Source organism: Homo sapiens, chromosome 1 (genome assembly GCF_000001405.40).
Source record: "Homo sapiens chromosome 1, GRCh38.p14 Primary Assembly".
Taxonomy (NCBI): domain Eukaryota; kingdom Metazoa; phylum Chordata; class Mammalia; order Primates; family Hominidae; genus Homo; species Homo sapiens.
Window position 1 is genome coordinate 39,985,188 of NC_000001.11, and position 121,896 is coordinate 40,107,083.

General features: G+C 43.3%; 2 protein-coding genes and 1 long non-coding RNA gene across 31 annotated transcripts, besides 16 other annotated features; 1 reads left to right on the forward strand and 2 right to left on the reverse strand.

Annotated features, from left to right (window-relative positions):
• Positions 20,449-20,508: a silencer, noted in NCBI's record as "silent region_718". NCBI's record gives its function as "represses an Ori minimal core promoter by ATAC-STARR-seq in GM12878 lymphoblastoid cells {active_cell/tissue: GM12878}" and the evidence as "EXISTENCE:reporter gene assay evidence [ECO:0000049][PMID:35858748]".
• LOC105378669 (uncharacterized) lies at positions 28,718-55,259 on the reverse strand. Of its 3 annotated transcripts, none has more exons than XR_001738013.3 (3): positions 53,704-55,259; positions 52,910-52,964; positions 28,718-29,882 (listed from the first exon to the last, which is right to left on the reverse strand). It is a non-coding gene; the product is annotated as an uncharacterized LOC105378669 (long non-coding RNA). The 3 variants fall into 3 exon arrangements; XR_001738015.3 differs by having other exon boundaries at positions 29,633-29,870; XR_001738016.3 differs by lacking the exon at positions 28,718-29,882 and adding an exon at positions 51,037-51,650.
• Positions 30,238-30,287: a silencer, noted in NCBI's record as "silent region_719". NCBI's record gives its function as "represses an Ori minimal core promoter by ATAC-STARR-seq in GM12878 lymphoblastoid cells {active_cell/tissue: GM12878}" and the evidence as "EXISTENCE:reporter gene assay evidence [ECO:0000049][PMID:35858748]".
• Positions 35,459-35,688: an enhancer, noted in NCBI's record as "active region_824". NCBI's record gives its function as "activates an Ori minimal core promoter by ATAC-STARR-seq in GM12878 lymphoblastoid cells {active_cell/tissue: GM12878}" and the evidence as "EXISTENCE:reporter gene assay evidence [ECO:0000049][PMID:35858748]".
• Positions 54,560-55,193: an enhancer, noted in NCBI's record as "NANOG-H3K27ac-H3K4me1 hESC enhancer chr1:40505419-40506052 (GRCh37/hg19 assembly coordinates)". NCBI's record gives its function as "activates a minimal SCP1, AML or CMV promoter by ChIP-STARR-seq in naive H9 embryonic stem cells {active_cell/tissue: H9 hESC(naive)}" and the evidence as "EXISTENCE:reporter gene assay evidence [ECO:0000049][PMID:30033119]".
• Positions 55,053-87,461, forward strand: CAP1 (cyclase associated actin cytoskeleton regulatory protein 1). 25 transcript variants are annotated; one of them, NM_001350478.2, is made up of 14 exons: positions 55,542-55,614; positions 56,242-56,306; positions 74,147-74,271; positions 74,880-74,983; positions 76,548-76,625; positions 79,040-79,183; positions 79,287-79,372; positions 81,028-81,133; positions 82,353-82,530; positions 84,503-84,687; positions 84,972-85,095; positions 85,243-85,325; positions 85,649-85,792; positions 86,263-87,461. In NM_001350478.2, exons 3-14 carry the CDS (start codon positions 74,160-74,162, stop codon positions 86,344-86,346), a joined length of 1,428 nt encoding a protein of 475 aa, NP_001337407.2. In that variant the 5' UTR covers positions 55,542-55,614; positions 56,242-56,306; positions 74,147-74,159; the 3' UTR covers positions 86,347-87,461. The 25 variants fall into 25 exon arrangements, with proteins under 25 accessions (NP_001337408.2, XP_047287584.1, NP_001337409.2 ...); XM_047431520.1 differs by having other exon boundaries at positions 74,883-74,983; XM_047431420.1 differs by having other exon boundaries at positions 74,150-74,271.
• Positions 55,162-55,231: an enhancer, noted in NCBI's record as "active region_825". NCBI's record gives its function as "activates an Ori minimal core promoter by ATAC-STARR-seq in GM12878 lymphoblastoid cells {active_cell/tissue: GM12878}" and the evidence as "EXISTENCE:reporter gene assay evidence [ECO:0000049][PMID:35858748]".
• Positions 55,162-55,841: a biological region, named in NCBI's record as "NANOG-H3K27ac-H3K4me1 hESC enhancer GRCh37_chr1:40506053-40506687".
• Positions 55,194-55,828: an enhancer, noted in NCBI's record as "NANOG-H3K27ac-H3K4me1 hESC enhancer chr1:40506053-40506687 (GRCh37/hg19 assembly coordinates)". NCBI's record gives its function as "activates a minimal SCP1, AML or CMV promoter by ChIP-STARR-seq in naive H9 embryonic stem cells {active_cell/tissue: H9 hESC(naive)}" and the evidence as "EXISTENCE:reporter gene assay evidence [ECO:0000049][PMID:30033119]".
• Positions 55,482-55,681: an enhancer, noted in NCBI's record as "active region_826". NCBI's record gives its function as "activates an Ori minimal core promoter by ATAC-STARR-seq in GM12878 lymphoblastoid cells {active_cell/tissue: GM12878}" and the evidence as "EXISTENCE:reporter gene assay evidence [ECO:0000049][PMID:35858748]".
• Positions 55,752-55,841: an enhancer, noted in NCBI's record as "active region_827". NCBI's record gives its function as "activates an Ori minimal core promoter by ATAC-STARR-seq in GM12878 lymphoblastoid cells {active_cell/tissue: GM12878}" and the evidence as "EXISTENCE:reporter gene assay evidence [ECO:0000049][PMID:35858748]".
• Positions 67,864-68,363: an enhancer, noted in NCBI's record as "H3K4me1 hESC enhancer chr1:40518723-40519222 (GRCh37/hg19 assembly coordinates)". NCBI's record gives its function as "activates a minimal SCP1, AML or CMV promoter by ChIP-STARR-seq in naive H9 embryonic stem cells {active_cell/tissue: H9 hESC(naive)}" and the evidence as "EXISTENCE:reporter gene assay evidence [ECO:0000049][PMID:30033119]".
• Positions 73,721-74,482: an enhancer, noted in NCBI's record as "OCT4-NANOG-H3K27ac hESC enhancer chr1:40524580-40525341 (GRCh37/hg19 assembly coordinates)". NCBI's record gives its function as "activates a minimal SCP1, AML or CMV promoter by ChIP-STARR-seq in naive H9 embryonic stem cells {active_cell/tissue: H9 hESC(naive)}" and the evidence as "EXISTENCE:reporter gene assay evidence [ECO:0000049][PMID:30033119]".
• Positions 74,088-74,137: an enhancer, noted in NCBI's record as "active region_828". NCBI's record gives its function as "activates an Ori minimal core promoter by ATAC-STARR-seq in GM12878 lymphoblastoid cells {active_cell/tissue: GM12878}" and the evidence as "EXISTENCE:reporter gene assay evidence [ECO:0000049][PMID:35858748]".
• Positions 84,652-85,851: an enhancer, noted in NCBI's record as "BRD4-independent group 4 enhancer chr1:40535511-40536710 (GRCh37/hg19 assembly coordinates)". NCBI's record gives its function as "activates an origin of replication core promoter dependent on BRD2, P300/CBP, MED14 and CDK7 cofactors, and independent of BRD4, by STARR-seq in HCT116 cells {active_cell/tissue: HCT116}" and the evidence as "EXISTENCE:reporter gene assay evidence [ECO:0000049][PMID:35650434]".
• PPT1 (palmitoyl-protein thioesterase 1) lies at positions 86,274-112,065 on the reverse strand. Of its 3 annotated transcripts, NM_000310.4 has the most exons (9): positions 111,928-112,065; positions 107,211-107,320; positions 106,858-106,985; positions 106,142-106,212; positions 104,223-104,325; positions 95,210-95,300; positions 93,373-93,471; positions 91,655-91,726; positions 87,525-88,996 (listed from the first exon to the last, which is right to left on the reverse strand). In NM_000310.4, exons 1-9 carry the CDS (start codon positions 112,049-112,051, stop codon positions 88,874-88,876), a joined length of 921 nt encoding a protein of 306 aa, NP_000301.1. In that variant the 5' UTR covers positions 112,052-112,065; the 3' UTR covers positions 87,525-88,873. The 3 variants fall into 3 exon arrangements, with proteins under 3 accessions (NP_001350624.1, NP_001136076.1, NP_000301.1); NM_001363695.2 differs by lacking the exon at positions 91,655-91,726 and having other exon boundaries at positions 86,274-88,996; NM_001142604.2 differs by lacking the exons at positions 106,142-106,212; positions 106,858-106,985; positions 107,211-107,320 and having other exon boundaries at positions 86,274-88,996.
• Positions 93,567-93,616: a silencer, noted in NCBI's record as "silent region_720". NCBI's record gives its function as "represses an Ori minimal core promoter by ATAC-STARR-seq in GM12878 lymphoblastoid cells {active_cell/tissue: GM12878}" and the evidence as "EXISTENCE:reporter gene assay evidence [ECO:0000049][PMID:35858748]".
• Positions 99,510-99,804: an enhancer, noted in NCBI's record as "tiled region #13734; HepG2 Activating non-DNase unmatched - State 12:CtcfO". NCBI's record gives its function as "activates a minimal TATA promoter and a strong SV40 promoter by Sharpr-MPRA in HepG2 cells {active_cell/tissue: HepG2}" and the evidence as "EXISTENCE:reporter gene assay evidence [ECO:0000049][PMID:27701403]".
• Positions 111,800-111,929: an enhancer, noted in NCBI's record as "active region_829". NCBI's record gives its function as "activates an Ori minimal core promoter by ATAC-STARR-seq in GM12878 lymphoblastoid cells {active_cell/tissue: GM12878}" and the evidence as "EXISTENCE:reporter gene assay evidence [ECO:0000049][PMID:35858748]".

Sequence of the window (121,896 nt, forward strand, 5' to 3'; positions counted from 1 at the left end):
GGCTGATGCGGGAGGATTGCTTGAGCTCATGATTGCACCACTGCACTCCCGCCTGGGTGACAGAGAAAGACCCTGTTTCAGAAAAACAAAAACATCCTATTCTTTGACCGTCACCTTTTATCTTTCTGGCTCACTCTCTCTAATACTCTGAATCCAATAATTTGTCAACGTCTTCATGACATCCAACCCATTGACCCTATCACCTTTTCATTGCCCTTTAACTTATCATCTTACACATCTTAGATTCCACAGTCTCATTAGTATTATTTTCTCGTTCCCTTTCCCCGCCACAGATCTTGCCTGGATTTACTCGTGTTTAAATCCAAAGCTCAGGCTCAATCTGATTGCTTCAGTCTATTCAGGCTGCTATAACAAAATGCCAAAGACCAGGTGGCTTAAACGACAAGTATTTACTTTTCATAGTCCTGGAGGCTGGGAAGTCCAGGATCAAATGCTGGCAGATTTTGTTCCCAGTGAGGACCCTCTGCCTTGCATGCAGATGGCCACCTTCTCTCTGTGTCCACACATGCTAGAGAGAGAGCATGCTCTGGGCTGTCTTACTCTTCTTATAAGGACACTAATACCATCATAGGGAAGCTACCCTCATAATTTCATCTAAACCTAACTACCTCCAAAAAGCCCTGCCTCTAAATACCATTATAATGATGATTAGGGCTTCAACATATGAATTTGGGGGGTTCTCAACCCAGTCCATACCAATGGTTGAGAAAAATACATGATATTCACTAGTTTCACTCTAAATGGGCCAGTAATGCTGCTCATTTCCCTAATCGTTTGTTCTCCCACTCTCTTAACCAACTATTTCACTCTTACTTCCTCAAGCCCCCAAAGTCTCCTCCCTATTCTCACTCTCAACTGATGATTTTGCTTCTTATTTCATTAGAAAAGCAATCAGAAAAGAACCTCTACCACTCTCCCACCACATCTACCTACCCCTAGCATCTGTGCCCACATGTTCTGTTTTCCTGCTTTTAATAATGAGAGAACTGCCCTGTTTTCATCTAAGGCCAAACCTTCCACCGGTGCACCAGATCCCATTTCCTCTCCCCTATCCAAGCACTTTCCTTCCACAATTATTTATTTATTTATTTATTTATTTATTTATTTATTTATTTATTTTTTCGAGACAGAGTCTTGCTTTGTGGCCCAGGCTGGAGTGCAGTGGTGCAATCTCAGCTCACTGCAAACTCCGCCTTCTGGGTTCAAGCGATTCTCCTGCCTCAGCCTCCCAAGTAGCTAAGATTACAGGCGTGCACCACCACGCCTGGCTAATTTTTGTATTTTTAGTAGATACAGGGTTTCACCATGTTGGCCAGGCTGGTCTTGAACTCCTGACTTCGTGATCCACCTGCCTCGGCCTCCCAAAGTGCTGAGATTACAGGTGTGAGCCATCGTGCCAGGCCAATTATTTTATCTCTCTCAAATCTTCCATCTTTCCCTCTCTACTGATGCACTCTTGGGAACATATATGCTATGATATTTCCTGTCTTAAAAACCAAACCAATCTACACCCTTCCCTTGACAGCACACTCTTTTCCAGATACCACCCCATTTCTATAATCCACTTTAAGAGCAAAATATCCCAAAAGGTTGACTCTATCCTGTCCCCATTTCTTTCTTTCTTTCCTTCTTTCTCTCTCTCTCTTTCTCTTTCTTTCTTGACAGGGTTTGGCTCTGTCACCCAGGCTGGAGTGCAATTGCATGATGTGGGCTTACTGCAACCTCTGCCTCCCAGTCTCAAGTGATCCTCCTGCCTCAGCCTCCCAAGTACCTGGGACTACAGGCGTGCGCCACCATGCCTGGCTAATTTTTGTATTTCTGGTAGAGACAGGGTTTTGCCATATTGCCCAGGCTGGTCTCAAACTCCTGGACTCAAGAAATCCTCCCACCTTGGCCTCCCAAAGTTCTGGGATTACAGGCATGAGCCACTGTGCCCGGCCCTGTCTCCACTTTTTCTACTCCATTCTCCCTTCAGCCCATTCCAATCCACTTACCCTAACCACACGGAGTGCTGTAAAAGGGAGCAGAGAAATGGGGCAGTATCCATAGAGGTTGTATCTGAGAGATTGAACTCAAACACAATGAGGTTTGGCCCCCACCATTACATTAAAACTGCTCTGTCGGCTGGGTGTGGTGGCTCACACCTGTAATCCCAGCAATTTGGGAGGCCAAGGCGGGTGGATTGCTTGAGGTCAGGAGTTCCAGACAAGCCTGGCCAACATGGCGAAACCCCATCTCTACTAAAAATACAAAAAATTAGCTGGGTGTGGTGGCACGTGCCTGTAATCCCAGTTACTCAGGAGGCTGAGGCAGGAAAATCGTTTGAACCTGGGAGGCAGAGGTTGCAGTGAGCCGAGATTGCATCACTGCACTTCAGCCTGGGTGACAGAGTGTGATTCTGTCTCAAAGAAAAAAGACATGGACCGTTTTCTTGCATATCCACAAGGCCATGATTATACCTAATAGAATGTGAAATTGTTTTTTGGTGTTATTTAATACACAGTCTATAGTTATACTTTCCCTAATTCTCAGGTATGTCTTATTACAGTGGGTTTATTCAAATTTGGATCCAAAAAAGGTCTACATATCGCATTTTGTTGTGCCCTTAAAATCTTTTTAATCGCCAGCAGTTCTCCTCCCCACCCTTTGTTTTTTATGCCATTGACTTATTGCAGAGACCAGCTCAATTGTCCTGTAGAATGTTCCACATTCTGGACTTACTCTCTTTTTATAACGAAGCTTTTGTAACTTGGCCCTTTCCTGTCCTGAAATGAAATTCAGAGATAATGTAACTACTGTGTTTGTTAGAGCCTGGCAGGAAACAGATGGAATACTTAAGCCAAGTCCAATTGAGGCCAGTTTAATGAAGGGATTATTGCCAAAGATGTGGGCAAAGTAAAGAGAACCAACAAGGAACTGTGGAGCACTGGAGAGAGTATCTGCCACCCTTAGGCCTGAGGGGCCAACATGAGGGAATGGTATCTCGCCTTGGCTGAACCCAGCGGGAAGCCACTGGGCAAGAAAGCTGGCTGATGCCATCTGTAACAGTCAGTCTTCTGGGGCAGGAAGCAAGGTATGGAAGAGCAGAGTGGATCTGGAGGGGCAAATGGAGAATACCCCCTCACAATTATCTGCATACATAATTTCCTTTTTTTTTTTTTTTGGAACAGAGTTTTGCTCTGTTGCCCAGGCTGGAGTGCAATGGTGCGATCTTGGCTCATTTCAACCTCTGCCTCCAGGGTTCAAGTGATTCTCCTGCCTCAGCCTCCCGAGTAGCTGGGATTACAGACACACGCCATGATGCCTGGCTAATTTTTGTATTTTTAGTAGAGAAGAGGTTTCACCATGTTGGCCTAGCTGGTCTTGAACTCCAGACCTCAGGTGATCCACCTGCCTCAGCCTCCCAAAGTGCTAGGATTACAGACATGAGCCACCACACCCGGTCTACATACATAATTTCAAACAAATGAATTTAATTTCCTAAACGTAATACAAAGAAAAATAAGAGGAAATGAATGCATACAAATATTATATGCTTGAACATGTAAAAATTACACACAACTTTATCAGAAGCCCAGTGTAAACATCAGATGCTTGTGGTCATTCCTAGAATCAGTGGGCCTGTCAAAGTTGCTACCGGCAGACCAATCCGGGAGAACTGGACTGGCAGCTCCAGCAAGCAGTGTGTTGTTGATTTTCTGAACAAAACAAAGCACACTCTTTCATCAATTACATGGAAGTGGTGTTCCTGGGAAACCCAGTGTATATGAAAACCATACAGAAAATACTTTGGTTCATGTGGAAAACAGAGTTAGATTCTAGGATGAGATAAATAATAAACATCTTTTTCACCAAATGAATGTCTGACAGGACAATTGAGAGTCTTATGGGATGTGAGTCAACTTCTGTAGTGCAGGGTTGTTCTGTGTATTGCAGGATGTTTAGCAGCCCTGGCCCCACCCACTGAACCCCCCTGTAGAGCTCCTTACCCTAATCATCATGACATCCTCCCCCATCAATGTTGTGCCACGTTTCCAGAATTTTCTCTAATGAGTAGGTCATACCAGTGGAGAATCATTGGTCTAGGTGATCTCCTCTGGTCCTGCGGATTTATTAATACATTCACTGTCTTCAAAACTATTTATTCAGGCTTATCCTCTCTGCTGAATATGCACATTTATACGTGATGTTTCGATTTACACCATTAACTGGCATCTCAATATTTATTTATTTATTTTTATTTTGTGTATTTATTTATGTTTTGAGATGGAGTCTTGCTCTGTCGCCCAGGCTGGAGTACAGTGGTGTGATCTCGGCTCACTGCAACCTCTGCCTCCCAGGTTCAATCAAGTGACTCTCCTGCCTCAGCCTCCCGAGTAGCTGGGATTACAGGCATGCGCCATCACGCCTGGCTAATTTTTGTATTTTTAGTAGAGACAGGATTTCACCATGTTGGTCAGGCTGGTCTCGAACTCCTGACCTCATGATCCGCCCGCCTTGGCCTCCCAAAGTGCTGGGATTACAGACGTGAGCCACCGCACCCAGCCTCAAAATTTACATGTCAAAACCAAAACCTTGAATCTATTCCCCAACAGATACACCCCCATCCTTCTCTTCTCCCAGATTTATTTTAGCTTAGTATGTGGCAATTTAATTCTTCTACTTTGTTCAGGCCAACAATATTAGACTAATTCCTGAGACCTCTCTTTTTCTCATGCCCCATATCTGATCTATCAGTCAATTTAGTTGGCTCTACTTTCAAAATGCGTTCCAATTTGACCACTTTTTATAATCACTGCCATCATTATCACTACCACCCTGGTCCCAGCTATTGTCATCTCTCCCCAAATGGTTACAACAGCCTCCAAAATGGTCTCTATGCTTCGACTCTGGTCTCTACTTTCTATTTGCAACATGCCAGCCAGTGTGACTTTTTTTTTTTTTTTAAAAAGACTGGATCTCGGCCAGGCAGGGTGGCTCACGCCTGTAATCCCAGCACTTTGGGAGGCTGAGCAGGGGTGGATCACGTGAGGTAAGGAGTTCGAGAACAGCCTGGCCAACATGGTGAAACCCCATCTCTACTAAAAATACAAAAAATTAGTCAGGTGTGGTGGCAAGCGCCTGTAATCTCAGCTACTTGAGGGGCTGAGGCAAGGAGAATTGCTTGAACCTGGGAGGCAGAGGTTGCAGTGAGCCCAAGATCACGCCACTGCACTCCAGCCTGGGTGACAGAGCGAGACTCTGTCTCAAAAACAAACAAAAATACCACAGACTGGGTGGTTTAAACAACAGAAATTTATTTCCTCACAGTTCTGGAAACTGGAGGTCTAGGATCCAGGTGTCAGCAGGTTTGGTTTGCTCCCGAGGCCTCTCCTCTTGGTCTCAACTTCCTCACCTCAAGTGATCCGCCCTCTTTGGCCTCCCAAAGTGCTGTGACTACAGGTGTGAGTCACTGCACCAAGCCCAAATTTCCTCTCATAAGGACACCAGTTAGATTGGGTTAGGGCCCATCATAATGGGCTCATTTTAACGTAATTACCTCTTTAAACATCCTGTCTCCAAATATAGTCTTAATCTGAGGAACTGGGGAACTGGGGGTTAGGATTTCAACATAGAAATTTTGAGGGAATGCAGTTCAGCCATAACCACCTTTATTTATATAAGGAATAGGTGTTCACGGGTCAAACCAAGGGAAGGGCTGCTTATTCTCACGGCCCAATAACGAGATGCAGATGAATTGGGAAAGGAGGGAGTTTATTTCTGTAACTGGGTACAGGGAGAAGGCCTGGAAAATATCAACAGACGAACTCAAAATTACAGAGTTTCCAGAGCTTATGCACCTTCTAAGCTATATGTCTACGTGTAAGTGTGCATTCATCTAAAGACGTGAGTGATTAACTTCTCCTGTAACTGAGATCTGAGTCCTGAAGACCTTCCTCTGGAGCCTCAGTAAATTTATTTAATCTAAATGGCTCCCGGTGCTGGGGTGATTACCCTTATCTTGTCTCCTGCTAAATCATGGAGGTTTGGGGAGTTCCTTCAGACTCTCAGTAAACTTATTCGTGGAGGTCTGGGGAGTTTCTTCAGACCCCTAATGAAACTTATTTAATCCTAAATAAGTCCTGTTAAGAATTGCTTCATTGGCCGGGTGGTGGCTCACACCTGTAATCCCAGCACTTTGGGAGGCTGAGATGGGCAGATCACGAGGTCAGGAGATCGAGACCATCCTGGCTAACACGGTGAAACCCCGTCTCTACTAAAAATACAAAAAATTAGCCAGGCATGGTGGCGGGCGCCTGTAGTCCCAGCTACTCGGGAGGCTGAGGCAGGAGAATGGCATGAACCCGGGAGGCAGAGCATGCAGTGAGCTGAGATCATGCCACTGCACTCCAGCCTGGGAGACAGAGCGAGAGTCCGTCTCAGAAAAAAAAAAAAGAATTGCTTAATTATCTTGTCATGCTTCAAGGCTCAGGAAAGTCCTGGGCAAAACTCTTGGTGAGCTTTTGTTACATTCCAGCCTTTGTATAAGGACACTGCCTCTATCAGCTTTTAATATGTAACTCAACCCCTCAGTCAGTGCTGAAACATTTGTTATGGAGGCCTGGGTTAGTGAGACCTGGTCTGCCATGTAGGTGCCTCGTATTAACTAGAGTCGTTAATATTGTTGTTTGAAAGTTAAACATAGATAAAAGAGTGTATATGAATTTCACCGACTAGCCAAAGGTATAGACCAGGGATGTCCTATCTTTTGCCTTCCCTGGGCCATACTGGCAGAAGAAGAATTATCTTGGACCACATGTAAAATATACTAACACTAATGATAGCTGATGAGCTAAAAAAAAACAAACTCATAATGTTTTAAGAAAGTTTACAAATTTGTGTTGGGGCACATTCAAAGCCATCCTGGGCTGCATGTGGCCCGTGGGCCACGGGATGGACAAGCTTGGTGTATACCATACCAGATTGTTGGCATCTCTGCCTCATTCTCACTTCCTCCTGTGCTTTCTCCTATGTTTTGGGAGCTAGAAGCCTCGGAACTATATTTCTTAGCCTCCCTAGACAGGATTCTAGCCTGTATGCTGCAAATGAGAGGTGCTTATGTGAAATTTGGATGGCAGAAGGACAGGAGAGGCCATTATAATTCTATTGGTGGTGAGTAGGCCTAGGGCTTCAGCAGATAGAGGATGAGAGATTGGGGTGCAGCTTCCAGACATCCTCCTGTGAATCACCCACTTTGATGCCTTTGGCAGATGAGATCACTTTGTGGTGGTTTCTTGTGATTTCTGTATTTCCTCATTTCCTAAATATTAGCAGATATATATTTTTTTGCTACAGGATTCTTTGCAAAATACTTCTCAAAATCGAATATTATCACTACTAAGCCTTCTTCCTCTTCATCAATTACATAGGTGTGGAAGCCCCACTGGACAGGCCAAGTTGGAATAGCCTGGTTCCCCAACCAGAAGTAGAGGCATGGAGCAGTTTTCTTTTCTTTCTTTTCTTTTTTTTTTTTTTTTAGACAGAGTATTTGCTCATATTGCCCAGGCTGGAGTGCAATGGCGCGATCTTGGCTCACCACAACCTCTGCCTCCCGGGTTCAAGCGATTCTCCTTCCTCAGCCTCCTGAGTAGCTGGGATTACAGGCATGTGACACCACGCCCAGCTAATTTTGTATTTTTAGTAGAGACAGGGTTTCTCCATGTTGGTCAGGCTGGTCTTGAACTCCCGACCTCAGGTGATCTGCCCGCCTTGGCCTCCCAAAGTGCTGGTATTATAGGTGTGAGCCACCGCACCTGGCCCGGAGCAGTTTTCATAACACCCTCTGGGCTTAGGTTTTCACACTCTTCCCAAGGAAACTGCAACAGGTGGTTGGTTGCAGGACATACAGGGTGACGGAACAAGCATTGAACTTAGGATCAGGAGACCTTAGTTCCAGGACCTACTATGTAATTGCTACATCAAGAGCAACACCTTTGACTTGTTGGGTCTTGGCCATGTGACCTGATACAGAAATACAGACTTTTACAACTATGTATATTTTCCTCTTTTCTTTTCTTTCTTTCTTTTTTTTTTTTTTTCCGAGATGGAGTTTTGCTTTTGTTGCCCAGGCTGGAGTGCCGTGGCACAATCTCGGCTCTCTGCAACCTCCGCCTCCCGGGTTCAAGTGATTCTCCTGCCTCAGCCTCCCAAGTAGCTGGGATTACAGGCATGCACCACAACACCCAGCTAATTTTTTATTTTTAGTAGAGATAGGGTTTCTCTCCATGTTGGCCAGGCTGGTCTTGAACTCCTGACCTCAGGTGATCTGCCTGCCTTGGCCTCCTAAAGTGTTGGGATTACAGGTGTGAGCCACTGTGCCCGGCCTATTTTCCTCTTTTCTTTGTTATGTATATGTTTGCATATATTAACCAAAATTTTGCCTCTCCTTTTCTTCACTACCTTATACAGGAATTATTGGTAGTGGTTAACTTTGTGACATATGAAATAGCAAGGAGGAGAAAACAAATGTGGATAATAGATAACATTTACATACTGCCTTCTATGTTTGAGTCATTATTCTGAGACAGATCCACTCATTTAACCATCATAAAAACTGTATGAGAAAGCTACTATTCAGTATTATATTCCTGTCTTTTTTTTTTTTTTCTGAGATGGAGTCTTGCTCTGTCACCCAGGCTCGAGTGCAATGGTGCGATCTTGGCTCACTGCAACCTCCGCCTCTCAGTTCAAGCAATTCTCCTGTCTCAGCCTCCTGAGTAGCTGGGATTACAGGCACGCGCCACCACACCTGGCTAATTTTTGTATTTTTAGTAGAGACGGGGTTTCACCATGTTAGTCAGGCTGGTCTCGAACTCCTGACCTCATGATCCGCCTGCCTCAGCCCCCTCCAAAGTGCTGGGATTACAGGCATGAGCCACTGCATCCGGCCTATATTCCTGTTTTATAGTTGGGGAAACAGATACTGATAAACTTACCCTGCTCACCCAAGCAGTCTATGTCCTCATTGGGGCTTTTAATTGTTAATCTAGCCAGGCATGGTGGCTCACGCCTGTAATCTCAGCACTTTGGGAGGCCAAGGCAGGTGGGTCATTTGAGGTCAGGAGTTCGAGACTAGCCTAGCCAACATGGTGAAACCCCATCTCTACTAAAAATACAAAAACTTAGCTGGGCGTGGTGGCACGCACCTGTAATCCCAGCTACTCGGAGGCTGAGATAGGAGAATAGCTTGAACCCGTGGGAAGGAGGTTTCAGTGAACCGAGATCATGGCACTGCACTCCAGCCTGGGTGACAAAGTGAGACTCCGTCTCAAAAAAAAAAAATCATTAATCTATATGGCCTCTTGTTACATGAAAACATGTGATAAATTGGTATTGACTTATAGTTTGGAAATGACTGATTTGGGATGTATTGCTCTCTATTCCAAGTTCTGTGACTCCCCAAATGAAGTAGAAACCCAGTGGGACCGGGAACTAAAGATATCAGGAATCCCGTTGTATTTCCTCCTCTCATAAGTGGCTCTTCCTCTGTCTGCACACCACCGCTCAGCTGCTCGTTCCACATGGCAGGTAGAAGAGGCCAGCCCACAGCTCCCAAGTATGTATCTCCTCCGTTCAACCTTCCCAGATTGAATTGGATACTCCTGATTCTAATTACAGATTTGTGTGTGTGTGTGTGTGTGTGTGTGTGTGTGTGTGAGAGAGAGAGAGAGAGAGAGACATCACAAGAGTGAGAGTGATATTGCTGGTCCAATCCCTGTGGCAGAGTCATCAAACACACACTTGGTATGTAGGACTGCCCACCTGGGAGTGAAGCGGGCAGACACCTCAGGAGGTGGGTGTTTTGGGTATTTTAACTCTGTTTGATCGTAGAAGTATTTAGGTCCTATACCATTGTTTTCACCCGCTGAGGGACAGTAATATGTCTCTCCTGAAGGGAAAACATCTTTCTACTCCAGGCTCGGTGGCTAGCTCAGCTATAGCAGAAATGCTCTACCATACTAGCAGCCTGAAGTCCTGGGATTAACTTACAGTTCACAAGGTACCGGCTGTGTGACTTCAGGCAATTTATATAACCTCCCTGAGTCTCTGTGTACTGATTTCGGAAGAATCAGAAAATGCAAACAATTGCAACTAGAAAAAGAAAACCACACTCTTGGCTGGGCACAGTGGCTCATGACTGTAATCCCAGCACTTTGGGAGGCCGAGGTGGGTGGATCATGAGGTCAGGAGTTCGAGACCAGCCTGGCCAACATAGTGAAACCCCCGTCTCTACTAAAAATACAAAAATTAGCCGGGCATGGTGGTGTGAGCCTATATTCCCAGCTACTCAGGAGGCTGAGTCAGGAGAATCACTTGAACCCGGGAGGCAGAGGCTGTGGTGAGCCGAGATCGTGCCACTGCACCCCAGCCTGGGCAACAGAGTGAGACTCTGTCTCAAAAATTAAATAAATAAATAAATACAATAAAAAGAAAACCTCACTCTGTGTCCCCTTCTTTCTCCCTTTCTCTAGGCTCCTTTTTATGTAATACACACAAGCACAGACTGCAGGAGTCTAGGTTTAGTTTCAAAGCTTTGGCAGTGCCTTTATGTCTTTGTGTAGAAAAGGGAGAAGCCATTTAAGAGGTACCTGACTCTTCAATAGGCTTGCTTATTATCCCCAGCAGGCCTAAGGGAGCACAGTTTTGAAAAGCCAAGGATCAAAAAAAATAAATACAACTTGTTCTGTGTTGCAAAGAGAAGTCCTAACTCCATGGCGAGGGAGGCAGCTTTGCAAATTACAAGGGTAGAGGGAGTGAGGTCACTAGGGCAGGAACAATTTGTAAAACCCAAGTGTGGAGAACTGTGTAAACCTCCAGGGGAAGGTAGGTGAGGAGGTGTTATAAAGGACTGGTGTGGGAGGGGTAAGTTCCCCTTCCTGTTCTGACAGCTGGAGGCAGCAGGGCTACCTCTACCCCACAGGGCCCCTTGGTGCAAGTTATAAACAGGTGCCCCCTCTCTGAGTGGCGCAGCTCACAGTTTGATGAGAGGAGTGTTGGCCAGGCACCATGAGCACTGCATGACTCCCAAGGCTATGCTCCATGGCCTGAGTGGCAGGCCTCATTGCAAATCAGTGGGCTGCAGAGGAACATCTGCCAACAGGCATAGATCCAAAGGGAGATGGAACAAGGGCAATGCCCAGGACTCTCCCCATCTCCAGACATGCCTTGTAGAATGAGAAGAGGAGAGACCAAGCACACAGGTTTTATGTGTAGCCCAGCTCTCTACCCTCTGAGATTACTTAAAATTGCCTCTAACCTCCAATCCCAGACCCCATGAAGGAAACCCACAGACTCTTCAAGGATCCCATGAACTCCCATGGATTCCATTCTCACATGATCCCTCTTCTTTTGGGATTCCACACATATGATCTCATTGCTTTCTCCAAGTTGTACAAATACTACTCATACTAAGCATTCATATGGGTAGCATGTATTATGAAAGATTTGGAGGTGGAGTACAGGGAGATGATGAAGGAAGTGTTTAAATTGAAGTGATGTACACTTAAACTTTGCATAAGGATCAACTCCAATCTTAATTTTTTTTTCAGTTGTCCTACTATTCTAAGGGTTTCTCACTAACCTTTAACTCTGTATCTTTTAAAATGTTCCTGGCTTCATTCTCTCCCCTTCCCATTTCCTCTTTCCTCTAGAACTGCCCTCTGTACCCCAAAGTGGTTTTCCTCTATTATGCTGAGCAATTTTGCTCTCTCCAGTTCTGAACCTCCAACTTGAATATTTGAATCCATCATGTAGGGTCTTATATTTAATGGAATCCATCCTCTGTAATACATATGATACAGCTATAAAAACCTAAGGAAAAAAACGTTGGCTTTATTCAACCATGCAACTTGCCTGGGAACCTCCTCAGTTATGTGATTTTTTTTTTCTTTTTCTTTTGAGATGGAGTCTCGCTCTGTCACCCAGGCTGGAGTGCAGTGGTGCAATCTTGGCTCACTGCAGCCTCTGCCTCTTGGGTTCAAGAGATTCTCCTGCCTCAGCCTCCCAAGTAGCTGGGATTACAGGTGCACGCCACCACAGCCAGCTAATTTTTGTATTTTTACCAGAGACGGGGTTTCACCATGTTGGCTAGGCTGGTCTTGAACTCCTGACCTCTCAGGTGATCCGCTTGCCTCGGCCTCCCAAAGTGCTGGGATTACAGGTGTGAGCCATGGTGCCCAGCCAGTTATGTGATAATTAATAAGTAGGAGGGAAGCACAGAATATTAGGTAAAATTAGAAGCAGAGTGACTTTTAGCCAGACTGGAAACTTGAGTTATCACATGGACTTCCACACTGCTGGGAAATATATAATGTTCTGTGTACCTGTTTAATCATTAATATATTGATATTTTATTAACTTGATCTCTAAGTAGAAACTTTACAAGCTGGGCGCAATGGCTCACACCTGTAATCCCAGCACTTTGGGAGGCCAAGGTCGGTGGATCACGAGATCAGGAGTTCAAGACCGGCCTGGCCAAGATGGTGAAACCTTGTCTCTACTAAAAATACAAAAAAAAAAAAAAATTAGCCGGGCGTGGTGGCAGGCGCCTGTAATCCCGAGGCTGAGGCAGGAGAATCGCTTGAACTCAGAGGGCGGAGGTTGCAGTGAGCCGAGATTGCGCCACTGCACTCCAGCCTGGGCAACAGAGTGAGACTCTGTCTCAAAAAAAAAAAAAAAAAAAAAAGAAAGAAAGAAACTTTACAAAATCTTCAGTTTGCCAGTCCCTGAAGTATGGAGGAGATGAAGTTGAGTTTTGTGGATCTGAAGATTATATCGTTTTGGCAGGTGCTTTTTTATGGTTAGTCTTAAACATAAAAAAAATTACTGAAGGCATACTTCAGTAAATCTTTAAGGTCCTGCTTTAGAGATGATGAAGGGGAGGCTATTGTTAGCACCTGGGAGGTACTAATGCTGGTTAAGTCGCTTTGTACAATTTTGCCTAAGACTGGAACTACTTAAGTAACTACAAATCCTGGGATTACAGGCACGTGCCACCATACCTGGCTAATTTTTGTATTTTTAGTACAGACGGGGTTTCACCATGTTGGCCAGGATGGTCTTGAGCTTCTGACCTCAGGTGATATGTCTGCCTCGGCCTCCCAAATTGCTGGGATTACAGGCGTGAGCCACTGTACCTAGCCAGTTTTTTGTTTGTTTGTTTTGAGATGCAGTCTTGCTCTGTCGCCCAGGCTGGAGCGCAGTGGCACAATCTCAGCTCACTGCTGCAACCTCCACCTCCCGGGCTCAAGCGATTCTCCTTCCTGCCTCAGCCTCCCAAGTAGCTGGGATTACAGGTGCCTGCCACCATGCCTGGGTAATTTTTTGTATTTTTAGTAGAGATGGGGTTTTGTCATGTTGGCCAGTCTTGTCTCAAACTCCTGACCTCAAGTGATCTGCCCACCTTGGCCTCTCAAAGTGCTGGGATTATAGGCATGACACTGTGCCCAGCCACTTCTAGTTAAGTTCAATAAGCCAAGTTCAGTTTAATAAGCTGCGTTCCAAGAAGTTGAAATGCGTCATGCCCAGATTTCAGTGGTTCACAGCCCATATCTTCAGTGGCAGAGAGACAAGACCAAGTGGAACTATCTATTGCAAACTGGTGTCCGTGTTGTTCTGTGAAGAAGGGATGATCAAGTGAATATGCAGTTTCACCATCAAGATATTTAGGAACATCTTTCCCAATGGGGTTTCACTGATATCCATGCAGCCAGCAATCTGTCAGAATTCTTAGGAAGGACTCAGAGCAGTGTTTGCTGTGTTAAGAGTATGAATCCTCTCCCTCTCCCTCTCCCTCTCCCTCTCCCTCTCCCCCTCCCCCTCCCCCTCCCCTTTCCACGGTCTCCCTCTCATGCGGAGCCGAAGCTGGACTGTACTGCTGCCATCTCGGCTCACTGCAACCTCCCTGCCTGATTCTCCTGCCTCAGCCTGCCGAGTGCCTGCGATTGCAGGCACGCGCCGCCACGCCTGACTGGTCTTGGTGGAGACGGGGTTTCGCTGTGTTGGCCGGGCCGGTCTCCAGCCCCTAACCGAGAGTGATCCGCCAGCCTTGGCCTCCCGAGGTGCCGGGATTGCAGACGGAGTCTCGTTCACTCAGTGCTCAATGGTGCCCAGGCTGGAGTGCAGTGTTGTGATCTCCGCTCGCTACAACCTCCACCTCCCAGCCGCCTGCCTTGGCCTCCCAGGGTGCCGAGATTGCAGCCTCTGCCCGGCCGCCACCCCGTCTGGGAAGTGAGGAGTGTCTCTGCCTGGCCGCCCATCGTCTGGGATGTGAGGAGCCCCTCTGCCTGGCTGCCCAGTCTGGAAAGTGAGGAGCGTCTGCGCCCGGCCGCCATCCCATCTAGGAAGTGAGGAGCGCCTCTTCCCAGCCGCCATCACATCTAGGAAGTGAGGAGCGTCTCTGCCCGGCCGCCCATCGTCTGAGATGTGGGGAGCGCCTCTGCCCCGCCGCCCCATCTGGGATGTGAGGAGCGCCTCTGCCCGGCCGAGACCCCGTCTGGGAGGTGAGGAGCGTCTCTGCCCGGCCGCCCCGTCTGAGAAGTGAGGAGACCCTCTGCCTGGCAACCACCCCGTCTGAGAAGTGAGGAGCCCCTCCGCCCGGCAGCTGCCCCGTCTGAGAAGTGAGGAGCCTCTCCGCCCGGCAGCCACCCCATCTGGGAAGTGAGGAGCGTCTCCGCCCGGCAGCCGCCCCATCCGGGAGGGAGGTGGGGGGTCAGCCCCCCCACCCGGCCAGCCGTGCCGTCCGGGAGGGAGGTGGGGGGGTCAGCCCCCCGCCCGGCCAGCCGCCCCGTCCGGGAGGTGAGGGGCGCCTCTGCCCGGCCGCCCCTACTGGGAAGTGAGGAGCCCCTCAGCCCGGCCACCACCCCGTCTGGGAGGTGTGCCCAACAGCTCATTGAGAACGGGCCAGGATGACAATGGCGGCTTTGTGGAATAGAAAGGCGGGAAAGGTGGGGAAAAGATGGAGAAATCGGATGGTTGCCGTGTCTGTGTAGAAAGAAGTAGACATGGGAGACTTTTCATTTTGTTCTGCACTAAGAAAAATTCTTCTGCCTTGGGATCCTGTTGATCTGTGACCTTACCCCAACCCTGTGCTCTCTGAAACATGTGCTGTGTCCACTCAGGGTTAAATGGATTAAGGGCGGTGCAAGATGTGCTTTGTTAAACAGATGCTTGAAGGCAGCATGCTCGTTAAGAGTCATCACCAATCCCTAATCTCAAGTAATCAGGGACACAAACACTGCGGAAGGCCGCAGGGTCCTCTGCCTAGGAAAACAAAGGTTCACTTGTTTATCTGCTGACCTTCCCTCCACTATTGTCCCATGACCCTGCCAAATCCCCCTCTGTGAGAAACACCCAAGAATTATCAATAAAAAAATAAATTAAAAAAAAAAAAAAAAAAAGAGTATGAATGCTGAGGCCGGGTGCAGTGGCTCACGCTTGTAATCCCAGCACTTTGGGAGGCTGAGGTGGGCAGAACACCTGAGGTTGGGAGTTTGAGACCAGTCTGGCCAACATGGTGAAAACCCGTCTCTACTAAAAACACAAAAATTAGCCAGGTGTGGTGGTGCATGCCTGTAATCCCAGCTACTTGGGAGGCTGAGGCATGAGAATTGCTTGAACCTGGTAGGCAGAGGTTGCGGTGAGCTGAAATGGCGCCACCGCACTCCAGCCTGGGCAACAGAGTGAGACTCTGTCTCAAAAAAAAAAAAAGTATATGGATGCTGATGACATGAGATGGTTAGGACAGAAGATTTCTCATCCCGTAAGCAACCTGATAACCTCGTACCAGCCAAATGGAAGGCCACAGGAGCTTTGCATTTGCTGCTCCCTTCCCCTAGTTCTTCATGTCTCCTATTCCTGGTAATTGTCATAAAACCTAGGAAGAGGAACTGAAAGCTTGCTTTCAAACAGGTGGAGTCCTTTAAGAAAAAGAATACAACCGGGCACGGTGGCTCACGCCTGTAATCCCAGCACTTTGGGAGGCCGAGGCAGGTGGATCATCTGAGGTCAGGAGTTCGAGACCAGCCTGGCCAACATGGTGAAACCCCATCTCTACTAAAAAATACAAAAATTAGCCAGGCGTGTTGGCAGGCGCCTTAATCCCAGCTACTTGGGAGGCAGAGACAGGAGAATCATTTGAACTCGGGAGGCAGAGGTTGCAGTGAGCCAAGATAAAGCCATTGCACTCAAACCTGGGGGACAAGAGCAAGACTTCTCTCAAAAAAGAAGAGAAAAGAAAAAGAATACAAAAGTATGAATACAAAATTAGGTACAAGTTCTTGGAAAAGTGTTTTGCAAGTAAGGGTTCTTAAATTTTAAGCTTCCTTAGCTTCATGGTAAATATGCCTCTAAGCCTGCCTGAGATTTGGGAAACTTCTTTCTGCCTGCTTTATTTCTGGCCATCAGTCCTTCTGGAAGGCAATGTGGAAAAGGACCAAATTCCACCATATTAATTACTGCTGAATGGGTAGCATAACATCAGAGCAGGAAGCCTGGATCATCACAGAAACCAGCCTTTCACTAGCTCATTAAAGGTCAACTTTGAAATGAGAGAAACAAGTAGAAATAGCAAGAATCTATCCGGAAAACATCCGGGTTATTATGACTATTTTCTCAGCATTATGCTGATTGTTCAGAGGTTGTTTGTACTGTATTATGAAGTGTGGAAAAGAGCCAAGATGATTAGGCCAACCTCTGTTATTTATAAGTTCCCTTGGCAGTAAGATCTCCCTCCTTTTTTTAAAAAAAAAAATTAATTTGCTAGGGATGGAATATCACACCATTTTTAATGAGATGGCCCCTGGCTTGCTATAGTATAGCCAGGGATGACACAGAAGCTATGTTTTCCAGCTATCTTTTTTTTTTTTTGAGATGGAGTCTCGCTCTGTCACCCAGGCTAGATTGCAGTGGCTGATTTTGGCTCACTGCAACCTCGGCCTCCAGGGTTTAAGCAATTCTTCTGTCTCAGCCTCCTGAGTAGCTGGGATTACAGGCGCTGGCCATCACACCCAACTAAATTTCATATTTTTAGTAGAGACAAGGTTTTGCCATGTTGGCCAGGCTGGAAGCTGTCTTTTAAATTGACCTGTGACTATATATCTGATGTGATCTGATTTGTATTTTGAAAAGTTCCCCTAGCTGTTGTGTGGAGAGCTGATAGTGGGGACAAGAGTAAAAGCAGGCAAATGAGTTAAGGGGGTATTGCAGTGGTGTAGGCAGGAGATGATGTGGGTTTAGCGTTGGTAGGTGGGACTTCTGATAAGTGGTTGGATCCTGGATATCTTTTGAAGGGAGAGACAACAGGACTGCTAAAGAATTGAACGTGAGGTGGGTGGGGTGGGGGTTGAGAGATGGGAGGAAAAGAGGATTGAAGGTTGCTTCCTAGAGTTTGGCCTGACCTAGTAGATGAAATTACAGAAAAAAGGAAGATGGCTGGGCGCAGTGGCTCATGCCTGTGATCCCAGCCCTTTGGGAGGCCGAGACGGGAGGATCACTTGAGGTCAGGAGTTCGAGACCAGCCTGGCTAACATGGTAAAACCCCATCTCTACTAAAAATACAAAAAATTAGCTGAGTGTGGTGGCACACGGCTGTAATCCTAGCTACTCGGGAGGCTGAGGTAGGAGAATCGCTTGAACCCAGGAGGTGGAGGTTGCAGTGAGCCAAGATTGTGCCATTTCACTCTAGCCTGGGCGACAAGAGCAAAACTCCATCTCAAAAAAAAAAAAAAAAAAGAGAAAGAATAAAGAAAAATGGAAGATGAGGGTAAACACATGTTTGAAAAAGACAATTGAGAATTCTTTTTTTTTAAAGTGAAATAGTTTACTAAATTGATTGAGTCTAATTCAAGAATTCTTTTTTGATCATGAAATTGACCAGGTCTATGACTCCACAGTCTAAGGGATACCTATTCTAAACAATGTAAATTTTCAAGTCAATCACTAAAATAGTCATCAATTAAATACTAAGCTCTATAAATGCCAATGCAAATGATATATTCACAGAAATAAATTTTATTTCTATTACCCTGACATAGAGAAAGCCATGTCGAGTCAGTGTTATAACTAGGTCAGCATAACCAAATTCCACTTCCTCTGGAGACTTTCAAGGCTTAAAAATAACATATAAGAAGAAGTAAAACTCAAATAACCACTGTATTTGTGGGCCAAGCAATAATATGTAAAATGCAACTCTTGAGGTTTCATTATCAACAGTAGACAATTCTGAATGATAATCTTAAATGGGCAAGTCTGATATATCTTCATTAATCAATTAATTTCTTTATTTTTGTAACTATCTCATATGCAAGCAAAAAATGCACTCAACTCCTTCCAAAAGGAGACAATTCATGTCCGGTTATGGCATTCATCCCTTCCCTGGTTACATTCATTCATTCAACACACATGTAATGAATGCCTACTATGTACCAGCCACAGTGCTAGTTTATGGGAACACAATTATGAGCAAGACAATCTATGAAGCTCGTAGTCTAGTTGGAGAGACAGAAAAGTAAACACACAGAACATTCAATTCAACATCTGCTGACTATATAATCTGAAGATGTTCTTGTAATAAATATTTAGAAATGCTGGCCAGACTGGGCACAGTGGCTCACGTCTGTAATCCCAACACCTGGGGAGGCCAAGGCGGGTGGATCGCCTGAGGTCACGAGTTTGAGACCAGCCTGGCCAATATGGCGAAACCCCTTCTCTACTAAAAATACAAAAATTAGCCGGATGTGGTGGCAGGTGCCTGTAATCTCAGCTACTTGGGAGGCTGAGGCAGGAGAGTTGGTTGAACCTGGGAGGTGGAGGTTGTGGTGAGCTGAGATGGCGCCACTGCACTCCAGCCTGGGCTACAAGAGTGAGACTCCACCTCAAAAAAAAAAAAAAAAAAAAAAAAAAGAAAGAAAGAAAGAAAAAGAAATGCTGGCCAAAATTTAAAGAAATGTAGAATGAAGTTGGAAGAAAAAAAACATCTCCAGGGTCCAGAGTGAAGAAAGAGCTGAAACCAGACAGATAAATAGTTTACTAAAGTGATAGAAACTGATCAACTTAGAGCAGAAGATGTAGCTATGCTGGGGAAGGGCTATAATTCCAACAATCTAAAATATTCTAGGATATACCTAATATGGGAGGGGACTACACAAAGGCATGGATCAAGAGGTGAGAGTCATTTGGTGCTACCTTGAAGGCTGAGTTCCACAACCTACCTGGCAAAGCGCTAAACCAACTGATGTGCTGGCCAATCAATGGCAAGACAATGTGATTGGGTGGGGGATGAGAGAAGTCATAAGTACCATGATCAGTTCCATGAATGAGGACTGTAGCTTCTACCAGTATTCCTTCCTTGCTGTGTCATGGATATTTTTTCTCCTTTATTGAGGTATAACTTACTTATAGTAATATGCAGAAAGTCAGATATATTTTTAAAGTAATTTTCTTTCTCTTTTCTCTTAGAATCGTGTGGTATGGGTTGATGATGGTTAAATTTGTAATTTAGTACACAAATTGTAAACTATAGAGAGGGGTCATGATGGAACTAGGAAAGAAATAAATGAACATGGGTTGTCTCCTTTTAGAAGGAGTTGAGTGTATCTTTTGTTTGCATCTGAGATAATTATGTTAGGCAGAGGCATTTAAAAAATTGTATATGGCATTTTAAAAAGTGGGAAGACGTTGCTTGGCAACCCATGGTTGGAATGCAGAGGACATCTGTTGTTTTTCTCTATCAGCATTCTACCTCTTTCTCTGGAGAACACCCCCTCCCCCACTACACACTGGTTTGGTGGGGCTGTCAATCATTGTTCAATGCCCTTCCTTAGTCAGGGGATGATACTCAATCCCAGCTAGATCAACTGGAAGTGATTTCTCTGGAAGAAAATTTTAGTGGGAGACAGGAAGACAGAAAACTTGAAGCTGATTCATTTTCGGGCAGTATCCTGAAGGGATTTCCTATGAGTTTCTGTTACCTGCATGTCCAGAACTGCCTTGATTCCTGTATATCTTGATACTTGGCTGTTCGCACGGTTCTTTTTTTTTTTTCCAAATTGTCTTTTGACTCTGTGAATTTTCACATTTTCTTTCAATAAATTCCTTTATGTTCTTTTTTAAGTTAATCAGAGTTGGCTTCTGTTGCTTGTGGCCAAATAATTTTAATTAGTACTTAATCTCTTGGCATTAGCTCAATTAAGAGGGTCCCATTGCAAAGAGGACCCAAAAATGAGATAATATTTAGTGATTCAGTATTTTCAACAAATGCATATTGCAATTTTCTCCTCAGGCATAACTCCACAGTATCTGAATTGGAAAAGGTTTTAGAAAGGGTACCAGTAATTCCTGACACATTGTATTCAGGACCACTATCTGAGGTATGGCCTCACAGGTTTTGCACTACAAAAAACTCCTGGAAGTGAAACTTACACAGGTTATGGTGTGAATGGTGCTATTGGTACTGTGCAGTGAAGTGTCCTGTTACATTCAGTCCCTATTGCTGAATTTGGCTTTTTGTGCTAGCCTCATGCAGCTTCCTCCTCTTGAATTTTCTCTCAAACCCACAGTTGAGTTCCCTGCAATCAGTCAGGGCTGTACCAGCCCATCAGATCAATTTGTATGTGTCTGAATCAGATGGTGGACAGAGATCAAGACTTTGTTTCTCAAGAAGTTCCTAGAAAATCAGTGGATATACTGAATGTAGAAAATCAGTGGATACACTGAATGTTTGTGTACTTCCCAAATTCATATGTTGAAACGGTAACCCACAGTGGCGGTATATGGAGATGAGGCCTCTAAGGAAGTAACTAAGGTTAAATGAAGTCATAAGTATGGGGCCCTATCTGATAGGATTAGTGTCCTTATAAGAGACACTAGAGGACTACCTCCACCCCTATTCATTCATGCATCGAGGAATGGCCATGTAAGAACATAAAGGTGGTTGTCTGCAAGCCAGAAAATGAGCCCCTACCAGGAACAAAATTGGTTGGCACCTTGATCTCAGGGTTTCAAGCCTCTAGAACTATAGGACAATACCTTTCTGTTGTTTAAGCCGTTCATTCTGCATTATTTTCTTATGGCAGCTTAAGCAGGCTAGACAGATTTAAATAGATATGTAGAGGTGGAGAGAAGGGTATTATTGGATTCACTCATCAAAAGCACTGACTCTGAAGTTATGTTCAATCTAGCCATCTTGCTACATAAAGAAGTGGAAATTAATTGATTGGGCATTTGTCGAGGGAAGGATAGACAGATGAATAAAAGATATGGGACAGGAAAGAACTGAATTTTGCTGTATTTTATGTTTTCTTTAACATATAATCCATTAATATCTTGTTATTGAAGCAAGGTAATTATTACACCACCAGCACCACACACACATACATAAACACATGAGCGTTAAAGTCATTAGGAAAATGCAAATTAAAACCACAATGAAATGTCACCCCACACCCACTAGGATGGCTACAATTTAAAAAAAAAAAAACAGACAATAACAAGTGTTGGAGAGATTGTGGAGAAATTGAAACCCCCATACGTTGATGGTAGGGATGTAAAATGGTGCAGCCACTGTGGAAAATAGTTGGCACTTCCTCAAAATGTTAAACATAGAATTTCCATAAGGCCCATACGACCCAGTCATTCTTTATTATTATTTTATTATTCTTATTTTTTTGAGACAGAATTTCCCTCTGTCGCCCAGGCTGGAGCGCAGTGATGTGATCTCGGCTCACTGCAACCTCTGCCACCCAGAGGTTCAAGCAATTCTCATGCCTCAGCCCCCCATGTAGCCAGGATTTCAGGCAAGCACCACTATGCCCAGCTAATTTTAGTATTTTTAGTAGAGATGGGGTTTTGCATGTTGGCCAGGCTGGTCTTGAACGCTTGAGCTCAAGTGATCCGCCCACCTCGGCCCCCCAAAGGGTGGGATTACAGACATGAGCCACTGCCCCGGCCGTGACCCAGTCATTTTACTCCCAGGTGTATACTCAAGAAAATTGAAAACAAATGTTCATACAAAAGCTTATATACCATATTTGCAAACTATTCATCCAACAAGGGATTAATATCCAGAATATACGAGGAACTCAAACAACTCAACCATAAAAAATAAATAATCCCATTAAAAAGTGGGCTAAGGATATAAATAGATATTTCAAAAGAAGACATACAAATGACCAACAGGTATTTGAAATAAATGCTCAGCATCACTAAACATCAAGGAAATGCAAATCAAAACCACAATGAGATATCATTGTACCCAAAAAGGAACGATTGTCATCATGATTATGATTATTATTGTTATTCTAAGAGACAGGCTCTTGCTCCATTGCCCAGGCTAGAGTGCAATGGAATGACCATAGCTCACTGTAGCCTTTAACTCCTGAGTTCAAGCAATCCTCCCACCTCAGCCGCCCCAGTAGCTAGGACTACAGGCATGCACTACCACACCTGGCCAATATTTTAAAAATTTTTCTAGAGATGGGATCTTGCTATGTTGCCCAGCTGCTCTCCAACTTTTGGCCTCAAGTGATCCTCCTGCCTCAGCCTCCCAGAGCACTGGGATTACAGGCTTGAGCCACCTCACCCGGCTGAGACTCCATCTCTACAAAAACATTAAAAATTAGCCAGGTGTGCATATATACACCATGGAATACTATGCAGCCATAAAAAGGATGAGTTCATGTCCTTTGTAGGGATATGGATGAAGCTGGAAACCATCATTCTCAGCAAACTATCACAAGGACAAAAATCCAAACACCTCATGTTCTCACTCATAGGTGGGAATTGAACAATGAGAACACCTGGACACAGGAAGGGGAACATCACACACTGGGGCCTGTCGTGGGGTGGGGTGAGGGGGGAGGGATAGCATTAGGAGATATACCTAATGTAAATGACGAGTTAATGGGTGCAGCACACCAACATGGCACATGTATACATATGTAACAAACCTGCACATTGTGCACATGTACCCTAGAACTTAAAGTATAATAATAATAAAAAAAATTAGCCAGGTGTGGTGGCTCATGCCTGTAGTCCTAGCTACTTGGGAGGCTAAGGTGGGAGAATCACTTGAGCCAGGGAGGTCAAGGCTGCTGTGAGCTATGATTGTGCCACTGCACTTCAGCCTGGGTGACAGAGCGAGACCCTATCTCAAAAAATAAAATAAAATAAAAAGTAATAGCCATTCTCAGGCATGGTGGCTCACATCTGCAATCCCATGCTTTGAGCTATGATTGTGCCACTGCACTTCAGCCTGGGTGACAGAGCGAGACCCTATCTCAAAAAATAAAATAAAATAAAAAGTAATAGCCATTCTCAGGCATGGTGGCTCACATCTGCAATCCCATGCTTTGGGGGTCCGAAGCAGGAGGATTGCTTGAGGCCAAAAGTTGGAGAGCAGCTGGGCAACATAGCAAGATCCCATCTCTAGAAAAAAATTTTAAAATATTGGCCAGGTGTGGTGGTGCATGCCTGTAGTCCTAACTACTGCGGCGGCTGAGGTGGGAGGATTGCTTGAACTACAGTGAGCTATGGTCATGCCATTGTATTCTAGCCTGGGCAATGGAGCAAGAGCCTGTCTCTTAGAATAACAATAATAATCATAATCATGATGACAATCATTCCTTTTTGGATACAATGATATCTCATTGTGGTTTTGATTTGCATTTCCTTGATGTTTAGTGATGCTGAGCATTTATTTCATATACCTGTTGGTCATTTGTATGTCTTCTTTTGAAATAACTATTTATATCCTTAGCCCACTTTTTAATGGGATTATTTATTTTTTATGGTTGAGTTGTTTGAGTTCCTCGTATATTCTGGATATTAATCCCTTGTTGGATGAATAGTTTGCAAATATGGTATATAAGCTTTTGTATGAACATTTGTTTTCAATTTTCTTGAGTATACACCTGGGAGTAAAATGACTGGGTCACGGCCGGGGCAGTGGCTCATGTCTGTAATCCCACCCTTTGGGGGGCCGAGGTGGGCGGATCACTTGAGCTCAAGCATTCGAGACCAGCCTGGCCAACATGGCAAAACCCCATCTCTACTAAAAATACTAAAATTAGCTGGGCATGGTGGTGCTTGCCTGAAATCCTGGCTACGTGGGGGGCTGAGGCATGAAAATTGCTTGAACCTCTGGGTGGCAGAGGTTGCAGTGAGCCAAGACTGCACCACTGCACTCCAGCCTGGGTGACAGAGGGAAACTCTGTCTCAAAAAAATAAGAATAATAAAATAATAATAAAGAATGACTGGATCATATGGGCCTTATGGAAATTCTATGTTTAACTTTTTGAGGAAGTACCAAACTATTTTCCACAGTGGCTGCACCATTTTACATCCCTACCATCAACGTATGGGGGTTTCAATTTCTCCACAATCTCTCCAACACTTGTTATTGTCTGTTTTTTTTTTTTTAAATTGTAGCCATCCTAGTGGGTGTGGGGTGACATTTCATTGTGGTTTTAATTTGCATTTCCCTAATGACTTTAACGCTCGTGTGTTTATGTATGTGTGTGTGGTGCTGGTGGTGTAATAATTACCTTGCTTCAATAACAGGATATTAATGGATTATATGTTAAAGAAAACATAAAATACAGCAAAAGTCAGTTCTTTCCTGTCCCATATCTTTTATTCATCTGTCTATCCTTCCCTCAACAAATGCCCAATCAATTAATTTCCACTTCTTTATGTAACCAATATTTTTAAAATTTTTGTAGAGATGGGATCTTACTATGTTGCCCAGCTTCTCTTCAACTTTTGGCCTCAAGCGATCCTCCTGCCTCAACCTCCCAAAGCACTGGGATTACAGATGTGAGCCACCATGCCTGAGAATGGCTATTATTTTTTTTTTAATTACAAAAAAAAAGGTTTTTTTTGAAACAGAGTCTCCCTCTGTCTCCCAGGCTGGAGTGCAAAGGTGCAATCTCGGCTCACTGCAGTCTCCACCTCCTGGGCAATTGTCTTGCCTCAGCCTCCTGAGTAGCTGGGATTACAGGCGTGTGCCACCACACCTGGCTAATTTTTTGTATTTTTTAGTAGAGATGGGGTTTCACCATGTTGGTCATGCTGGTCTTGAACTCCTGACCTCATGATCCACCTGACCTCGTGATCCGCCTGCCTCGGCCTCCCAACATGCTGGGATTACAGGCGTGAGCCACCGTGCCCGGCTTTTTTATTTTATTTTATTTTTTGAGATAGGGTCTCGCTCTGTCACCCAGGCTGAAGTGCAGTGGCACAATCATGGCTCACAGCAGCCTTGACCTCCCTAGCTCAAGTGATTCTCCCACCTTAGCCTCCCAAATAGCTGAGACTACAGGTATGAGTCACCACACCTGGCTAATTTTTAATGTTTTTGTAGAGATGGAGTCTTGGCTGGGTGTGGTGGTTCACTCCTGTAATCCCAGCACTTTGGGAGGCCGAAGTGGGCAGATCACCTGAGGTCAGGTGTTCAAGACCAGCCTGGCCAACATGGTGAAACCCCATCTCTACTGAAAATACAAAAAATTAGCCGAGTGTTGTGGCACGTACCTGTAATCCCAGCTACTTGGGAGGCCAAGGCAGGAGAATTGCTTGAACCTGAGAGACGGAAGTTGCAGTAAATTGAGATCACACCATTGCACACCAGGCTGGATGACAGAGTGAGACTCTGTCTCAAAACAACAACAAGAAAAGAGATGGAGTGGCACTGTGTCACCCAGGCTGGTCTCAAAATCCTGGGCTCAGGTGATTCTCTCACCTCAGCCTCCAAATATGCTGGGATTATAGACATTATCCACCTCGTCTGACCCATAATGACTACTATAAAAAGATAAAAGCAACAGATGCTGGCCAAAATAAAGAGAAAAGGGATCTCTTATACACCGTTGGTGGGAATGTAAATTAGTACCACAGTTAATGAAAACAGTATGGAAATTTCTCAAAAAGCTAAAAATATAACTACCATATAATCCAGCAATCACACTACTGGGTATTTATCCAAAGGAAAAGAAATCAGTATATCAAAGGGATACCTGCACTTGCATACTTATTGCAGGACTACTCACAATAGCCAAGATACAGAATCAACCTAGGTGTCCATCAATGGACTAACGGATAAAAAAAATGGCATATATACAAAATGGAATACTATACGGCCATAAAAAAGAATAAAATTGTGTCATTTGCAGGAACATGGGTGGAACTGGAGGTTATTATGTTAAATGAAAGAGACCAGGCATGGAAAGATAGATGCCACATGCTCTCGCTCATATGTGGGAGCTAAAAAATTGGTCTCATAGAGATAGAGAATAGAATGATAGATACTAGAGGCTGGGAGGAGTATGTGGGTGGGAAGGGGGAATAAAGAGATATTGATTAGTGGGTACAAACACACAGTTAGATAGAACAAATAAGTCCCAATATTTAATAGCAGAGTAGGGTGACTGTAGTTAGCAACACTGTATAGTGTATCTCAAAGTAGTTAGAAGAGAGGACTTGAAATGTTATCAACACATAGAAATGATAAATGATAAAAGTCAAAGTGATACATGCCTCCAATACCTTGCCTTGATCATTACATGTTCTTTTTTTTTTTTTTTTTTTTTTTTTGAGATGGAGTCTTGCTCTGTCGCCCAGGCTGGAATGCAGTGTCACGATCTTGGTTCATTGCAACCTCCACCTCCCGGTTGCAAGCGATTCTCCTGCCTCAGCCTCCCCAGTAGCTGGGACTACAGGCGCGTGCCACCACGCCCGGCTAATCAAAACATGTTCTATTTATGTAACAAATACATGTACCCCATAAATACATAAAATATTTTGTATCAATAAAAAGCAAACGATCTTTTTTTTTTTAAATTTTATTTGAGATGGAGTCTGGCTCTGTCGCCCAGGCTGGAGTGCAGTGGCGAGATCTCGGCTCACTGCAAGCTCCGCCTCCCAAGTTCACGCCATTCTCCAGCCTCAGCCTCTCGAGTAGCTGGGACTACAGGCGCCCGCCACCACGCCCGACTCATTTTTTGCATTTTTAGTAGAGACGAGGTTTCACTGTGTTAGTCAGGATGGTCTCGATCTCCTGGCCTCGTCATCCACCCGCCTTGGCCTCCCAAAGTGCTGGGATTACAGGCCTGAGCCACCGCGCCTGGCCTACGATCATTTAAAAAAAAAAAAAAAAAGTCTTGTTAAGAATGTTCAGGTCCCGTGTAGTGGCTCACGCCTGTAATCCCAGCACTTTGACAGGCCGAGGAGGGCGGATCACCTGAGGTCAGGAGTTCAAGACAAGCCCGGCCAACATGGTGAAACCCCGTCTCTACTAAAAATTCAAAAATTAGCCAGGTATGGTGGTATGTGCCTGTAATCCCAGCTACTTGGGAGACTGAGGCAGGAGAATTGCTGGAACCTGGGAGAGGGAGGTTGCAGTGAGCCAAGATTGTGCCACTGCACTGCAGCCTGGGCAACAGCGAGATTCCATCTCAAAAAAAAAAAAAAAAAAAAAGAATGTTCATAGCAGGTTGGGTGCAGTGGCTCACCCCTGTAATTCTAGCACTTTAGGAGGCAGAGGTATGCAGATAACATAGGCCCAGGAGTTCAAACCAGCCTGGCCAACATGGCGAAACCCTGTCTCTACTAAAACTACAAAAATTAGCCAGGCGTGCTGGTGCAAGCCTTTAATCTCAGTTACTCAGGAGGCTGAGGCATGAGAATCACATGAGCCTGGGAGGTGGAGGTTACAGTGAGCCAAGATTGCACCACTGCACTCCAGCCTGGGCAGCAAAGCAAGACTCTGTCTCAAAGAAAATTAAAAATTACGTTAAAAAAAGTTCATAGCAGCATTATTCATAAAACAACCCAAATGTCTATCAACTGATAAATGGATAAACAAAATGTGGTATATTCACAAATAAAATATTATACAGCCAAAAAGAGAGTACTGATATATGCTGCACCATGGACGAACCTTGAAGACATTATGCTTAGTGAAAGAAGCCAAACATGAAAGGCCACCTTTTAATGATTCCACTTGTATGAAATGTACAGAGTAGGCTAACTCATAGAGACAGAAAGTAGATCAGTGCTTGTGGGGTGAGAGGAACAGGGAATGACTGCTAATGGGTATGGAGCTTCTTTTTGGGGTAATGAAAAATTTCTGGAATTTGATAGTGGTGATATTTGCACAACCTTGTAAATATACTAAAAACCACTGAATTGTACGCTGAAAAGGGTGAATTTTATAGTATGTGAGTTATATTTCAATTAAAAAACCCAGAAATGATAGCAAACTGATTTCTATATTTATAGACCTTGGGCAACAAGCGTTTTGGTAACACCACCCAGCTTTGCATTTTCCACCAAAATGTTAAGCAAAAGAATTACTCAGAGGACAAGGAGAAAAAGCTGGCTATAAATTTTGAAACATAATTTTTAAAAATCTATATTGCATACAATGCTGATTATAAATATGCAATGTAAAGCTCTGCAAAATGCAAACAGTATCTAAATGTAAAATGTAGAAAGTTGCAGTTTCCTATAACCCTATTGTAGGGATTAATGTAATGCTAGCAGTTTAACAGATCAATCCTAACATCTCAAATGCCTAATAAGATAAGATTTTATCTTTTACCAGTGAAATCTAAAACAGAATTTTGCCCCTATCAACATGAAAGAATCAAAAGGATCAGCACCCATTTTTAAAGAGTTTATTCAGGCTGGGCACAGTGGCTCACACCAGTAATTCCAGCACTTTGGCAGACCAAGAAGGAGAATTGCTTAAAGCCAGGAGTTCAAGACTAGACTGGGCATCAAAGTGAGACTCTGTTTCTATTAAAAAAATTTTTTTAAGGCGTTTATTCCGTGAAAATGGGGTCAGTGAAATGGGGTCCGTGCTCTGATGTCAAAAGTTAAGGTCTTGTTTATAAAGGAAGAAAACAAAGAAATTTAACAGGATTATTTCTTATACAAAGCTGGTTTATGAATTAAAACAATTCAATTAGTTAATTTGTTTTCTTTTCCTTGTGGCTTGGTTTCATTTATTTTCTAATTTAAAAGAGTATATAATGTAACAGTCATGAAGGCTTTGTGTGAGAGAGGTAGGAAGGAAGTTAATCTGCAATGAAGATCAGCAGTGAAGTGGGACTAAAGGGAAGTACCCTTTAGTCATTTACAACATTTTACAAAATTATGTAGATAAGGAAGGAGGCTAATCTATAATCAGAGAAAAAATGTTTACAGTTTCCTAGGTTACAGCTGCCTGTCACATGACTCAAGTCTCATAAACACATTTCTTTAAAGCTCAAAATAATTTAATGTTCCAACAGCTTAGATTTTTTTCTTTTTTTTTTTTTTTTTGAGGCAGAGTCTTGCTCTCTTGCCCAGGCTAGCATGCAGTGGTGCAGTCTTGGCTCACTGCAACTTCCGCCTCCTGGGCTTAAGTGTTTCTCGTGCCCTAGCCTCCCAAGTAGCTGGGGCCACAGGCGTATGCCACCATGCCCGGCTAATTTTTTGTATTTTTAGTAGCGACGGGGTTTCACCCTGTTGGCCAGGCTGGTCTCGAACTCCTGACCTCAAATGATCCACCTGCCTTGGTTTCCCAAAGTGCTGGGGTTACAGGCGTGAGCCACTGCACCTGGCCCAATAGCTTAGATTTTGAATTACTTATTTTCACACCACTGATCAGTAAATTGCTCTTCTCCAAGCAATGATTCAGAGACCCAAGGTCATTCTATCTTCTGTCTTCATCTTGAACACACGACATTCAGAGTTGCCACAGAAGGAGAAAGAGCATGGAGAACTGTCCACGATTCCATTGGCCAGATCTCAGGCACACGGCCATAGTTATCTGCAAGAGAGACTGAGAAATGTAAGCTGATGAGTGGCCAGGCGGAAGAGGAAACAGATTTGTTGAACTTTTGGCCAGTCTCTGCCACACATTTCTCACCAACAACTCTGTCAATAGTTTATAGCAAAGTCCTCCACCTTTTTTTGGTATGCATATACTAATATATAATAACATTTTTAGGGAATCATGCTATGTATATTGGATACTATGGACTGGGTAGGCTGATTCAGATATGACCTGCGCTTATTTAGTCATCATCCATATACATTCAGAATTTAGAGTATACTGATTCAAACCTTGGTAACCTCAAGCGGGCATTACACATTGTTATTCAGATGTTTCTCATACTGACTCAGATGCTACTCAGCACGCTCTTACATGTAAGCCTGTGGGGATGGCCAGTCCCAAGTCCGAAGAATTGAGGAGGGTTTCATAGCTCTGCTGAGGTTTATCTCCCTATGAAGTTGCTTTCTTTACTCCTTCAAAAAAAATTCGTATTATCTGGCTTTTTATATTATATGTTGTTTTAATTTTAACCTCAGATGTGGTTAATTGTTCTCTGCATTTCATGGCACATTACTGTCATTGGTCCATGCAATTCTTCTTCCACTTCTCCCCCTGTCTCATATATGTGTATATATGAGAATTGGGCTATGGAATGAAGGGAATATATATATATACACACACACACATGCACATACAGAAAATAACTGAAACCAAGCCATGAGGAAAAGAAAACAAATTAATTGTTTTAATTCACAAACCAGCTTTGTATGAAAAATAAACCTGTTAAATTTCTTATGTGTATGTGTGTATATATGTACACACACACACGCGTGCACACGTGCACGCACAAACACACACACATATTCCCTTTCATTCCATAGCCCACTTCCTTTCTCTCCCGATAGACAACCACTATAATGTGTTTAATATGTATCTTGGTATTTGTGTCTTGCAAAACATATTTTACGTGCAAATATTTTAAATTTAATATTTAATAAATATTTAAATTTAATAAATAAAGTGACTTGTGTTTATTATGTATTCTGTTATCACTTTTTAAAATCAGCACTGTTTTTAAGTTCAAGATCTATCCATGTTGTTAAGTGTACATCTAATTCATTGGTTCCAATTGCTGTATAGTACTTCATGGTGTACCTTCAACACATTTTATAGATTTATTCTCTAAGTGATGAAAATCCAAATTGTTTCCACAATTATTGCTCCTCCAAAACACAAATGATGCTTCAATGAAGATTCTAGTTCTTTTCTTTCTTTCTTTCTTTCTTTTTTTTTTAGATGGAATTTTGCTCTTTTCTGCCCAGGCTGGAGTGCAATGGCATGATCTTGGCTCACTGCAACCTCTGCCTCCTGGGTTCAAGTGATTCTCCTGTCTTAGCCTCCCGAATAGCTGGGATTACATGTGCATGCCACCAAGCCTGGCTAATTTTGTACTTTTAGTAGAGATGGGGTTTCACCATGTTGGCCAGGCTCGTCTCAAACTCCTGACCTCAGGTCATCCATCTGCCTCAGCCTCCCAAAGTGCTGGGATTACAGGATTCTAGTTCATGAACTTTTATGGACTTGGGTAGGAATTTCATTGAGATACTGACTCGGAAGCCGATTTGCTTGATCATTAAGTATACAGACACACTATTTGACTATGTACCACCATGCTGCCCTCTAAAGTGGTTGCACCAGTCTTCATGTCCACCATGGAGTTCCTCTTTCCCCAACAAATATCACTGTCATATCTCTAATTTTTGCTATCAGATTAGATTATTAATTTACATTTTTCTGATTGTAATTGCATTTAAGCATCTCATCACTTGCTTACTATCCTTCTGCATTTCCTCTCCTGTGTATTGCCTACTCATAAATCTTTCCATTTTTTTTCTTTTTTGTAATTGGGGTTGCTCTATTTTTCTGCTCTATTATTGGGGTTGATATGCAGGACTTCCTTTTCTTTCCTAGGTCAGGGACCAGGAAGCTATGGCCCCCTAGATCAAATCTGGCCTGCCTCCAGTTTCTATAAATCAAGTTGTATTACAGCACAATCACACCCAGCCGGGCTCAGTGGTTCATGCCTGTAATCCCAGCACTTTGGGAGGCTGAGGCAGGAGACTCACTTGAACCCAGGAGGTGGAGGTTGCAGTAAGCTGAGATCACACCACTGCACTCTAGCCTGGGTGACAGAGTGAGACTCTGTCTCAAAAAAAAAAAAACAAAAAGAAAACACAAAAATTAGCTGAGCATGGTGGTGTGCACCTGTAATCCCAGCTACTGGGGAGGCTGAGGCAAGAGAATCACTTGAACCTGGGATGAAGAGGTTGCAGTGAGCCGAGATCGCACCACTGCACTCCAGCCTGGGTGACGTGGCAAGGCTCTGTCTCAAAAAAAAAAAAAGAAATGAAAAAAAAGAACATATTCACACCCATTCACTTACTTATTGCCTATGGCTGCCTTCCTGCTACAACAGTAAAGTGGAGTAGCTGTGTCAGAGACTATCTGGACCACAAAGCCAGCCTGAAATATTTACTGGGTTTTTTTATTCTTTATTTTTCTATTTACTGTTTGTTTCTTTACAGAAAAAGTTTGCTAAATTCTGCTCTAGATAATAATCCTTTATTGATATTATAAATGGCAAGTATCTTTCGCCAGTTCATCATCTATCTTTTAACTTTGTTCACATAGTCCTTCAATGAACCAAAAATCTTAATTTCCTTTTTTTGATTTTCAGTTAACCAGCAGTTTTATCTTGATTTCTATATAATCAAATTCATTAATTTTTTACCTTGAGTTATACTTTTTTAAGTTTTAAAAAAGTTTATTCCCTGTCCCTAGGTTATAAAAATATCTTCCTACTTTTTTCTATTAAATTCATAATTTTACCTTTTATGTTTAGGTCTTTAAGCCATTTGGAGTTCACTTATATAGGTGGTGTTAGATAGGGATCTGGTATTATTTTTCTCCATATAGTGATCCTATTTATCAAACGCTTTCTTATTATACAATCCAATCAGCCTTTTTGCCAGTTTTCAATGTATTGCCTTACAGTTCCAAATCTACCCTTCATTGCCTGCTCAGCAAAAATCAAGATGGACCCTTTAAATATTTCTCCTTTGCCAGGGGCATGATACAAAGCTTTGTCAGTAAGACCGTGCTAAAGGGACACAGAGGAAAATGAGTTTCTCCTCTTCTATCTTTCCATCTCGTCAGGATTTTGCAGTATGTGGGATTGCAGGATTTTGCAGTTTCTGTGGCACTGAGCTAGTACCACATGGCTTCTCTAGACCTGCCTCCTACAGCACATAGCAGCCAGCATCGCTCAGTGTCCTCCAACTCCCCCTGGCTTCCTCTTGGGTAGATTTCTAGCAAATTTCACTGATATGACACCTTAGCAACTTCTCCACCATCCAGTGAAGAGGTACTCCCTCTGCAACACGTTTTGGAGCACAGCCCTGAGAGTGGGGGAGGGGGGACTCTTCTTTGGGCATTCTATTTTGTTATAGTTAATAGTCCTTTGTAGCCATGTGTGGTAGCTCACGCCTGTAATCCTAGCACTTTGGGAGGCCGAGGTGGGCAGATCACCTGAGGTCAGGAGTTTGAGACCAGCCTGGCCAACATGGTGAAATCTTGTCTCTACTAAAAATACTAAAATTAGCTGGGGGTGGTGGCGCATACCTGTAATCCCAACTATATGGGAGGCTGAGGCAGGAAAATCATTGGAGCCTGGGAGGTGGAGGCTGCAGTGAGCCAAAATCGCTCCACTACACTCCAGCCTGAGTGGCAGAGCAAGACTCCATCTCAAAAAAAAAAAAAAAAAAAAGTTCTTTGTATTAAACTTTCCTGTTCAAACTTTTTTTTTTTTTTGAGACGGAGTTTCACTCTTTTGTCCAGGCTGGAGTGCAGTGGCGTGATCTCAGCTCACTGCAACCTCTGCCTTTCAGTTTCAAGCAATTCTCCTGCCTTGGCCTCCTGAGTAGCTGGGATTACAGGCGCCTGCCACCATGCCCAGCTAATTTTTGTATTTTTAGTAAAGATGGGGTTTTACTCTGTTGGCCAGGCTGGTCTCAAACTCCTGAAATTGTGATCTGCCCACCTCAGCCTCCCAAAGTGCTGGGATTACAGGCGTGAGCCACCACGCCCGGCCCTTCCTGTTCAAATTACTGTATGGTTTCTGTCTCCTGGTTGCACCTTAACTGACATATTTTCCTGGTTGGACTCTGAGTCATATTCTCATTGATTTGTAGTATACTTTAACTGTATATTAAATTCCCATATTTCTACATGGGTCTATGTCTGAGATCTCTATTTTGTTCTATTGGCCTACTGGCCTAATTTAATCTTTAATGAGATAATAAGTGCAAAATATCTACCCATTACCTAGCACATAGTAGTTACTCATTGAATGGTAGTGATAATTAACATGATAGAGACTACTTATTTTTGCCCTCACAAAGTACCCATCTAGGACCAATAATCTGGCTTTTGTTTAATTTTGTGGGGTTGGAGAAGGGAGGCAGATTCAGTAGGGAGAGATGACGTTCTTGGTTCAATCAACTTATGAATGAATGAAAATCCAGAAATTGCTGGATTTTTCTGGCTTTAAGCCACTGCTTTAGCCATCACCCATAATTCACATTCATGTAGGCATTTACTTCTACAATGATTCTAATAGATCTATTCTATAATTTTTGAATTTTCTTGGGCATAATTAGAAATCATAAACCTATACAATGCAGTCTCATAGAGAAACTCTAGCAAATGCTCCAAGTGTACACAGTACTATTTTTTTTTTACATTTTTGTTCCAAAAGAGAAGTTTCTGTCATAGATTAACCATAAATTATAAAACAAAATCTAAACAAGTAGTAAAACATCTCCCATTATTTTATTTTATTTTATTTTATTTTATTTTATTTTATTTTTTGAGATGAAGTCTGGCTCTGTCGCCCAGGCTGGAGTGCAGTGGCACAATCTCAGCTCACTGCAACCTCCACCTCCCGGTTCAAGTGATTCTTCTGCCTCAGCCTCCTGAGTAGCTGGGATTACAGGCACCTGCCACCATTCCCAGCTAATTTTTTTGTAATTTTAGTAGAGATGGGGTTTCACCATGATGGCCAGGCTGGTCTTGAACTCCTGACCTCAAGTGATCCGCCTGCCTCAGCCTCCCAAAGTGCTGGGATTACAGGAATGAGCCATCACATCCAGCCTGTCTCCCATTCTTAGATGGGAAGATTTAATATGTCCAGTCTACTGAAATTAATACATTTAATACAATCCTAGTTATAAACGTGGTAACTTTTGTGAAGTGGATAAAATAATCTCTAAATTGATGATGTAGATTGTCACCAGCTATAAACATCACCAATTTCTCCCCTCTGATGTGGAGTTACCCTTCTTGCATACGGGCTGGACTTAGTGAATGCTAACTTGCTTAATCAATAGAATGCAGAGAGCCTATGCAACACAGTGAGACTCCAACTCTATAAAAAATGTTTGTTTTTTTTAATTAGCCACACATAGTAGTGCACCCCTGTAGTCCCAGCTGCTTGGGAGGCTGAGGTGGAAGACCACTTGAGCCCAGGAGGTGGAGGCTGCAGTGAGTCATGATCGTGCTACTGCATTTCAGCCTGGGCAGCAGAGAAAGACCCTGCTTCAAAAAAAAAAAAAATACAGAGGAAGAGTCATTCTGAAACGTCCAAGTTTAGATAACAAGAAACATTGTAACTTCCAGCTGGATCTCTTGAAATGTTTGCTCTTGAGACACTCCTCAGAAACCCACACACTAGAATGTGAGAATCCTAAGCCACATGGACAGGCTGCCTGTTGGCACTCTGATTGACAGTCCTAACTAAGCTCCCAGCAGAGAACCAGCATCAACTTCGAGTTATGTGAATGAGCCATTCTGGATATCCAGCCCAGTGAAGCTTTCAGATGGCTCCAGCCCCAGCCACCTTCAAATGCTAATCACATGAGACCCCAAGTGAGGACTGCTCAGCTGACTTCAGTCAACCCACTGAGCATGAGAGATAATAAATCATTGTTTTAAGTCACGAAGTTGGGTATAGATTGTTATTATAATAGTATTAGGTTGGTGCAAAAGTTATTGCGGGTTTTGCCGTTAAAAGTAATGACAAAAACCTGCCGATGCTGTGGCTCACACCTGTAATCCCAGCATTTTGGGAGGCCAAGACGGGTGGATCACCTGAGGTCAGGAGTTCAAGACCAGCCTGGCCAACATGGTGAAACCCTGTCTCTACTAAAAATATAAAAATTAGCTGGGCATGGTTGGGGGGCATGTGTAATTCCAGTTACTTGGGAGGCTGAGGCAGGAGAATTGCTTGAACCCTGGAGGTGGAGGTTGCAGTGGGCCGAGATTACACCACTGCACTCCAACCTGGGCCAAAGAACGAGACTCTGTCTCAAAAATAATAATAATAATAATAAACTAATGACAAAACCCACAATTACTTTTGCACCAAGGTAATAATAGGTAACTGGAATAGAAATTGATACAAGTAGTGTTATGCTGCTGTGACAAAAACCTAAAACATGGGACAGTGACCTAGGACCAGGTAGTTGTTGGAAGCTGAAGGGCCTTAGGAGACTGTTAGTGAAGATTTGAAGGAAACTGTTATTGGAGGAAATTGTTATTGGAGGCTGGAGAAAAAGCAACTATTTTTATGTAGTAGCAAAATGTTTTGAAGAATGTCACCTGTGGTAAAACATAAAATAGAAAGTATACTTAATGTACTGGTGAATTTGGCTAAGGAGATTTCTAGGTGGAATGTTCAAAGTGCCGACTGGTGTCTTTTAGCAGTCAATGGTAAGGTACAAGAAGAGAAAGATAATCTAACAAGGAAATGATTCTGCTTTCTAGAAGAATTTAGAGGGTATATAAAGTGCTCAGGACAATCTTTTTAGCCATCAAAAGTTTTTCAAAGGGGCAGGGCACGGTGGCTCTCGCCTGTAATCCCAGCACTTTGGGGGACTAAGGCGGGGGGATTCACGTGGTCAGAAGATGGAGACCATCCTGGCTAATACGGTGAAAACCCATCTCTACTAAAAATACAAAAATTAGCCAGGCATGGTGGTATGTGCCTGTAATCTCAGCTACTCAGGAGGCTGAGGCAGGAGAATCGCTTGAACCCGGGAGGCAGAGGTTGCAGTGAGCTGAGATCCTGCCACTGCACTCCAGCCTGGGTGACAGAGCGAGACTCCATCTAAAAAATAAATAAATAAAAATTTAAAATAAAATAGAAGTTTTTCAAAGGAAGAACAGTATTTTTTTTTTTTTTTTTTTTTTTTTTTTGAGACGGAGTCTCGCTCTGTCGCCCAGGCCGGACTGCGGACTGCAGTGGCGCAATCTCGGCTCACTGCAAGCTCTGCTTCCCGGGTTCACGCCATTCTCCTGCCTCAGCCTCCCGAGTAGCTGGGACTACAGGCGCCCGCCACCGCGCCCGGCTAATTTTTTTTTGTATTTTTAGTAGAGACGGGGTTTCACCTTGTTAGCCAGGATGGTCTCAATCTCCTGACCTCATGATCCACCCGCCTCGGCCTCCCAAAGTGCTGGGATTACAGGCGTGAGCCACCGCGCCCGGCCTGGAAGAACAGTATTAAGATGAAGTCAAGAGTGCAGCTGTAAGACTTTTTAAGACTTTAGAAAGTTTTAAGTTTTAAGCATCTGTTAGATGTTCTCAAGTAAATGAGGGGCTACTAAGAATGTTAGAATGCTTCATAGACTCTTTTTCTACTCTTTTAAGAATCTTGGTCAGGTGTGGTGGCTCACGCCTGTAATCCCAGCACTTTGAGAGGCCGAGACAGGCGGATCACCTGAGGTCAGGAGTTCAGGACCAGCCTGGCCAATATAATGAAACCCTATCTCTACTAAAAATACAAAAATTAGCTGGGCATGGTGGCAGGAGCTAACTACATGGGGGTGCCTGTGATCCCAGCTACTTGGGAGGCTGAGGCAGAAGAATCACTTGAACCCGGGAGGAAGAGGTTGCAGTGAGCTGAGGTCGCGCTATTGCACTCCAGCCTAGGAGACAAGAGTAAGACTCCATCTCAAAAAAAAAAAAAAAGAATATTAAGGATGTTTCCTATAGCACACTGAATCTCAGACTATGGCAGAGAAGGACCTATCTTGAAAACATTTGTGACTTTGGCTTTCAAGAACTCAAATAAGATTCATAGGAAACTCATAATAATTTAAGAGAATTGCATATGTAGAAGCACCATCAGCTTCAACTAAAAAGAATAGTTTAAAATGAAAAAAAACCCTTGGAACTCAGAACTTCCTATGGGCAAGAAGCAGGCTTCAAAAGCTACACAGCAGCAAATATAAGACTTTTTTTCTGGAAACGGAATGATGATTCAAAGTGAAGAGCCAAGAGTCCAGAAGGCAGAACTCAGAACCACAGAGAATCACTCCCAAGGAGCAGGATTGGGTCCCAGTTAAGGACATGGAAATGTGCATTCTGAAATCTGGGATTTCAGAATTACTATGGAACACTGACTGTTATGTGCCTCCTGTTCATCCCTTTTGAATGGGAGCATTTATTGCAGTTTTCCTATCCTCATATGACTATTGGATGTTGTGTTTGTGTTACAGATGACTTGACTGTATTTCACAGGTCTTCATATCAAGAGGAACCCACACTCAAGGAAGTACGCCTGAAGAGCTTCATCTGCAGCTAGACCTCATTTAGGTAATGAGACTGTGAACTTCAAGCTGATACCATGTGGGATGAGACTTTGGGGGTCCTGGGAGGAGAGTGAGTATATTTTGCACATGGAATGGACGTGAATGGTGTTGGCCAGAGGGCAGGCTGCGGTAGACAGTCTTTAAATATGTATATCATCAGTGTCTGCTGTACTTGTAGTATGTCCTCTTTTTTACTTCTTTTTTTTTTGTACTTTTCTTCATCATTTCACCAGCGGTTTGTCTATTTTATTACTTTTCTCAAAGAACCAACATTTGGTTATGTCAATCTCTTTTATCACATATATTTGTTTTCTGCTTAGTTTCTCCTGTTGTTTTTTCTCCTCTCATTTTTATTATCTCATTACTTCTACTTTCTTTCCTTTTTTTTTTTTTTTGTTTTATTTATTTATTTAGAGATGGGGTCTTGCTCTGTTGCCAGGCTAGAGTGCAGTGACGTGATGACGGCTCGCTTCAGACTTGATCTCCTGGGCTCAAGTGATCCTCTTGCTTCAGTCTCCTAAGTAGCAAAGACTGAGACACCATGCCTGGCTAATTTTTAAATTTTTTTCTAGAGATTGGGGGTCTCGCTATGCTGCCCAGGCTGGTCTCGAACTCCTGGCCTCAAGCAGTTCTCCTGCCTTGGCCTCCAAAGTGGTGAGATTACAGGTGTGAGCCACTATGCCTGGCCACTTCTGCTTTCTTTGTTGATTTTTGTCTAACATCTTGACTTTAAAGCTTAGCTCTTTAAATTCCAGCCTATCTTTTTTTCTAATATAAGCACTTAAGGCTATGCATTTCTCCTTAAGTACATCCTATAAATTTCAATATAGCACTCTTAAAATCATTCAGTTCTAAGTATTTTCTGATACTTTCTTGTATGGTGTCTTCTTTGATCAGTTTAGCAGTAACTATATTTAAAGTTTTTCCAACATACAGGGTATTTTAAGGTGTTGCTGTTACTGTTCTTACTGTCCTCCAGTTATAATGAGACACCCAATGCGGTAAGTATACTGATTCTTTGGTGTTTGAGACTCGTTTTGTAACCTGGAGCATGGTCAATATTTATAAAAGCTCCATGGAAATTCTTGACAAAAATATATGTACTCTAATATTGGCTAACATTTTCTAAGTATAACCTATTAAGTCAAACCTGTTTTGTTTGTTTGTTTTGTTTTGTTTTAAACTGCTTCCCTGTCTTGGACCTGTCTGTCAGAATTCTATACTATCTGTGACATCTTTGGCAACAGTAACCCAATTTTTCCTTTCTTTATTAATGTGACATGAGATATTTGAAAATTCTATGATACATGTAGTATGTTTCATATTAAACTGAATTTGGGGGAGTTTTACACTTAATAGTTTGTCAATATTTTAGGATATTGGTACTTGATATCCTCTTTATATGAACAAATTGACTCTAAATTTTAAGCTGGAAAGCCATTGCAAAATCATGTAGAAAATAGGCTGGGTGCAGTGGCTCATGCCTGTAATCCCAGCACTTTGGGAGGCCAAGGCAGGTGGAACGCCTGAGGTGAGGAGTTCAAGACCAGCCTGGCTAGCATGGTGAAACCCCCATCGCTACTAAAAATACAAAAATTAGCTGGGTGTGGTGGTGCATGCCTATAATCCCAGCTCAGTCACTGTAGTTAAACTCCATTGGTTTGGTCTGTTAGGCTGAGTGCAGGAGCCTAGTCCAAATCAATGGCCTCCTGTAAATTTTAATTAATTAATTTATTTATTGAGATGGAGTCTCACTCTGTTGCCCAGGCTGGAGTGCAGTGGTGCAGTCTCAGCTCACTGCAACCTCTGTCCCCCAGGTTCAAGCAATTCTCGTGTCTCAGCCTCCTGAGTAGCTGGGATTACAGGTGCCTGCCACCACGCCCGGCTAATTTTTTTATTTTCAGTAGAGACAGGGTTTCATCATATTGGCCAGGGTGGTCTTGAACTCCTGACCTCAGGTGATCCACCTGTCTCAGCCTCCCAAAGTGCTGGGATTACAGGCGTGAGCCACCATGCCACACCTCAATGTCCTTCCAGCCTCAGTCAGCCAGGTGGTTTCAAAGCCAATTCCACATTTTAGGCTTTCATTATGGTAGCACCCATACCAAACTTTTTCTTAGAAACAGCTAAAAGCTGCATAAATTTGAGTCCTCTCACAAGTTCAAGGCAGATAGTTACTCAAGAGATTGAGGCTGAGGACGGGAGGCGGCTTGAGCCCAGGAGTTCGAGGTTACAATGAGATATAATTGAGCCACTGCACTCCAGCCTGGGTGACAGAGTAAGGCTCTGCCTCTAAAAAAAGAAAAGAAAAAAGTTCAAGTGGAAAATGGCAGTGAAAAGATAAGAAGCAGCAGGAGTAGACAGGGAGAATCTTCAGGCCATGGTGCAGGACTGACACCCGTGAGAGGAGAGAAGGAAAGAAGGAGGATTGGGTAGGAAGAGGCTCCGAGTGTTAGTGCAGCTCTGAAAAAACTCTTGGCCAGGCTGATTGCCCAGTGAAGGAGTCCCACATAAGGCAGAAATGGCCCAGCTGTAGTATGCCCTGGAGCTCGGTCATTGGCTGGGATGAATCCAGGGAAAGCGTGCCTTGGCAAGAATGCTGTGGCAAATCCCAGAGGTACGGCAGTTACCTCTACACCTCACAGCAGATTCTCTTTGTGAAGGTGGATGTAAGACATTGTGCACACAGTCCACCCCTTGGTCACATAGCCCATCCCTTGCACTGCCAAGATCCACCTGCCCCACATCATTGGAGAGAAGTTCCTCTACAGCTCTCACAGGCCTCTCTTCCTGAGGAGAAACCTGAATGAGTGAGGTTAGGGGGATGAACCATAGCCCCTATTGTTGCAGATGGTTGAGTTGTCTTTTTTTAAAAAAAAAAAAAATCAATTTATAAGACTGGGTGCAGTGGCTCACACCTGTAATCCTACCACTTTGAGAGGCTGAGGAGGGAGGATTGCTTGAGCCCAAGACCACCCGGGGCAACATAGTAAGACCTCATCTCTACAGATAATTTAAAAAATTAGCTGGGTAGGTGAGCCACTGTGCCTGACCATACATTTTATTTAACATATGAAATGCCCAGAATAGGCAAATCTATAGAGACAAGTAGATTAGTGATTGCCTATGGTTGGGCAGGGAGAGTTGTGGGGTGCTGTGTTCTGAATGTGTCCCCAAGATTCATATGTTGATACTGAATCACCAATGTAATAGTATTAAGAGGTGGGGCCTTTAGGAGATGACTAATAAGGGCCGAGCCCTCATGGATGGCATTAAGGCCCTTATAAAAGGGCTTGAGTTGGTGGGTTCCATCTCTTCTGCCATGTGAGAAGGTCCTCACCTGATGCCAAACACCAGTGCTTTGATCTTGGACTTCCAAGCCTCTAGAACTGTGAGAAATGTCTACTATTTATAAATTATTCAGTCTCATGTATTTTGTTGTAGCAGCACAAACAGACTAAGACAGAGGTGGCAGGGGTGAGGGGGGACAGAGTATGACCATTAATGGGTACCAGGTCCCTTTTTGGGGTGATAAAAATGTTCTAAGATTGATCATGGTAAAAGTTGTACAACTCTGTGAATATACTAAAAACATCGAATTGTATGTTTTAAATGGGAGACTTGTATGGTATGTGGATTATATCTCAATAAAGCTGATATATATGTGTGTGTATATATATATGTGTATATATATGTGTATATATATGTGTGTATATATATGTGTGTGTATATATATATATATATATACACACACACACACACACACATATCTATATCTAGGACCAGGACTTACTTGGCTTGGCTTGAAAATAAAACTGTTTTCACTGTCAGCCTCTCCAGATGGTAAATGATTCTAAAGTTAAGAAATGGCTCTGGGCAGAAGTAAAATCCAAGACACTGTCAGGAAAATATTATCTAAAAAAGAAGTTAAAGGTTAAGACCTTTATAGAATGCTTTATAGGATGCTTTATAGAATCCATCTGATAGAAAAAAAAGTCTCTCCAAAGATCTTAAGGACATTTTGGAGCAGTCTCTCAAGGGAAGGAAGTGCTTATCTCAAAGAGATTTATGAGAGTAGCTTTTGTTGGAGTGGATAATAAATTCATGCATAAGGAACCCACAAAGCTTCTAAGAGAATTGCTCTGGCAGAAGCATCTATCAGCTAGGACTAATGGGGACATAGACAGTACAAAATGGAAAGATGCCTTTTATAGGGAGGAATCAGGCTGAGAAGGCTACTCAGATACAAACTCAATTTTCTTATAGAAAAGGAAGGATGATTCAGAGTGTAACCAAGAGCCCAGATATTGGAGCTGAAACCACAATGAACAACTCTCCGGCAATTGGACTAAGCTCTAATCAACCTACATCAGTTGGATTTCAGAGTTGTCTCTGCTGTATGCCTCCCATTTTCCCTTGTTTTGAAGGGGAGCAACTCTAGAGCAACTCTAGCCATGGGAGCAACTGTAGAGCAACTCTAGCCTTTCCCACCATTGTATGTAGGATGTGTATAGGAGGCAAATAAGTTGCCTCGTTAATTCATATATTTGATATGTAGGAAACAAATGGCAGAGATAGATCAATTAGATAAATTGAGAGGCTCTTAAGATAGTCCAGGCAAGAGATGATGGTAGCTTGGAGTAGGTAGCAGTGAAGAAAATGAGTAAGTAGAGAGATTCAGAATATATTTTGAAGTTAGAGCCAATGGTCTTTGCTCATATATTGGAAACGGGACATAAGAGGAATAGAAGAGTCGAATCAAATTCAACTCTTCAATATTTAGCTTGAAGAGCTGGGTTAATAAGTTTCCCTTCAACTGCTTTTGTTTGTCCACTCTCAGAGGAAAATTTTTAAGCGTAACCTACACTGCTCTCCCCCTTTTCTCACCTCCCACTTCCCATTACACTTTATCTAGTCTCTGCCTACTACCAGTCTGCAAAAAATGCTTCTGAAAATATCGCCAAAGGCCACCATGTCTTAAAATCCAATGGATACTTTTTAATCCTTTTTATGTGATCACTCTATTTTATTTAGTACAGGTATCCACTGCCTTTTTGAAATGTTTCTTCCCTTGGCTTTTTTGGACCATGTAGTTTTCTGACTTTCTGCTAACTCTCTAATTGCTCCTTTTCAATCTTCTTTTCTGGCTTCTAACTCTTTGTATAGCTCTGTGCAGAGCTCTGGCTGACCCTTTTCTTGCCTCACTCTGTACTCTTTCAATCTTAGAACTCCACGGCCAAGTGCAGTGCCTCATGCCTGTAATCCCAGCACTTTGGGAGGCCAAGGTGGGCAGATCACTTGAGACCAGAAGTTCAAGACCAGCCTGGCCAACATGGTGAAACCCTGTCTCTACTAAAAATACAAAAATTAGGGCTAGGTGCGGTGGCTCATGCCTATAACCCCAGCACTTTGGGAGGCCGAGGTGGGCGGATCACCTGAGGTCAGGAGTTTGAGACCAGCCTGGCCAACATGGTGAAACCCCATCTTACTAAAAATACAAAAATTAGCTGGGCATGGTGGGCACCTGTAATCCTAGCTACTCAGGAGGCTGAGGCAGGAGAATCGCTTGAACCTGGGAGGTGGAGGTTGCAGTGAGCTGAGATCGCACCATTGCACTCCAGCCTGAACAACAGTGCAAGACTACATCACACACACACAAAAAAAAAGCTGGGCGTGGTGGCATGCACCTGTAATCCCAGCTACTGGGGGTGAGAGTGGGGCAGCTAAGGCATGAGAATTGCTTGAACCCTGGAAGCAGAGGTTGCAGTGATCCAAGATTGTGCCACTGAACTCCAGTCTGGGTGACAGAGCAAGCCTCTGTCTCAAAAAAAAAAAAAAAAAAATCTTGGAACTCTTAAGTCCACACCTTCTGGCCAGACTTGCCTTCTGAACTTCAGTCCTGCGTATTCAGGAAATCTCATAGACACCTTAAATTGAACATGTCTCATACAGAACTTATCACCTTTTACCATCAACTTCCTCATCCTCTAGTGCTCCCAGTGTCTGTAAGGAAATACTATCCACCCAGCTGCTCAAACCAGAGAACTAAAAGTCCACTTGACTACTCCCTCTCTCTCACATACACACACACACACCCATAAAAGATCAGTCACTAGCTTCCGTCATTTCCACCTCCTAGATCACTCACTCTCAAATCTGTCCACTCCTTTTTTCTTTTTTCTTTCTTTTTTTTTTTGAGACGGAGTTTCTTTCTTGTTGCCCAGGCTGGAGTGCAATGGACAATCTTGGCTCACCACAACCTCTGCCTCCCAAGTTCAAGCGATTCTCCTGCCTCAGCCTCCCGAGTAGCTGGGATGACAGGCATGCACCACCATGCCCAGCTAATTTTTGTATTTTTAGTAGAGACAGGGTTTCTCCTTGCGGATAAAGCTGGTCTCGATCTCCCGACCTCAGGTGATCCGCCCACCTTGGCCTCCCAAAGTGCTGGGATTACAGGCGTGAGCCACCGCGCCCGGCTAAATCTGTCCACTTCTTTTCATCCCTACTGCTGCCACTGCAGTCCAAGCCATCATCATCTCTTGCCTGGACTTCTTCAACAGCTAACTTCTCTGGCCTCCTTGCATTCACTTTGGCCCTTCTTCATGCTATGGCTAGAATGTTCTTGTTCAAACACAAATAGGACCGTGCATGTTCTCAGTTTAAAGTCCTTCAGTGACTTCCCTTGGAATAGATTTCAAAATCTTTAATATAACACACAGGTTGTGCATGATCTGGACCCTGCTATTTATTTTGCCTCAGTCTCATCTCATTTCCTTTTATTCTCTGTGCTCAACCACACTAATCTTTTCTCAATTCCTTGAACCTACCATGCTGTCTCTCACCTTTGGGACTTCATACTTTTCCTCTCTGCTCTATTCTGTTGTCTGGCTAATTCATACTCATCCATCAGATCTCATATTAAATAGCATTTCCTCAGGGCATCCTGCCCTAATCCTTCCAGATTAAATCAGCTCGCCCTGTTATGTGTTTCCTTATACTTCTGAACTTCTGTTTGGCAGCACTTTGCTTATGATTCTTGTAATTATTTAGTACAGTATCTGTTTGGTGTCTGTCTTTGTCACTAGATTGTTAGCTCCAAGATGACAGACTGTGCCTGTTTTATTCACCATTGTATCCACAGTTTTCAGCAGTGCCTGGCATGCAGTTAGATGCTTACTAAATATTTGCGGTCTTAGGGCACAGCGAGGGAAGACTTAAGTAGCACTGGACTTTGGCCACAGGCCAGAACTGTCTGTGACTACACCCACCCCCATGCTCCCCTAAGAAAACTTGTAAGAGTCAGGGGAAATGGAATTACTTTATGATTTCATGTACTGCCTATGGCAACATGATAACATATTCATTATAATTTTACTTATTAGAGTGAACAATTAGAAAAAAAATCCCTAGGGCTGGGCATGGTGGCTCACACCTGTAATCCCAGCACTTTGGGAGGCTGAGGCGAATGGCTCGCTTGAGGCCAAGAGTTCGAGAGCAGCCTGGCCAACATGGTGAAACCCCATCTCTATAAAACATACAAAAATTCGCCAGGCATGGTGGCATGTGCCTGTAATCCCAGCTGCTTGGGAAGCTGAGGCAGGAGAATCGTTTAAACCTGGGAGATGGAGGTTGTAGTGAGCCAAGATAGCACCACTGCACTCCAGCCTGGGTGAAAGAGCAAGACTCTGTCTCAATAATAATAATAATGTAGTGAATCCTTAATTTTCAAGTAAATACATTGCATGGGGCCCTGATACGTAAAATGCATTAAAATGAAGCCAGTCTAGTTAAATGGGGGATGGGACAGAACTTAATCTCTTGGGCCTCCCCAGCTTTTCCTTTCCCTTTCCTTTCCCCATTTTTCTTTCTTTCTTCCCCCACACCTTGAAGGCTTTCCAATCCCTATCTCTGTTCTCTCTTTTAAAGCCAGGGCATCATTTCTATCCCAAGTTTCCATGAGGTACTGCAAATACTTTGTTGTGTTGTTGCTGTTAAACTGGCTCAAGTTGGTTTTCTGTTACTTGTAATTTTATTTTGTTTTGTTTTGTTTTTGAGACAGGGTCTCACTCTGTCACCCAGGCTGGAGTGCAGTGGCATGATCTTGGCTTACTGCACTTCAACCTCCACCTCCCGGGTTCAAACAATTCCCCTCCCACCTCAGCCTCCCGAGTAGCTGGGACTACAGGTGCAAGCCACCATGCCTGGCTAATTTTTTGTATCTTTTGGTAGAGACAGGGTTTCACCTTGATGGCCAGGCTGGTCTCGAACTCCTGACCTCAAGTGATCCGCCAGCCTCAGCCTCCCAATGTGCTGGGATTACAGGCATGAGCCACCATGCCCAGCTTGTTACTTATAATTTAAAAAAAAAACCTTAAACAATACTGTTGCAGCTTATGATTCAGTTATGTAATAGAAAGAACACTGGCTCTGGACTCAGAAAACTCTGGTTTCAAATCTAGGTCCTGACTTTGAACAAGTTAATCATTTTCAACTTCAGTTTTCTAATCTGCAAAGGGGATAATCCTAGCTTTCACCATTAAAAGACAAAACACTAATATGTTAAAAGACCCATTATTGAGCAAGCTCTCAAGAAATGTTAAATAAGTAAGATTAAAGTCTTATTCAGAACCTCCCCTATCCGTCCAACTTGAAGGAATGAATAACTGAATTCAGTGCAGCCAAAATTAGCAAGGCTGCCATCTTGTGGTGACTCACTGGCACATTGTCCAATGTTATTGAGCGGAGTTGAAGCAAGATGTTCTAGAAACTAAAGCTACATAAAAGGATAGCAGACATACCAGAGAGGCATTGGAATAAAGATAATAACTAAGACTGGACTTTTAGGAACTGGCATATGCAGCAGAGAAGTCAGGGAAAGCGACAGAAAGAAGTGGCTGATGAAGGAGAAGCAAATAAATATATAATTGTGCAGTGTATCACTCCAGCCAGAGTTGACTTCCATACTGGAGTTGATAATTAACATGATCTTACTTCTTTTTTTTTTGAGATGGGGGTCTCACTATGTCACCCAGGCTGGGGTGCTGTAGTGTGATCTCGGCTCACTGCAACCTCTGCCTCCTGGGTTCAAGAGATTCTCCTGCCTCAGCCTCCCAAGTAGCTGGGATTACAGGCATGTGCTACCATGCCCAGCTAATTTTTGTATTTTTAGTAGAGATGGGGTTTTGCCATGTTGGCCTGGCTGGTCTCAAACTCCAGACCTCAGGTTATCCACCCACCTCGGGCTCCCAAAGTGCTAGGTTTACAGGAGTGAGCCACCTGTCCCAGCCAGATCTTACTTCTTTTTTCAAGACTTCAGAAGCCATTAACAAATCCAGCCGATACCATTATCCTTTTAATACCATTGCCCCCACGCCACAGCTCAACAGTGCTCCTTCTGGAGGCTCTAGGGGAAAATGTGGCCTTGGTCACATCACTGTGACCTCTGCTTTCATTGTAATATTGCTTCTTCTGAGCTTCGTCTGACTTCTGAGCTTTGTCTGACTTCTGAGCTTCTTGACTCTGACTTTCCTGTTTCCCTCTTTCCCTTACAAGGATCCATGTGATTACATTGGGCCTACCTGGATGGGCCTACCTGGATAATCTAGGATAATCTCCTCATCTCAAGATTCTTAATTTAACCACATTGCAAAGTCCCCTTTCCCATTTATGGTAAGATAGTCACAGGTCCCAAAGATTAGGATGTGCACACCTTTGGAGCACAATAGTTCTGCATACCACAGTGCATTTTTCTCAACTCTACATTCAGTGACATAACCTTGGTAGCTTGCAATTGATTGTAGTGAGAGTATTTACACCACAAAAGTTGCCAATTGCTACAAATCAGGGCTATCTCCCATGGACAGCCTGATGTTAAACTTAACCTGCACCGGTTATGATGGTTAGCTCAGGTAAATGGGTCTATTTTCAAGGTAAAAGAGAAATGTCACTATACAATAGCTTGTAGGATTATGCATATAACCCAAAGAATACTAGGGGTACCTCCTACTTCTTCTAAATCCGGTGCTAAAAATTAATGGAAAATTGTGAAAACATTATACAGGATGGACCACCAAGGTCTCCAATCCCACAAGAAAGAGGGTTTGGTCACCTATAGGAAACTCAGTTATAGCCCCAAACAGAAGCTATATGATTAAGTTCTAGTCAATGAAATGTAAGTGAAATTAATATTTCCCACTTCTAGATCAGGATGTTTAGGACAGTGGCATGCCTTCTTCATGCCTCTTTCTCTTTCCATCTCTATGACACTAGTGAACTGAGGTGCTGGCTGAAGACAAAGAAGATATAGAATGGGTAGTGGATATATGAAGTCAAAGATAACTAAGGCTTTGTGATCAGTTACAGAAAGTTTTTCGCCAAGCCAGTTAAGTATCTACATGTTGTATTGAATTTTCTTCTCCTTTCATTTCCCTTTCTCCCATGAATATATATAGGGTGTGGCACGTTATAGTGGTTAACTTTAAAGTTCAGTCCACATGGTGGCACACGCCTGTAATTCCAGCTACTCGGGAGGCTGAGGCAGGAGAATCGCTTGAAGCTGGGAGGCAGAGGTTACAGTGAGGTGAAATCAAGCCTTAGCACTCCAGCCTGTGTGACAGAGTGAGACTCCATCTCAATAAATAAATAAATAAATAAATAAATAAAGTTCAGTCCATACAGACTATTGAGGCAGGATTATTATGAACTGGAGAAAGAATGAACATGATTCAGAGATCCTGGACTTGTTGCTGGATGAAGTTACTGATGAGGATTTGAGATAATTTCTTTTTGGGGGGTAGAAGGTGAGTATAGTGAGTACAATTTAGGTTATAAAAGGGAGGGTTGTTTCAGTTTGGAGTTTTGTTTTGTTTTTTGAAGTGTAAGTAGAGAAAGAAGGGTGTATTTCGATGTCAGGCAGTCACAAGTGTTTATTATAGTGGACACCTATCATTCTTATTGTACACTCAGAATCTGTAACCCCTTTGTATGTTTGGACAATATCCCAAACATAAGAGACAGAGAGACAAGACAGTGAGCACGCACCTTACACTATCAAAGCTGGCAGTGCTCACTGTCACTTTCCGCGTGTAGCAGACTCAGCCAATTCCATTCTCTTTAATTTGGATTCCCTAACACAAGTAAGTTAGGGAAAGGAGAAAAGCTAACTTGGGTTTGTTAATGAGTGGTTACTGCTATGGATAACTGGGCTTAGGCCCTCTAGGGGCCCTCAAAAACACCGTGAAATGCATCTGTGTTCCTCTCAGGGGCAAACAAGCTGAAGTATTTGCTGTTAGATCTGGCTATGAGACAGGAAGCAGGGTATGCTTTGTGGGTTCCTTAGAAAATGTCAGCTTTCCCATTTCAAACGCTGCACATTCCCCTTCCTCTTTCCTTGTCCCTTAAACCTGATTTGATGGCACTAGGGCTGCAACAGCCAACTTGCAACCACAAGGGTAAGGTGAAGTGAATTGCAGAAATATCAGCTCTGACATTACTGAGCCAGTAAAACTGCCTACCTTCATTTTTCTTGTATGTGAGAAAAACTGACTTTAAAAAGGTGACTACAGTCAAGTTTTCTGTTATCTGTGGGCAAAAGCATTCACATTCGTAACTGATTTATTTGGTCTCATTTACAGCCAAGGGCACAGGCCCAATTTTGCTTTTGTGGGTTTTTTTATTTAAAATTTTTTTCCTTGAGATGAGGTCTCACTATGTTGCTTAGGCTGGTCTTGAACTCTTGGGCTCAAGTGTTCCTACCACCCCAGCCTCCCAGAATGCTGGGAATACAGGCATGAGCCACCACACCTGGCCTAACTTTGAGTCCAAAGGTCGCAATACAGGCCAGGTGCAGTGGCTCATGCCTGTAATCCCAGCACTTTGGGAGGCCAAGGCAGGAGGATTGCTTGAGGCCGGGAGTTCCTGACCAGCCTGGGCAACATAGCAAGATTCCAGCTCTACAAAAAATACAAAAAGTAGCTAGTCATGGTGGCATGTGCCTGTAGTCCCAGGTACTCCTCCGGAGGCTGAGGTGGGAGGATCACTTGAATCCAGGAGTTAAAGGCTGCAGTGAGTTATGATTATACCACTGCACTCCAGCCTGGCTAAGAGCAAGATTCTGTCTTAAAAAAAAAAAAAAAAAAGAAGGCCGGGTACGGTGGCTCACACCTGTAATCCCAGCACTTTGGGAGGCTCAGGCGGGCAGATCACATGGTCAGGAGTTTGAGACCAGCCTGACCAATGTTGTGAAACCCCCCTTCACTAAAAATACAAAAATTAGCCTGGCATGGTGGTGTGTGCCTATAATCCCAGCTACTCTGGAGGCTGGGGCAGGAGAATCGCTTGAACCTGGGAGGTGGAGGTTGCAGTGAGCTGAGATCATGCCACTGCACTCCAGTCTGGGTGATAGAGCAGGACTCTGTCTCAAAAAAAAAAAAAGAAAAAAAAAGTTAGCAATACAAAGAAGCAGGAACTGTGGGAAAACTTTCTGGGGATGGGGACAGTAGTAGTAGTTCTGGTGGCACCATCCAGTATGTTGACACTTTAGACCTTATTTTGCTTTCTGATGGCCTTTGCCAGGGAAACAGACAAGAGATTCTCTATACTTAATAATAATTGTTACTACTCATTGAGTGTTTACTGTGAGCCAAGTGTTTTATTAGTTTTCTGTCCTAATTCCTATCAACCATTTAAGACGGCTATTAATATATCCTCTGAGGTTAAATGAGGATAACTCCAAGATCACACAGTTGGCAGAGTTGGGATTCAGTTTCAGAGTGACCCCAAAGCCAGATCTTAATCATATTTCTATATTGCGGCTATTTCTTTTGCCAACTCCTAATTTTTGGGCCTGATCCCCTATCTGAGGCTGAAATCTGGGGCCATACCCTTGGAGGGGAAGAAAGATAGGGTCACATAGACTGTTGTCTGTCATTAGCCCGTTTGGCAGGGGGATATAGGCTCTGCCCAAACGTAGACAGGCTCTGAGCCAGGTTGCACAGATGCAGGCAGTCCTCTGAGTCAGGCTGGGAAAGGCTCCAGATGAACCGCCAGACTTCTGTGTCTGAAACCCTGAGAGATAAAGAGGAAACTTGGGTGGCTCCCTCAGAGACAAAGTGATTCTGCAGGTTCAGAATGTGCTGAAATCCAGGCCATAAGAAAGTGGCAATAATACATGAAGAGGGGGAATGTGTGAGAATCAATCAACTCTCTGCTGGCAATTCTTGCTTGTAAATTGATTAATTGAATTCTTTCTTCTCCTTCTCTTCCCAGGCTGGATTTTGAGGACTGAGGCTCAAAACCCCCAAACCCAGATCCAATCCTTTTTACACCTTCCATTTCCCCACATGCCAAGTCTCAGAGCCAACTTGGCCCCTCTCACCCTTTTCATTTAGTCAATTTTTACTATAAATACTTATTATCAATTTTGTGCCAGACAAACAAGGACTTATTGGGAGGAAGCAACTTACAGGAGAGGAAGCTATTAAAAGATAAGTGCACAAATAATGAATGAGGATTGTAATACCTGCCAGGAAGGAAAAGCAGTATTGAATGAGAATGTGTCTTAATTCATTCCTGCTGCTATAACAAAATACCTAGACTGGGTAATTTATAAATAATACAAATTTCTTTCTTTTTCTTTCTTTTTTTTCTGAGACGGAGTCTTGCTGTGTCACCCAGGCTGGAGTGCAGTGGCGTGATCTCAGCTCACTGCAACCTCCACCTCCTGGGTTCAAGTGATTCTCCTGCCTCAGCAGATTCGAGTAGCTGGGTTTACGGCCACGTAGCTGGGACTACAGGTGCCCACCACCATGCCTGGCTAATTTTTGTATTTTTAGTCGAGATGAGGTTTCGCCATGTTGGCCAGGCTGGTCTCGAACTCCTGACCTCAGGTGATCCGCCCACCTCGGCCTCCCAAAATGCTGGGATTACAGGTGTGAACCACCGCGCCTGGCCGATTCAGATTCTTATTAGATCTTTGTGCTTATCTTCTAGCAGTTCTCCCTGCCTCTTTTGTTGCCCACTGAAGGCCATGCCCTACACTGTAGCTAGATTTTTATTTCTAAAATACAGTATGACTAGTGCCTCCTCGCTTTCACATTAAGGTTTGACCTCTCTTGCCTAGCATAGTTTGCTCAACCTCCTTTTCTTCAGCCTTATCTCCTACTTTTCTCCTGCAGGAACCTCTCACCTCAGTCCAGCACAGATTCCCATCTCCACTACTGTTCATTCATGTTTGCTCTGCAAGGATCTATCTGTCCATCTCTGCCTAGGAAATGACTATTCTGAATTCAAGGCACTCACTGAACATGTGCTAGATGAGAACTCACCATGGATGAAGCACTGGGTACTGGACAAGGGGCAAGATCAGCGAGGAGGAAAAAGCTGGAAGACAGAAGGCAGCGTATCTTCTGATGACCACTCCAAATGGAAATATCATTTCCAAAATAGACTGTAAGCTCCATGAGAGCAGTAACAGGGTCTGACTTGTCCACTGCTGGATCCCTAGTTGTGCTTGGTACAAAGTAGCATAGCAATTATTGAACTCTTCCAATAATTGCTACTATGTAGCTCAATAGTTTTTTTTCAGTGCATAAATACATGTGACAGATATTCTTTTATTTATTTTTTTGAGACAGAGTCTCACTCTGTCGCCAGGCTAGAGTAGAGAAGCACGATCTCAGCTTACTGCAACCTCTGCCTCCCGGGTTCAAGCGATTCTCCTGCCTCAGCCTCCCAAATAGCTGGGACTACAGGCGCATGCCACCACGCCCAGCTAATTTTTGTATTTTTTAGTAGAGACGGGGTTTCACCATATTGGCCAGGCTGGTCTTGATCTCTTGACCTCGTTATCTGCCCGCCTCGGCCTCCCAAAATGCTGGGATTACAGGTGTGAGCCACCGCGCCCAGCCCTTCATGTGACGGATATTCTTAAACTATCTTCCCATCTCCTACTGGAGTTACAAATGCATGGATCTAGACTTCTTAAAAGACTGGACATTCCTTAGGGCAGGGGTTGTAACTTAAGTCGTGTGTGCATTCTTTATAATGAAGCATTTTACAAAGTGGTTTCACATACATTACTGCTTCCGTTTCTCATTACAGCCCCATTAATATTCCCCACCTGATGAGGAAACTTTCTTCATTCTCCTTCCTGCTTCCTCTTCTCTCTCCTCTTCCTCTAGAATGCGTGTATGGTCTATGTTCCTTCTGTCTCTAATCCAGAAAGAGATTTAGAATAACTAAATGCAGAGTCAAAGATTATGTCCAAATAAAGTTAGAGTTTGTGTGTGTGTGAGACAGTGTTTTTAGTTAAATGTCAATATTTAAAATATACTATGACTTTTATACCATATTTTTTCATGTTGTCATGTTCTTTTAAACATGCTGGGAGCCATAAAGTTAGGAAGAGGCCCAGTAACCCGTCCAAAGTAACCTGACCAAAGTCTGACCCCTAGTAGAGGGCCTATGCCAGCACTGGAACCCAGTGTCTCCAGATCCAGAGGCATTCACCACCTCAAATCTGCCTCAAATGTCTGCAGTATGGTCTATCACAGGGGCTAATTAAGCTCATGGGATTTAGAGTCAGACAGATGTGTTTCCTTCAAAGTTTCAACAGTTACTTTCTGACCTTGGCAAGTTATTCAGCTTCCTCATTTGAAAACTAGAGGGCATAATGGTACCTACCACCGAGAGTTGCTATTAGGAGTAAATGAAAATACGCTTGAAGAACTCAGCATGGGCCTGGCAAGTAGTCAGCGTGCAGTAAATGGTAGCTGTTATTTTAAGAACTTTATTTGTTGAATGATTGACTCTGGCACATAACGCCTGCATTCAACTTGAAACACGGAGCTGTCACAGTCGTTCAGCTGAAGGGGCGGGAACTGTGGCACTTGCCAATTTTTTCTAGAAATAAATCTTTGTGGGAGGATAATGACCGGTTGGAGAGTGTGAGTCTTGAGGGAACAAAGATCGGATCTCCCGGCCCAAGGAGTACGGAAGCGAAGCCTCCCCTGCGCGCGGCAGCCACCGTGCGTAACCTCCCCTGAACCGAGTAGCAGCCGCCTGAGCCCACCCAGCCCTGGGCGAGGCTGCCTCAGAAGCCGGATTTCAGCAGAGTGGGTGCAGGATCTGCTTTAATTCTGCTCATCTTATTCTCGGGGACCACACCCTGCGCGCCGGGAGGAAGGGCTCCAAAACCACAGGGCGGAGGCTTCCGCGCGGCCCCAGACTTGACCATCTATGGTCACAGAACACACCGACCAAACAGGAAGTGGGGTGAGAGCGGAGGGTTCCCTACCTTCCCAGCCCCGCGACTGCCAGCCGGGCTGGGGCTGACCCACCGCGCCCTCACTGACCCCCACGCCCTGCGCCCAGTCTCCGCAAGTCCTCCCACAACAATGTCCAGACTAATTGCCTTCCCACGTCACAAACGGGGAAACCGAGGTATGCACGCCCAGAGACAGGCGGAGCGTGGCCTCGATCACCACCGAGAGCTGACGGCCGCCCGGATTCCCGCCCTCAGAGAATCCTGGCCCCCAGTCGTTCCAAGACCCTTTACGGACTGCAGCTTAAAGGAACCGGCCTCTGCCATTGAGACCAAACTGACAGAGGAACTGGTCACTCTTCTGTTCTTTCCAGAGAGGAGCTTAGCCAGGGACTTCTGCCCTTCCTGGGCCCGGGCCTCGGGGGCGATTCCGGGTAGGTAAAGCGGAACGAGGGCGTGGCCTCTCTTGTGAGCCCGCCCTCCCCGTGTCGCTCCCGCCTTGAGGGCGGGGCTCTTTCCCAAGTGCCCTCTGTGAGAGCCGGGCCGCTCTCTCCGGGGCGTGGCGAAGAGGGGCGGAGTCACGAGCGGGGCGGTGAGACTTCCTGCCCAGTCGCGGGCCAGCCTAGCGCTTCAGCCGGCGGCTCATTTCCGGTGGGGGCGCCGCGCCCAGTGAGGGCCCGGAAGTGGGTCGCGCGGAGATTGCTGGGCGGTTCTTGCCGGAAGCGGAGAGCGGCTGATCGCAGTCCGGAGGTGAGGCGGAACTCTGAGGTGAGGGTGTGCAGCTTGGTAGGGATTGGGGTCCCTTCCGGGGCCCATCGGCCCCTGGTGGTGTTAATGGCCCTTCTGGCCTACGCGCGTGTCATGAACCCTGCCGAGAGGGCCGGGGCTGAGGCCCTCAGGCCGACCCGGACTCTTGGGCGCGGTCTCTTGAGGTGGGGCCGGGGTGAGCAGCTGAGTCCGGGTGCCCCGGGGAGGCCCCTCTGCCCGATTTCGCAGCGCTGCCCATCAGCTTCAGCGGAGGCCTGATTCCTGAGGTGCTCTGACTGGAAGGAACCTCCGAGATCGGAGAGTCTTCCCTGTCTCCTGTTGATGCTCCCATTGCACTGATAGGTAAATTGATCCCTAGAGAAGAGGCTAGTCTGAGATATATAGCGAGTGAGGAAAAGAATCGGAATCATGATCCTGGTGCCTTAGATAACCAGCCCCAGTTCTTCCCGTGTTGCTCGGAACCTCTCTAACTTGGGATGGTCTTCCGGTCGGTGTTGCCCCGCAGGCTGCTGCAGGTTAAAGGCCAGCGCTGCGTGGAACTTTTTTTTTTCTCTCCTCCCAAATTGAGCCGTTTGAAATGCCTAGGGAGTTTTTAAAAGAAAGGCGGGCACATCCTTGTATTTACAGGCAGATATCCTCCCTTTCCTCCTCGGCTGCTGCTCTTACTTTGACAAGCCAGGCTAACATTGAAGGTATGTACTTCTGGACCTGAAATCAGACGGCTCAGGTTTGGTCTGGCCTCAGTGCTGAGTGTCTGTGGCCATAGGTGCCTTAAACTTCTTTCAGCCTCCTTTTGTTCATCTTTTAAGTGGAGATCTCTGCTGACCCCACAAGATTAAATTCAGCGTAACAAATTGTGTTTATTCTGTGCCAGCATTTTCCCAGATGCGGGGAATGCAGCTTTAAAACAAAACAATGTAGACCCTGCCCGCGTGGAGCTAGCAGTGTTTGCAGGGATGTTTAAGAAGTAATTATAAATGTTGATGAGTGTTAGGAAAGAACAGGGTGCTCTGAAAGTATGTAACAGGGGGTTCAGGAAAAGCCCTTCTGAAGAAGCAGAGTTTTTAAGATGAATTTTGAAGGATAAATAGGAATGCGTTCGAAGAGTGGAATGAGAACATTTGAGACAGGTTAGCATCAGAACTGTGTCAGTTGAAGCTCTTTGTGGGGCTCTCTCTTCAAGAGAAAATCCGGGGGCATATCAGCACATTTATCATTTACCAGACTTTTATTTAATTTATTTATTTGTATTTTTAGTAGAGATGGGGTTTCGCCGTGAAGGCCAGGCTGCTCTCGAACTCCTAACCTCAGGTGATCCCCCCACCTCGGCCTCCCAAAGTGCTGGGATTACGGGCATGATCCACCGTGCCCGGCCCCACCAGACGTTTATTAAGACCTTAATATGTATGAGGCACATTTTAATGAGATAGCCTTTGTGGCAAAGAATACAGTTCTTCTGGAGTTTACAGTGGGAGAGGAAATAGACAAGTAAATGAGGGATGGCTTACAGTGTCATAGTGCATAGCACAGGGCTACAAGAGCACAGTGGAGAAATACCTGAGCCAGGTGCCCAGGGTTCCAGGAGGAAATGGGAGGCTAACTCTTGAAATATTTATTTAGCTACATAGGGAATCCGGAAAAGGGATTTCCAGGCAGAGACTACTACAGGTGCAAGGACCTGGAGAACCGGACAGCTGAAAGACCATGACGAGTTCAGTGTGACTGGAATTCTAGTAATGGCTGGGGAAGTGGAGGAAGTGAGATGTGGTCAGGTCAGTCATATGTGGAGGACATTGTAAGTCATGCTAAGGAATTTGGATTTTTACCCTGAAAGCTATGGAGATGCTTTGAAGGGTTTTATGCAGGAAAATGATGTCGTCAGATTTATATTTCAGAAAGTTCATTCTGTCAAGTAGGAGGGGACCAGCCCTGTGGGGAAGTAAAACAGTGTTTGGAAGCTCTTGCTGTAGACATGGCCTGAACTAAGACAGTGGAAATGGGAATGGAGAGGAGGCATCAGATGTGAGCAATATTAAGAAGATAGAATCCATAGAATTGGAGGCTGATTATGGGAATGAAGAGGTAAGAATAGCGCGATTGCCTGGCTTTCTGGCTTAGGGAACTGAATGGGTAGTACCATTCAGATAGAGAGTATGAGAGGTAAATTAGGGAAGTGACATGGGAAAAAATGCATTTTGAATGTTTTTAGTTTGAGGTGTTTGTAGCACATCCAGGCAAAGATGTCTAATAAGGTGGGTCAGCTAAAGGAAAGAGCAAGAGTAAAGATACGGAGGCAGGAGAGGGCCTAAATTGTTCAGTGATACTGGGGCCTGGAGTTTTGCAGAAGACCAGACTGCAAAAAAGGTTAGATGTCGGCCAAGTTGTGAAGGGCTTTTTGTTTGTTTGTTTGTTTTGAGACGGAGTCTTGCTCTGTTGCCCAGGCTGGTGTGCAGTGGCACAATCTCGGGTCACTGAAACCTCCACCTCCCAGGTTCAAGGAATTCTCCTGCCTCAGCCTCCTGAGAAACTGGGATTACAGGCGTGCGCCACCACGCCCGGCTAATTTTTGTATTTTTAGTAGAGACGGGATTTTACCATGCTGGCCAGGCTGGTTTCGAACTCCTGACCTCGTGATCCGCCTGCCTCGCCCTCCCAAAGTGTTGTGATTACAGGTGTGAGCCTCCGCACCCGGCGTGAAGGGCTTTTAATGCCTTGTTGAATTTGTTTGGATTTGATTTTGTGGGTGGCAGTTTGCTAATTGATTTGCCCAGGTCCAGCATAAAGAAATTTCTGGGCTGGGCACAGTGACTCACGCCTGTAATCCTGACACTTTGGGAGGCTGAGGTGGGCAAATCACTTGAGATCAGGAGTTCAAGACCATCCTAGCCAACATGGTGAAACACCATCACTACTAAAAATACAAAAATTAGCTGGGCGTGGTTGTGCATGCCTGTAGTCCCAGCTACTTGGGAGGCTGAGGCAGGAGACTCGCTTGAACCCGGGAGGCGGAGGTTGCAGTGAGCTGAGATTGCACTGCTGCACTCCAGCCTGGGTGATAGTGAGACTCTGTCTCAAAAAAAAAAGAAAAGAAAAAAGAAATTTCTCGCTTTTTCCAGAAATACTTCCTCAATTGGGTAGGCATAATTGATATCTCAGAGAAGTTTAAATAAAATGGTAGCAGCAAAAGTACTTTGTAGAATACAGCCTGATGTGCAAACCAAAAGTGGTGATATTGTTAAGATTCAGTGAGTATATTTTTGCTTTGGAGTTTAGCTATTGAGTCTGTAAAATGTTTTGTTTCCAACCTAGGGATGATCTTTTATTCTCACCCTTTTTCCTGGTTGCAGTTATTTTTTTAGCTTTTAAAAAGTGACTTTCTTGAGGCTGAGTTAGAGACTAGCCTGGTCAACATAGTGAGACCCCTGTCTCTACCAGAAAAAAAAAAGGTGACTTCCTCCTTTCAGTTTTTTGTGAAGCATTGTGAATCAAATTTTTTTTTACTTAAGCAAATGCAATGTGTCACTGGAAGCCGAACCTCTGGTTTGAAATTTAATGCTGAGATTTGAAATATGAGAGTTCTCGAGCGGTATCTTACCCAATTTTAGTGATTATTACTTTGAAATGTTGACATCAGTTTCTTTCTTTATTTGTGCTAACCTGGCTTTCATGACCTATACTTCAGTTTCTCTATGACAACCAGACAAATCTTTTTAAAGTTCTCTAAGAAGAAGCATTTTTCATCTTGTTAGTCTTCACTGACTTCATATTTACAAAGAATAAATTCTGAACTCTTTTTTCCATCTTACAGAATTCTCTACAGTTTAGACCCTTATCTTAATTTTTATTAGATGATACAGGTTGACTTTCTAATTTAGAAAGTCGTGAACTAGCATTTTACTTAACCTTTTGCACCTCCCTATGCTCCTTATTAAATTAGAACAGGGTTTCTCAACGTTGGCACAATTGACATTTTGGGCCATATAATTCTTTTTTTTTTTTTTTTTTTTTTTTTTGAGACAGAGTCTCTATCTGTCACCCAGGCTGGAGTGCAGTGGCACAATCTCGGCTCACTGCAAGCTCAGCCTCCCGGGTTCACGCCATTCACCTGCTTCAGCCTCCCGAGTAGCTGGGACTACAGGCGCCCGCCACCAGGCCCAGCTAATTTTTTGTATTTTTAGTATAGACGGGGTTTCACTGTGGTCTTGATCTCCTGATCTCGTGATCTGCTCGCCTCGGCCTCCCAAGGTGCTGGGATTACAGGTGTGAGCCACCGCGCCTGGCCATATAATTCTTTATTATGGAGTTGTCCTGTGCACTGTGGGATGTTAAGCAGCATCTGTCTCTACCCAGTAGATGCCAATAAGACTTCCTCAGTTGTGACAACCAAAAATGTCTTCAGACATTGCCATATGTCTCCTGGAGGACAAAATTGCCCCTGGTTGAGAATTGCTGCGTTAGAAAGTATCGTAGCTATGATTGTACAATGTCCCCAACTAAATTCTGTGAGGGCAGGCCCCATAGCCATACTTAGCACAGTCGATGGTACATGATAAGCACTCAGTATCCTACAATGAATGAATCATTTGTTTCTGTTGAAGCTTCAAGAAATTACTGTTCCTTCAAGGAATTTCTGGGTGGGCAGGTTGGAGTACAATGGTGCAATCATGGCTGATTGCAACCTCCAACTTTTGGGCTCAAGTAATCTTCTCGCTTCAGCCTCCTGAGTAGCTGGGACTACAGTTCTTTTTCTTTCTTTTGTTTTTTGTTTTTTTGAGATGGAGTTTTGCTCGGTCGCCCAGGCTGGAGTGCAGTGGCGTGATCTTGGCTCACTGCAACCTCCCCCTCCCGGGTTCAAGCAGTTCTCCTGCCTCAGCCTCCTGAGTAGCTGGGACTAGAGGCACACACCACCACACTCAGCTAATTTTTGTATTTTTAGTAGGGACAGGGTTTTGCCATGTTGGCCAGGCTGGTCTCGAACTCCTCAAGGGAACCACCCACCTCAGCCTCTCAAAGTGCTGGGATTACAGGCATGAGCCACCATGCGCTCGGCCAAATGTTTGATTTTTTTCAGAGACAGGGTCTTGCTATGTTGCCTGGGCTGGTCTTAAACCCCTGGCCTCAGGTGATTCTCTGGCCTCAGTCTCCTGAGTCACTGGGATTACAGGCATGAGCCACCACACCTGGCAGATGTGATCTTAAGAGAAGTGCCATTGGTTTGAGTACTAGAAGCAAGCTTCTTGTTGATGGTGTAAGTCAGCAGATTTCCCTCTCTATTGAAAATTGTGTGAATTCCTGTTTTGTTTGTGTTCCTTGTATTTAGAGTGCTTGGTTTTAGTGGACAGGGACTATCATTTATTTTAAAGTTGCATATAGGCTGGGCGTGGTGATTCACGCCTGTAATCCCAGCATTTTGGGAGGCCAAGGCGGGTGGATCACCTGAGGTCAGGAGTTCGAGACCAGCCTGGCCAACATGGTAAAACCCCGTCCCTACTAAAATTACAAAAATTTGCTGGGTGTGGTGGCATGTACCGTAATCCCAACTACTAGGGAGGCTGAGGCAGGAGAATCACTTGAACCCGGGGAGGTGGAGGTTGCAGTGAGCTAAGATCGTGCCACTGCATGATCTGCGCCAGCTTGGGTGACAGAGCAAGACTCCGTCTCAAAAAAACAAAACAAAACAAAAAAAAACAAACAAACACTAAAGTTGCATATAGTTTATGGAGTTATTCACATTTATTTTAGTTGATAAAATTATACAGTCATGTGTTGCTTAATGACAGGTACATTCTGAGAAATTTGTCATTAGGTGATTTCATCATTGTGGGAACATCATAGAGTGTACTTGCACAAATTTAGATGATACTGCACATGGTGTAACTTATTACTCCTGGGCTACAAACCTGTATAGTATGTTACTGTATCTAATACTGTAGGCAGTTTGTAACACAGTGTAAGTATTTGTTTATTTAAACTTTTTTTTTTTTTTTTTGAGACGGAGTCTCACTCTGTCGCCCAGGCTGGAGTGCAGTGGCACGATCTTGGCTCACTGCAACCCCCGCCTCCTGGGTTCAAGCAATTCTTCTGCCTCAGCCTCCTGAGTAGCTGGTACTACAGGTGCGCACCACCACGCCCAGCTAATTTTTGTATTTTTAGTAGAGATGGGGTTTAACTATATTGGCCAGGCTGGTCTCAAACTCCTGACCTTGTGTTCTGCTAGCCTTGGCCTCCCAAAGTGCTGGGATTACAGGCATGAGCCATCGCGCCCGGCCACATTTTTAAAGTACAGTAAAAATAGGGTATTATAATCTTATGGGATTTTGTGTTGATTAATCCCCATATAATCCCATATAATCTTATGGGACCACTGTTGATTTTGTGGTCCATCCATTGACCAAAATGTCATTATGTAATGCATGACTGTAGTTTCATAATTTTAAATTAATGCAGCTACAGCATTCACCATGAAATTATTTCTTGATGTACTATATGTTAACCTGATAAAAACAAAGTTCTAAAAATATGCCTCAGCTACAGTGCTGCTTTGTTTGCCTTGTATTACCAGACCTTTTGTGCCAAACTTTTCCATTTGGCTGGAAAATAGTTGAAATGTTTAATGGAAGGAGCAGACTTGCTTTGTTTTGTTTTGTTTTTTCCTCCAGAGGGCATTGAAATTCCTATACTTTAGTTAATTATAGACTTACAGTCTTTCCATATTCCTACTTGTAGATGAATCATGGCTAAGGACAAACGTCATCCTTGAATCCATCTTTATATATTAGAGTGGGAAATGCTGTTTTATTAAAGCAACTATTCAGGCTGAAATCAGCCAATGCAGTTTTCCCTTACACGCTATAAAACATGTAGAAGTAGAAAGGGACTGCCGAGTGCTCTGTGCAATTAGTCTTCATAATATTCTTTGAACGTAGGAGAGAAGAGAACCCATGACCACACAAAGTTACCTGTTTGCTCCAGACATTGAAACAGCTAGTTCCCAAGTCTAATTTCACTTTATACACTAACTTTACTCACTCCTGGAGTTTCAGGTAGAGGACATGTGTAAGGAGGGAACAGGAGACAGGTGTTGATGTTGGGTTGGATTCCTTCCCTCCGTAGAAGATAGGCCTTTCTTTTAAAATCTAAACCTCGGGTGGCAGTGACTCAGGCACTAAATGTCATTGGTTTAATCAGTGAAACCAAATGCTTAGAGAAGAACAGTGGCTCCTGATTTGGGTTAGATTTAGATGGCATCTTTTTTTTTTTTTTGAGATGGTGTCTTGCTCTGTCTTGGCTCACCGTAACCTCCGCCTCCCGGGTTCAAGCAGTTCTCCTGCCTCAGCCTCCTGAGTAGCTGGGATTACAGGCATGAGCCATTGCACCCACCCACCATCACGCCTGGCTAATTTTTTTATTTTTGTATTTTTAGTAGAGACGGGGTTTTGCCATGTTGGCCAGGCTGGTCTCGAACTCCTGACCTCAGGTGATCTGCCCTTCTCAGCCTCCCAAAGCGCTGGGATTACAGGCATGAGCCATTGCACCTGGCCTTACAGGCATGAGCCATTGCACCTGGCCTAAATGGCATCTTTACTGGGGCAAAGTGGTGCCTGTTATTTGGTTTCTGTGTTAAACAAGCCAACTTGTATCTTCTGGTAGCATGTGTAGGTTTTACTTTGTGACATGTTAAAACCTCGTGATAAGAATTCATTAGAAGTAGAACTAACTACTACATAGTTTAGTGGTAATTTAGAAGGGATAGTCAAGTAGAGATTTTTATTATTATTATAAAATATTATATGTTAAAAGAAAGTTTGGAAAACAGGTAGAAATTGTCAAAAACCCATCACCCAAATGTGACAAATATTGTAAATTTTGCGTTCAAGTTTTTTTCCACACTTCATTTAGCTATTCCCCTATAATTAGAAGTCCAAGATAGATATAGATAGATCAATAGATCTAACATTGCAGCAAACATCTCCATGCTTATCACTTTTCTCACATTATGATTTACTTTCTTAGGATAAAACCTCAGGAACAGGATTACAAAATTAAGAGAAGCATTTTGAAGCAAATCAATTGGGCTACCATAGTAGACAGGCTGATTTGTATGGGTGCTTTATTTTCAATTTTACCTAAGGATGATGACTTAGAAAAACAACTGTGGGACAAAGTAGAAAACATTTCAAGCATAGCAACTTCCTACTCAAGTAGAAATTCATGCTACTGTCTTAATTGCCTGGTGGGATGCAACAAGAACTGCACGCATAACCTGGTTCCATTTACTTCTGAATGACTTCCTTGAATAGGCAGAAGGAATTGGGTTAAGTTGTTAGAAGTATAAGAGTGTGAAGCAGCTTTGGCAGGAATCACTAGCCATTTCTAATTTTTTTTTTTTTTTTTTTTTTTTTTGAGACAGAGTGTCTCTCTGTCGCCCAGGCTGGAGTGCAGTGGCGCGATCTCGGCTCACTGCAAACCTCCGCCTCCTGGATTCAAGAGATTCTTGTGCCTCAGTTCTGGCAGAAGGTGGTGTTTTTACAAGATGATTTCTAGGATTACAGGCATGCACCACCATGCCTGGTTAATTTTTGTATTTTTAGTAGAGACGAGGTTTCGCCATTTTAGCCAGGCTGGTCTCGAACTCTTGACCTCAGGTTATCTACCCGCCTCAGCCTCCCTAAGTGCTGAGATTACAGGCCTGAGCCACTGCGCCAGGCCTGGTTTTTTGGTTTCAAACCACAATAGACATTGCTGGAGAATCAAGCTCATAGTTTCTTTTTACTCTGCATGATATCCCTCCAAAAGCTTGTCTGTTCTCATGACTTCATGACAGTTCTTTGCCAATGATTTGCAAACATTATCTCCAGTCTTGATTCTTTCCTAGGCTTTATTTCTAAATACTCACTAGTCATTTCCACTTAGAAGCTTTGTCTTCTTTTCAAACTCAGCATATCCAAAACTGACCTCATCTTGTTGCCCTAACTAGAACATGCCACAACCCATTTCTGCCTATAATGTCATTATTCTCTTAAGGCCCCCATATTTGCAAATCAGGAGTCATCTTTGCCTCCCTTCTCTGAATGCTGCTGTGCTCACAGTCAGTACCATACAGTTAGTACTTGTTCTCAGTTTAATGCACACTTGTTTCATATGACCTCCTAGGGCAGAACCAAGATTCGTGGGTGGAAGTTGCAGGGAGGCAGATTTGCCTCCATATAAGGAAGAACTTTTTAATACTTTGAGCTGTCTGAATGGAATGGACTGCCTCCAGAAGTCTCGGGTTCTCCATCACTGAAGGTGTTTGAGCAGAGGCTGCCTGACTAATTGCTAATTGAAAGGACTGTTCTGGCATAAGATGGTGTTTTTACAAGATGATTTCTAGAATCCCTCTAATCCTGAGAGCCAGTGAGTCGATAGAAGGTAGCTTTGTCTCTCCTGCTAGACTCCCTTAGGACAGGGAGACTATTTTACCTTTCTTTTATATTCTGTACAGCACTTAATTCAGGTGCTGGTCTCTTAATTGCCTAAAGATGATTATTTACAGGTTAATTGATTCTTTTCATTTTGTTCCAATATTTGGTTAAACACCAAATATTGTGGATTTTTTTCCTTTGAAATATCTTGGGGAGACCAAGGCAGGTGGATCACCTGAGATCAGGAGTTCGAGACCAGCCAGGCCAACATGGCGAAACCTTGTCTCTACTAAAAATACAAAAATTCGCCGGGCGTGGTGGTGCATGCCTGTAGTTCCAGCTACTCGGGAGGCTGAGGCAGGAGAATCGCTTGAACCTGGAAGGTGGAGGTTGCAGTGAGCTGAGATCATGCCATCACACTCCAGCCTGGGCAACAGAGTGAGACTCCATCTCAAAAAATTACAGTAATAATAAATAAATACAAATATCTTTTGTAGTAGCATTATTTTAGATGAATAACAGCTTTTAACCTAACTTTCTAGACCCTAATATCATCACTTGTCTCCACATCCCATTCTGTTTATCAGACAGTACTTGTAAGCTCTTTGCTTTCATCATATTATTCTTTCACTCAAAACCCTTGAATGGCTTCACATTGATCACAACGTCAAATTTAAATTTTCCCTGGCTTTCAGTGCCCTCCATCATCTGGCCCAGCTTGCTCATGCATCCTTGTTCCCTATAATACTCCATGTTCCATGCAGGCTAACCCACTCACATTTTCTGTACATAGCCTGCTTGGTCTCCTTTTTTGCTTTTGACTTGCTCTGGAATGGCTTCCCTTTTTTCTCTTGCCTCTTCAAGATGCCTCACTTCCCTCCTGAAACCAAGCTACCGCCAGTCCTCATTGATTTCCTCTGAACTCTCAGAGCATGTAGTAATTTATGTAATTCAGAACCGTAGCAACAACATTCTGTGAAGAAAAATCTGCAAGAATAGGCTGATAATTTAACTTTCCCTAATCCAACTGGATATTCCCATAATAAAACTTTTAAAAATATAGGCTGGCTGTCATGGTTCACATCTGTAATCCCAGCATTTTGGGAGGCTGAGGCAAGAGGACTGTTTGAGCCCAGGAGTTTGAGACTAGCCTGAGCAACATAGTGAGACTCTGTCTCTATCACACACATACACACACACACACACAAAAGCCAGGCATGGTGGCATGTAGTTATAGTCCCAGTAGTCCCAGCTACTCAGGAGGCTGAAGCCAGGAGGTCAAGGCTGCAGTGAGCTGTGAACACACCATTGCCCTCCAGCCTGGTCAATAGAGCCAGACCCTGTTTTTTGTTTGTTTGGGGTTTTTTTGTTTTGTTTTTTTGTTTTTTGAGATGGAGTCTCACTCTGTCGCCCAGGCTGGAGTGCAGTGGCGCGATCTTGGCTCACCGCAAGCTCCGCCTCCCGGGTTCATGCCATTCTCCTGCCTCAGCCTCCTGAGTAGCTGGGACTATAGGCCCCTGCCACCGTGCCTGGCTAATTTTTTTTATTAGAGACGGGGTTTCACAGTGTTAGCTAGGATGGTCTCGATCTCCTGACCTTGTGATCCGCCTGCCTCGGCCTCCCAAAGTGCTGGGATTACAGGCGTGAGCCACCGCGCCCAGCCTGTTTTTTTTTGTTTTGTTTTGTTTTTTAAATAAAAGCAGAAAAACTTTAACAAATATAATCTACAGTATTTATTCCATTCACATTTTATTTTGTTGTCTTAACCAATATGAGTGCTTCTGGAGGGGAGGGACCATGTGTCTTCTATTTCTTCAGTAGGCCCACAATGCTAAGCACTTTGATTTTATTAGCATCTTCTGTGTGCCTAGTTTTTCTAGGTGCTGGGAGATAGAGTCAGTGCAGGAGGTAGAATGGATAAATTCCCATCCTTCTTGAGCCTATATTCTAGTACGTAATATGTAGTGCTAACATTTTACATTTGAATTGCATTTTAAGGCTTCTGAAGTGATTACTCGTATCTATGAAATCACCTCCTTTGATCCTTATATCTGTGTATGCTAGATGAGGATTATAATCCATTATGTGACTGTGTAAAGTTGCACAGTTAGTATGTACAGCTTGGGACTCAGGCCTCAGTCTTCTAATTTTATTTGGACTTGTGTAATTTTGACCACCTGTGTTTCTGAAGCTTTTATGATGAATGCTTAAGTAGTTGGGAATCCGGACATTCATTTATGGAGGTTTACGTATAGTTCTTGGTTATTGACAATTAGAAATGGCAAGGAGCAAGATTAGGCAGACATACAGTTCTCTGCTCTGATACTTCTGTGTTTGGGAGAAGCCTTATTTATTTATTTATTTAAATAAAAGAGATGAGATTTTGCTATGTTGCCCAGGCTGGTCTTGAACTTCTGGCCTTAAGCCATCCTCCTGCCTTGGCCTCCCAAAGTGCTGGGATTATAGGTGTGAGCTATCATGCCTGGCCTGAGAAGCCTTATTTTAAACATTTGCTTTCCAAATATGTCTCATCTATCCTGAATGTGATTGAAAAAAAGTTGGCCTCCATGGAGAAAATTGAAAGCAGAAAAATGGAAGATGCTGGCCAGGCGCGGTGGCTCACGCCTGTAATCCCAGCACTTTGGGAGGCCGAGGCAGGTGGATCACCAGGTCAGGAGATTGAGACCATCCTGGCTAACACGGTGAAACCCCGTCTCTAATAAAAATACAAAAAATTGGCCAGGCATGGTGGCTCACGCCTGTAATCCCAGCACTTTGGGAGGCCAAGGCGGGCGGATCACCAGGTCAGGAGATCGAGACCATCCTGGCTAACATGGTGAAACCCCGTCTCTACTAAAAATACAAAAAATTAGCCGGGCGTGGTGGCAGGTGCCTGTAGTCCCAGCTACTCGGGAAGCTGAGGCAGGAGAATTGCTTGAACCCGGGAGGTGGAGGTTGCAGTGATCTGAGATCGTGCCACTGTACAGCCAGCCTGGGTGACAGAGGGAGACTCCATCTCAAAAAAAAGAAAAATGGAAGATGATAATAATGTAACTAAAGACACCATAAAGAGACCTTGAGCCCATAGTGCTGTGCAAACAAGTTGGGGCTGGATACTGTGATTAACCATATAGTCACTTAATTTGTTAAAAGCCATTGTGGAGTAGCAAGAAGAGCTGCAGAGTAGGATTCAGAATATTTGTACTCTAGGCCTAGGTTCTTTACTCACTAGTTGTTTGACCTCTGGCAAGTTTTTTTTTTTGAGATGGAGTTTTGCTCTTGTTGCCCAGGCTGGAGTGTAATGGCGTGAACTCGGCTCACTGCAATCTCCGCCTCCCAGGTTCCAGCAATTCTGCCTTAGCTTCCCAAGTAGCTGGGATTACAGGCATGCACCGCTACTCCAGGCTAATTTTGTATTTTTAGTAAAGACGGGGTTTCTCCATGTTGGTCAGGCTGGTCTCGAACTCCCGACCTCAGGTGACCCACTCACCTCAGCCTCCCAAAGTGCTGTGATTACAGGCATGAGCCACCGTGCCTGGCCATCTGGCAAGCTTTTAACTGCTGTGAATGTCAGTTCAGTTTCTTCATTCTAAAAATAGGGATCAATGTCTGCGTAACATACCTTGCAGAATTATTTTAAGTCTCAAAAGAATCAACAGATTAATAATGTTAAGCATTTACAACTATACAGAATTACTATATTTAATTGATATTATATATTCTAAGAAGAGTACTTTCCTTATGGTACTTAGTTTGAAGATCTCTATATCAGTGTGATTCGTGGCTGAGAAGGCAACATTTATTTGAAAGACAGGAGGGTTTGTAAGGTCCTGCAAAAGCAGATAAGCAAAAAATTAAAACAAAACAAAACAAAACACTTCTCCATGGATTCGATAGAGAAGATAGCCACACTGTGTTGAGGGGAGAGTGAGTAAGAGCCTTTATTTATTTATTTTCTTACTCAAACACCTTTATTAGCCCACTGTTCTTTTTTTTTTTTTTGGAAACATAATCTCACTCTGTTGTCCAAGCTGGAGTGCAGTGGCGCAATCTCAGCTTACTGCAACCTCCACCTCTCAGGTTCAAGCAATTCTCATGCCTCAGCCTCCCAAGTAGCTGGGACTACAGGCGCATACCACCACGCCTGGCTAAGTAGAGACGAGGTTTCACTGTGCTTCCCAGCTGGTCTCGAACTCCTGAGCTCAGGCAATCCACCCGTCTCGGCCTCCCAAAGTGCTAGGATTACAGGCGTGAGCCAATGTACAGTGTTTTTAATGCCTCCTATGTTTATAGTAGTGGAATTACAGTGGCAAGACATGGTCCTTGCCTTAGGGTGGCTAGTTGCCTGTTGACTGTTAGAGGAGATCAGATGCATTCAGGGGATTATGGCCATAAACTCTTAGACTCTGAAGGCTATTAAATAAATTATTTTATTTTTTTATTACTAATGTCTTGAGACAGAATCTTGCTCTGTCACCCAGGCTGGAGTGCAGTGGTACTATCTCGGCTCACTGCAACCTCCACTTCCCAGGTTCAAGCCATTCTTGTGCTTCAGCCACTGTAGTAGCTGAGATCATAGCATGCGCCACCATGCCCAGGTAATTTTTGTATGTTTAGTAGAGATGGGATTTAGTAGAGACGGGGTTTTGCCATGTTGGCCAGGCTGATCTCAAACTCCTGGCCTCAAGTGATTGCCTGTGTTGCCCTCCCAAAGTGCTGGGATTACAGGCGTGAGCCACCATGCCCGGCCAAATAAATGATTTTAAACCAGTGTGTGCAGTGTTGTGACACAGATAAGTGCACAGTGTTGTGGTAGCACATACTAGAAATACTTCCCCAGGAGGTGATAACTTAGCTGAGACTTAAATGACAATAGGAGTTCTAGAGGGGCAGATGGGAAAGGGAAAACATCTAAGCAGAGTGGATAGCATTATAAAGGCTCAGAAGTGAGAGAAAGCATGGCTTTTTCTGGAAAACGCAAGTAGTCCCGGGTTGCTGTAGTGTGCTAAGGAAAGGTGTAGCAAGAGATAAAACAGGAGTGGTAGAAGATTAAGCAGGACTAGATGAGAGAAACCCTTGTTTGGACTTTACCCTGAACGCTCTGGGGTATGTGTCAAATGCAACTCTAATATCATATCTTAAATGCAAATATAATTATAAATATTTCTTTAATACCATTCAGTACTCTGGGAAGTGTTGAGATAGATCACTCTGACTATAATATGGAGAATGGATGAACAAAGTTTATTACTGTAACTAGGGGAGACTAGCCAAGAAGTCATTGCAGTAATCTTGGTGAAGTCTTGATATCCTTTTTTTTTGAGACAGGATCTTGCTTTGTTGCCCAGGCTGGAGTGCAGTGGTACTCATGGCTTACTGAAGCCTCTACCTTCTGGGCCTAAGCCATCCTCCCACCTCAGTCTCCCAGGTAGCTGGGACCACAGCTGTACACCACCATGCTTGGAAAAATTTTAAATTATTTTTGTAGAGACAAGGTCTCCCTATGTTGCCCCGGCTAGTCTTGAACTCCTGACCTCAAGCAACCCTCCTGTCTTGGCCTCCCAAAGTGCTGGGATTAGAGGAGTGAGCCACTGTGCCCAGCCAGTATCCTAACTCTTATCAGTCAGGATGGAGGCAAGAGGCATCTATTCATGAGATACACTAAATAGAGCCTATGGATTTTGATGACTGATAAGATGTTGTGGGGGAGTTTATGGAATCCTTACTATTTTCCAGGACTGTGCCAAGCACTTCTACATGGATTCCTTCATTTATTCTCACTGAAGCCCTTTGGATTTTTGTGCTATTATTGTCTTCATTATAAAGATAAGGAAATTGAGTCTCAGAAAGTTTGATAACTGCTTATAGTCACAAAGCCACTGCATATTGTTATTCAAACCTCCAATCTCTCTGATTTCTCTAAAGAACACTCTTATCCACTATATAATACTGCCCAACAGTTTCCAGTTACTGACTTGATCAATCAGGTGATTGATAGCAGTGCTGGAGCAATGTTAGGGAATATGATTTCTGCTTTTGGACATTTCAGGTTGCCTTTGGGACATCCAGGTAGCGATGTCTAGGTGAAAGCTGGATTTTTTTTTTTTTGGAGACAGGGTCTCACTCTGTCACCCAGGCTGGAGTGCATGGTACAATCACTACTCATTGCATCCTCGACCTCCTGGGCTCAGGTAATCCTCACACCTCAGCCTCCTGGGTAGCTGGGACTACAGGTGTGTACCATCATGCCCGGCTAATTTTTTTATTTTCTGTAGAGATGGAATTTTGCCATGTTGTCCAGGCTGGTCGTGGACTCCTGAGCTCAAACACTTCCTCCCATCTTGGCATTCCAGAGTGCTGGGATTGTAGTTGTGAGCCACAGTACTTGGCCTGAATCTAAAATTTAATCCCAGATGAATGGCCTGAGCTAGATGGATATGCTGCTCTGGTAGTCTTTAGTCTATAGGTGGTTATGGTGGTACCACCTCGCAAATAGGCTGGGTGTTACTACAACAAGGGTAGTCAGAGGCTTTAGGAGTGTACATGACCACCGGAAGAATGTACGTGTGTATAGAGAATAAGAAAAGGTGTGTCTTTCACACAACTGAATCTCATTCTCTACACACACATACAATGTCATACTTAAATTCTGGACATTATTTTCCATAACATCTCAAATCTCATCTTACTCCCACCAAGAGCAAAAAAAACAGTTTCTGTTCTTTTGTATTTGGTTAATGGTAGAATGAGATTAGCTATAAATGGTAGCTGTATTGTCCTTTTTCATTCTGCTTAAGTCAGACAGCGGAACTTTAGCTTGTTTAGCAGTGAAAGCCTATAAATACAAATGAAATATGGAAAAAGGGAGCCAAAGTCCCATGAAGCTCTATTATTAAGCATTTAAGATTGGTAAATGTTCACAAACTCTGGCAGCCTCTAGCAATACATGTACTGTGTCTCCATGTTAACAGTGGTCTCAACCTGAAACATCCATGTATGAAGGAACATGTTTTAATAACAGAACTGAGTGGTATCTGTTCATGGAAGGTAGCTTAGGAGTTTATTGCGTTCCTTGCCTTTTCCCCTGGACTTACAGTGTGGTGGATTGTATATATATGTGAGTCTGTCTCTTGATCAGTATGCATAATGGAACAGGGCAGGAATTCAGATATCAGTTGATAGTGTCATAACATTAGGGAAAGTATGTTGACTGCTTATGGTCTGCTCTATTTGAGAGTAGGACATAGACCTGGAGGCTTCTGCTGCTGCTGCAGGCCAAGGAATGGAAAGGTTTGTTTGGTTCTCATTCTCATTTTTTTTCTTTGCTTCTCTTTTAAACAACACTCTCTGACAAGTGATTGGGCCCACAGAGACCAGAGCCTGTACACAGAGAATGGACAGAGACTATATTGTCTTCCTTACTTTATCTTGTGAGCTGCTTATCTCTTCCACAGGGAGGACAATGTGTTAAATTGAGATAATTCTGGCATGCTGTCATCTTTGGGGGAATCATAATTGCTGTTGTCATTTTAGGCAGCTTCAAGGGAGTTGAGTTCATTCAGCTTCAGTTACCTGAACTGAATTCAGTTGCCTGAATTGACGCTTTTGTGAAATGGAATCTTTCCAAGTCAAAGCTTGGATTGAAATTTCACTGACTGGTTTTTATGAGATCACTTAGGGTCTCAAATACTTTATGTAGAGGTGCATTGATCATATTTTACACTTATGTGTGACTTATGGGCAACTTTTAGCACCCTTATCCCTCTGGAGTTTTGGAATGCTATTTGTGAGGTTTATAACTTCATAAATATTTATTGAACATCTACTACCTGCCAGGTAGTAGTCTAGATGGTAGAGTATACAGTAAGGAACAAGCTATATAAGGTCCTTTCTCTGTTGGAGCTTACTTTCTTTGGGATATTAGACATTGAATTAGGCTATTTCAGATAAGATAGTACTTGTGAAAGATCTATAACAAATTCTTTTGGATGTGTCTAGTGTCCTTCCCTACTGCATGTCCAGATCTTTCTCATCTTCATTTGAAGGCTGGCTCAAATGGCAGCTTCTCCATCATATCCTTATCTGATCCTTCCAGCTGATATATTACTCCCCTCTTTGAAATCTCATGCCTCTCTATCAGCAACTTTCTTATGTCACCTTAACATTTTTTTCTATTTGTTTCATAGTTGTTAGTGCATATGTTAAGTCTCCCCATTAGACTATAAATTACTGAGGGCAGGCCGGGCACAGTGGCTCACGCCTGTAATCCTAGCACTTTGGGAGGCCAAGGCGGGTGGATTACTTGAGGTCAAGAGTTCAAGACCATCCTAGCCAACACAGTGAAACCCTGTCGCTACTAAAACTACAAAAAATTAGCTGGGCATGGTGGCGCACACCTATAACCCTAGCTACTTGGGAGGCAGGAGAATCCCTTGAACCCAACAGGGTGGAGCTTGCAGTGAGCTGAGATCCTGCCACTGCACTCCAGCCTGGGTGACATTGTAAGACTTTGTCTGAAAAAAAAAAAATTATTGAGGGAAGAGTAAACATCCTATTCATCTTGGTTTGGGATATTTCACATGCAGGCAGCAGGATGTTGTAGGAAAAAAACACACTGAACTTAGAACCAGAAGGATCAGATAAGGATATGATGGAGTACTGGCTTCTCTATTCACTGGCCGTGTGACTAGACAAGTCATTTAGCTTCACTGAAACTAAGTTTTCTATCTCTAAGCGTGTAGTAATCATCCTTCTATTCCTGAATAGTTGTCGGGAGGCTCAAACTGAGATAATGTATGTGACTATCCTTTGCAAATTCTAACTTTCTACACACAGTATCATAGTAAATATTGAGTATTTGAATGAGTAAGCATTTACTTTAGTGAACACCTTTTCCTGAGCAGTTCTCTTGCTTAATGAGGTCTTTTGATTTTGTAAATATGCTACTTTTTTATCTGATATTTTTGTATTGTTCCATTTTGCAGATGATATCTAATTTTATTAAATTATTCTGTTCCTGAGAATTGGCATCCTCTTCATCCACCTGGGGATGACCAGGAATTTTCTGTTTTTTTCTCTGTAGGTGCTATTTAATATTTAAATAACAAATGACATTTGATCTGTTTCAGCAGGTGGTCCATTATGGCTGACATGCAAAATCTGGTAGAAAGATTGGAGAGGGCAGTGGGCCGCCTGGAGGCAGTATCTCATACCTCTGACATGCACCGTGGGTATGCAGACAGTCCTTCAAAAGGTAAGCAGTCCACAGCCCAGCAGAATGCTTTCTTTGAGCGTCTTGGCCTGAAAATTTTCTATTATTCTCTCCTTTGGCGCTAACTTCCCAAAACTTAATCTAGAAAGTTTACCTTTTGTAATTTGTATTGCTGTGAACAGATAAGAGAGGAAATGACTTGTACAGGGAGGCCTGTGGTTAAGTTATTTTAACACAAGAACTTCCTGCTTGTGCAATATTTCCTGCTCTTTCTTTAGCAGAATGACTCCAATGTAAGTCAAATGACAAGTGATAATAAAATTCCTCTCTCCAAACAATTGGCAAATTGGACATTTTGCACATGCACCAGTTGGAACATAGAATGTTAGCACTAAAAAAAACCTTGGAGGATCATTTTGTTTATTTTCATTTTATAGATAAAGAAAATTAAGCTCAGAGAGGAAAAGGAATTTAGTCAGGGTCACACAACCAGTTAGTGGTGATACTGGACCTGGAACCCAGGTTTCCTTACTCCTGTTCTGTATCCTGTTGACTGTATTACCTTGCCTCCCCACTTTCATGTAGAAGCACGTTTTAAAGAAGCCTCCTTCTGATGCATGGCTGATTCTTTGTGGTGTGTTTGTCTTTAGCAGGAGCAGCTCCATATGTGCAGGCATTTGACTCGCTGCTTGCTGGTCCTGTGGCAGAGTACTTGAAGATCAGTAAAGAGATTGGGGGAGACGTGCAGAAACATGTAAGGATGTTTTGCCTTTTTCCCCTTCTTTTAAGGACTAACAGCTTTCTTCAGTCAGCCAAGGTCCTCATCCTTGGTTTAAGAGCTCCTTGAGAAGTTCCTCTTGGTTTGGGGCATTACACATGTTCTTTCTCTTTTGCCTGTACTGAGGAGTTCAGTCTAGCCACAGAAACGATTCCTCATTTTTTTCTAGGCCCCTTGCTTTTATCACGTATTTATACAGAAAGCTTGCTTGGTACATAAAATATGGTTCTGTTCATCTTTGTAGTGAAGAATATGCACCAGTTTGATCCCAACATATTACATAATCAAACCTACAGTGGCTTATTTAAAGGAGTCATTATCATGACTTAGCATTTATAAAACTATGCTTGATAGTTATTAGTTATGCTAATGTGGGTTATTTTCACACTTAACCCACAGCAAGAATATGAAGTAGGCAATGACAGGTGCCTTTCCTCCCACCTTCCTTTATGCCTCCTACGTCATCACCACCACCCCCCACCCCCACCCCACACTCACATATACATTCTACCTCTATTTTTGGGACCCAAAAACCTTCCTGCTAGCTCACCGAATTATAAACAGTAACCATGCTTGGGAACTTCTTCACCTAAACCTTTCTCGAAGACTGGTTGCTTGGCTTTTGGAAAATCTATTTTGAGCCTCTCAAATACCATCTGTTGCCAATGGTTTTAGCTCTAGAGAGTGGGACTGGGACTTTAATAAGGGTGTGGAGGCTTGCATTTTTACTTAATACAGTTCTGTAACATTTGAAAAAACTTTAAAACATTTATCATTTGTATTTTAAAAATGCAAATCCAGAAAAAATAGATTGCTTTCTTTGAATTTTTGTATTTTAATAGTGCTTACAGTCTCATGTTTCTTAAATTCTTTTGACTGCGAATGACCCTTAGAAAGAAAGAACATATTCGTAACTGAGATAAAAGTTTCACAAGATGATATTTATACTACTTCTGCTGTACTTTTTTTTTTTTTAACTTTTTATTTGGAAATAACTTGAAGTTGGTGCACTGCACTCATACTTTTGTTCCATTAAGCTCACTAAATTGATTTAATTATTTATTAATGGGTCATGGTATCTGGCATTTGAGAGATAGCTTTAATCTAAAGGAGTAAATACCTTGAGAATTTTCAGCAGAAATTTAGGCCTTTGCCTTTACTCCTGTCTCCAATTTTTGAGAAAAGAAAGGTGTTTTTTTGGTTGCTGTTTGTTTTATTTTGCTGATGTGAAATAGGAAGGATTTTTCAGTGCACGGTATCACAATGCATGTGTAAGATGCTAACATGACTTCATGTAAGCTAGGTGATTATCCAATTAACTTCACTTCCAACTCTGGATATATATCCCTGATGAGTTCCAATAGGAACAGTAGTGTATGTAATTCTGCTCTCAGTCCCTGGAATCTGGAATACATGAGGAGGATAACATGAAGTGCCTGGGTTGCTATCAGAGTACATGGAAGTAGAGGTTTCAGGTTATTCTTATCAAGACTTCTCTAGTTATAATGTGTCATCAATAGCTGATTCTTCTTTCTGGCAGGCGGAGATGGTCCACACAGGTTTGAAGTTGGAGCGAGCTCTGTTGGTTACAGCTTCTCAGTGTCAACAGCCAGCAGAAGTAAGTTCACTACTAGCTGGTTTCATTTTGGTTTGATGCTCAGGACGAGTTGAGAGATTTATGTCAAGCTATTATAACATTTTAAAATAGACCTACTAGGCTTTTGATAATATATGTTCATACCAAGTCCCAGAGGTAGAGCCATACTTCAAGTGCCTTAATGGGAAGGTACTATTGGGTACTTAATGGTCTCTACTGGCTTTTTCTCTGTCATTTTGCATAGGACTGTGGTTATCCCTGGGACTTTGCTTGCCTGCCTCTTTGCTGAGTCCACATTCATCATAGTGTCTCCAAAGCCCTTTAAAGATGATTCTCTTGCTTCACTGTGGATGGGCTTTAGTAGTGCTCCTGTGGAGATCTTAAAACTCCTACAGTATTGCTTCTCTCCTCATCCTTCACTGGTTGGGAGACTCTCTCTTTAATTTTACTCCCACCTCAAAATTTTATGGTGCAAGATGTGAAAAGTTGAATTAGAGAAAATTTAGATTTCTCTTGGAGTCAAAGAATATAGGTTTCCTTCTTTTGCATTTGGTTTTCCTAGTTACAGAGGAATAATAAAGCAAGTTGTCCTAAATGCTGTATTAAAACCCTTGACCCTCAGCATGCCTAGATAATATAAAAATAGTGCAAGATAATGTCAAATATATTAGATTCTGGTTAAGTGTGCTGGCTCATTCCTGTAATCCCAGCACTTTGGGAGGCTGAGGCAGGAGGATCACTTGAGGCCAGGAGTTTGAGACCAGCCTGGGCAACATAGCAAGACCTCGTCTCTATTAAAAATTAAAAAAATAAAATAAATAAAAATAGCCAGGCAAGGTGGTGCATGCGTATAGTCCCAGCTACTTGAGAGGCTGAAATGGGAGGAAGATTTGGGCCTGAAAGTTTGAGGATGCAGTGAGCCATGAACACACCACTGCACTCCAGCCTGGGCGACAGAGCAAGACCTTCTCTCAAAAAACATTGTGTGTGTGTGTGTGTGTGTGTGTATAGATGCCATCTAATTCTAATATGTAGAATTAGATTTTAATTCTTAATCTGTCCTGAATGGTTAAGATCTGAGAATTGAGATGTTCAGGAAATGGAGCTTTGGAGGAAGGGTGCAAACACAAACAAAATTCATCCATTTTGCCAAGGTGCCTACTTGAATGCTAAGCCCCTAATTGTTTTTTATTTTATTTATGTTTAAAAAAAAATTTTTTTTTTGAGACAGGGTGTTGTTTTGTCACCCAGACTGGAGGGTAGTGGTGCAATCACAGCTCACTGAAGCCTTGACCTCCCAGGTGTAATGATCCTCCCACCTCAGCCTCCTGAGTAGCCTTGACTACAGTGTGCACCACCATGCCTGGCTTGCTTATTTACTTACTTATTTATTTATTTATTTCTGAGATGGAGTTTCTCTCTGTCGCCCAGGCTGGAGTGCAGTGGCAGGATCTCGGCTCACTGAAACCTCCACCTCCCAGGCTCAAGTGATTCTCCCACCTCAGCCTCCTGAATAGCTGGGACTACAGGCATGCGCCACCATGCCCAGCTGATTTTTGTATTTTTATAGAGATGGGGTTTCCCCATGTTGCCCAGGCTGATCTTAAACTCCTGGACTCAAGCGATCTGCCCACCTTGGCCTCCCAAAGTGCTGGGATTACAGGCGTGAGCCACCATGCCTGGCCCTAATTCTTTTTATTATTTGTAGAGACAAAGTTGTGCTGTGTTGTTCAGTCTGTCTTGAACTCCTGGTCTCAAGCAGTTCTCCTGCCTTGGCCTCCCAAAGTGCTGGGATTACAGGCGTGGGTCACCATGCCCAGACTAAGCCCCCTAATTGCATTTGATTCATCAGTTCTTTACAGCAGCTACTATATGGCTGGCAATGCATTGGGGGCTTTCATGATGATAAAAGAGCTCGTCTTTGAAGAATTAATGAGAAAGTAAAACATATTCACATGGGTCCATTAATAGTTTGTATTGGTGAGTGATAAAATGCCAAGATTGGTTATGCTGACAACAAATGCTGTAGGAGGCTGGTGTGGCTGGGTTGGAGGGCCCTCATGAAGCATGAGGAAAATTTGGATTCATGGGAAAAAAAGAGAACATCATGAGTAAGGCACAGGAATGATGTCCTGAGTGTATGTCCTCTGAGTGGAACAAAAAAGAGACAGGTGGCTGAAATGGAGGTTCTGTGGTATAGCTGAAGTATGGGTCCTGATCATGAAGAACCATCAGGTGCAGCCTGAGGAGTTGGAACTCTACGAGGAGAGTGAGATGATGAGCAGTATTTTAGCCTTAGGAATCAGGACAGGACTCATGCAGTTTATTTGGGTGCTCACTAGAGTCCATAGAGAATTCTTGCCTTCAGGATCAGAAGGCATAGACACCTTTGTGGAAAGATGTTAACCTGAATCTTTTCTTGTATCTTTTCCTAGAATAAGCTTTCCGATTTGTTGGCACCCATCTCAGAGCAGATCAAAGAAGTGATAACCTTTCGGGAGAAGAACCGAGGCAGCAAGTTGTTTAATCACCTGTCAGCTGTCAGCGAAAGTATCCAGGCCCTGGGCTGGGTGGCTATGGTGAGCAGCGCAGATTCCAGGGCTGGGGGTGGGTATAGATTTTAAGAGGGAAGGCAATATAGTTGGAGAGGTCCTGAGTCACTGACAGCTTGTCTCTCTCTAGGCTCCCAAGCCTGGCCCTTATGTGAAAGAAATGAATGATGCCGCCATGTTTTATACAAACCGAGTCCTCAAAGAGTACAAAGATGTGTAAGTTCAGCCTTTTCTCTCTTTTTTTCTTTTCTGAGACAGTGTCTTGCGTTGTCACCCAGGCTGAAGTACAGTGGCACAATCACAGCTCATTGCAGCCTCAACCTCCCAGCTCAAACAATCCTCCCACCTCAGTCCTCCAAGTAGCTGGGACTTCAGGCACGCTCCACCATGCCTGGCTAATTTTCTAATTTTTTCGTAGAGATGAGGTCTCACTGTTTCCCAGGCTGGTCTCTAATGATTCTCCTGCCTTGGTCTCCCCAAAGTGCTGGGATTACAGGTGTGAGCCACTGTGCCCAGCCAAGTTCAGCTTTTTCTCAAGGGGTAAAGGATAAACCCATTTGGTTACTTGCTGGAGTAGCACTTTGGAGTTACTGAGGGCTGCCCTTAGCCACTGTGCTGGTTTTATCTCAGGGCTGCTTTCTGGAGAGCTTTACAGATATTGTCTCACAGCTGCATTTGCAAGCAGGAAATACTTCTGCTTCCACTTCTGCTTTCTCTCCTTTTTTGGTAGAGGCCCTTTTAGTCTTCTGATCCTTACCCTTCTGGGTTTAGGAAGTTTTGCTGGCAGTAACATGGACTAATGCCCTTTATATAAGATTTTGTTCCTTTGTTGAGAATTTGTTACTGGCCCAATGGCAAAGGGTTCAATAGGACTTAATAGAAATTTTTCATGAAGTCAGTTAAAGTGAGAGTAAGGCTGCCTAGCCAATGCAGGTATTACGTAGGGCAGTCATTGCATGTCTAACCACATACGTCTACCAGTTCTGACTTCTCCATTGCTGGTTTTGAGCTGGAATGATTGCAGGCAAAATTTATTAAGTTGCATATCTACACAAGCCTTTCCTTTCTTCCATCCTTCATCAATCAACAAACATTTATTAACTACTCTTTTTAAGGAAAACTACACCTTCCTGTGAGTGAAATGTGTCCCAGAACAACAGGCACTTCCTTATCCTTCTAGCAACATGGAATTAAGCATGACAGTGTTTTGATATATCCCACCATTATCCCATCACTTTACAGTTGAGGAAACTAGGTCTTAGGCTAAATAACCTTCCCAGTTAATACATAAGAAGAGAGGGGACTTGAACCGTAGGCACAATGCTATTTCTATAATTTAAGGCTGATTGTTTCCCCCTAAGGGAAAGTTTTTAAGTTTGCTTTTGGTCAGGGTGGGCATATTTTGACATAAGGCATTGTCTCATAAGGCAGTTAAGTTTCTTAGTCTTTAGAGTTCCACAGTGATACTTAAGAGCTCTCCTCTCTACCATGGTTTTATGCACAGAATGTCTGCTTTTATCAGTTTTACATATTAGATTGTGTTTAAGGTCTACTTTGAAAAAAGTTTCAATAAGCAGCAAGTGGTCAAAAGAAAAAAAAAAGTTTTGGTACTTAAAACAGTTTGAGAAACATTGCTATGAGAGATAGAGATAGAATCCAGAGTCTCTATCTTAGTGGAGTTTGGTCTGATTAGGGTAATAGACTAGGTTGTATATACATAGAAGCTGGTGATGATAGAAAAGCTGCCATTGAGCGGAGCCTAAGAAACACCACGGGTAGGAGAATGTGAGCCCATAGGAAAGAAGGGTTCTGGAGTCACCACTGTTATGTACCCGGATCACCTGTGACAAGTTCTTCTTTAATCCTCCCAGGGATAAGAAGCATGTAGACTGGGTCAAAGCTTATTTAAGTATATGGACAGAGCTGCAGGCTTACATTAAGGAGTTCCATACCACCGGACTGGCCTGGAGCAAAACGGTTAGTGAATCCTTCCTCCCTCCCTCCCTCCCTCCCACTTTCTCTCTCCAGCATGGGGTCCACAGGTTTCTTAGACTTCAGCACTACCAAAGTCTGTGAGGGAATGCTAGTTTTTTCAGTGGAAGGGAGGAAGAAAAGGAGGAGAAAGAAAGGGTAAAAAGAGTAGAGGAAGCAAGGATCAGAGGAGAAGGAATATTCAGTGGTATTCAATTTCAATAAATATGTTAGGGACAGTGATTGGTGCTGGAGCAGGAGACACACACAAATGAGTTACACTATCCCAGCCTTTAAGGAGCTTAAAAATAAGAATGCAAAACCCCAATACAAATCACCAAGCCAAATGCTATAATAAAGATACAGACTAGAGTATGAGGAAGAGAAGAGTGCTTCTCACTAGAAGAGATTGTACTTTGAAGGTATATACTCTTCTGTGAGACTTGAAAGTAGTATAGGGCAGTGAGAAGTGGGATACTACAAAAGGCACAGCTTAAACAAAATACATGCAGAGTAAATGTAGAGATTGGTCATCTCTGGCTTCAATAAGGGGAAATGATCAGAATTTTAGGAGAAAAGGCTGGAAAGGAAGGTAGGCTGAGACTTTGGGATGAGGTATTTGAGCAAGGGAGTGATAATGATTCAATTTGTCTTTAAAAGAGTCTCAGTGTATAGGTTAGGGATAAGGACTCATGCTCAGATTATGAAAGTGGTCATGGTGTTTGGGGGATAGTAGAAAAACATTTGCAGGAGATAGCACCAAGATAATAGAGATTTGATAAGGTCGAAGAAGTTGGAATCCTCAAAGAAGATTGAATAGTCAGTCTTGGATAGTAACATCTTTCACTGAAATAGGGACAAGGGGATGATTGTACAGGGAGAGGAGCGGCAGGAAATGATGAAATCAGTTTTGAATCTGTTGAATCAGAGGTACTGGTAACACACTAAGGAAGATGTCAAGTAGATTTGTGGAAATAGTTTTTAGAGCTGGAATCAGGTGAGTTCAAAGGCAAAATGTGATGGTCAAGAAATAGAACTGAGAGCTGGATCCTTGGGAAAGGGTGAGAAGGCATAAAGCCAAGTTGGGTATGGGTAGGACACATTAATCATTGCCTCAAAGGCTGTGGTGGGGACCCCATGTGCACTGGCCCATGTAGGGCACTACTGGGAATGGTACAGAGGGGAGCAGAGAGGATGATGATGTTACCTGCACTTATTGTTCCAGGGGCCTGTGGCAAAAGAACTGAGCGGACTGCCATCTGGACCCTCTGCCGGATCATGTCCTCCTCCCCCTCCACCATGCCCCCCTCCTCCCCCAGTCTCTACCATTTCATGCTCATATGAGTCTGCTTCCCGCTCATCACTGTTCGCGCAGATTAATCAGGGGGAGAGCATTACACATGGTGAGTGAGCACTTGGACACGAACAGTAGGTACAACAAGTTGTGTGGGCCAGACCCCACCAACCAGAACCGTCTGTAAACTACAACCCTGGCTTGTGTGGTGGAGACTCGTTTGGTGTGTCCTGTTCCTTTAAGGGACGGCAAAGCTGGCTTAAATGGAAATTGAAAATGATGATCACAGTTGGAGGAAGCCATCTGCCCCATGGGAAAGTGACTTAATATTAGGTAGCATATATAGAGGACCCTCTTGTGCCAAGGCACAGAGCTGGCGGTTTTCCCCAGAGCTTTTTCCGTGGCACCACATGGCCTCTGGGAAGGCATTGTGTTAGGGAGTTAACTTCCTCAGAAGATGCATACTGGTTACATGGAAAATTTGCATGAGAGTGACCTAATGTTGGTATAAAGTAGATACCCTTAACACAGCTGGTGGAAGTCTGAGTTGTCCAGCCACTTCTAGGAATCTATGATCATAGTAGCTAAAAATGGTGTAACAACCTAAATCCAACTGTAAGAGAAATGGCTAACTACCACATGTCCTCTTGATGAAATGTTTTTTATTTTTTTATTTTTTTTGAGACGGAGTTTTGCTCGTTTCCCAGCCTGGAGTGCAATGGCGCGATCTCGGCTCACCGCAACCTCCACCTCCCAGGTTCAAGCAATTCTCCTGCCTCAGCCTCCCGAGTACCTGGGATTACAGCCATGCGTCACCATGCCTGGCTAATTTTTTTTTTTTGTATTTTTAGTAGAGATGGGGTTTCTCCATGTTGGTCAGCCTGGTCTCAAACTCCTGACCTCAGGTGATCTGCCCACCTCGGCCTCCCAAAGTGCTGGGATTACAGGTGTGAGCCACCACGCCCGGCCTCTTGATGAAATGTTGTGCCACCATTACATGTTTTTCTACAGTGAACCATGTAATGTTTAAGAAAAAAAAAATCTAGTATGTAAATTACAACCACAAGGAATGGTGGAGATAAAAAGGCCATTCAGTATTTGTTATACAGTTAACATAGATCTGGCCATGTTCAAAGCGAGGCGTGTGTCAGCCTGCTGTGGGAGATGATGAATTATTTTTCCCTTAAAACATAAAAGAAATATATTTTTACTTTTATTTTTTATTTTATTTTATTTTTTTTGAGATGGGAGTCTCACTTTGTTGCTCAGGCTGGAGTGCAGTGGCGTGATCTTGGCTCACTGCAATCTCTGCCTCCCAGGTTCAAGCAGTTCTCCTGCCTCAGCCTCCTAAATAGCTGGGACTACAGCACCTGCCACCACACCCGGCTAATTTTTTTGTACTTTTAGTAGAGACTAAAAATACACCATGGTAGCCAGGCTGGTTTTGAACTCCTAACTTCAGGTGATCCGCCTGCCTTGGCCTCCCAGAGTGTGGGATTACAGGCATGAGCCACAGCGCCTGGCCTAGAAAGATATTAAACTACAGGTTAACATGAGAAAGTTTTTAAGTGTCAATAGTTGAACTAAATTTGTTAACAATCTGTATGATTATAACCAACAAAACCAAATATATGTAGAAAACAATATTGTAGAGTTGCAAATGCCAACACTGACTGAGGAGGTGGGGGAAGTAGGGTTAGCTGTGGGGAGTGAGGGTATTTTTTTCTTTTCCTTTTACCAAATTTTCTTTACTACCACTCATTTTTCTTTATTGCTTTAAAAATTATATATTTGTGCACATACATTTGATATGTCTTTCTAGACATAGAGGATAAGGATTTACATATCCTTATCCTCACCCACAATATACACACATTCCATGTTGTTGTTAATGGAACCATATAATTTAATCTTGGGGAGAAGAGAAATGATAAAAGTACTTTTCCAAAACTGCTTGCAAGAGAACATCTCAAAGGCTCTGGTTTTGGCTTTGAATTTTCTGTTAAGGATGTTTAACATGACGATAGCAGCTCAAAGGTCTGGTATGAAGGACAGGAACAAGGTAGCTGTTGTTCTTACAGCCCTGAAACATGTATCTGATGACATGAAGACTCACAAGAACCCTGCCCTGAAGGCTCAGAGTGGTCCAGTACGCAGTGGCCCCAAACCATTCTCTGCACCTAAACCCCAAACCAGCCCATCCCCCAAACGAGCCACAAAGAAGGAGCCAGCTGTACTTGAACTGGAGGGCAAGAAGTGGAGAGTGGTGAGTTAAAAATACCTAGACAGGGGCAGGTATTTTTATTATTTTATTTTTTTGAGATGGAGTTTCACTTTGTCGCCCAGGCTGGAGTGCAGTGGCGCGATTTCGGCTTACCGCAACCTCCGCCTCCCGGGGAAAAGGAGTAGGAACAGGAGGTTAAATGGAGCTTAGCTAGATGAGGGCAGAGTTCTGGCTTCAATTGCAAGAACAAAAAGTTTGGGATAGCCTGGTTATTTTTTGTTCGGTGTGTGCTTTGTGATGAGAATCCTGGGATCTCTCTCTAACAGGAAAATCAGGAAAATGTTTCCAACCTGGTGATTGAGGACACAGAGCTGAAACAGGTGGCTTACATATACAAGTGTGTCAACACGACATTGCAAATCAAGGGCAAAATTAACTCCATTACAGTAGGTGAGTCTTTGTCGCTGTCCCACGCAAGCCCCGTCCCAGAGCCCGAGAAGGCTAATACCATTTTACCTACCCTATCCTTAAAGATTCCTAAATGTATATTACTTTCCTTTAAAGTTACACGTTGACACACTCCCTTTCTTCTCCTAGATAACTGTAAGAAACTTGGCCTGGTATTCGATGACGTGGTGGGCATTGTGGAGATAATCAACAGTAAGGATGTCAAAGTTCAGGTAACTCGATATTTTGGCTCCTTCTTTTTGTCCCTGAGGAATTAATTCAAAGAGACATGGTAGACCCACAGATGTTGCTTTGGTGGGAATCTGATTCTACAAAGTCTGTAAGCTGAGCTGCTTTGGACGTGGCAGAAGAAGGGTTGGCTCTTCAAGCAAGTTCTTTTCAGGACCCATCCCAACCCACCCGAGTATCCAGTGTCTTGCGCATCTGTGAGCTTTTCATGTAGTTGCTGAGTCACGTGAAACAGGAAACCTTTTCCTGCGACTTACTGTTGTCCTTCCCAACCACTGGGACTCAGTTCTCTTTGTTTACTCTGCAGGTAATGGGTAAAGTGCCAACCATATCCATCAACAAAACAGATGGCTGCCATGCTTACCTGAGCAAGAATTCCCTGGATTGTGAAATAGTCAGTGCCAAATCTTCCGAGATGAATGTCCTCATTCCTACAGAAGGCGGTGACTTTGTAAGTTTCTTGATCTCTTTAGTATGATGTTAAAAACAGAAGGGACTGAAGATTTCTGGCATTGAAGAAAGCTATTTTATGAACATTCTGCACTGAGCAGGTAAAAACCCAATAATGCACACCAAAAGTACACAGAAATGAGGTAGTCCCATGTAGTGGAGCCCCAAAGGTAGGTGCTTTCTGCCTAAGTGGAGCTCAAGGTAGCAAAAAATAATGGGGATGAGCCATGGCACCTTGTCAGGCTGGTGCTATAAAGCCATATGTACTGTTATTTACACCCCATAGACTTAATAGTCTGTCCAAGATCGCTGAACACTAGAACATAGCATGGCTCTGTGGGTTTGTCTCTTGCTACATTGTACCGTGCTCCTGGGGTTAAGTGGAAGCAAGCATTGGGAGAAATGTGTGAGATTTAGCCCCAGCTGTTCTTTAGCTCAGATTTAAACCTGCTGTCTCTTCTTTATTTGCAGAATGAATTCCCAGTTCCTGAGCAGTTCAAGACCCTATGGAACGGGCAGAAGTTGGTCACCACAGTGACAGAAATTGCTGGATAAGCGAAGTGCCACTGGGTTCTTTGCCCTCCCTTCACACCATGGGATAAATCTGTATCAAGACGGTTCTTTTCTAGATTTCCTCTACCTTTTTGCTCTTAAAACTGCTTCTCTGCTCTGAGAAGCACAGCTACCTGCCTTCACTGAAATATACCTCAGGCTGAAATTTGGGGTGGGATAGCAGGTCAGTTGATCTTCTGCAGGAAGGTGCAGCTTTTCCATATCAGCTCAACCACGCCGCCAGTCCATTCTTAAGGAACTGCCGACTAGGACTGATGATGCATTTTAGCTTTGAGCTTTTGGGGGTTATTCTACCAACAAACAGTCCATTGGAAAGAAAACAGTCCCTGGAATTAACAGATCAGAATGTTCACACTGGTTAATCTTTTTTTAACAATGAGCATGAAGGTAGCAGAAGCTGGTGTGTTTCCAGATGGTTCTTCTAACCAAACTAATTTTTCACTGTTGACAAGCGAGGCAAGGGTTGCACTGGACCAAAGGCTGAGGCTTGGCCATCTAGCATTCCATACAAAATTGTTTCCTATAAGCATTCCTTTTATTCTCTATTCTATCCTGGGTCTGCCTCAACCGTGAGATAGGAGAGTCTCTGGTACTAGCTGCTGTAGCAGTGCCCTTCATCCAGGGCAGTTAATGGAGTCTTGGACCCTTTCTTTCTCTGGGATCCCTGCCCAGCACCTTCCTATAGAGATGACTTTAAAAGGAAAAAAAAAAAAAAAAAAACCCACATGATTTCAAGGAGTCTGGCATTCCTGAATCCTTCTTCCCTGCCAGGTGCCTGTCACCTGTCTTCACTGCCTCCTTTTCCCTGTCATGCTCATCAGCTTATGGCTTCTGTCTAAGCACCTGAACAGAGGACTGAAACCTCCACTGCAGGCTGGTTTTAGGTCTTGAATTATGTAAGAATCTTGCACAGCACTGCTAATGTAAATTTCAGTTGTTTTTCCCTCTAGGACAAACACTTACCAAAATATGCAACTTTTTTTTGGTGGGAAGAGAGATTGTCCTGTGATTTCTACCCATTTCCTGAGGCCTGTGGAAATAAACCTTTATGTACTTAAAGTTATACAGAAAATAGAATAAAGTTAATACCAAACTTGCTTAGTTGTTTACCTGTGATATTGGCTGTACAGAAATGCAAAAAATACTGAAAACACCAAGGATAAGAAACTACTCTTTATTTTAGACAACCTCATAAAATTATTTTCACATCCCCCCCAACTTCTTGCTCTTAATCCTCATCTTTTAGTTGAAGAATAAGGCTTAAGAGAGAGAAAGGAAAAACCATAATGGCTAAACTTAGCAGCACCAACACGGTTCTTTCATCAAGGCGTAGCTCATCATTTCTCCAAACTGACATGCTACAGAAATGTCTTCCAAAAAGCGTTAAGTTTTCACAGAGTGGGGACTATGATTTCCATGCTCAAATAGTGTAGGAAATGGTAGATTACGTTAGTTTTGTTTACTGTAACAGGAATTCTCAGGAGTCCTTAGACACTCTAATGTGGGTTGATCTCCAGAAGGAGAAAGGGAGTGTGTAGTATTTTCCAAGCTTTTTGAGCAAACAATCCTTTTCTCATGGAACACATCAGAAACAGTTTGGAGTATGCTGGTAAATGTGTTTTGGGGATGGAAGTCAGAAAGCCTGATCTTTTTCATATGGTTCCTCCTATTCTCTGCTAAAGCCAGCAACAGAGTAAGTTGACTCTAGCATCAAGACCACTAGTCATATTAAGAAAGGGCAGGTTGGTCGAGAATGGAATAGGAAGAACTAGCTGCCTCACTTTTCACTTTCGCGCCTACATTTTCTTCGCTCCCTAAGTTATACAAGATGTACATTTCCTCTCTTAAGCAACTTAATTTGGGTGCTACTTCCCTCCTTTTGTGACAGCAACTAATTCATCACTACCTGAGGAGACAAAGTGGGTGCTGCAGAAGCAAGACTGTAGGCCAGTGGGATTTGTCTAATAATTGATGATAAGATGATAGCACAGAGGGCAACGTACTGAGAGAGGAAGGCAGCCTTAAGAAATGATGCAGAAATAGCCAAGCAAGATTTTTCCAAGCACTGGTTAAATCACCAGCAAAACAAAGCATTTATGTGAGTACCTCAGGCCTGGGCACCTCTTTGCTTGAAATATGGCAAGACTTGGAAAAATGTTTGCCCTTAGAATCTATCTCACTACTTTAGTTAGTTGTCTCCTTTGGGCCTGGGCACAGTTCTGGCACTGATCTGGAACAGACTCCCTTTTCTAAAACTGAACTTGACCACATCAAAAGTTTGTAAAACAATCTCCATGGTAATTAAACTTGCATTCAACACCATATGGTAACAGAAGATGGCAAAGGATAAGATTCAGATCTTAGATCTTTCCAAGTAGGGCATGTTAGATGATAGAAGGATTAGTTGCAAGCTGGATCTGAGCTCAGGCTTGGGCATGAAGGAAACTGTCTCCCATGTGGTTTGGAAGAGTTAGGGGCTCCCTGAGCTCTATTGTGAACTATACGGGTTTCATCCAAGGAATGGTATGATGTGGGCATAAAACCATTCTTCAGACAACTGAAGATGGTCCCCTTCTGTAGCCAGAAACACTAGCTGTCCTGCATTGTCCATTTCCTTTAGCCCCAGGCGGTCCTGCAGAAGGAAAGGCCATAATTAATTAAAAAGCTTAATGAAGTTTTGGAGTAAAATGGTAAGTACGTTAACTTGAGATATATTTTCAAAATGCAGTTTGTCCTGAGTATTAAAATTGAGGTGTATTTTCAAAAATGCCAAAAAGAATATCTCCTACTTCTTTTTCTTTCTCTTTTTTCTTTTTCTTTCTTTCTCTTTCTTCCTTTCTTTTCTTTCTTCTCTCCTCCCCCTCCTCCTGTCCCCCCCGCTTCTTCTTCTTCTTCCTCTCTCTCTCTCTGTCTCTCTTTCTCTTTCTTTCTTTCAAGACGGAGTCTTGCTCGGTTGCTTAGGCTGGAGTGCAGTGGTGCGATCTCGGCTCACTGCAACCTCCACTTCTCTGGCTCAAGCGATTCTCCTGCCTCTGCCTCATGAGTAGCTGGAATTACAGGCGCATGCCACCATGCCTGGGTAATTTCTTGTATTTTTAGTAGAGATGGGGTTTCACTGTGTTAGCTAGGATGGTCTTGATCTCCTGACCTCAGGTGATCCACGTGCCTCGGCCTCCCAAAGTGCTGGGATTACAGGCGTGAGCCACCACACCCGGCCAGTTTTTTCTAAGTATTAAAAATAGATATGCAATTGAGATTGCTCTATACAGTGTTCTAGATTCTGATTTTTGAAAAGCTCAGAGTCAGAGGACTACCTATAGGTGGGCAAGCCATAGACGACACTGCCTCAGAATGCCATAGGTAAGTGGGACTGAGCCAAAGACAGAACATTAGCTAGGTAACTTAAAAAACATCCAACCCAGGACAGGCGCGGTGGCTCACGCCTATAATCCCAGCACTTTGGATGGCCAAGGCAGGCGGATCACCTGTGGTCAGGAGTTCAAGACCAGCCTGACCAATATGATGACACTTTGTCTCTACTAAAAATACAAAAATTAGCTGGGCATGGTGGCGGGCACCTGTAATCCTAGCTACTTGGGAGGCTGAGACAGGAGAATTCGCTTGAACCCGGGAGGCGGAGGTTGCAGTGAGCTGAGATCATGCCATTGCACTCCAGCCTGGGCAATGAGCAAAACTGTCTCAAAAGAACAAAACAGAAAAACCATATCCAACCGTTAGGTAACAAACCCTGGACACTTTCATATTCTGGAGTTGAAAATGTCATTACCCATAGCCTAGATGCTGGAGAACAACCTCTGGTTGGGAAGATAAGCAGTTACGACAGTGCCAGAATGGTGCTTCTGCCGTGGCCAACATCATTTTGAGTTTTCACAGTAAGGAAGTTCTTAGCTGTAATTTCTCAAGCCTTTTTTTTTTTTTTTCTCAAATCAGATTCTAGCTTCCCTTTTTACCTCACCACCCAAGTTGAGGCACCCAGTGCAAAAGAAAAGCCAAGCCAAGAGGAGACAAATGACCTCTGAAATAACATGGAGGAATTCTAGTAGACGGTGATTGGTTCAGATGTAGTACTTAGCATTTTGGAGAGTCTGTCTCCAATATAAAATCCTTAGGGCTGGGCGTGGTGGCTCACACCTGTAATCCCAGCACTCTTGAAGGCTGAGGCAGGTGGATCACCTGAGGTCAGGAGTTGAAGACCAGCCTGGCCAACATGGTGAAACCCCGTCTCTACTAACAAAACAAAGTATTAGGCATGGTGGCGTGTGCCTGTAATCCCAGCTACTAGTGAGGCTGAGGCAGGATAATCGCTTGAACCCAGGAGGTGGAGGCTGCAGTGAGCTGAGATCACACCATTGCACTCCAGCCTGGGTGACAAAGCAAGACTGTCTCAAAAAAAAAAAAAAAAAAAAAAAAAAAAAAAAATCCTTAAAGTGTAGAAGGCCCCAGAACTGGAGGTGGCAAATTACTGCAACTTCTGCTTAAGATACAGGACCTACTGCTAAACAAAATTCAAAACTCTAGTCCCACTCAACCTCCTGCAGGAGCCTCCCTTGTCAGTGCGTAATTTAGAAACAGGATTTCACATCTATTAATGTTTAAAAGTAATGTCCCTTGGCCAGGCGCACTGGCTCACGCCTGTAATCCCAGCACTTTGGGAGGCTGAGGTGGGTGGATCACCTGAGGTCAGGAGTTCAAGACCAGCCTGGCCAACATGGTGAAACTCCATCTCTCCTAAAAATACAAAAATTAGCCAGGTGTGATGGCACACACCTGTAATCCCAGCTACTAAGGGGGCTGAGGCAGGAGAATTGCTTGAATCTGGGAGGCAGGGGTTGCAGTGAGCCAAGATTGCTCCACTGCACTCCAGCCTGGGTGACAGAGCGAGACCCCGTCTCAAAGAAAAAAAAAGGAATGCCCCTCATCATGCATGGAGGCTTCCTGGATTTGTAGCAGACTGTACCTCAGCCAAGGCAGCTAGTTTTAAAACCTTTTTATCAAAAGAAGGGAATCAGACATGAGGTTTCTCTTGTTGTTTGGAAACCATAAGGTTTCAGGATGTAGTGGATTTTTGTAACCCAGTGCCTAATAAGCTAGAGCACATAATCAAGAGCCTAACAAGCTTCACCCATATTGGACATGAGTCAGGTGTTTCAGGAGTACCTAGTGCTCTGAGGTGTAAAGGAAAGGGCTCCAGCACCAAAGAACATAGCAGCTTCAGGAACTGGGAGCTGAAAAAACACCAACCTCCCAAGATAGACTCCCTGCCAGTTACCTGTGTGTACAGGGAGGTCTCCTGTAAGGGAATGGTTTCCTTGGCTTGGCCACTTCTGTAAAATCCAAACCACTGCAGAAGAAGCAAAGGAAAGAAGCTCAGATATGACACACAGCACATACTGCCAAAATAATTTGAGACTGGTTAGAAGCTAAAACTGCCAACAAAGTGAACATCATAAAGCTGTAGGAAGAAGGAAAAATGGATAGGGTGCGTCTGAGTCATCTCTTCTTAAGGGTGGAGCCCGAGGGATGAGTTAATCTTTCTGAGAGGCCGCTTTCCACTTCCCCAGAATTTCTGCTTCCTAAAATTATTAAGCAATAAATGTGAAAAATTCCTGTGCTGAGCTCTAGACATTCAAGGATGAATACATAATCTGTTTCCAAAAAGCTCCCAGTCTTGCAAGGCACGGAAACAATTCACTGTTGAGTACAGAGGTCAGCAAACGTTTTTGTAAAGGCCAGATACAAAATATTTTAGGCTTTAAGGGCCATATGGTTGTAACTACTCATTGCTGCCACTGTAACAAATGCAGCCACAGACAGTATGTAAAAAGTAACTAAAACTGTTCCAATAAGGACACTGAAATTTAAATTTTACATAATCTTTATATGTCCAAATACTTGATATGTCTAAATAAATTTTACATAATCTTTATATGTCCAATTCTTTCCCCCAACCATTAAAAAATGTTAAAAACATTCTTTTATGTTAGTGTTTGGTGTTACTCGTGGGTAGCACCAAAACGGGTAGCAGGATGGACTGGGCCTGTGGGCCACAATCGGCCAATCCCTGGTGGTGTGACATAACGTGATGAGTGTTTTAACAGAGGCTGATGATTCTAAAAAAGCGATCACATTCTGCTTGGAATGGGGATGGCATCCTTGCCTTGACAGACGAATAGAAATTGTCAGGTGGAGAAGCCAAGGAAGGGCATTCTAGAGACAGAAATATATGAACCAAGGCATACGAGAGAAAAAGCACAAGTAGTACAATATGGCTTGATCAAGAGTGTATGAAGCGTGCAGACAAGGCAGATTAGGCTGGAAAATGGGGTGAAGCCAGATCAAGGCAGACCTTGGAGGCCAAGCTTAGGAATTTATATATTTTGGGCTAGTGATTCTGAACATTTTTTGGGTCTCTGATCTCTGGAAAATGGATTAAAATTATAGATCCTTCCCCAGAGAATGTAATTACATAATTTTGCATAGAATTTTGGGGTTGGGGGATTGATTACAATCTTCAGTGTCCCATTTATGGACCTCAGGTGAAGAACTGTTTTATACAAAAGTTGGTGGAAGGGACTGAAGGTTTTTTCCCCAGCAGGCAGCTGTATTTTTTCATTTCATTTCAATTTCATTTTATGTTCTTTTTGAGACAGAGTCTCGCTCTGTCACCCAGGCTGGGGTGCAGTGGCACGATCTTGGCTCACTGCAAGCTCTGCCTCCTGGGTTCAAGTAATTCTCCTGCCTCAGCTTCCCAAGCAGCTGGGATTACAGATGGCTGTCACCATACCCGGCTAATTTCTTTTTGTATTTTGAGTAGCGATGGGGTTTCACCAAGTTGGCCAGGCTGGTCTTGAACTCCTGACCTCAGGTGATCCACCCGCCTTGGCCTCCCAGAGTGCTGGGATTACAGGCATGAGCCACCGTGCCCGGCCAGCAGCCCTATTTTAATGCCATTTACTCTCCTGGCATGTGGCCTAAGTAGTGTCTCACCTCCGAATCTACAGGGTCCACAATGGAATCATTGAGGAATTTCACCATCACAAACTTCTTCAGGGCCATCAGGTTTTTCTTGTAGGACTCATTGATACCCTGAAAGAAAGGCCAGCAACACCTAAGGTCATTACCATCAGACACCAGCAGAGGGAGTAAAGCCTTCCTGTTTTCTGGTCTCCCTGACCCTGTGCCACTGTGTTTCTTCCCCATGGGTATGGGCTGTTTTCCAGCTTCCTGACCAGGATATACCTGTACAGCTTTTTTTTTTCTTTTTTTCTAAAAAACAAAATATTTTATTTTAGATTCAGGGGGGTACATGTGTAGTTTTGTTATAAGGGTATATTGTGTGATGCTGAGGTTTGGGGTTCTGTTGATCCTTTCACCCAGATAGTGAACACAGTGCCCAACAGGAAGTTTTTCAGCCCTAGCCTCTCCCTCCCAGCTTTTGGAGTCTCCAGTGTCTATTGTTCCCATCTTTATATTCACGTGTACCCAATGTTTAGCTCCCACTTATAAGTGAGAACATGTGATATTTGGTCTTCTGTTTCTGTGTTCATTTGCTTAGGATAACGGCCTCCAGCTGCATCCATGTTGCTGCAAAGAACAGGATTTCATTCTTTTTTATGACTGTGTAATATTCCATGGTGTATATGTACCACATTTTCTCTATCCAGTCTACCGCTGATGGGCACCTAGGTTGATTTCATGTCTTTGCTATGGTGAACAGTGCTGCAATAAACACGAGTGCAAGTGTCTTTTTGGCAGGACAATTTGTTTTCCTTTGGGTATATACCCAGTCACGGGATTGCTTACACAGCCTTTTCTTTTCCTTTTTTTTTTTTTTTTTTTTTTGAGATGGAGTCTCGCTCTGTCACCGAGGCCAGAGTGCAGTGGCACCATCTCAGCTCACTGTAACCTCTGCCTCCCAGGTTCAAGCGATTCTCCTGCCTCAGCCTCCAGAGTAGCTGGGATTACAGGTGATCGCCACCACATCCAGCTAATTTTGTATTTTTAGTAGAGACAGGGTTTCACTATGCTGGCCAGGCTGGTCTCGAACTCCTGACCTCAAGTGATCTGCCCACCTCGGCCTCCCAAAGTGCTGGGATTACAGGCGTGAGCCACCACGCCCGGCCTTCTATAGGCTTTTCTTACCATCCTATCTGACTGACATGCCACTGAGCATGGCATACAGGTACAACTATGAGTTTACACCACACTCCATAGGTGTCCATCACATAGGTGAGAGGCTTCTAGTCAGAGAAAGCCAAGACAAAATAAGAAACTGCAAATTCTGGGTCGTTCTGCTATATACTATTCTGTGTTGTTTTTTGTTTGGTTTGTTTTTCCCTTCAAACTGTTTCAAAACAAAAAACCAAAAGACTCTCCAGATGAGTCAAATATAAACTGAGCCATCTAGTTTACCAGAACCTACCAAACCATGTTTGTGTCTGGGACATACTCAGTGCCTACTGTATCTCTCTTTTAGGTAAATCTCTAGAGAAAAATCCACCCCCAGACTGATCCATCAGGAAAGCTTCCCTCATTAAGACAGCAGCTGTGAATTTCCACCTCGCCCAGTCAGCAACCTGCCGAGCTTATCCTGTGTGTTTCAACACTAGGAGAGGGAAAGAACTTAAGGGAAGAAAGGCAAATGAATTTCAACCTCCCTAAAGGGAACTGAATCTCAAAGGCCCTGCCTCCCAAAAAAAACAGAACTTCTCTTTCCTAGTGTCTGCCCAGGACAGTTTGGGTAAACAGTCACTGCTGATTTGTTTATGAAGACCTAAACAGGAAAAAGAACGCACATCTATGGGAGCCCGGTTTGGGTGCTTACCCGCTCCTGATTTATATCTGCCAAGAAGATGCTGTGGTTGCGATACACATCCTCCTTTATGGGGTCATGCCAGTATTCGGCTTGCACGAGGCTGTAGGAAAAAAAAAGAATGAGGTGATCAAGCTACAGGTCAGTCAGTACGCCCAGGGCATGCTCAGTGCAAAGGCCACCAAGAGACTTTAAAAGGACAAAAGGCCAGCCAGGCACAGTGGCTCACACCTGTAATCCCAGCACTTTGGGAGGCTGAGGCAGGTGGATCACGAGGTCAGGAGTTCAAGACCAGCCTAGCCAAGATGGTGAAACCCCGTCTCTACTAAAACTACAAAAATTAGCCAGGCGCGGCGGCAGGCGCCTGTAATCCTAGCTACTTGGGAGGCTGAGGCAGGAGAACTGCTAGAACCCCGGCGGCAGAGGTTGCAGTGAGCTGAGATCGCAGCACTGCACTTCAGCCTGTGCGACAGAGTGAGACTCTGTCTCAAAAAACAAGGACAAAAGGCCAAAGCCCTCAAGTCCCAGGCCTTACCCTTTAATACAGAAGACAAGACTTGCACCTAGGAAACAGTCTGTCAACAAGACACCTTGTTGAGACAGACTGTTCAGCATAGTACAGAAATTATAAAAGATTCAGGCAAAGGACTCATCAATATTTGCTTCTCCTGTGACACTGGGGTTTATCATACTTATCATGCTGATATGGTTTGGCTGTGTCCTCACCCAAATCTCATCTTGAATTGTAACTCCCACAATTCCCATATGTCATGGGAGGTGACTGAATTACAGGGGTGGGTCTTTCCTGTGCTGTTCTCGTGACAGTGAATAAGTCTCATGAGATCTGATGGTTTCAAAGAGGGGAGTTGGGCCAGATTCTGTGGCTCATGCTTATAATCCCAGCACTTTGGGAGGCCAAGGCGGGCAGATCGCCTGAGGTCAGGAGTTCGAAACCAACCTGGCCAACATGAGGAAACCCCGTCTCTACTAAAAATACAAAAATTAGCCAGGCACGGTGGCATGTGCCTGTAATCCCAGCTACTTGGGAGGCAGAGGGAGGGAGAATCGCTTGAACCTGGGAAGCTGAGGTTGCAGTGAGCCAAGATCACGCCATTGCACTCCAGCCTGGGAGACAGAGCGAGAATCCATCTCAAAAAATAAATAAATAAATAAATAAATAAATAGAAAATAAAATTAAGAGGGGAGTTTCCCTGCCCAAGCTCTCTTCTTTTGTCTACCGTCATGTGAGATGTGCCTTTCGCCTTCCGCCATGATTGTGAGGCTTCCCCAGCCACATGGAACTGTAAGTCCATTATAAACCTCTATTTGCCCAGTCTCGGGTATGTCTTTATCGGTAGCATGAAAACAGACTAATACAGTAAATAAGTACCAGTAGAGTGGGGTGCTGCTGAAAAGTTACCCAAAATGTGGAAGTGACTTTGGAACTGGGTAACAGGCAGAGGCTGGCACAGTTTGGAGGCCTCAGAAGAAGACAGGAAAATGTGGGAAAGCTTGGAACTTTCTAGAGACTTGTTGAATGGCTTTGACCAAAAGCCTGATAGTGATATAGACAATAAGGTCCAGGCTGAGGTAGTCTCAGATGGAGATGAGGAACTTGCTGGGAACTGGAGCAAAGGGGACTCTTTATACTTTCTTTCCAATCTCTCTCCACTTCCTCTTCCCTTCCAGCCCCCACCTCCTCAAAATGGGCACGGTTACCCCAAGGCCTCACATGGGGAAATTCGAACAAACTCTATCCCAGGTTGGCAGGGAGAGAAATCAAAATTTCTACAACATACGCTCCGTAGCCAGAGTGGAAGAGCTGCCCAGAGGCAGTGGTCCTGAAAACGCCACTCGGTGGAGCAGGCTGGCGCTAAAGCCCAACAGAGCCAGCTACGTCAGAGATGGAGCTCTCCCTCCCAGGAGCAGATGAGACTGAAGTTAAAGGAAGCAACAGTCAGAGTGACATTCTAGAATGTGTTTATACATGTATTTGAAACCTTTTAAAGGTTTAGAACTCTGAACATTTATAGAATGCAAAAAAAAAAAAGTTCCTGAGGAAAATTAGAAGTGTTATTTCAGTGAACACACAAATAATAAGGAAGCAAAACAGTCTTATTGCTGCTATGGAGAAAATCTGAGTGGTCTAGATAGAAGACCAAACCAGCCACAACATTCCCTTAAGCCAAAGCCTAATCCAGAGCAACGTCCTAACTCTCTTCAATTCAATGAAGGCTGAGAGAGGTGAGGAAGCTGCAGAAAAAAAGTGTGAAGCTAGCAGAGGTTGGTTTGTAAGGTTCAAGGAAAGAAACCATCTCCATAACACAGGAGTGCAAGATGGGGCAGCAAGTGCTGATGTAGAAGCTGCAGTAAGTTATCCAGGAGATCTAGCTAAGATACTTAATGAAGGTGGCGACCATAAACAACAAATTTTCAGTGTAGGTGAAACAGTCTTAAATTGGAAGAAGATGCCATCTAGGACTTTCACAGCTATAGAGGAGAAGTCAATGCCTGGCTTCAAAACTTCAAAGGACAGGCTGACTCTCTTGTGAGTGCCTCATGGAGCTGATGACTTGAAGCTGAAGCCAATGCTGGGTTACCATTTTTTAAATCCTAGGGCCCTTAAGAACTACGCTAAATTACTCTGCCTGTGCTCTACAAATGGAACACAAAGCCTGGATGACAGCAGATCTGTTTACAGTGTGGTTTGCTGACTATTTTAAGCCCACTGTTGAGACCTATTGCTCAGAAAAAAAGATTCCTTTCAAAACATTACCACGCAGCTGGGCATGGTGGCTCATACCTACAATGCCAGCACTTTGGGAGGCCAAGGTAGGAGGACCATTTGAGGCCAGGAGTTCAAGACTAGCTTGGGCAACATAGCAAGACCCCACCTCTAGAAAAGAAAATTCTTTTTAAAAGTAGCCGAGCATGGCGGTGCATGCCTGTAGTCCTAGCTACTCAGGAGGCTGAAGTGGGAGGATGGCTTGAGTCCAGGAGGTGAAGGCTGCAGTGAGCTGTGATCACACCACTGCACTCTAGTCTGGGCAAGAGAGCACAACCCTGTCTCAAAAACTATTTTTTTTAATTAAAAAAAGTTTAAAAACAAACTCAAAAAACAAACAAATATTACAGCTCATTAAAAAGCACCTGGTCACCCAAGCGCTCTGATGGAGATGTACAAAGAGATTAATGTTGTCTTCATGCCTGCCACAGCACATCCATTCTACAGCCCATGGATCAAGTAGTAATTTCAATTTTCAAGTCTTATTATTTAAGAAATACATTTACAAGGTTGTAGCTGCATAGACAGTGATCCCTTTGATGCATCTGGGCAAAGTAAACGGAAAACCTGATGGAAAGGATTTATCATTCTAGATGCCATTAAGAACATTAACGGGCTGGGTACCATGCACTTTGGGAGGGTGAGGAGGGAAAATCAGTGGAGCCCAGGAGTGTGAGACTAGCCTGGGCAACATAAATGAGATCCTATCTCTACAAAAAAATTAAAAAATTAGTGGGGTGTAGTGGCTCACACCTGTAGTCCCAGCTGCTCAGGACGCTGAGGTGGGAGGATTGCTTGAGCCTGGGAGGTTGAGGCTATGTTGCAGTAAGCTGTAATGGCACCACTGCACTCCAACTTGGGTGACAGAGTGAGACTCTGTCTCAAAAACAAACAAACAAAAATTCATGATTCACGGGAAGAGGTCAAAATATCAGTATTATCAGGAATTTAAAAGAAGTTGATTCCAACCCTCATGAATGGCTGAGGGATTCAAGACTTCAATGAAGGAAGTAACTGCAGATGTGGAAATAGCAGGAGAACTAGAATTAGAAGTGGAACCTGACGATGTGACTGAATTGTTGCAATCTCAAAAAACAGATAAGGAATTGCTTCTTACGGATGAGCAAAACAGTGGCTTCTTGAGATGGAATCTACTCCTGGTGAAGATGCTGTGAACACTGATGAAACGACAACAAAGGATTTAGAATAAATATTACATAAGCTTACATAAAAGCAGCGGCAGGGTTTGAGGATTGACTCCAGTTCTGAAAGATGTTCTATTGTGGCCAAAATGCTACCAAATAGCATCGCATGCTACAAAGAAATCTTTCATGAAAGGAAGAGTCAACTGATACAAAGTTCATCATTGTCTCACTTTAAGAAATTAGCACAGCCACCCCAATGTGGGCAGCAGGCCACCCAGGTGCCGAGGCAAGAGACCGAGGGCATGAGCTGTTCCGGTATAATAAAATATATAAAACAACAAGAGTTATCCTAGACCTAGATCATAAACATGATTATATATGAATACCATTCATCATTAGTTTGTAGCAATTATTCTTTATTCCAATATTATAATAATCCTTGCCCTACAATCATAACCTAGGAAAAGCCAGGCCATACAGAGATAGGAGCTGAAGGGACATGCTCAGAAGTGACCAGAAGACAATAGTGTGAGCCCTCTGTCATGCCCGGACAGGGCCACTAGAGGGCTCCTTGGTCTAGCGGTAATGCCAGCGTCTGGGAAGATGTCCGTTGCCAAGCGGACCGTGGTCTAGTGGTAGCGTCAGTGCCAAGGAAAAACACCCACTACTTAGCAGACTGGGAAAGGGAGTCTCCCTTTCCCCGGGGGAGTTTAGAGAAGCCTCTACTCCTCCACCTCTTGTGGAGGGCGTGACATCAGTCAGGCCCGCCTGCAGTTATCCGGAGGCCCAACCATCTCCCTGTGATGCTGTGCTTCAGTGGTCATGTTCCTAGCCTGCTTTCATGTTCCATCCTGTACACCTGGCTCTGCCTTTTAGATAGCAGTAGCAAAATTAGTGAAAGTACTAAAAGTCTCTGATATGCAGAAATAATGGCCTAAGCTGTCTTTCTCTCTCTCTCTCCCCACCTCGGCTGCCAAACAGGGAAGGGCCCCCTGTCCAGTGGACACGTGACCCATGTGACTTTACCTATCATGGGAGATGGCTCACACTCCTTACCCTGCCCCCCTTGTCTTGTATCCAATAAATATCAGCGCAGCCTGGCATTCGGGGCCGCTACCAGTCTCCACGTCTTGGTGGTAGTGGTCCCCCGGGCCCAGCTGTCTTTTATCTCTTTGTCTTGTGTCTTTATTTCTACAATCTCTCATCTCCGCACACAGGGAGAAAAACCCACCGACCCTGTGGGGCTGGACCCTACATCCCAACCTTCAGCAACCACCACCCTGATCAGTCAGCAGCCATCAACACCGAGGCAAGACCCTCCACCAGCAAAAAGATGACTTGCTGAAGACTCAAATGATTAGCATTTTTTAGCAATAAAGTATTTTCTAATTAAGGCATGTACTTTTTTTAGGCATGATGCTACTGCACACTTAATAGACTTCAGTATAGTGTAAACATAGCTTTTATATGCGCTGGGAAACCAACAACTTTGTGTGACTTGCTGTATTAACAATATTTGCTTTATTGTGGTGGTCTAGAACCAAATCCTCAGTTTCTCTGAGGTATGCCTGTAGTTCGTTACATTACTCTCTAACTTTTTTGAATGGCTGAAAGTCTCTGAGAGAGCCTGAGTAGATGCCTTAATATTTCCAGAAAACCAAGTTGCAAGTTCATCGGCTGAGGGCAAAGACATGGGAAAACTGGACAATTGAGGAAAAGCACTCTGAGATCCACTGAGGGTGGGGTGCAAACTGGGAGCGGGGCCCAGAGCAGACCTGGGGAAGGCAAGTTGCTATGAAAATTAAACAGGATATGTAAAGCTCTAGCTTCCTCTGAGCTGGTACGGGGGAAGACGGAGGCCAAGGCCAGGGCAACACTGAAGCATTCATTGTGGCAGGGAGTGTAGAGGTAGGAGGGTAGAGCGTGGGGCAGGGGATGGCAGGGAGCAAACCGGAGGAAGGAGAAGGCTAGGAAGGGCTGACAGCATCTGCAAAGGCAAAAGGGAACTAGAGGGTAGTTTTACATCCAGGAAGGAGAGAGAGAACTATTATACCATTCCTCGTTGCCCTCACCATGCCAAGCCGGGGGCTTCCCCACCAGTTACTGTGCGTATTAGGATATCACGTTTGCTTTGCTAAGGTTAAGTTATCTGAAGAATGTGGAAGACATCTTTTGGGGTCTCTGCCTCTCTTGCACTCTTCCTGCCCGGCCTACTGGTTTACAGGGAGGTGGGGTATGGTTAGTAAGCACGGTCCCACTTCTCTGGCCACAGCTAATGAGAGCAGAGGGGGAGACCTGACCTGAGCTGGGGCATGGTCCCTTCCTGAAGAATCTGAATCGGGACAAAGAGAGTCTAGCCTCAGACTGAGACAATCTCCTAACAGAAAATTAAACATTTGGAAGCCGTGCGAGGCCACCTTCCATCATGTGGGTGGCAGGGGAAGCTGGTCTGCATGGAGAGAAAGAAGCAGCGACACAGAGAGAGAAGCAACAATGGCACTGGAGAGAGAATACCCTGGCTCCTCATGGCTCCCAATTCTTGATTCTAGGCCCTATGAGGCTTTAGGCACCAACAGAGTATTACTTTCTTTTAAAATTTACTTTGGCTTGATATGGGTTTCTTCTTGCAACCAGAATTAATCCTCCCTAATACCAGGGGCAACCTGGGACAGTATCACAAAGACAAAATGATTTCTCTTTATTACTTTAAGCCTTCACCATCTGCTCTGCTAAAACAGTTCTCACACTCATTCATCTGCTTGCTTGCTTTCAAAAACATGTTGCCATTTTTTATGATCTCTTACCTCCTCTCTCCCTGTTCTCTCTGCCCTTGTGGGTTTATCACTTTTTATTCTTCTGCTACCACTTAATTAAAGTTTAAGGAGGAAGTGAAGATAAACACATCAATCTATAGCTTTTAATCAGTATTTTTTATTTTTATTTTTTGAGACAGAGTCTCACTCTGTCATCTAGGTTGGGGTGCAGTGGTGCGATCTCAGCTCACTGCAACCTCCGCCTTCTGGGTGCAAGCAATTCTCTAGCCTCAGCCTCCGGAGTGGCTGAGACTACAGGTGTGCACCACCACGCCTGCCTAATTTTTGTATTTTTAGTAGAGATGGGGTTTTGCCATGTTGGCCAGGCTGGTCTTGAACTCCAGGCCTCAAGTGATCTGCCTACCAAGGCCTCCCAAAGTGCTGGGATAACAGGCATGAGCCACTGCGCCCCGCCTTAATCAGTATTTAGGTGTCACTTGTCACCCCCCGACGGACTGCTCACTTAGCATCACTAACAGAATTCTGATCGCCAAGGGTTGTTTTGGTTCACACAAAGAAAGAAAAGTATAGGCGTTTTGGAGGCAACTGGGCAAGAGTGAGAATAAAGAGTAAAGGAAGAAGAATGAAGTTTAAATACCATGCAAATCCATGAGAACAGAGAATATGTAGAATATAAATAATTAAGTTGTAATTAGCCACAGCCAATCAAACCAGGCAAAGGGGAAAGCTTGGTGTAGCCTGAGGGTAAAAAAAAGGAGCTAGAGGTACAGAGTATCTTAGTTTTCTATAATAACCATCAGGTGGTACTGCTGACCCAAAACAGCTTTGTGGCTATTTGTGTAGCCAACGAGTGGGAAAAGAAAAGACAGCTATTAGCTGTAGGTGGTTACAACATGAGTCAGTCACAAGGCTGTATCTTGGAAAATGGCTTCAAGAATATACTGTAATAAAAAGTTGTTATTTGACAAGAATGAGACACTTGGAAAACCCACAGGATATTAGTTGATCCCAAACTCCAGCTATCATCAAGAGCACGTCAGACCTACCATCAAAACTTTTTTTTTTTTTTTTTTGAGACGGAGTCTCCCTCTGTTGCCTAGGCTAGAGTGCAGTGGCGCAATCTCGGCTCACTGCAAGCTCCGCCTCCCGGGTTTTTTAAGTGATTCTCCTGCCTCAGCCTCCTGACTAGCTGAGATTACAGGCGTGCGCCACCACGCCCAGTTAATTTTTGCATTTTTAATAGAGACGGGATTTCACCATGTTGGTTAGGCTGGTCTTGAACTCTTGACCTCATGATCCACCTGCCTCCACCTCCCAAAGTGCTGGGATTACAGGCGTGAGCCACCATGCCCGGCCCACAACTTCTAAGGATAAAGCCCAGGAATCCATTTTTAATGAATTTCCCTGTGGTTCTGATATACAATTAAGTTTGGAACCAACTGAACAAGCACATACTACAAAAGTAATTCTGCATCTTTTTTTTTTTAAAAATAGATTTTAACAGAGACAGGGGTCTCACTATGTTGTTCAGACTGGTTGTGAACTTCTGGCTTCAAGCAATCCTCCTGCCTTGGCCTCTCAAAGAGCTGGGATTACAAGTGTGAGCCATTATGCCAGGCTGGCCATGCTAAATACCCAAATACATTTGAGTAGTCAGGGACAGTGATATAGGGAGTAGCTAATGACATAAAGAATCTGTCCTCTAAATACCAACAATAATTCCTTGAGCTTAGTACTTTCTAAAGGCTTTCTGTTTGTTTTTTAAGGATGGAAATTTATTCTGTTATAATTACATTCTTCTTACATAGAAAAATGCCCTTGTTTTTCTTTCTTTGTTTTTTAGTTAATAGACTTTTTGGAGCAAGTTTAGGTTTACAATGAAATTGAGCAGATAGTACAAAAAGATCTCATTTGAAGGCCGGGTGTGGTGGCTCACGCCTGTAATCCCAGCACTTTGGGAGGCCAAGGTGGGTGGGTCACCTGAGCTCGGGAAGTTGGAGACCAGCCTAAACAACATGGAGAAACCCAGTCTCTTCTGAAAATACAAAATTAGCCAGGCGTAGTGGCGCATGCCTGTAATCCCAGCTACTCGGAGGCGGAGGCAGGAGACTCGCTTGAACCTGGGAGGCAGAGGTTGCAGTGAGACAAAATCACGCCACTGCCCTCCAGCCTGGGCAACAAGAGCGAAACTCCATCTCAAAAAAAAAGATCTCATTTGAATATCACAAGGAACTACTGCTGGAATCACTGTGAGCATGAAAGTCAGCATGATATTTTCACACGGTGACAGGTCTGTAATCTTTTCAGCTAACCATACATACCGTTCCTGAACAACTTTGGAGTACGCCCCAGCATTCAGTGTTTTTCGGATGAAGTCACAGATGTGAGAGCTCTCTCCTGGGCATCGAGGGAGTCCAAAAACACCTACAGTGGTAGATGACAAATATCCACTCCTTCAATAATGATGTATCGAATACCCACTATGCACAAGGCACTGTGAGAAACAAAATGAACAGGACCAAACTCTGATTTCATTCACTTATTCCTCATGAAAATAAAGCGCAGAGAACTAATACTATCACCAGCTTCCTCCTGGTGCTGCTACACTCTTTCCTGCCTAAGGATCTTTTTACCTGCTCATCCCTGGAGGATGTGTTGCATCACATGGCTGGACGCATTTTCAGCTCTCAGGTCTTGGTCCTACACAAGTCACATCTGACCACCTTATCTCAAATAGTACCCACCCCCATTTCCTTCCCCTCCCCCAGTTATACTTCATCCTTAGCATCCTCATCAATAACATTGTTTTGAGTAACACAAATAGTTCTAAGCAAAATATTGGCAATAATTAATTTAATCCTCACAACCACCCTGTGGAGTAGATTTCATTATTTGCCCTATATCACAGATAGAAAACTGTAAAAATGAGGTTAAATACCTTGTCCAAGGTTAGACAATAAGGTATAAGCCAGGATTCAGACACAGGCAGTTTGGCCCCAGAGCCCACTCCTTTAAGCACTACAACCACTAGTGTGTCCTTCGAACAGTATCCTGTTGTTTTTTTCCAAGAGATTGGGTCTTGCTATGTTGCCTAGACTAAAGTGCAATGGCTATTCACAGGCACAATTACAGCACACCACAGTGTCTTGAACTCCTGGCTTCAAATGATCCTCCAGCCTCAGCCTCCCAAGTAGCAGGGACTACAGGTGTACACCACCATGTGCCCAGCTATCCTCCATTTTATCGTGTATATATATATATGTGTGTGTGTATATATGTGTATATAAGTGCATATGTGTGTATATATATGTCTATATATGTCTATGTATGTGTGTATATAGGTGCATATGTGTATATATATGTCTATGTATGTATGTGCATATATGTGCACATGTGTGTGTGTATATATATATATTTCATGAATGCAAGAACCTTGTCTGTCTTGTTCCTGGCATATAATAGGTTTTCAATAAATATTTGTTAAATGAATGAATAATAAAGCTGTTTTTACCAACTTACGTTTGTATAATCCTTATACTTTTAAAAAGTATTTTCCTACCTATTATTTCACTTTATCCTCTGAAAAATTCCCATAGGACAGGCAGGGCCATATTTTGGTTTCTTCCATCTGTGAGTGGAACCTAAGATACCAAATTACTTGCCTAGGAGTAATAGTTAATTGGGTGAGTCCAGGTTTCCTGATTACACGGAGAATCATTCTGCTCCCACATTATACCAGCTAATAGCTATACCCATCAACAACAGAGATGAAATTCCATTCTAATGACACATCCTTCCCCAATAGTATGGAATTCCGTCAAAATAGAAAACCTGCTGTTTCTCAAAGAGTTTAAATTTATAGACACAAGAGCTTACACACTATTCTTTGCCTAAGCCTAAATTCAAGAGGATACCACCAAATCAGAGAACAGAAAAGGTCACTCAATTTTCCTAACTCCTCAACCACCACCTGCCACGTGGCTATAACCATCTTACTTCCATGCAATCGTGTCAATGAAATTGGAGAGAAGTAGATGCCAACCTAGTGATCCAGGCCTCTGGAATCCTAAGTCTCTTCCTATGTCTCCAGCAATGCTGGCTAGTTTGTTAAAAGCTAGAGAAACAGGATTTTGCAAGAATGGCTGATGTCTTGTGCAAATATAGTTCCTAGATTTTTTTTTAAATCAGGTGGTCATGTGGGTTAGAATACAGAAAAAAGAAAGCAAAGAGGCAAAGTTACCTTGATGTTGTCCCCCAACCGAGATCAGATTGATCATGGGAGGTGAAGGGCATCTCTGAGCCACTGCCCTCCTACGGAATAAAAGGGAGTTTTAGCTCCGACTGTCAGATGGAAATGTATCATCCACAATCAGCATCACAGATTAAGCTAGTCATCCTCTGTGACTCCCCAAACCCGCAGAGTTTCAGGATTTTCCTGATATGGGCAAATGCAAATATTTCTTTCAACTTTCATAGAAAATAAATTAAGCTCCAGCCAGGCATGGTGGCTCACACCTGTAATCTCAGCACTTTGGGAGGCTGAGGTGGGTGGACTACCTGAGGTCAGGAGTTCGAGACCAGCCTAGACAACATGGTAAAACCCCATCTCTACTAAAAATACAAAAAATTAGCTAGGTGTGGTGGTGAGCACCTATAGTCCCAGCTACTCGGGAGGCTGAGGCAGGAGAATCACTTGAACCTGGGACGTGGAGGTTGCAGTGAGCTGAGATCGCGCCACTGCACTCCAGCCTGGGCAACAAGAGAGAAATTCTGTCTCAAAAAAAAAAAAAAAAGAAAAGAAATTAAGTTCCATAAAGCTTCTTACACAGGAACATTTTAGGAAATTTCCCTTCCAAGATAGGTGACAATCTTGAATTGGAGGAGTGGATTTATCTGAATAAAAGAAACAAAAATCAATTCCATATAAGTGGTACAATATAACAAAAAGGAACGTACAGAAATTGGCCTCCCTGGGAGAATCCCATAGCATTGTAGCCTTGCTGCAATTTAGGATCCTTAGCAAGTGCCTGACACACTGTTGTTACTTGGGAATTGACATTCAAGAAGAAGCTGTTCTCCACGTCCTAAAAAAGAAGCCAGAGAGAAGTGAGAGGATGGGACTGAAAACAACCACTGACATCTTCTCTAAGAGGTAAACTCATTTAGGTTGGTATCCTCACATGAGCCACTCAAGGGTGAAAGTATCACTGTATGATCTGCTGCTGAAAACACAAGGCAAAGCATTTTAACAGTATATGCTATGAAATCAGTCAGCAACCCTTCAAAGGAACAGCTGTGAAGCGCCTTACCTCCATCAGGGTCTTCCCAATCTCTAAAGATAAGACGTAAATTCCAGGTATTTTCTTCTCCACCATTTTTTTAATAGCACCCATGCTTAAGGGATTGCAACAGCTGTCTCCTAGCCAACAAAACACAATGATGGAAACTCATGAGTCCAAATATTGTTTATTGTTTAAAAACTCTGAGGCCTCAAACAGCATTATCAAGGATGTGAAAACAATGTATAGAATGGAAGAAAATATTTGCAAAACAGTTATCTGATAAGGGCTTAATATCCAGAATATACAAGGAATCTATAACTCACTTACAACTCAACAAAAAGATAACCTAATTTAAAAATGGGAAAAGAAATTAAACAGATATTTTTCCAAAGAAGATATACAAATGGCTAACCACTGGCATGTGAAATGCAAACCAAAACCACGATGAGATACCATTTCACACAGACTAGGATGTCTTTAATAATAATTTTTTAATAGAAAATAACAAGTATTGTCAACGATGTAGAAAAATGGGACCCCTTGGACATTGCTGGTGGGAATGTAATAAGCAGCCACTGTGAAAAACAGTTTGGTGGTTTCTCAAAAAGTTAAACATACGATTACTAAATGACTCAGCAATTCAACTCCTAGTTATACACCCCAAAGAAATAAAAACACACGTCCATGCAGAAACTTGCATATAGATGTTAACAGCAGCAGTGTTTGTAATAGTCAAAAGGGAGAAACAATCCAGCAGTCCATCAATGAATGAATGAATAAAATGTGGTATATTCACACAATGGAATATTACTGAGTTATAAAAAAGGAACAAAGTGCTGACACATGTTACAACTTGAATGAACCTCAGAAACATTATACTAAGTGAAAGAAGCCAGACTCAAAAAGCCACATAATGCATGATTCCTTTCATAGGATAAATAAAGAACAGGCAAATCCACTGAGATACAGAAAACTAAGCTGGAGATTATCAAGAAGTAGTAGGAGGGGGCAATAGGGAGTGATTGCTTAATGGCTATGTGTGTTTTTCTGGGGTGTTGAAAAAGAAGTGTTAGTTGCACAACATTGCAAATACACTAAATGCCACTGAATCGTACCATTTTAAATGGTTAACTTTACATGAATTTTTACCTCAATTTTAAAAAACAGAAGAAAGAACATTTTTTGCTTAGCTCCTGTTTATCAAGTAATAACAAGCTTCAAAAGTCCATACAGGAGCTGGGTGTCATGGCTCACGTCTGTAATCCCAGCAGTTTGGGAGGCCGAGGTGGGTGGATCACAAGGTCAGGAGCTCGAGACCAGCCTGGGCAACATGGTGAAACCCCATCTCTACTAAATATACAAAAATTAGCCGGGTGTGGTGGCACATGTCTGTAGTCCCGCTACTTGGGGGGCTGAGGCAGGAGAATCGCTTGAAACTGAAAGGTGGAGGTTTCAGTGAGCCAAGATCATGCCACTGCACTCCAGCCTGGGCAACAGAACAAGGCTCCATCTCAAAAAAAAAAAAAAAAAAAAATCCATATAGGCCAAGCATGGGCTCATACCTATCATCCCAGCGCTTTGGTAAGACGAGGCAGGAGGATTGCTTGAGGCCAAGAGTTCGAGACCAGTTTGGGCAACATAACGAGACCCTGTCTCAAAAAAACCAAAAAGCCCATATAGGATAATTAAGACACCAAATTTACAAATGAAAAATAAGCAGAGGTACACATTCCCTTCCCCTATCACAGGGGATATTTGGGGTGAACAGATGCAAAGTTTTCTCTTCAGGGCCAGGACTAGGGTGAGGCAAATTAAGCATCTAGGACAGCGGTCTTCAACCTTTTTGGCACCAGGGACCAGGTTTGTGGAAGACAATTTTTCAAAACTGTTCCACCTCAGATCATCAGGCATTTGCTAGATTCTCATAAGGAGCACCCAATCCAGATCCCTCACATGCGCAGTTCACAACAGCATTTGAGCTCTTTGAGAATCTAATGCCACTGCTGATCTGACAGGAGGTAGAGCTCATGGTGGTAAGGCTGCAGGCTCACTCACCTCCTGCTGTGTGGCTAGTTCCTAACAGGTCACAGACCCAGGGAGTTTGGGACCCCCGCTCTAGGGCACAAAATTTAAGGAGGCACTCATTCTCAGGTTTATGTAAGTGTTGACCCTGAATTTGAGAGTGAGTGCCTCCTTAAATTTGCACTTCAGGAGCCTCTTCATCTTGTCCTAGCCCCAGACTTGTTTCTTCTATTTCAGGGAACTAGAACTAGGAACAGGAAGCAAACTGGCTACTGAGTAGAAGTGGACTGAGATCATTTCCCATTTTGAACTTACTTATTCCATTTTCAACCTGCGAGAAAGCTTAAGCACCAATTTTAGAACAAGAAAAGGCTACTGCCTAGAGAATTGTCTATTCCTTTTATTTCTCTGAAAACAACGTTCTCCACACTGAGCTGTAATTGTAGGTTACTTAACTGCCTCTGCCTCCCCTGTAACTGACTGTGAGCTCTGGGAAAACACAAAGCTCCTACCCTGTGTCCTCTTTTGACCCCACTGTAGTAGCCCCAGGGCCTGTTGGAGAACCTTGCAAGTGTTTGTATTTGCTGACTCTAATTACTCTGAATATTTTTCTGTAACCCATCCCAATAAAGATCTCACTATCACGACTCTCCCAAAACTGCTTTTGTCAAGATTAATCATCTTTATATTGCTAAATCCAATAATCAGTTGTCAGCCTTTATCTTCCTTGACCCATTAACATTTGATACAGTTGATCATGACCTATCAACATTTGATGCAGTTGATCATGCCCTTCTTCCTGAAACATTTTCTTCACTTGGCTTCAAGGACACTGCGCTTTCCTGACCCCTCCACTTCACCGGCTATTTGGTTACAGCCTCCTTTGCTAGTTTCTCCTCATTTCCTCCACCTCCAAATGGAATGGAGTGCCTCAGGGCTTAGTCCTCTGTGTACGCTCATTTCCTAGGTGGTCTCACCTAGCCTTTAACTACTAGCTGTATGCCGAAGACTCCCTACTTAAATCTCCAACCCGTATCTCTGTCCTAGACTCCACACTCCAAATGCCTCTACAACATCTCCTGGGTGTCTCATGAGGATCTCAAGTTTAGTAAGCCCAAAAGCAGACTCTTGATCTTTCCCCCACCCTAAGTCAGCTTGTCCTACAGGCTTCCCCATCTTGGTAAAATGAAAACTTCACCCTTCCAATTGTTCAGGCCAAAACCTGTGGAGTCATCTTTGGCTCCTTTCTTTCTCTCTTATTCCAAGTCTGATCTGTTAGCAATCCACCTTCAAAATCTATCCAAACTTTGACCACTTCTCAACACCTCTACTGTTACTCTACAGTTCCAAGTCATCATCTCTTGTTTAAATTATTGCAATAGTTTCCTAACCTGTCTCCCTGTGACCATCCATGACGCCCTACGATCTATTCTTAATACAGCAACTAAAGTGATTCTTTAAAAATGTGTCAGATCATGTCACTCATCTGCTCAAAAAGTTCCCCATGACACTCTAGCCAAAGTCCCTGCATTAGTCTTACTAGGCCCAATAACTTCTGTACCTGCCCCTCCCTTCCAAACTAAACTCCTAACTTCTTCCCCTTGCTTACTCATTTCCAGCCACGCTGATCTGAATGCTGTCCCTTGAACACACCAGACATACTTCCACATCAGGGCTTTCCCATTTACTGTTCCTTCTACCAGACAGCCAAATGGCAACTGTCCTCATCTACCTCAGTTTTGTACTCAGATGTCACTTTTTCAATGAATTCTTTCCCAACTTTGCTTTATTAAAAGTGCAAGCCCCCACCTCCAGTTTTTATCCTACACCCTACTATATTTTTCTCTGTTGCACATATCACCATTTGATATGTTATGTTTTACTTGTTAATTTCTTTATAATCTGCTTCTCCTACTGGAGAGTAGGTTCCAAAAGAACAAAGAATTTAGTCTGTTTAGTTCCCTACTGTATCCTCAGCACCTAGTAGGTGCTCAATAACTGTGTTAAATGAATATAGGTTGAGCATCCTAATCTGAAAATGGGAAACCCAAAATCTGAAAGTTTTTCAGCGCAGACATGATGCCACAAGTGGAAAATTCCACACCTGACCTCATGTGATGGGTTGCACAAAATTATTTAAAATATTGCATAAAATTACCTTCCAGCTATGTGTATAAGGTGTATATGAAAAATAAATAAATTTCCTGTTTACACTTGGGTCCCACCCCCCAGATCTCTTGTATATATGCAAATATTAAAAAAAAAAAAATCCGAAATGCTTCCCAGTCCCAAGCATTTCAGATAAGGGTTACTCAATTTGTAAATGAACTGTAGGTGCCTAACAAATCTCTGTTCAATGTGTGAAGGAATAAATAAAAGGGTAGATGCGCCAGTCATATAGCCAGCCGCAGCTCACCTAGCCTGACCAAGTGAGAGATGCTGCATCCTGACGCCACTACTGTAAGGATTAATCAAGGACAGCATGTAAAACTTCAACGCCGTGCGCGGCTCTCTCTTTCCTTCCCCTTCTCTCTTTCCAGTGAAGGGGACGGCTCCTTCCCCTTCTCTCTTTCCAATGCAGATCCTTCAAATCCTAAAATGTCGAGGCAGCCGCGTGCTGTGGGACCACGTCCTCGCCCTCTACACCCGCATTTTGCAGATGCGAACCCAGGCTAGGAAGAGAGAGAATCGCCAAACCCTTTTAAATTTCTCACTCACTCACCCATCCCATGCCAGATCACCAACGGCAGCGGCGCCGGCGGGTCCAGATGCTGCAGCGCCCGAGAAGCGCAGGTCCATGGCAGGAGAGCCACAGCCAAGAGCCACAGGCAGCCGGGCGACGCCATCTTCGCTGTGTCACATGACCGCGGGCGCGAGACTCCGGGAACCGCGCTCCGCCCGCCTGGGCGTGGCGCCGCCGGTTGCAGATCGCAACCTGCGCATCCCGAACGGATGCCCAGCCTGATGGGCGTCGGCCCTACCCTGGAGCTTTCAGCGCGACAGGTCCCCCGCCAGACCCCGCTGGCCGAGTGGGGCTCTGCGCTCTCGTAGACCGCCCTCTGCGGTGAATCAAAATAATTGCTAACATATATTCAGTGCTGATCAGATGCTATCAGGCACTATTCTTACAACCTTTAACTAATTCACTCTTCATAACAATGCTGTATGCACTTCTCCCCCTGACAGGTGAGGACACTGAGGCACTGCGAATTGGCACTGAGTAAGGTGCCCAAGGTCACAGAGATAGCAAATTGGTGGTTCCAAAGTCGTTGCTCTTCACCACTGCCCTGTACTGCCTTTGCAAGAAACATGCACAGAGGAAGGAAGAAAGAAGGAGGGACGGTTTCCAGCCAGGACCAATCATGGCAGGGTGTGGGGTTTGTTCTGGATATTGAAGGAGAGGTAGGATTTCAACAAGCAAAGATGAAATTCAGAAGGACTGAGATGAGCTAAGGTAGAGAGGAGAAAGACAACTGTGTTTTCTAGAAATGTCGGGACTTCAAGACGGACGAAAGCATATGTTGGATGCATAAGAGTGAGGGGGAAACCCATGGCCACTAACTGGCCTAATCTCAGCTGGATTATTTCAAGGGTCTCTCATCAACCATTTCCTTTTCCATTCTCTCCTCTTTAATTCATTTTATGCTCTATTGCCACATTCATCCCTCAATCCACCTTCATAATATCAGTTCCCTGCTCAAGTTTTTTTTCAACAAAACATCAAAAAATAGTTTAAATAATTTATAAAGAAATTAGAGTGTATCCACTATACAATGGAATAATATGAGGCCAGTTTTATAAAAAATGAGTATAGGGCCGGGCGCGGTGGCTCACTCCTGTAATCCCAGCACTTTGGGAGGCTGAGGTGGGCAGATCATCTAAGGTAGCGAGTTCGAGACCAGCCTGACCAACATGGAGAAATCCCGTCTCTACTAAAATTACAAAATTAGCCGGGTGTGGTGGCGCATACTTGTAATCCCAGCTACTCAGGAGGCTGAGGCAGGAGAATCTCTTGAACCCGGGAGGCAGAGGTTGCGGTAAGCTGAGATCATACCATTGTACTCCAGCCTGGGCAACAAGAGCAAAACTCTGTCTCAAAAAATAAGAATAAAAAATAAATAAAAAGAGAGTACAGCCCAGGCAGCATAGCAAGACCCCATCTCTACAAAAAAAAAATTTTTTTTTAATTAGCCAGGGGTGGTGGTATGTGCCTGTAATCCTAGCTACTGGGGAGGCTAAGGTGGGAGGATCACTTGAGCCCAGGAGTTCAAGGCTGCATTGAGCTATGATCTCGCCATTGCACTGAGCTATGATCTCGCTGTTGCCCTGGGCAACAGTGAGACCCTGTCTCTCTCAAAAAAGAAAAATGAGGTAAATTTACATAAAGTGACATGAAAAATGCCCTTAATATGTTGTAAAAGAAAAGTCGATTACAAACCCACGGTCTGTAATCTCTTCTATTCCATGCCATTGGGACTAGAGGTAAGTTGTTAGTTGAAAAGTCGATTAAAATGCAGAATCCACTGGGCGCACTTTGGGAGGCTGAGGCAGGTGGATCACCTGAGGTTGGGAGTTTGAGACCAGCCTGGCCAACATGATGAAACCCCATCTCTACTAAAAATACAAAAAATTAGCCGGGCATGGTGGTGGGTGCCTGTAATCCCAGCTACTCAGGAGGCTGAGACAGGAGAATCACTTGAACCCAGGAGGCAGAGGGTGCAGTGAGCCAAGATTGAGCTACTGCACTCCAGCCTGGGCAACAAGAGTGAAACTCTGTCTCAAAGAAAAAAAAATGCAGAATCATAAAGCATTATACAGTACAGTATACAGTTTTGTTTTAAGAAAAATAAGCTTATTGTATAAGCATTTTATTTTAACTTAAGACTTACAAATTGAAGTAGTTTCAGGATTTTTCTGTGAATATAGCCCGCTCAATGAAGTTTCCTGCCTTTAATGAACTATTTATAATTTCTTTAAAGGTTTCTTTAAACTGGAGCAATAACTGAAAGACACTTGTGAAGCAATCTGAATGCAATTTTTTTTTTTTTTTGAGACAGGGTCTTGTTCTGTCCCCCAGACTGGAGTGCAGTGGCGTGATCTTGGCTCACTGTAACCTCCACCTCCCGGGTTCAAGCGATTCTCGTGCCTCTGCCTCCCGAGTAGCTGGGATTACAGACACACCACCAACATGCCCCGCTAATTTTTTGTGTTTTTTGTAGAGACAGGGTTTCGCCATGTTGCCCAGGCTGGTCTCGAACTCCTGAGCTCAGGCAATCCGCCCCCCTCAGCCTCCCAAAGTTCTAGGATCACAGCTGTGAGCCATTGTGCCAGACCAACATTCTTTTTGTTTTTTATTTTTGATTCAGGGTCACATATGCAAGTTTGCTATATAGGTAAGTTGTATGTCAAGGAGGTTGGGTGTACGTTTTATTTTGTCACTGCCATAATGAACATAGTACCCAATAGGTAACTTTTCATTTCCACCCTCATGTAGGCCCCAGTGTCTGTTGTTCCCTTCTTTGTGTCCATCTGTACTTAATGTTTAGCTCCCACTTATAAGTGAGAACATGTGGTATTTGGTTTTGTTTTCCTGCATTAGTTTGCTTAGGATAATGACCTAAGCAGTTCCATCTATGTTGCTGCAAAGGACATTATCTCATTCCTTTTTTGGCTGTGTAGTATGCTATGGTGTATACCTACCACATTTTCTTTATCCAGTCTACTGTTGATGGATACTTAGGTTAATTCCATGTCTTTGCTATTATGAATAGTGCTATGATGACTTTTTTTTTTTTTTTTTTTTTTTGCGACAGGGTCTTGCTCTATTCCCCAAGTTGGACTGCAGTGACACAATCATAGCTTACTGCAGCCTGGAACTCCTGGGCTCAAGGGATCCTCCCGCCTCAGCCTCTCAAAGTGCTGGGATTACAGGTGTGAGCCACAGTGTTTGGATGTGAAATTATTCTAGATGGAAGACTTTCCACTCTCAGATTTCCGACCCAGAGTTACTTTAACAATTTTTTTTAACAACTTGCCTTTAACAAGCTTTTCCAATGCATTCAACTTAGTTTTCACAGAAACATCTCTTTTCTCTTTATGCTCATATTTCATGTTTTCAAAAATTTAACTAAATTATGATAGCAAATATCACCGATATATTAATAAATAAATAAAATAAGCCCAAAGGCATTTAGTAAGCAAGTAGCTCAATTGACAGGAACAGAACTACCCAAGAGTTCTGAAAAGCAGCCTCTAGCCATGTGGGCATGCTGTGGGCATAGGTAAGTAGGTAAGTACATTTTAGAACTGGGAGAGTAAGTTAAACAGGGCATAAGAAAATAACTATGTATTTATGTACATACATATATGATGGTTGTACAACTCTATAAATTTACTAAAAATCATTGGTTTGTACACATAAAATGGGTGACTTTTATGGCATGTGGAATATATTTCAATAAAGCTGTTCTTTTTTTAAAGAAGACATCTGTGTATTTATATATTTGTACATTATCACTGAAAGGTCAAAGCATTGCCAAGAAAAAAGAGGCTGGGTGCGGTGGCTCACGCCTGTAATCCCAGCACTTTGGGAGGCTGAGGCGGGTGGATCACGAGGTCAGGAGATCGAGACCATCCTGGCTAACACGGTGAAACCCCGTCTCTACTAAAAAATACAAAAAATTAGCCGGGCGTGGTGGCAGGCACCTGTAGTCCCAGCTACTCGGGAGGCTGAGGCAGGAGAATGGTGTGAGCCCGGGAGGCGGAGCTTGCAGTGAGCCAAGATCGAGCCACTGCACTCCAGCCTGGGCGACAGAGCGAGACCCCATCTTAAAAAAAAAAAAAAGAAAGAAAGAAAAAAGAAAGAAAATAAATATTTAAAAAGATCTGGAGACCGTTAAAAGTAATATTCTTGAGGGCAGTATTACAAGGAACTTTCACTTTTTACTTTATATACTTGTGTTTGGTTTGAAATTTTACAGCAAGGATATACAATTTTTATAATAAAAATGGAAAATATACACACATTAAAAATTATTAGACTTCTAGATTAAGAAAATGGAGTAAAGCTATCTCACAGACTCTGTTTCAACCAATATCTAGGAAAGTTTAAAAAGTTAAAATTGTATCCACGGCAAAAAAACGTCAGTATCTTAAATGTCAGTAAGTGGTGGTCAAGGAAATAAATAGAAGATTCTGGGCTGGAGCATGTCAAGGCTTCCAGTTCTGCCTTCATTCCATCAAAACTCATACAATTAGATCCACAAAATCCTGACAATTAACACAAACATATCCACATACATTACAAGAGAGAAGAAAAGTAAACGCTTTCCTTCTCTTTCCCCTCCCATCTCTGGAAAATTGAAAATGGCTACTGGGGAGAAAAACTTGAAATGGGAAGTATGGAATAGACCAAATCTTTAAGATGGCAGTGAAGACTCAGGAAAACATGCTGAACTGAGAGAAGTTCCAAAAAGTGAAGCTATCTTTTCCATGGAAATGGACTACACCAGCCATTAGTGGGGTGAACTTTGGAATAGACACTTAACAAAACCTCAGAAGTGATTGCAGAACTTAGGTATTCTAACAAAGGCTGCACATGAGCAGCCCTCTCCCCTCTTCAGACAAGCATAAAAATCATAGAAAAACTGCATACTGCATAAAATAACACTCTTCTAACTGCAGTTCAGTAGGAAAAACAAATAAGTTTCAAATAAAGTGGAAAGCAATTCTGGAGACAAATAGAAAAACAAAAAACTTCACCCCAAGTGCTTTGAGCTGTAGAACAATTTATTAAGAAAATGACCTCAGGTCAGGTGTGGTGGCTAACACTTACGTAATCCTAGTGCTTTGTGAGGTCAAGGTGAATGGATTGCTTGAGGCCAGGAGTTTAAGACCAGTCTGGGCAACATAGCAACACCTTGTCTCTACAAGAATAAAAAAATTTAACCAGGCATGGTGCTGGGCACCTGTAATCCTAGCTACTTGGGACCCTGAGGCAGGAGAATTTCTTGAGCCCAGGAGTTCAAGGTTACAGTGAGCTATGATTGTGCCACTGTACTCCAGCCTGGGCAACAGAGCAAGACCTTGTCTCTAAAAAAAAGACAAGAAAATGAGCTCAATAGAATAAGAACTCAAAACCAAGATAATAAAACAACGGAAGGAGATGAATAGGGAAGTTGCACATTTGAGAATCCAAAGACTAATAAATACCTGAAAACAAGGAACCAAATAGACATGGCTAGGAGTGGAATTAGTTTTTTCTTTTCTTTTTTAAAGACTTTTACACTCCTAGAAATGGAACTATTGATATGGAAAATGGTTTTAAATAATCAAAATAATGGTAGATGAAAACACAAAGATATTAAAACAATCAGATAGAAATCTATAGATATGGAAGACAGAAGTTATTGGTGTCCCTGAAATTGAGAACTCATTAAATGGAACAGAAGTATTCAAAAATATAAAAACAAAAGTTTGCCCCAAAATGAAGTACTAATCTACAGCTTGAAAGGTCAAGACAGAAAGCACTTTGATACAGAATATTCTGTCCTGAAAAATATTGTAATTAACTTATTGAACTTCAGATAACCAGGCAGAAAAAGTAGAATGCCTACAAGGAAAAAAACTCAGGCTATCCTTACATTTCTCAACAGCAACATTCCAGAGACAGAAGCCAATGGAGCACTGGCTACGGAATTCTGAAAGAACAAAAGTATGATCCAAGAATATTATACCCAGCCAAGATGTCATTTGGAAATAAAGATACTAGGCAGATTCCCACAAATACAAAAGAATGCATAGGAAAGAGCTCTCTCTGGCCAGGCATGGTGGCTCACGCCTGTAATCCCAGGACTTTGGGAGGACGAGGCAGGCAGATTGCCTGAGGTTGGGAGTTTGAGACCAGCCTGACCAACATGGAGAAACCCCATCTCTACTAAAAATACAAAATTAACCGGGCATGGTGACACATGCCTGTGATCCCAGATACTCAGGAGGCTGAGCAGGATAATCGCTTGAACCCGGGAGGCGGAGGTTGTGGTGAGCCAAGATCACACCATTGCACTCCAGCCTGGGCAACGAGAGTGAAATTCCATCTCAAAAAAAAAAAAAAAGCTCTTTCAAATTCTTCTTGAGAAAATGCTTGAAAGTGAAATTCAGCCAATTAAGAAATAGGGCAAAATTAAGACTTCAATAATTAAGAAGTCTTGGGAAAAGGATTTGTGATGATCATTGAATCTGTTTAAATACAGAATTAATACTGAATACCTGTGTGAATCATTGCTTTATACCATGTACATATTATATGAATTAACAATGTAAAATAGTATGACTAAGAAATATTGGGCCCTGTGGAGGGAGGTAATGGAAGATAGTATAGTACGAGTGCACTCTCCTTGGGCTTACAATAGATTCTAATTTAAAACGTATTCTTAAAAAACCAGACCTGGGCAGTTGCCCATGCCTGTAATCCCAGCAACTAGGGAAGCTGTAGCAGGAGGATTTGCTTGAGCTCAGGAGTTCAAGACCAGCATGGGCAATATTGCAAGACCCCATTCCTAAAAAATTAGCTGGGTGTAGTGGCGCATACCTGTGGTCCCAGCTACTTGGGAGGCTGAGGTGGGAGGAGTTCAAGGCTGCAATGCCACTGCATTGCTGTCTGGATGACAGAGCACGACCCTGTCTCATAAAATTAAATTTAAATTAAATAAAATTAAATAAACTTCAAATAAACAAAACAACATAATGTCAAAGTCACTTTTCCTAACCCTTATTTGAAGTCCAGATTTTAAAATTTCTTTTTATACTTGTTCCTTTTTTCCTTTTTATTCCTTTAAGTTTATTTAATTCAAGTAAACTTGAATTTTTGAATCTTTAACTCAATTAACTTAAATTAGAATTCAGGATTAACAGAATTCAATTAACTTTAACTCAATTCTGTTAAATTCAAGTAAACTTGAATTTAATACTTTTTATTTTTTAATAACACACCTTATGATACAATTTTTTAAAGTACCTATGTCTATATACCTATTTATCTATCATTCTATCCATATAAAAGCATAAAAAGATATTTAGAATGATGTTAATCAAATGTTAATAGTGACTATTTTTAGATGGTTGGACTTAGGAGTTGTTTTTTTAAAAAAATATTTCCCCCCAGCTTTATTGAGGTATAATTGTCAAATAATGAGATTTCAGGGGGTTTTTTCTTTTTCTTTTGCATTGCTTAGATGATTTGCAGTGAAAACATATTATTTTCACAAGAACAATAAGTTGATTTTTCTTAAAATAAAGCGTAGAGCAAACCTTCAACACTTCTCCCTAGTCTTCAGGATGTAGTTCAAGCTTTTGTATTCAAAATGAGAATCCAAACTATCTTCCCAAACCTACTTCCCACATTTAATAATAACACAATTAATATATTAATATAAACAGTATTCCCTGAAAATTCCTGCTGCTGTTCCTTTGCCCAAATCATTTTACCATCTGGAACAGGCTTGCCATCTTTATCTGTATTAAACAAATGCAACCCACCCCACAAAGCTGAAGTTCTGTTCCATGTCTTCCATTGACCTCCCAGAGCCCCACAACATTTTCAAATCAAATAGTTAAAAGTATCCATGTAGAAAAATACCTACAGAGTTCCTACTTCCTCTGGATTTGGTTTAAAGAGGAACCATTTAGTGGGAGACAAATAAGTTCTCTCAGTGTAAGTCAATTCTTGACTGTTATTTTAGTAAGCAGCCACTGAAGCTTATTAATTTTAGTAATAAGAAGTGAGAAATTGCAAAGCCTGAATTTCAACCTAACTAGTACTGAGAGTTAATAAGATGCATATCAGTTCCCTGAATAGACTATAATTCAAGGAACAATGGGAACATAGAGAAGTATCTGAATGCTCATCGGTTTCAATTTTCTTTTTTGACATGAGAATAAAGTTGCTTGCTATTAAAAAGCATACTTATGAATAAGCAAGATCTAGAGACTTACTGGCTTTTCAATAAAATGAGCAGAAATTTCACCAAGTGACTAGATATATTAAGAGTAAATACTTTTGGACTGCCAAACAACCTACTTTTATTATCTGGGCCATGAAAAAAGACTATGATGCTGTTACCTTGTGGCAGCAGTGGATAAAAAGCAACATTAAGATTTCTTGGTTTGTTAACTGTTCAGGGCTACAGAACTGATCATAAAAGTGAGTAAGTTATATTAGACATGCCATCTATAGTAAAAACTTTTGAGAAAATGCTTTTATATATCTTTTCTTTCTTTCTTTTTTATTTATTTATTTTTTTAAATTTTTGAGACAGAGTCTCACTCTGTCACCCAGGCTGGAGTGCAGTGGCTCAATCTCGGCTCACTGCAACCTCCACCTCCTGGGTTCAAGAGATTCTCCTGCCTCAGCCTCCTGAGTAGCTGGGACTGCAGGTGCACACCACCACGCCCAGCTAATTTTTGTATTTTTAGTAGAGATGGGGTTTCACTATGTTGGCCAGGCTGGTCTCAAACTCCTGACCTCAGACGATCCACCTGCCTTGGCCTCCCAAAGTGCTGGGATTATAGGCATGAGCCACCAGGCCTGGCCGCTTTCATCTATTTTCTTGCCCAATGGAAAAGAATATTATTTTTTTTTCACAGCATTAAGACAACTTTTCAAGTTTTTGAAAATTTTTACCAGGTATGTACATACACACATGCAATATTTACATTTTATGAAGGGCACAAAAGAGAAAATAAAGTCTCTTTTCCTCCACATTTATTTTATTTTTGTGTTGTTTTTCTACACATTTCTTAAGTCTTACACCCTAGAGGCAATTCTGTTAACAATTTCTGCTTTTTAGTTTTCCTAATATTTATCATTAATATAATTATTTTAATTTGATTCAATTAATTTAATTATTTATTGATTTACCACCTTTAAACTATATCTCCCCATAATGAAAGACACAGAAATGAGAAAACTTGCCTTTCTTTCCACCTCTCCTTTCCATCTCTAAATTTTTGTTAATATAATAAAAATGTGTAATATTGGCTGGGTGTGGTGGCTCACGCCTGTAATCCCAGCACTTTGGGAGGCCAAGACAGGTGGATCTCTTGAGGTCAGGAGTCCGAGACCAGCCTGGCCAATGTGGTGAAACCCTGTCTCTACTAATAATACAAAAATTAGCTGGGTGTGATGGCACATGCCTGTAATCACAGATACTCAGGAGGCTGAGAAGGGAAAATTGCTTGAAGCTGGGAGGCGGAGGTTGCAGTGAGCCAAGATCCTGCCACTGTGTTCCAGCCTGGGCCACAGAGCAAGACTCCATCTCGGTGGGGGAAAAAAGTGTAATGTTTATATTATTTTCTGGGAATAAAAATATTTTGTGATTTGTATATAGATGGACAAAAAACTAAAAACTCAAACCCAGAATTTACCATATTATAATCCTCTGTATATTTGCTCTAGAGCCAAGAGATATGATTAAACCCTTAGTGATGGAAATATATTACTGTGTCACTAAGACTTTGTAACTCAAAAGGGAGTCTTCCACACATCAAGATCTAATGGATTGCCGGGCACGGTGGCTCATGCCTATAATCCCAGCACTTTGGGAGACCGAGGTGGGCGGATCACCTGAGTTCAGGAGTTCGAGACCAGCCTGGCCAACATAGTGAAACCCCGTCTCTACTAAAAATACAAAAA

What these genes read in the sequence shown, in the direction of transcription:
- PPT1 (NM_000310.4), bottom strand. Translation starts at nt 112,051, where the DNA reads ATGGCGTCGCCCGGCTGCCTGTGGCTCTTGGCTGTGGCTCTCCTGCCA. An exon ending in GGTGATCTGGCATGGGATGG is followed by an intron (nt 107,321 to 111,927) that starts GTGAGTGAGTGA and finishes TTTGTTGGCTAG; the next exon opens with GAGACAGCTGTTGCAATCCC. An exon ending in TGGACCCTGTAGATTCGGAG is followed by an intron (nt 91,727 to 93,372) that starts GTGAGACACTAC and finishes CTTCTTCTGCAG; the next exon opens with TGGTTTGGATTTTACAGAAG.
- CAP1 (NM_001350479.2), top strand. Translation starts at nt 74,160, where the DNA reads ATGGCTGACATGCAAAATCTGGTAGAAAGATTGGAGAGGGCAGTGGGC. An exon ending in AATTAACTCCATTACAGTAG is followed by an intron (nt 85,096 to 85,242) that starts GTGAGTCTTTGT and finishes TTCTTCTCCTAG; the next exon opens with ATAACTGTAAGAAACTTGGC. An exon ending in GTAAGGATGTCAAAGTTCAG is followed by an intron (nt 85,326 to 85,648) that starts GTAACTCGATAT and finishes TTTACTCTGCAG; the next exon opens with GTAATGGGTAAAGTGCCAAC.